The sequence below is a fragment of the Heptranchias perlo genome, chromosome 8, assembly GCF_035084215.1.
Source record: "Heptranchias perlo isolate sHepPer1 chromosome 8, sHepPer1.hap1, whole genome shotgun sequence".
In the NCBI taxonomy this organism is placed as follows: Eukaryota; Metazoa; Chordata; class Chondrichthyes; order Hexanchiformes; family Hexanchidae; genus Heptranchias; species Heptranchias perlo.
In genome coordinates, this window is record NC_090332.1 from 62985140 (window position 1) to 63129318 (window position 144179).

The window sequence follows — 144179 nt, forward strand, 5'->3', positions numbered from 1 at the left end:
GGTCGTTGAGATGCAGGCAGCACGCTGCATTCTGGGTACACAGAATATATTAATAGACACCAGATTGTCAGCCGCCATCATACATACCTCACAACCTCGGAATCATGGCTTTAGTATGGGGGTGTTTGTTCCTTTAACTAGCTTTACCGGACAGCCTACACTGGCTTATGTATCACAATCATGTAATATAAGTTTAGGTCAAGATATCAATGTTTGGGTTAAGGATCCTGTCTTAATTGATATACCAGGCCAACAGGGATTGTCGGGATCAGATGTGTTGGGTTATATGGGAGCATACGTAAATTATGCAAACGGAATGATACACTCAGGTGTGGGACAGGGGCAATGTGTGGAAGTGTCAGATATTCATTCAGTTTGTGCTATTAAACAGCCTGAGACCTATGAGCCTCCTGTCCATGAAAACAGGGACGTACAGGATATAATTCACCAGCAACAAAGGGTGTTTGCCATGCACAAACACGATTGCTGGTTGTTAGCCCGGCGTGGAGCAGATTAATGGGCCACAACACCTCACCTCCCCCAAAACAGTATCCCATCCCAGAAGAAAGCAGATCATATGGTCTGCGCCACTACTGAAGCATTGCTACAACAGGGAGTGATCAGGAAAGGAACATTTACCACAAATTCACCAATTTGGCCTGTGGTCAAATCAGACGAATCATGGCGTCTGACCATTGACTATCGAAAGCTGAATTTGGTAACTTCAGTATGCATGAAGCGCCAACCTTGTTGTCACAAATTCCACCGCATGCTAAGTGGTTCTCCACACTGGACATGTGAAACGAATCTTGGAGTATCCCAGTGGCCTGGGGAGACCTGTATAAGATTGCTTTCACTTTCAACGATCAACAGTATATGTGGTCATGCCCACCCCAAGGGTTCCACAACTCATCCACAATATTCCATAAGCGAATGGCGCAGGCGGTGAAGATCTTCTCTAGACCAGAGTGTTTGCTGAAATATGTGGATGATTTATTGTTAGCCACAGAAACAGCCAACAAGCACAAGGAACTGTTAGTGGAAGTACTGCAGATGCTGCAGCAAGCAGGGCTGGAAATTAATCCAAAGAAAGCAGCCCCTACAGCCCAGCATACTTTTCTCAGCATGACTCTGTATCAGAGGGACGGAGCCCTGATCAGCATAAAGTGGACACCATCCAGAGCCTTCCTCTGCCAACATCACAGACTGCTTTGAGATCCCTTTTGGACTTGTCGGCTACCAAAGATCATTTATCCCACAGTTTGCGGAAGTTACCAAACCACTGTATGATCTCTTAAAGGCACATGTCCCCACTGATCGGTTGAAGGGAAAATAGATGGAAGGTGGTGCAATAGCTCAAGTGAGGGGTTATGCAAGCTCCTTGCTTGGTTTCTCCTGAACCCTCACAAGCTTTCCACCTCGAGCTTGCGGCCACAGAGCAGAACTTGGCAGCTGTCCTGCACCTGGAATGACACAAACAGCTCAGACCAATCACTTTTGCTTCACGTATTCTCACAGCCATACAGCAAACGTACAATGCATGGGAGCACCACTTATTAGTCACATTCTGGCCAATAAAGCACTTCACCTTTATTACTGGGCTTCAGGAGGTGGTTCTCCACTCACCACATACCCCCTTGATCTTGTTAATGCGACCGGGGGATACACAGGTATCGTTGGCAAGACTCAGCCACTGGACTTTGTTGTTGCAAGGTAGACATTTGGACATCAGCGCAAAAGGGCTAACCTTGTTGCCAGCCCAGCTACTGTATTCAGGGGACCCACACGCATGTCCTATGCTCATACTCCAATTCCATGCCCCACTAGTTCAGTCCAAAGAAATACCCGGAGTTATGAATGTGTACATTGATGGCTCCTCATATCATATTAAGCAAGCAATTAGAAAGGCTGGCTTTATTGCAAGGGGATTGGAGTACAAGAGTAAGGAAGTCTTGCTGCAATTGTACAGGGCTTTAGTGAGACCACACCTGGAGTACCATGTACAGTTTTGGTCTCCTTACCTAATGAAGGATATACTTGCCTTAGAGGCGGTGCAGCAAAGGTTCACTAGATTAATTCCTGGGATGAGAAGGTTGTCCTATGAGGAGAGATTGAGTAGAATGGGCCTATACGTGCTGGAGTTTAGAAGGATGAGAGGTGATCTCATTGAAATGTATAAGATTCTGAGAGGGCTTGACAAGGTAGATGCTGAGAGGCTGTTTCCCATGGCTGGTGAGTCTAGAACTAGGGGGCACAGTCTCAGGATAAGGGGTCGGCCATTTAGGACTGAGATGAGGAGGAATTTCCTCACTCAAAGGGTTCTGCATCTTTGGAATTCTCTACTCCAAAGGACTGTGGATGCTGAGTCGTTGAGTATATTCAAGGCTGAGATCGATAGATTTTTGGACTCTATGGGAGTCAAGGGATATGGGGATCGGACGGGAAAGTGGAGTTGAGGTTGAAGATCAGCCATGATCTTATTGAATGGCGGAGCAGGCTCGAGGGGGCGTATGGCCAACTCCTGCTCCTATTTCTTATTTTTCATGTTTCTTATTAACATCCAGCTTCATTCAGGGTTTGTTGTTTGCCTTTCACACAGGGTCCTCTTCTTTAAATTAACATCTTACTCAGCTCAGTACGCAAAATTGGCAGCACTATACACCGCGATAGTAGAAACAAGTAACAACACTTGGAATGAACTGGTCAGACACTGCGTATACTGTCAACGTGGTAATGATGCTGCCTTTATATTCTAAAAACAAGTTCTGTTCGACGGATGGTAAGCCATTAGTACATGCCAGCCTAATACAGCATTTGTGTTTGGCTGTAGGTAGTCACACTGCCCTTTGCTATCTGAGGAAGGTAATGGCCCACTCAAAGGGTACTCCCCACTCCCAGGCAAACTCACTCGCTGATAGGCAAGCCAAAGCTGCAGCACAGGATGATCCCTCCTCTGAACCTCCTGCGAGAATAACTATGAGTAGCGTGTCCACTACTGTCAACCGAATAACCATACATGACCTACAGTAATGGGAGCCCTATGAAATAGTAATGGCATGGCATGAACAAGGGTGCCCACTTCCATCCCCAACTAAGTATGTGGAAGGGACCACTCTGACCCAAACCACCCCACCTATTTAGATGTTTAAAGGTGAGGGGAAACTCCCTGTGGTATCCATTGCACCAGAATGGGCAAGTAAATTTTTCCACCTATTCCACGCGTATCATGTCTAAAGATAGTACTGTGTCTCCGCTACCATCGATAAGATTGCCCATGTGGTATGATGGCCTAACATGTCGCGGGATATTACTCAGTTACTAACCGAGTTTTAGTGAAATCTGCACCATCGCAGCATGTATAAAATCATAGAAAATTTATGGCACAGAAGGAGGCTATTCAGCCCATCATATCCACGCCGGCTGAGAAACGAGCCACCCAACCTAATCCCACTTTCCCGCATTTGGTCCGTAGCTCTGCAGGTCACTGCTCTTCAGGTGCACATCCAGGTATTTTTTAAATGAGTTGAGGGTTTCTGCCTCTACCACCCTCTCAGGCAGTGAGTTCCAGACCCCCACCACCCTCTGGCTGAAAATATTTTTCCTAATTTCCACTCTAATCCTTCTACCAATCACTTTAAATCTATGCCCCCTGGTAATTGACCCCTCCGCTAAGGGAAATAGGTCCTTCTTATCCACTCTATCTAGGTCCCTCATAATTTTGTACACCTCAATCAAATCAAACCTTAGCCTCCTCTGTCCAAGGAAAACAACCCCAGCCTATCCAATCTTTCCTCATAGCTAAAATTCTGCAGCCCTGGCAACATTCTCGTAAATCTCCTCTGCACCTTCTCTAGTGCAATTACATCCTTCCTGTAATGTGGTGACCAGAACTGTGTGCAGTACTCAAGCTGTGGCCTAACTAGTACAGTTCCAGCAAAACATCCCTGCTTTTATATTCTATGCCTCGGCTAATAAAGGAAAGCATTCCATATGCCTTCTTAACCACCTTATCTACCTGTCCTGCTACCTTCAGGGATCTGTGGGCATGCACTCCAAGGTCCCTCACTTCCTCTACACCTCTCAGAATCCTCCCACTTATTGTATATACCCTTGCCTTGTTTGCCCTCCCCAAATGCATTACCTCACACTTCTCCGGATTGAACTCCATTTGCCACTTTTCTGCCCATCTGACCAGTCCATTGATATCTTCCTGTAGTCTACAGCTTTCCTCCTCACTATCAACAATACGGCCTATCTTTGTGTCTTCCGCAAATTTCTTAATCATGCCCCCTACGTTTAAGTCCAAATCATTAATGTATACCACAAAAAGCAAAGGACCTAGTACCGAGCCCTGCAGCACCCCACTGGAAACAGCCTACCAATCGCAAAAACACCCTTCGACCATTAGCCTTTGCTTCCTGCCACGAAGCCAATTTAGGATCCAATTTGCCACATTCCCTTGGATCCCATGGGCCTTTACATTTTTGACCAATCTGCCATGTGGGACCTTGTCAAAAGCCTTGCTAAAATCCATGTAGGCTACATCAATTACACTACCTTCATCGATCCTCCTTGTCACTTCCTCGAAAAATTCAATCAAGTTAGTCAGACACGACCTCCCCTTAACAAATCCATGCTGACTGTCCTTGATTAATCCGTGCCTTTCTAAGTAACAGTTTATCCTGTCCCTCAGAATTGATTCCAATAATTTGCCCACCATCGAGATTAGGCTGACTGGCCTATGATTACTCGGTCTATCCTTCGCTCCCTTTTTAAACAATGGTACAATGTTAGCAGTCCTCCAATCCTCCGGCGCTACGCCTGTATCCTGTGAAGTTTGGAAAATGATTGTTAAAGCCTCCGCTATTTCCTCCTTGGCTTCTTTTAACAGCCTGGGATACATTTCATCCGGCCCTGGTGATTTATCCACTTAATACTTCCTCTCTCACTATGTTTATGCCATCCAATATTTCACACTCCTCCTCTTGAACTTCAATCCCTGTATAATCCCTCTCCTTTGTGAAGACAGATGCAAAGTATTCATTAAGAACATACCCACATCTTCCACCTCCACACATAGTTTACCTTTTTGGTCTCTAATAGGCCCTACTCTTTCCTTAGTTATCCTTTTGCTCTTAATGTATTTTATAAAACATCTTTGGGTTTTCTTTGACTTTACTTGCTAATATTTTTTCATGCTCTCTCTTTGCTTTCCTAATTTCCTTTTTAACTTCACCCCTGCACTTTGTATACTCCTCTAAGCTTTCCATCATATTGAGTTCCCGGTGTCTATCATAGGCTTTCTTTTTCTGCCTTATCTGACCCTGAATGCTTCATGACATCCAGGGGGCTCTAGATTTGGCAGCCCCTTCTTTTTCTTTTTCCCCTCCCTTTTTCCCCGTATTTTACTGTGTGAGGTGATGTCATGGCGGGGAGTGCCGGTACAGATTGATAGGGATCAGAGGACATATTTTACCACACAAATTTTTAAAGATGTACAGAAAACCCTACAAAATGGCCAACTATGTTACCCATGTTCTTAATGACAATTAGAGCAACACCCCACAGCACCACTAACATTTCTCCTTATCAAGCAATAACAGGATACTTAATGGGGACCACAGGACCCCAGTGCCACAAGCATTGATAACTCCCACCATGCAGGGAACAGTAGGAGAAGTATGGTTGACAATAATGATTGAGCATGAACAAAACACAAATTAATTTGTGGCAAGAGAATTAGGCCATTCAAAAAAACAGATTAAGAAATATTTTAACAAAAAGGTCAGACCATTTGAGTATGAAATTGGAGGCACGATAATGATACTGGACTATGGGACAAAAGCACATGCATTTGTACCTAAATAGAAATGACATTTTCCATTGTGGACAAAGCAAGTACAGCCATATACGTAATCCAGTTACCAGGCAAAAAGAACAGAAAGGTAATCAGGTAGCACCATATTAACCATCTTCAGACAGTCCACAGGACCAGAGATGTAACTGATGGGAAACCATACTCTCTTGATTTTAGGAAAAATACCATGGAAAAGGGAAGGGCATGGAGGCAATGGACTGTCGGAGTAATGGCTGTAATAATGATGGTAATGGTGCAACCCACCCCGGTGAGCGGTCCGATGCCAAGTGTAAGTATCCATGATGTGGAGATGCCGGTGATGGACTGGGGTGGACAAATGTAAGGAATCTTACAACACCAGGTTATAGTCCAACAATTTTATTTTAAAATCACAAGCTTTCGGAGATTACCCCCTTCGTCAGGTGAATGAGTGAAAGGTTCTCAAATCGCATATCTTATATTAGGCTGGGACACCATCACACCAATCAAAAGGTGTCGTTGGTGTTCAGACAGATTAGCCACGGAGAACAGTACGTCACAGTACACTGAATATAAAAAAAGTTATCTGTTTTTAATATTCTCTCTCTCTCTCTCTGCCATTTGGGTCTCTTTCTCTCTGTCTGTATAATTTGACACAATGTATATTCAGTGTACTGGGACATACTGTTCTCCGTGGCTAATCTGTCTGAACACCAACGACACCTTTTGATTGGTGTGATGGTGTCCCAGCCTAATATAAGATATGCTTGTGGAAAGCAGAGATAAGCAGAAAGCATCTTGGATCACAACAGGAAAAGAAGGAAAGAGCGAGAATCTGTTGAAAATAAATGAGACAGGTTTAGGCAAATCGAAGGTCGGATATACATTAACATGGCCTGTCAGAGTGCCATATGTGGACATAATAGAATTAGGGAACCTCGAGGGCCCCAAATGGGAATTGAGGTTCCCTAACGTACACCAAGGCCATGAAGGACGATACCAGGGTCAGGAGCTGAATCGAACCAACATGAATACCACTGGGGTAAACATAAGAATGAGGAAAGGAATCTGGGGATGGGTAAGAGCCACACATGTCCCGAGGTAGTAACGGCTCCAGTGAAGGATTTGGTCGCCCAGCCAACATACCAGTTGGGGTATTCCATTGTACGATATGAAATTGTACTGGTTGTACTAGATTTGACCAATGTAACATTACCATAAGGTTTATGTGATGGACACCATGAAATGTGGCTACAGTATTCAGCTTCAGTAAGGAGGCAATCGACCGCCTCTGTGCAATGTTAAAAGCAGACCTTCCACCACGTTCTAATTCCCACAGGACCATGTCAGTGGCCGTGAAGTTAACCACAGCCCTCAAATTTTATTCATCTGGGTCATTTCAGGTGAGCCCTAGTGACATGTGCAACATTACCCAGAGCGTTGTGAGAGTCTGCATTCAGCAGGTCATGGGTGCCATATTCAGCAGGGCATCAGACTTCATCAACAGTGACATGTCCCCAGCGCGGCAAAGGGAGAGGTCTATCGCATTCCACTGGATCACTGGATTCCCCAGACCCCGGGGGGCCATCGATGGAATGCACCTGTGACATACATCAATGGGAATGCGTTAAATGCAATGATCCTTTGCGATGCCCAACTGTGGATCATGAATGTCAGTGCAGATCACTGGGGAAGTGCTCATGATGCCTTCGTCCTTCAGCACTCAAACTTACATGATGCCTTCACCAGATCTGGATGGATCTTATGTGAGAAGGCCTACCCATTAAAGCCGTGGCTGATGACACACTACCACAGGAAAGATACTATTGTGCAGACGTGTGCACCCGGCAAGTGGTGGGGAGGACAATCGGGTGCTGAAATCACGCATTCAGTGCCTGGACAGGCAGTATTCGCCAGTCAAAGTGTCGAGGATTGTGGTGGTATGCTGCGCGTTGCACAACTTTTCCCCGTGGGAAGGTCTGATCCGTAACCCGGCAGACGATATGCTGGTGGAAATGGACGATCTGGAGGTTGCCGACCTAGATGTCGCTGGGGTCATGGGTCATGACCCTCCCGAGGAAGCCATGGCTGCAACGGGCAGGGCGGCTAGACAGCAGCTGATGGCTCAGTCAATGGGACAATAATAAAAGTAGCAAAATGGCTCCTCCCCACCCGCAGAACCGCACACAAAAGGACAGGCAAGATTGAAAGTTAAACAGTGAAACTTTTATTGCAACAGTTTAAACAACAATTGAGGTAGTTAGTGCAACAGAGCAAAGAAAAATTGAGGTAATTAGTGCATGAGTTTAAAGAGGGTGCCTGAGGGTCAGCGGTGAGTGAGACTGTGCTGGAGGAGATAGACTCTACATGAGAGGGGCACTCTATTCCCTCATACCCCTCGCCCTTTCCCGTGTACGAGCCCCTCTTTTGCCTAGGGCACAACCTCTGTGTCTGGCCTGTGAGTCGGGATCAGGGAGTTGGGAGCTGGGTTGCTGCTGCTCCAGGGGGACATGGGGAGACGATGCACTGCAAGTACCGGCAGCTGCATCCTGTGGAGGGGCGACTGCTGACTCATCCTCAGTAACGGGTTACCCTTGGCCCTGGACTGTGTCCATGGTGGGAGTCGGTACGGGTACGGGGGGGACACACGGGAATCAGCTGCGGTACAGTTCAACTGCATGTGAAATATCCTGGCAAAGGTTATCCACATTCTGTCCAATTTTCTGCCCGGGGACCTTAATCTCCTGTCTCATGGAGCCAAGAAATTCCAGATACTTAACATGCTCTGCAATCAACCTCCTTCACATTTCTGGACTCCTGATGTCCTCCTTGTCATCAAGCTGGGCCCGATATCTACTCTGTTTTAAAGTGGACCGGGAAACACCTCCCCCAACACATCTACCCTGTCTTAAAGGGGTCTGGGACACATCGCCCCAATACGTCTATCCCATCTTACAGGGGACTGGGACACATCTCCCTCAACATGTCCACCCTGTCTTAAAGGGAACTGAGCCAAAGCCCCCCAACACGTCTACTCTGTCTTAAAGGGGACTGGGATACATCTCCCCCAACAGACTACCCCTTCTTAGGGGACTGGGACATATGTCCCCAGCATGTCTATCCCATCCTACAGGGGACTGGGACACATTCCCCCCCAACATGTCCACTCCGTTTTACAGGGGACCGGGACCACATCTCCCCCAACACATTTACCCCGTCTTAAAGGGGACTGGGACACATAACCCCAAATCATCTACCCTATCCTAAAAAGGACCTGGACACATCTCTCCTATCTTACAGGGGACTGGGACACATCTCCCCCAACACGTCAACTCAATCTTAAAGGGAACTGGGACACATTTCCCCCAACACGTCAACTCAATCTTAAAGGGAACTGGGACACATTTCCCCCAACACGTCAACTCAATCTTAAAGGGAACTGGGACACATTTCCCCCAACATCCAGTGGTCCCTCACCCACCAACAGTTCGGACTCAGACTGTGAATCCTCTCTCACAGGCCCCGTGGTAGCAGCTTGGCAGTTGCCTGTGAAAGGGGACTCACGTGAGTCGTGTGCAGAGCCAGAGGGACTGGGAGTTGGAGAGGGGGGTGTGCCCCCAGCGGGTTGAGGTGAGGTTTGTCGTGGTCAAGCTTCACCCCCATGACAACCCCTTCAGGGTGCAACATGGGGAGAAGAGTGACCACCCCACTTTGCCTGCCCTTTCCCCCGGGGCGCACCCCCTCCACTTCCTCCTGCTGCATTTCCCCCCCCCCCCCCCCGCCCAGTTTCTGCTCCTCTCCCGCTCAGCGCCCCCCTCAGTACCCTCTGCAGGTCCCCCATCGGTGCCCTCTGCTCCCTCATGTCAGTGCCTTCTGCAGGTCCCCCTTCAGTGCCCTCTTCAGCACCCCTCAGTGTTCTCTGCAGGCCCCCCTCAGCACCCTCTGCATCCCTCGCGTCAGTGCCCTCTGCAGGCTCCCCTCAGCACCCTCTGCATCCCTCGCGTCAGTGCCCTCTCCAGGCCCCCCTCAGCACCCTCTGCATCCCTCGCGTCAGTGCCCTCTGCAGGCTCCCCTCAGAGCCTTCTGCAGCCCTCGCATTAGTGCCATCTGCAGGCCCCACCTCAGCGCCCTATGCAGCCCTCGCGTCAGTGCCATCTGCAGGCTCCCCTTAGTGCCCTCTGCAGACTTTGCCTCTTTAGGTTGCTGTGAAACTGTGGGAAGGAAGAACAAAATGTTACAATGGTGTTCATTTGCCACAGCACACAAGTTTTGTTACATTCACATTCAATACAGGAAAAGGAAAATTACCCCAAGCAGTCTATGCCAGTGCACAGACACTGCACGAGCATCCTCCCACTGTAATCTCCTTCTCCCACCCTTTAGCCACGAGATAGGTTTTAAACATGCAGCAAATTCACAAACCTTCTCGGTCTCCTGGCCAAAACAAGAAATGTGACACTCACCTTGGCTCAATCCAACGTCTGATTAGGCATCAGACGGTACAATCGTCTGGCCCTGCAGCTGAATGGCCCTTTCCTCAAGGTGGGCAATTTCCCTCAGGAGGGGAATGCCCCTACCCATCATTCACCGCTCACGAGCATTATGAGCCATCTTACCCTACACAGACAGAAAATTAAAAATTAATTTGTGGCAGTTGTTGGGAGAGATAGGTAGGGTCAGGGACATGCATTGCAAAGAATTACTTTACTAATTGTTTTTTAACATCTCAAATTTCAGTAGTAGAGATAAGAGATGTTTAAAACCACTTAGTGAGGGCTGTCTCCCATGGCAACTGAGTTTTACGACCAATTGAACCCTGACTACTCATAAACAGGCTCTGGCTAGTACATTGAGTGAATCAGAATTTAATAGCATTTTTAAAAAATCTAAATTTGAAAATGTCTAATAATCTGAATAAACCTTCGCAGCTCTGATTAGGTCATTAAATTTCTTTTGACACTGCTCTCTCTTTGCTTTCCTAATTTCCTTTTTAACTTCACCCCTGCACTTTGTATACTCCTCTAAGCTTTCCATAGTATTGAGTTCCACCCGGTGTCTATCATAGGCTTTCTTTTTCTGCCTTATCTGACCCTGAATGCTTCTTGACATCCAGGGGGCTCTCGATTTGGCAGCCCCTTCTTTTTCTTTTTCCCCTCCCTTTTTCCCCGTATTTTACTGTGTGAGGTGATGTCATGGCGGGGAGTGCCGGTACAGATTGATAGGGATCAGAGGACATATTTTACCACACAAATTTTTTAAGATGTACAGAAAACCCTACCAAATGGCCAACTATGTTACCCATGTTCTTAATGACAATTAGAGCAACACCCCACAGCACCACTAACATTTCTCCTTATCAAGCAATAACAGAATACTTAATGGGGACCACAGGACCCCAGTGCCACAAGCATTGATAACTCCCACCATGCAGGGAACAGTAGGAGAAGTATGGTTGACAATAATGATTGAGCATGAACAAAACACAAATTAATTTGTGGCAAGAGAATTAGGCCATTCAAAAAAACAGATTAAGAAATATTTTAACAAAAAGGTCAGACCATTTGAGTATGAAATTGGAGGCACGATAATGATACTGGACTATGGGACAAAAGCACATGCATTTGTACCTAAATAGAAATGACATTTTCCATTGTGGACAAAGCAAGTACAGCCATATACGTAATCCAGTTACCAGGCAAAAAGAACAGAAAGGTAATCAGGTAGCACCATATCAACCATCTTAAGACAGTCCACAGGACCAGAGATGTAACTGATGGGAAACCATACTCTCTTGATTTTAGGAAAAATACCATGGAAAAGGGAAGGGCATGGAGGCAATGGACTGTCGGAGTAATGGCTGTAATAATGATGGTAATGGTGCAACCCACCCCGGTGAGCGGTCCGATGCCAAGTGTAAGTATCCATGATGTGGAGATGCCGGTGATGGACTGGGGTGGACAAATGTAAGGAATCTTACAACACCAGGTTATAGTCCAACAATTTTATTTTAAAATCACAAGCTTTCGGAGATTACCCCCTTCGTCAGGTGAATGAGTGAAAGGTTCTCAAATCGCATATCTTATATTAGGCTGGGACACCATCACACCACTCAAAAGGTGTCGTTGGTGTTCAGACAGATTAGCCACGGAGAACAGTACGTCACAGTACACTGAATATAAAAAAAGTTATCTGTTTTTAATATTCTCTCTCTCTCTCTGCCATTTGGGTCTCTTTCTCTCTGTCTGTATAATTTGACACAATGTATATTCAGTGTACTGGGACATACTGTTCTCCGTGGCTAATCTGTCTGAACACCAACGACACCTTTTGATTGGTGTGATGGTGTCCCAGCCTAATATAAGATATGCTTGTGGAAAGCAGAGATAAGCAGAAAGCATCTTGGATCACAACAGGAAAAGAAGGAAAGAGCGAGAATCTGTTGAAAATAAATGAGACAGGTTTAGGCAAATCGAAGGTCGGATATACATTAACATGGCCTGTCAGAGTGCCATATGTGGACATAATAGAATTAGGGAACCTCGAGGGCCCCAAATGGGAATTGAGGTTCCCTAACGTACACCAAGGCCATGAAGGACGATACCAGGGTCAGGAGCTGAATCGAACCAACATGAATACCACTGGGGTAAACATAAGAATGAGGAAAGGAATCTGGGGATGGGTAAGAGCCACACATGTCCCGAGGTAGTAACGGCTCCAGTGAAGGATTTGGTCGCCCAGCCAACATACCAGTTGGGGTATTCCATTGTACGATATGAAATTGTACTGGTTGTACTAGATTTGACCAATGTAACATTACCATAAGGTTTATGTGATGGACACCATGAAATGTGGCTACAGTATTCAGCTTCAGTAAGGAGGCAATCGACCGCCTCTGTGCAATGTTAAAAGCAGACCTTCCACCACGTTCTAATTCCCACAGGACCATGTCAGTGGCCGTGAAGTTAACCACAGCCCTCAAATTTTATTCATCTGGGTCATTTCAGGTGAGCCCTAGTGACATGTGCAACATTACCCAGAGCGTTGTGAGAGTCTGCATTCAGCAGGTCATGGGTGCCATATTCAGCAGGGCATCAGACTTCATCAACAGTGACATGTCCCCAGCGCGGCAAAGGGAGAGGTCTATCGCATTCCACTGGATCACTGGATTCCCCAGACCCCGGGGGGCCATCGATGGAATGCACCTGTGACATACATCAATGGGAATGCGTTAAATGCAATGATCCTTTGCGATGCCCAACTGTGGATCATGAATGTCAGTGCAGATCACTGGGGAAGTGCTCATGATGCCTTCGTCCTTCAGCACTCAAACTTACATGATGCCTTCACCAGATCTGGATGGATCTTATGTGAGAAGGCCTACCCATTAAAGCCGTGGCTGATGACACACTACCACAGGAAAGATACTATTGTGCAGACGTGTGCACCCGGCAAGTGGTGGGGAGGACAATCGGGTGCTGAAATCACGCATTCAGTGCCTGGACAGGCAGTATTCGCCAGTCAAAGTGTCGAGGATTGTGGTGGTATGCTGCGCGTTGCACAACTTTTCCCCGTGGGAAGGTCTGATCCGTAACCCGGCAGACGATATGCTGGTGGAAATGGACGATCTGGAGGTTGCCGACCTAGATGTCGCTGGGGTCATGGGTCATGACCCTCCCGAGGAAGCCATGGCTGCAACGGGCAGGGCGGCTAGACAGCAGCTGATGGCTCAGTCAATGGGACAATAATAAAAGTAGCAAAATGGCTCCTCCCCACCCGCAGAACCGCACACAAAAGGACAGGCAAGATTGAAAGTTAAACAGTGAAACTTTTATTGCAACAGTTTAAACAACAATTGAGGTAGTTAGTGCAACAGAGCAAAGAAAAATTGAGGTAATTAGTGCATGAGTTTAAAGAGGGTGCCTGAGGGTCAGCGGTGAGTGAGACTGTGCTGGAGGAGATAGACTCTACATGAGAGGGGCACTCTATTCCCTCATACCCCTCGCCCTTTCCCGTGTACGAGCCCCTCTTTTGCCTAGGGCACAACCTCTGTGTCTGGCCTGTGAGTCGGGATCAGGGAGTTGGGAGCTGGGTTGCTGCTGCTCCAGGGGGACATGGGGAGACGATGCACTGCAAGTACCGGCAGCTGCATCCTGTGGAGGGGCGACTGCTGACTCATCCTCAGTAACGGGTTACCCTTGGCCCTGGACTGTGTCCATGGTGGGAGTCGGTACGGGTACGGGGGGGACACACGGGAATCAGCTGCGGTACAGTTCAACTGCATGTGAAATATCCTGGCAAAGGTTATCCACATTCTGTCCAATTTTCTGCCCGGGGACCTTAATCTCCTGTCTCATGGAGCCAAGAAATTCCAGATACTTAACATGCTCTGCAATCAACCTCCTTCACATTTCTGGACTCCTGATGTCCTCCTTGTCATCAAGCTGGGCCCGATATCTACTCTGTTTTAAAGTGGACCGGGAAACACCTCCCCCAACACATCTACCCTGTCTTAAAGGGGTCTGGGACACATCGCCCCAATACGTCTATCCCATCTTACAGGGGACTGGGACACATCTCCCTCAACATGTCCACCCTGTCTTAAAGGGAACTGAGCCAAAGCCCCCCAACACGTCTACTCTGTCTTAAAGGGGACTGGGATACATCTCCCCCAACAGACTACCCCTTCTTAGGGGACTGGGACATATGTCCCCAGCATGTCTATCCCATCCTACAGGGGACTGGGACACATTCCCCCCCAACATGTCCACTCCGTTTTACAGGGGACCGGGACCACATCTCCCCCAACACATTTACCCCGTCTTAAAGGGGACTGGGACACATAACCCCAAATCATCTACCCTATCCTAAAAAGGACCTGGACACATCTCTCCTATCTTACAGGGGACTGGGACACATCTCCCCCAACACGTCAACTCAATCTTAAAGGGAACTGGGACACATTTCCCCCAACACGTCAACTCAATCTTAAAGGGAACTGGGACACATTTCCCCCAACACGTCAACTCAATCTTAAAGGGAACTGGGACACATTTCCCCCAACATCCAGTGGTCCCTCACCCACCAACAGTTCGGACTCAGACTGTGAATCCTCTCTCACAGGCCCCGTGGTAGCAGCTTGGCAGTTGCCTGTGAAAGGGGACTCACGTGAGTCGTGTGCAGAGCCAGAGGGACTGGGAGTTGGAGAGGGGGGTGTGCCCCCAGCGGGTTGAGGTGAGGTTTGTCGTGGTCAAGCTTCACCCCCATGACAACCCTTTCAGGGTGCAACATGGGGAGAAGAGTGACCACCCCACTTTGCCTGCCCTTTCCCCCGGGGCGCACCCCCTCCACTTCCTCCTGCTGCATTTCCCCACACCCCCCCCCGCCCAGTTTCTGCTCCTCTCCCGCTCAGCGCCCCCCTCAGTACCCTCTGCAGGTCCCCCATCGGTGCCCTCTGCTCCCTCATGTCAGTGCCTTCTGCAGGTCCCCCTTCAGTGCCCTCTTCAGCACCCCTCAGTGTTCTCTGCAGGCCCCCCTCAGCACCCTCTGCATCCCTCGCGTCAGTGCCCTCTGCAGGCTCCCCTCAGCACCCTCTGCATCCCTCGCGTCAGTGCCCTCTGCAGGCCCCCCTCAGCACCCTCTGCATCCCTCGCGTCAGTGCCCTCTGCAGGCTCCCCTCAGAGCCTTCTGCAGCCCTCGCATTAGTGCCATCTGCAGGCCCCACCTCAGCGCCCTATGCAGCCCTCGCGTCAGTGCCATCTGCAGGCTCCCCTTAGTGCCCTCTGCAGACTTTGCCTCTTTAGGTTGCTGTGAAACTGTGGGAAGGAAGAACAAAATGTTACAATGGTGTTCATTTGCCACAGCACACAAGTTTTGTTACATTCACATTCAATACGGGAAAAGGAAAATTACCCCAAGCAGTCTATGCCAGTGCACAGACACTGCACGAGCATCCTCCCACTGTAATCTCCTTCTCCCACCCTTTAGCCACGAGATAGGTTTTAAACATGCAGCAAATTCACAAACCTTCTCGGTCTCCTGGCCAAAACAAGAAATGTGACACTCACCTTGGCTCAATCCAACGTCTGATTAGGCATCAGACGGTACAATCGTCTGGCCCTGCAGCTGAATGGCCCTTTCCTCAAGGTGGGCAATTTCCCTCAGGAGGGGAATGCCCCTACCCATCATTCACCGCTCACGAGCATTATGAGCCATCTTACCCTACACAGACAGAAAATTAAATTTTAATTTGTGGCAGTTGCTGGGAGAGATAGGTAGGGTCAGGGACATGCATTGCAAAGAATTACTTTACTAATTGTTTTTTAACATCTCAAATTTCAGTAGTAGAGATAAGAGATGTTTAAAACCACTTAGTGAGGGCTGTCTCCCATGGCAACTGAGTTTTACGACCAATTGAACCCTGACTACTCATAAACAGGCTCTGGCTAGTACATTGAGTGAATCAGAATTTAATAGCATTTTAAAAAAATCTAAATTTGAAAATGTCTAATAATCTGAATAAACCTTCGCAGCTCTGATTAGGTCATTAAATTTCTTTTGACACTGCTCCGCTATCCTTGGCTCTGTCGATTTTGTGGTGAGGCCCTGTGCCACCTCCTACCATGCTAACATGCTGACTTTGCATGGCGTCCTGGCCCTCTCGTTCCTCAGAAGCTGCTGGCGCCTCAACTCCACCTCGTCCAAGAGTGCGCACGGGTCTTCGTCTGCAAAATTGTGTGCCTTCTTTTTTAATCTAACTTTTCTTGAGACATCAGTCATTTTTCCTTGAAGAAGTGTATGTTGTTAATCACTTTCCACAGCTTTTTAAGAACTGTTCATTACTTTCTACTGCTTTGTGAAAACTGGTAATTAATTCCCACTGCTTTGTGAAAACTGTTCATTATATTCTAGTGCTTTTTTAAAAAAGGTTTTAAATTTTTTTTTACATTTTAGTGTCACTTTAAAGGTACTTTTAGGTCATTTCAAAAGATACAGGTCACTCACTTCTCGGTGCCACTCCTTAACTTCTTGATAAGGTCCGTCTTCAGCTATTTATAGTGCCATGTGGTTAGACTTTTTCATTGACGACTTACCCCCATAGTTCAGATGCCCTGTTACCCTCGCTATGCCATTTTCAACTTGCAATTCCAGCAAGTTGTGATACAAAACATTTTCAAGATAAAACGTGCAGGAAAAAGTCTAACAGCGTACGCCGCAAGATGCCCCACTCCAGCAAATTCTGGGCCAACAAATCCAACTCGAGAACGGTGATATCTAGCACTGGCCAACAGATGGCACTATCAGCAGCTCAGCAAGCTCAGCTCAACAGCAGAGTGAGTGAACCCATTCTTTTCAATGGATTGAATATCAAGGATACGAGGAGAACAAGAATAATAATTTAAAGCTACAAACACGCAAAAAGCAAGAGTTGTAAGAAACCACAACTCTATTCTCCAATCTCCCTCACTTTAACTCTATTCTCCAATCTCCCTCACTTTAACTCTATTCTCCAATCTCCCTCACTTTAACTCTATTCTCCAATCTCCCTCACTTTATCTCTATTCTCCAATCTCCCTCACTTTATCTCGATTCTCCAATCTCCCTCACTTTATCTCGATTCTCCAATCTCCCTCACTTTAACTCTATTCTCCAATCTCCCTCACTTTAACTCTATTCTCCAATCTCCCTCACTTTAACTCTATTCTCCAATCTCCCTCACTTTAACTCTATTCTCCAATTTCCCTCACTTTATCTCTATTCTCCAATCTCCCTCACTTTAACTCTATTCTCCAATCTCCCTCACTTTAACTCTGTTCTCCAATCTCCCTCACTTTAACTCTATTCTCCAATCTCCCTCACTTTAACTCTATTCTCCAATCTCCCTCACTTTAACTCTATTCTCCAATCTCCCTCACTTTATCTCGATTCTCCAATCTCCCTCACTTTAACTCTATTCTCCAATTTCCCTCACTTTATCTCTATTCTCCAATCTCCCTCACTTTAACTCTATTCTCCAATCTCCCTCACTTTAACTCTGTTCTCCAATCTCCCTCACTTTAACTCTATTCTCCAATCTCCCTCACTTTAACTCTATTCTCCAATCTCCCTCACTTTAACTCTATTCTCCAATCTCCCTCACTTTAACTCTATTCTCCAATCTCCCTCACTTTATCTCGATTCTCCAATCTCCCTCACTTTAACTCTATTCTCCAATTTCCCTCACTTTATCTCTATTCTCCAATCTCCCTCACTTTAACTCTATTCTCCAATCTCCCTCACTTTAACTCTATTCTCCAATCTCCCTCACTTTAACTCTATTCTCCAATCTCCCTCACTTTAACTCTATTCTCCAATCTCCCTCACTTTAACTCTATTCTCCAATCTCCCTCACTTTAACTCTATTCTCCAATCTCCCTCACTTTAACTCTATTCTCCAATTTCCCTCACTTTATCTCTATTCTCCAATCTCCCTCACTTTAACTCTATTCTCCAATCTCCCTCACTTTAACTCTATTCTCCAATCTCCCTCACTTTAACTCTATTCTCCAATCTCCCTCACTTTAACTCTATTCTCCAATCTCCCTCACTTTAACTCTATTCTCCAATCTCCCTCACTTTAACTCTATTCTCCAATCTCCCTCACTTTAACTCTATTCTCCAATTTCCCTCACTTTATCTCGATTCTCCAATCTCCCTCACTTTAACTCTGTTCTCCAATCTCCCTCACTTTAACTCTATTCTCCAATCTCCCTCACTTTAACTCTGTTCTCCAATCTCCCTCACTTTAACTCTCTTCTCCAATCTCCCTCACTTTAACTCTATTCTCCAATCTCCCTCACTTTAACTCTATTCTCCAATCTCCCTCACTTTAACTCTATTCTCCAATCTCCCTCACTTTAACTCTATTCTCCAATCTCCCTCACTTTAACTCTATTCTCCAATCTCCCTCACTTTAACTCTATTCTCCAATCTCCCTCACTTTAACTCTGTTCTCCAATCTCCCTCACTTTAACTCTATTCTCCAATCTCCCTCACTTTATCTCGATTCTCCAATTTCCCTCACTTTATCTCGATTCTCCAATCTCCCTCACTTTAACTCTGTTCTCCAATCTCCCTCACTTTATCTCTATTCTCCAATCTCCCTCACTTTAACTCTATTCTCCAATCTCCCTCACTTTAACTCTATTCTCCAATCTCCCTCACTTTAACTCTATTCTCCAATCTCCCTCACTTTAACTCTATTCTCCAATCTCCCTCACTTTATCTCGATTCTCCAATCTCCCTAACTTTAACTCTGTTCTCCAATCTCCCTCACTTTAACTCTATTCTCCAATCTCCCTCACTTTAACTCTATTCTCCAATCTCCCTCACTTTAACTCTATTCTCCAATCTCCCTCACTTTAACTCTATTCTCCAATCTCCCTCACTTTAACTCTATTCTCCAATCTCCCTCACTTTAACTCTATTCTCCAATCTCCCTCACTTTAACTCTATTCTCCAATCTCCCTCACTTTAACTCTATTCTCCAATCTCCCTCACTTTAACTCTATTCTCCAATCTCCCTCACTTTAACTCTATTCTCCAATTTCCCTCACTTTAACTCTATTCTCCAATCTCCCTCACTTTAACTCTATTCTCCAATCTCCCTCACTTTAACTCTATTCTCCAATCTCCCTCACTTTAACTCTATTCTCCAATCTCCCTCACTTTAACTCTATTCTCCAATCTCCCTCACTTTAACTCTATTCTCCAATCTCTCTCACTTTATCTCGATTCTCCAATTTCCCTCACTTTATCTCGATTCTCCAATCTCCCTCACTTTAACTCTGTTCTCCAATCTCCCTCACTTTAACTCTATTCTCCAATCTCCCTCACTTTAACTCTGTTCTCCAATCTCCCTCACTTTAACTCTGTTCTCCAATCTCCCTCACTTTAACTCTATTCTCCAATTTCCCTCACTTTAACTCTATTCTCCAATCTCCCTCACTTTAACTCTATTCTCCAATCTCCCTCACTTTAACTCTATTCTCCAATCTCTCTCACTTTATCTCGATTCTCCAATTTCCCTCACTTTATCTCGATTCTCCAATCTCCCTCACTTTAACTCTGTTCTCCAATCTCCCTCACTTTAACTCTCTTCTCCAATCTCCCTCACTTTAACTCTATTCTCCAATCTCCCTAACTTTAACTCTATTCTCCAATCTCCCTCACTTTAACTCTATTCTCCAATCTCCCTCACTTTAACTCTATTCTCCAATCTCCCTCACTTTAACTCTATTCTCCAATCTCCCTCACTTTAACTCTATTCTCCAATCTCCCTCACTTTAACTCTATTCTCCAATTTCCCTCACTTTAACTCTATTCTCCAATCTCCCTCACTTTAACTCTATTCTCCAATCTCTCTCACTTTATCTCGATTCTCCAATCTCCCTCACTTTAGCTCTATCCTCCAATCAAACATCTTCATTCTCTTTTCCTAAACTGCATCATGCAGAAATCCACTCGAAGTCATTTGTTTCCAATCTTGAAAATAAATCTCTAAGTCTCAACTTAATTTGGTGTAATTAGATTTTGATTGTGCTCATCAAATTATTTGGATGCAGGTAATTAATACCGATGACAGGAATTGAAATGGACATTTTCTTCATGAAAATACATTTGGTCTCGCTGTTCAAATGTTACCACCAACAAAACCCCCTTGTCTTTCTCTTTATAGGAATTACTGATATTAGTGGACCAATGCTGAACACATTTGTGTTAGATTGCTCTGTTCTGTATTTTGAAGGATGTCTTACCTGTTTAAAATAAGCCTCAGCATTCAAACTGCTGATAGTGGCAACATTAGTTTGGAGGCTTACCTCTCTCTCTCTCTGTCTTCCCCCCTTCATATTTAAATTCTGTCTTTCAATTCATATGTTGGTTTACTAGCCCCCTGGACTGGATTCCCAATCTGGCAGTTAGTGTGATTTCACCCCACAACATCTCTAGTGCAGTTTTAAAATCAGCACAAGCTGAACAGTTTACCTGTTTGTGGGTAACTGGATCCTACTCTAGTTTCACTCCTCACACTTCTTACAGCTGGAACTTAGGATATGCCACTTTTACACCCAATTTAAATTTCATCCTAAATTCTGCTGTAAGTGAGGACATTGTAAGATAAGCCCTTGTAGCTAAAGTGCAGCCAATGCAAATGATGGCTTTATGCCAGGATAATATCACTACCCTTAAACTCTATCATTTACACTCTAGGATTAGTCGATCCCTTTTGCCACCATAAACCAGGAGCAATTTAGAGCAGTCGCTGAGGAAGGCTGCTGCTGGGATCTCATGGGTAAACTGCCTCTAGAGGCTAATTACTTTCGATTGGTCATTTGTCAAAATGTTTTTGCTCTTTGTTTAGGAGGCTACCAACTTAATTTGGAAGTCTTCCTCTAGATGGTTTCTTGTTTGGGGTATTTCCCTAAAATGAAGGGGAAGGCTGCAAAATGTCTTTCCCCATGGGGATCCCCCTCCATATGATTTATTTGTTAGAGGAGGAGGAACAGCAGGCAACCTAGGAACCTAGGAAGTCAAGCTCATTAGGTAGCACTGCCGGCGATCTAGACCTTCCTGTAGACCAGGAAGTGTAGCCCCAGAAGATCATTCCTCAATATATCCATTGAGTTATGTGTCAGGAGGCCACAGTATTCTGTGAGATATGAGCAGAAGTTACTGCTACTCCTGGCCATCCCTGCCATCTGCCACATAACTTTGGTGAGTCTTTGCGGTGTCTTCATATGGTTGTGGTGCACTGCAAACATTTGTCTTTGCTTGGCAGGATCCATGAGATCATTATCTGAATGATCAACAGCCAGTATCTAATGTTTTCTAAGCCTCTGCTCACCTCTCATACCTCATCCTATGGCTTCCTTGTAAATTGTGAATCACTCTGAGCTGATTCTTCATCTAGCCTATCTGTATCACCCCAAGTTAACCATCTGGGCTGGTGAGTGCAAGTGATAGGGTTCGTGACTGAACAGGCCTGGTTCTGTAGACAGTGCCAGTTGTTGAAGGTTCTGACTTTGGTTCCTTCTCTCTTTCTTTGCAGCATCTTTATTGCTCTGTGCCCCCACCTCCTGGGATTGCTTCCCTCCCCTCCTTTAAGTGCCGCCCTCCAGTTCGGCTCCACAGAGGAGCTATCAGATTTACCACACTTGCCCACTCTCTTCCCGATCGAAGAGCTGTCTGACAGCAGCCATTGAGTGCTGGCAGCTCACATAAGTTACGTAGATGAGGTCTAACCATCAACATGGTTTGGGCCCCCTTTATTTTATGGCTGAGATAGAAAGGGGGGAGATAATTGATAAACTAACCAAACTTAGAGAAGATAAAACCCCTGGTCTGGATGGATTGCATCCACACATATTATGGAAGAGATAGCAACAGAACTATTACATATATATAAAAATTCATTAGAAAAGGGAATAGTGTCAGAGGACTGGCAGACAGCTAATGTGATTTCTATATTTAAAAAAGGGAACTATAGACCAATTAGCATAACATTGGTTAAGAAAGATAATGGAATCTTTTACTCAAAGATGTAATAGAATAACATCTAGAAACTGAAAATATAATAAAGAATAGGCAGCATGAATTTCAAAAGGGAAGGTCATGCTTGACCAACCTTATTGAATTCTTTGAAGAAATAACAGGAAGAGTAGACAAGGGTAATGTAATAGATGTAATATATTTGGATTTTCAAAAGGCCTTCGATAAGGTATCACATTGTAGACTCATGACTAAGGTCAGAGCATGTGGAGTAAGGGGACAAGTAGCAGAATGGATAGCAAGCTGGCTACAACACAGAAAACAGAGAGGAGTGGTTAAAGATAGTTACTCAGACTGGCAAAAGGTAGGAAGTGGTGTTCAACAAGGATCAGTGCTGGGACCACTGTTGTTCACCATGTACACAAATGATTTGGACTCAGGAATTGGAAGCACAATTTTAAAATTTGCAGACGACACCAATTTGTGGGGTATAGTTAACTCCGAGGAAGAATGTGACAAAATACAGGAAAACATTAATAAACTTGCAGAATGGGCGTGTAATTGGCAAATGAATCTCTATATAGACAAGTGTGAGGTGGTGCATTTTGGTAGGGAGAATAAAGGGGCCACATTCTGCTTGGATAATAAGTCTAAATGGGGTAGAGGAGCAGAGGGATCTGGGGGTACAGATACACAAATCACTAAAAGTAGCAATGCAGGTTAATAAGGCCATAAAAAAGCAAATCAAGCTCTGGGGTTCATTTCTAAAGGGATAGAATTGAAAAGCAGAGAAGTTATGTTGAACTTGTGTAGAACCTTGGGGGAGACCACACTTGAAGTATTGTGAACAGTTCTGGTCTCCATATTATAAAAAGGATATAGAGGCACTGGAGAAGGTACAGAATAGATTTACTAGGATGATGCCAGAACTGAGAGGTTATACCTATCAGAAAAGATTGAGCAGGCTGGGGATCTTTTCTCTAGAAAAGAAAAGACTGAGGGGTGATCTGATAGAGGTCTTTAGGATAATGAAAGGGTTTGATAGGGTAGACATGGAGAAGATGTTTCCACTTGCGGGGGAGAACAGAACTAAGGGCCATAAATATAAGATAGTCACAATGGGGAATTCAGGAGAAACTTCTTTACCCAGAGGGTGGTACCACAAGGGGTAGTTGAGGGACTAGCATGGATGCATTTAAGGGGAAGCTAGATAAACACATGAGGGAGAAAGGAATAGAAGAATGTGCTGATAGGGTTAGATGAAGTAGGAAGGGAGGAGGCTCATGTGGAGCATAAGCACTGGCATGGACCTGTTGGGCCGAATGGCCTGTTTCCATGTAAATGGGAGGTTCTGTTGCATGAGTTGGATGTGAGGAGCTTTGGCCCATTTGACACTCCATAGAGAACAGCAGGGCAGCAATCCTGGGAGGAGGTGACAGCCAGGGTCAACACTGTGTGCAGTGGCCACAAGGCCTTGGAATAGATTCAAGAGAACATGGCCCTAATGGAGCTGCCAAGGGACGTGTATCCAACAGTACCATATACCGAGTAGATGGCCCATGTATGGGTGCCACCAAGTGTTGCTTGTCAAACTGTGACTTATTTAATGCCAAGCCCTCAGACAACCATACAGCTCTTTCATTGTTTACCATGCATACGCATACTGCAACAAGACAGACATTAGAGCGGCAACTTACAGTTGAAACCCTCCGCACACTGACCTCTTAAAAGAGCTTCACAGCAAATCATTACAACGCAACCTACCTGCATGATACATGGGGGACAATTTTCATCCCCTCCACTGGTCGGGAATGGGACTGTAGCAAGATTAAAATAGCAGGGCAACACTTACTGTCCCGTTCCCACCGGCATCCAAGTTTCTGCCATTTGGTTGGGGCCTTGAAATGGAGAGCTCAGAAACAGGTGGGAGCCTCATTAGCCCTTGGAAATCCGATCATCTGGCATCAAAAGGATAACAAACTGTCTATCCTGCTTTGAACTGCAGGGGAAATAGATGCACATGTCGTGGAGTCCACTTGGCCTCAAGCACATTTCCAGTTCATCTTTCCTCTGCCCAATTCAGATGGAATTCTCAACACAGTTGGATACAACAGAAGGAATTTGTTAAAATCACAAAGAATCGCAAGGTGTGGGACCTTGTTCCAGTGTTGTTGTTTATTGTGTCTCAGTTATCTAAACAACACATTCGCAAGCTCAGCTCCTTCTCGCTTCACATTGGTAAATGTGATCCTTCTTACAAACAGATACAAACACTCCAGCAATCTGCTGATCTTCAATATGGCCAACACTCCATAGGGATCTGAGCCAGACTTCTGTATATATGGCTGCAGCACAGGTTTGATCACACTTTTCTACCTTGACTCAATGCGAATGGAAGCACTGCTTGCCTCAGTACATGTGGTATAAGCTACCACAATACCACCTACTCTCCAAGATCGTTCCTTGCCTTCTCTTTGTACACAATTACACATGGCTACATCTATTGCAATATTGGCTTCAAAACAAGTAAACTGTTGAGGTGCTTCTCCGTTTGAAAACACAAAATAAAAGACATTGTTACAGAATGCAATTTGTACCCTGCACAAAGACCGAGTTTTATAGTCATTCTTTTCCTCCACAACTAGTAGCTGGAGGGGAGGGGGTAATGAAGGGAAGGGCTAGACCTAAGCCACAGACCACTCAGTTTGCATTTGTATCATCAGTTTTACTCTGCTTACTCCCACAAGATATTGCCAAGAAATAGGAGCTGTTTCCCTACCCAGTCAGCCAATCAGGCTTTTCCAGGCAGCTACTCACAATAACGAGCTTCTTAGTTTTTCAACATTTCCATTGCTATGGTGATGATGGGAGTCGTTCTGAGGAGCAGTGCAAGAAATTACCTGAAAATGGCTCGGTGCTGAGAAGGATGCCGAGTAATTGCTATCAACATAGGCATTACATCCACAGAAGATGTGGGATATTGGCCAGCAATTTTGATGGTTCTAGTGTTTGCATGGTTTCTGCCCACTAAACATGATTCTGCTGTTGGATGTTTGACCTAGTGGTGCACGATAGCATAAAGACTATGCATTCGACTTGTTCAGTATGTAAGTCTGGTGATTATTGGTCATTAAAAACAGCAGCCCACAAAATCACTGACTTCACACATTGCACCTGCGACATGCTAATCTCACTCATGTGAAGTGGACATTAGAGCTTAGGCAGGTTTTTACATGGTGGGAGTCAAAGCAGAGGAAATTTAAGGCAAGCAAGTGTAAAATAATGCACATAGGAAGGACAAATGGGGGATACACACACTTCATGAATGGTATTGAAATAGCGAAAGGTGAAGCTGATAAAGACCTAGTAGTCTTAGTAGACTCGACACTCAACTGGTCCAACCAATGCAGAGCAGCAATCACCAAAGTCAACTGATTGCTGAACTATATAGCCAAATCAAAGGAAGTCATGATCAAACTGCATAGTGCTCTGACCAGACCTTGAATACTATGTCCAGTTCTGGTGACATTAGGAAGACATTCAAGTGGTTGGAGGCAGTGCATAAAAGAGACATGAAGCTGGGCCTAGGCCTAAATTCTAACTCGGAAAAATGGGTGGGTTGGAGGCAGAGGGGGCAGTAAAAATTTTAAAAATCTAAATCCCGCCTCCAACCCGTCCATTTCCGGTTTTAACAGAGGCAGGACGAGGGACAGACAACCAACCCGCTCTTAGGAGGTGGGTCACTCAGTGAAAGCTTTCAGGAAGGTTGCGGGCCTCCATTTTTAAAGCTTTTTTGCTTTTAACTCCTGGGGGTCGGGATTCCCAGGCCTTCTACTTCACGCCGCATGAGACGAGGCGAGAAGGCCCGAAACTGCAGGTTATAGCACAGCTTGTGGGCCCGGAGGAGCAGCAGTCCTTCCCCCAGGCCCAACAAGCCTACCTGCAGCGACCCCCACCACGATCTCTGACCCCTCCCCCCATGATCTCCAAAGCCCCCCATGATCTATGACCCCCACCTCGATCTCCAACCCCTCCAATGACTCCCGACCCTGACCCCCGACCCCCTCGATGACTCCCGACCCTGACTCCCAATGACACCCAATAACTCCAGACCCTGACCCCAACCCCCTGACAACCCCGACCCCCAATGACTCCCGATGGCTCCTGATCCCGACCTCGATCCCCTGATGACCCCGACCCCCCGATGACTACTAACCCCCAATGACTCCCGATGACTCCTGATCCTGACCCCTCCGATGACTCCCGACCCCGACCCCCCCCCGATGACCCCAATGACTCCTGATCCCAACGCCCCGATGACTCCCGACCCCGATGACCCTCGACCCTGACCCCCAATGACCCCTGACCCCCTGATGACCCCGATGACTCCCAACCCCCCCGAATGATCCCCGACCACCCCCTAATCTAAGACTCACCTTCTCGCATCCACTTTCTGTCTCTTCTCCCGCCCAAATGAGCCTACCCTGTCAATCAGGCTGGCCTGAGGGGCGGGAAACCGACAAAAAAAAATAAACAACGTCCTTACGTCAAAATCGTATGGACATCCAGGAAACCCATACTTCCGGGATTACCGTCAGGAAATCCCCCCCCCCCCCACTCGTCCCGCCATCTTCCCGGCTCCGGGCTAAAATTTAGGCCCTAATGTCAAAGGTCTGGATTATAAAGTAAGACTGGAGAAGCTTGGACTTTTCAGCCTTGAAAAAGAGTCTGAAAGGTGAGCATACAAAGGTTTAACAGGAAAACAAATGGTATGGAAAAGGTAAATCTGGAAAATTAAACTAAATTGCAAGAGCAGAACAAGGGGTCACAGGTACAAACTAGGAAAAGGTAAATGTAGGACTGATATCAGGAAGTTCTTCACATAAAGAGTGATTAAAACATGGAATGGACCCCCAGATAAAGTAATGGAAGAATAAAACCCTGGAATAATTTAAGAACCAGTTGGAAGAAGCAATGGGGAACAACCTGGTCTTTCTGGAGGGATGCACTAAGAATGGGCTGAATGGCCTTCCTCATCTGCACATACCTTGTGATCTTATGATCTTGTGAACTGCTGCATTCTCAACTATTGGATACTTGGCTCAGAGAAGGAGAGATGTAAGACCTATCACTGGTTCTAATCAAAATGACATTGCTGCTTTCTTGGCTCAGTAATAGTACTCTCACCTCTGAATCATGAAGGTTGTAGGCTCAAACTCCACTTCAGGGCCTTTAGCACATAATCAGGGCTGACACTTCAGTGCAGTACTGGGGGAGTGCTGCACTGTCGAAGGTGCCATCATTTGGATAAGTTGTTCAACTGATGTCCTGTTTGCTTGTTCAAGTGGATGTAATAGATCCCATTGCACTATTCAAAGAAGAGCAGAGAGTTTCAGGTGTTCTGGCCAACATTCCTCGCTCAACCAGTACCACTAAAAACAGAACATCTGGTGATTCGTTCATGTACTGTTTGTGGGAACTTGCTGTTCACAAATTGGCCACTGTGTTTGCCTGCACAACAACGGTGACTGTACTTCAAAAGTATTTCAGTACCTATGAAGCATTTTGGGACATCTTGAGACTGCGAAAGGGATTATATAAATGCCAATTCTTTAATATAGTCTATCCATGCAAATGCTGGGAGTTAACCCAGTGGTTAGAGAGATACAAAGTTAGTGTATCTTCAATGGAATTTTGACAAAAATGTTCATTGTATTGTGTTATTAATGGTATTCCACATGTTGTATAATGAATTCTGGATGTGGTTTGTATTGTGCAACATTATATCAGGAGTGGCTTTTTTGTTTATTAATTTCTAATCAATCCAGTTACCTACTCATCAATGTGCTGTCAGCATAAAGCTGTACACCAGTGGCTATTGTGTGACGAGGACGAGCAGAGGCAGAGAAGAGCTGCCAGATGGCATCGGCGGTGTATTGCCCGCAGGCACCTCTGTGCCACCCATCAAACTTTCACAGCCCAGGCACAGCTACGTGGCAATGAGCGAGGAGCGCTGCCTCCAAAGGCTCTTTTTTAGCAAGGAGACCCTTATGCTGCGGCATCTGCTTCAAGAAGGACTGCAGACAATCTCCAACAGAGGAACGGGACTGCCTGTGGCCTTCAAGGTGACCCTGGCCCTCAATGTTTATGACTCGTTGTCCTTCCAGGCTAAAAAAGAAATAACTTAAATTTATATAGCGCCTTTCATGACCTCAGGACATCCCACAGAAGTATAAAAGAGGTCCCAAGTGCTTTATTATCCAGCAGGGAAAAAGACTTCATCCTTTTTTGCCATTGACCAAAAGCAGGAGTGTGATAGGACAACACAGTCCTACAGAACTACTGGTTTTCACAGAGCCCAAGGGTTTATCGATGGCGCCCATTTTGGCAATTTTACCCCTGTGGACAATGTTGTGCCCTCTATGACCCAAATGAAGATTGTTTTTTTAATCTTAGCATGGACATGATGTGTAACCACCAGCAAAGAAGCATACAGGGCTTCTCAAGATCTCCTCACAGTGCCTTCAGTTTAAGGCTATCGTTAGTACCACCTTTAACTGAAGCAGAACGAAGGGTTCGAGGATGGGATTAGGGAGACCATGGCTGACGGCTATGGGGAAAGAGCAGGGGAGTGGGATTAATTGGATAGCTCTTTCTAAGAGCCGGCACAGGTACGATGGGCTGAATGGCCTCCTTCTGTGCTGTATGATTCTATAATTCTATGTGTCAATCATGGACAGGAGTGGAGCACAGATACAATGAAGCTGATGCTACAATCAGAATTATTATGAAATACATTAATGTCTTTAAGCAGCGTTTCACTGCCTGGATCAATTGGGGGACAGCCTTAGAGTACAAGCATCCCTGGGTTCAGAGTAATTACCATCTGATGCATGGTCTATAACTTCATCCTGAAAAGAGGCCTCAGTGTGCATCTTGATGACCAGGGTGGCAAAGCCATGGTAGAGTAAGAGGGTGAAAGTGCCAATGAGGAATCAGTAGTAGTGCCTGCATTGCAGCAGGAAGATTGGTGCACCAGGCTCTAATTCCAGGTGCTTTCTCAATGGTGCCACAGCTACACCATTTCTTAAAAAGGGGCACATCTGCTAAGTAACTGTGACCAAACCACCTTGTCCTACACTTTCATACTCAGTTCCACAAATACCATCTGTTTCCCTCTTATGCTGGGCTCTTGCTATATTGTAACCAATAACAAAAATAAATATTCAGTACTATAATAAAAACAGAAAATGCTGGAAACACTCAGCGGGTCAGGCAGCATCTGCGGAGAGAGAAACAGAGTTAACATTTCAGGTCGATGACCTTTCATCAGAACTGATCAGTGTTCTGATGAAGGGTCATCGACCTGAAACATTAACTCTGTTTCTCTCCGCAGATGCTGCCTGACCCGCTGAGTGTTTCCAGCATTTTCTGTTTTTATTTCCGAGTTCCAGCATCAGCAGTATTTTGCTTTTAAAATCAGTACCATGTTCATGCCAAGCACAGAGCGTTTATTTCCTCTGTAACACAGTGTGTGAATGTTGGCAGCTTGAGTTGGCATATTAGGTAGAGTTACGTAGAGTCTACAGCACAGAAACAGGCCATTCGGCCAAACTGGTCTATTCCGGCATTTATGCTCCACACACACCTCCTCCCACCCCCCTACATCTAACACTAACAGGATGCTGTATGTTCTGTTTAAGACATGTGACACCCATCCTACCACTTCTTCTAAGTGATTACCTTGTGGAATGGGTAAGCTTGTTGGCTGGTTTCTGGTGTTCCTAGATCTCCTTGGGCCATGTATTACCAGGGCTCAGTGTGTGGGTCAGCCATGTCCAAGACTATGGTGGCTGCCAGTTGCTGCCTGCTTCAAGCTGCCCCGTCCCATGCCTGGCACTTCTGGAGCAGATGACCATAAGTCCCTTAAATTGCTTTCCTTCTCTCCCTGAATCCAAGCAGAGGGTGTGCGACTTCTTAGCTGTCAAATTGCACTAGCAACCAATCAGCAAGCCTCGCCTTCCCAGTGCTATTTCAGATGCAGTTACCACCCCCTAACTGCGGCTCACAGTTCATTGAGAGGATTTAGTGTTGCTTTCTTTTCACCGACTGTCCCACTGTGAGGGAGTGAATCTCCACACTTTAGATGGAAGAGCGAAAACAGCAAAAATGTTAGTAAACCACAGTTCACCTCCGATTAACACGGCAACAGCAATTTCTAGGTTATGGGGTGATAGCGACACTTTGATTGACAGTGGGGTCTGCCAAGTAGTCGTGTAGCTCCTTGAGGAAGGAATAGGTGATTTTGTGCTGCCGTAGCTGTAATACTGGGCTTTAATCAGTGACTATTGTCCTTCAGGGAGGGAGAATGACTATTACATTACTAGGTTTGTAGTACACATTCTATTAGCATGAGTTTCCTTTATTTGGAAGTTATGTTATAGTTTTATAAAGCTCTGGTTAGACCCCAACTGGAGTATTATGTTCAGTTCTGGACACTGCACCTCAGGGATAGGCTTGCCAAACCTCCAGGATTGTCCTGGAGTCTCCAGGAATTGAAGATTAATCTCCTGGACACTGCTGCGGGCAACCCAGGAGAAAAATCATCGGGCATTAAAAAAAAGTGTTTTTTTTTCATTTTCTTTGAACACTTTTGTTTATTAGTTATAAAAATATTGGAGATGGAAAAAGAGGCTGTTTGACTAAGAGTTAAGAATAATCCAATCGGGTAACGAAGAGTCTGTTTGCTTTCCAATTGGTGGGGGGAAGGCGGTGCACTGCGAGAATGGACATGTTGGGCGACCAATGGTGGGAGCGGCTGGAGTTAGGAGGTCATGTGATGAAACCTCCAAGAATACATCCAACCAGAATTGGCAACCCGAAACAGGAAGGATATATTGGCCTTGGAGTGGTTGCAACGCAGATTCCCCAGACTGATAACGGAACTAAAAGGGTTAAATTATGAGGCCAGGTTGCACAGACTAAGCTTGTGTTCCCGTGAATATAGAAGATTAAGGGATGAACTAATTGAGGTGTTTAAGATGTTTAAAGCATTTGATAGGGTAGCTCTAATTTTAAGGTTATGCCGCTTTGTTCTGGATACCCCATCCTCTGGTGGGGTATCCAGAACAAAGCGGCATAACCTTAAAATTAGAGCTAGGCCATTCAGGGGTGATGTCACACAAAGGTTAGTAGAAATGTGGAACTCTCTCCCCCAAAAGCTGTTGAGGCTCGGTCAATTGAAAATTTCAAAACTGAGATTGATAGATTTTTTTGTTAGCAAGGGTATTAAGGGATATGGAACCTAGGCGGATAAATGGAGTTAAGATACAGCTCAGCCATAATCAAACTGAATGGTGGAATAGGCTTGAGGGGCTGAATGGCCTACTGCTATTCCTGTGTTCCTTTCCATCTAATGAACACACCCAGCATAACCCAATGGTAGAGATAAAAGGAAAAACCTCAAACGTTGGAAATCTAAAATAAAAAGCAGTTCTGATGAAGGAGTCTGGCCCAATTGCTAATCTAGAATTCTTCTTCAGATGTATGACTGGCCAGGATCGCCAGAATTTTCCGATTTTGTTCTAGCATTGGCTTCATTATCATTGTAAGATCTGTTCTGCGTGCAGTGGTCAGTGAAGCCTTTGTGTTTTTGTTTTATTCTGGAGAAAGTAAACTGGGTTAAAAAAAACAAGTAGATGTACAAGCCACACCGTAGGTAGAATCAACCATTGTTTCTGTACAAATGAATAAGTCAACATTTATGTTGGGCACAAGAGAATTAGCTAATCACATCTGTGGAGTTTAGACCAAATTGGATCGAATCAAATGTAGCAGTTCTTTAAAGTTTAGTCTAAAAATCTACATATAAAAAGCATCTGAGAGTCCAAGAGAAATGGGCTCTGGCATCATTACTGATGCCCAGAAGACTGTTAGAAAATTAAATCGGTGCTAAAGCAGAATGAAGTGCTGACAACAATATAAATTGTTTTATTTAAAACATTACAGGCGGAATACAATTACCCGAAGTTTATAGGTGTCTCTGCAGTGCTATTTTTCAACCTGCAAATTAACTTTTAAAAGTGGAATTATGGCTGTACGAACTTCCCCAGAGCAACGCAATTGTAGTGTGCTCACTCAGGCCAGCTATGGTGTTGCACAGAGACTGCTGCTGTGGGTGTAGCTCACTCTTCTCAGAGCCACACATTGAGACCCAGTGACCTGAGTCCAGTGGAAATATCAGTGTGCTCCTCATGAATAATTAAAGTGACACCTAGTTGTTGAAGTGTTCTTCCCCCGTCCCCAGTCACGAAGCTGGTGCCTCTCCGACAGGTACCCAGACTTATTTATTTCTTTGAAGATTTTTATTGTAACCCTGAGATAAAGAAAATACTCGGATGGAGGGGGATTCCAATGGAGAATGTGGAAAGACTAGAGAAACTTGGATTGCTCTCCTTAGAGCTGAGAAGGTTAAGGGGAGATTTAATAGAGGTGTTCAAAATTATGGCAGGTTTTGATAGAGTAGATAGGGAGAAACTGTTCCAACTGGCAGGGGGGTTAGAAACCAGATAACACTGGTAATTGGCAAAACCAGAGGAGAGATGAGGAAACATTTTTTTTACGCAGTGAGTTGTTATGATCTGGAATGCACTGCCTGAAAGGGTGGTGGAAGCAGATTCAATCGTAACTTTCAAAAGGGAAGGTGTGACATCGGTCATCAGATGCTGCATCATGGTGGGTTCCACAGGTGCGCTGATGGAGGTGACCACCCATTCCATGTGGGTAAGGATGGGCTCTAAGCTCTGCGCAAAGCCCTGTGCCAAGTTGGAGCTGGACTCCCCCACGTCCCCTTGGTATTGTGCGCAGGCTTTCTGGTAAGCTTTCCAGTGCCCCAAACATTTGGTGTTGTATCTCCCATCAGCCCTCTTCTGTAGCCTGACCCATCAAAGTCCTCATCTGACTCCTCTGCAGCAGAACTAGTAAGCGACCTCACCCCACAGCGAGCTGGCACCTGCAGAATCCATTCCCCCCGTCCCGGCTCCTGTGCACTTATACCCGGTGTCTCACCACATGCAGATCCCTCCTCTATCCTTGCCTCTAAACTTCGCGCAGTGTCAGTATCTGAGCTGGTGGTTGTGAGTGTGCGATCGATTGATGGTGTGTCTTCAACATCACTGTCATCTTCTTCTGCCTCCTCTGACTGGGCAGGTTCCAGTTCTTGGTTATCTGAAATGACAAAGGGACACAGGTTGAGTTGTAGTGAGAGGAGAGGAGAAACTAAGACGTGCGTGCTTACATCATCTGCAGAACATGAGTCAGAAAAGATTGTGGGATGAGGGAGAAGTGGGAAGAGAGAAGGAGGATTCGGTCTGCAGAGACCCTCATTGATGATGTTCACCCAATGATCAACAGTACTGTCTCCTCCATGGGGATGAGGACATGTAGGCGTGTCTGTCCACTCCAGTTCTTTCCTGCTGCCTCCTGTAATGCGCCACCTTCCCCTGCAAGAAAGAGGGAAGTGTGTCAGTGAGTGTCCTGCAAGATGCTTGGATGATGTAGCTGTCATGGTTGACTAGCTGCCAGTGGGTGAGACCTGTGAGTTGTGAGTGTGTGGCTTGCAAGAGTGGTAGTGAGGGTGAGATGAAGCATGTGATTTGAAGGGTTGAGTAGTGATTGAAAGAGTTTTTTGGTATGTGGGTAATGGGGGTGTAGTGCGTGGAATAGTGGATGAGGCTAGTGGTGCAGTTGGTAGGACATGCCACATGACAGTTGAACTCACTCACCTTGACCACTCGTGTCAAATCATTGAACTTCTTCCTGCACTGCATCCCTATGTGTGGTGCGATGCTCCTGGCATTTACTTTGCGCGCGACTTCCTCCCACTGCCTTTTCAGCATGTGTCTGGAGGGCCTCTTCCCCCCTGCAGATAAAGGATGCCCCTCCATGCGTCCACCTCTTGCACCAAGGCCCCTAGTGCACCGTCCAAGAATCTTGGTGCCGCTCTCTCACAGGCACAGCCATTCCTCACTTTCCTGTAGCACAGAGTTAGTTGACAAATGAATTCCAGCTCTCCCTGTAGCCACAGTGCACCTCCCCTTCAAGAGGTGCAGGCTGCCTTTAAGTAGAGCTAGCCACTCCCGATATCGGGGCCCCCTGCCGGTGCGTGCAGCCAATCAACAGCGCAGGTAGCACTGGCTGCACGCAGCTATCATGTAGATCATCAGGCAGCACGAATATTACTTGCTGCCAGCATCTCAACCAACAGGCGCGGGTTAATCGCACACCGTTTTCAGGGGTTAACCAATTTAACCCCCTGGATCTTTTTTTAGCAATCTGCACTTGCAGAGTTGCATAACTGAAGGCTAGGAACTACCCCAGTTGCAGTCATTCGCTTAGTGGATTTTATGCCATCCCACCCATTCCTTTGAAGTGGTGGAATTGCAAATGTAGACCGGGGCTTTTACAGGGAACGGTGTGAAGTATTTATTACAATTATCTGAGGAATTCCGTTACAAATATCACATCTCCAAATGGGCAAATCCTGCCTGACTTTATTTCCCTGTATCCCTTGTGATCTTAGTGTTGAATGTGATCAATGCAATGCTAGTTATGTTACCGAGCTGCTCCTCCTGACTCGATCTCAGAATAAAACATAGAACTGCAGCAAAAAGACAGATTTTAACCTTTAAAGTTCTTTTGCTGTGAAATATCCAGCCTACATAATGGGAATAACAAGAAATTCTTATTTGATGGGTGAGGAAATTCCTGATTGCATAGATGCTATGTAAAGAGATGGAATTCACTATTTAGAATCATAGAAATTACAACACAGAAGGAGGCCATTCAGCCCATTCTAGCTTTCCAACTGCGTCTATCTACTTTCCAAAGATTCAGCACATATATACGGGCTGGAGCTGCTGCCAGCAAGGTAAGTTGCACGAGGCGGGGGGGGGGGGTGGGGGCAAGCTCTCGGGGTGGCAGCGGCTCAGATTATTATTACAAAGGTAAGGGACAAAATATTTTTGTGGACCTCAGATTATTTCTGTGGACCTCTCCTGCTCCTCCGGGGCCACAAAAATAATTTGACACTTAGCCTTGCTTTACTCTTCTCTTCCATCGGCTATGGAACTGGTCTAAGCCTGCACTATGCAGGTTCCAACCAGTTCCTACCTAAAATTTACATCATAGGACCCCAATTTCCATATTAAAAGGGGCAGGGAGGCAGATTGGACAGTCGGCGGTATGCCCCTTTCAAAATGGAGCTTGCCGCATTGCCATTGTTAATGGCGTGGTAAGGCTACTGACCCCATTTTGAGACCACTAATGCCCCATTAGTGCCAGGTGAGGGCACTCAAAATCTACCCCATAGCAAGCTATTGGTTGCAGAATGAATGTTGGCTGGGCCACTGGGAGAACACCCTGCTCTCCTTCAAATCCTGCCATGGGATCATGAACCAGAGCAGGTAAATAGGGTTTCATCCAAAGGGCAACAACTCCAATAGTGCAGCACCGCACTAGAGGGTTCCATCAACGTTACATGCAGCGAGGCTTAAGCCCACTACCTTCTGATTCAGAAGTGAGAATTATACTAACTGAGCCAAGGGAATGCTACACCAACAACTTTTACATTGAAACAGGCAGTCATGCTGATTTGACTGTCTCCAATCTCCACTGACAACCAAACTACTCCACTGATTTCAGCCTCAGGCAGCAACTTCATTTTTAATAAATATATAAATCCTACCATTATATCATGAATGTTGTGGTGGGAATGTGTCGGAAGGGCCGTGGAATTTTGGTCCAACCAACATTGTAGCCCGAATTGTCCAACCTGCATGCGCAGTCCCCCACTGAATACCCCCTGCTATGTTCTCTGTCCAAACAATGACCTAGGGCCAAAGGCAAAATAGTAGAAAATTGCACTTTGTTTATTTATACACAGTTAAGTTGCTTAATTTGAATGAGTGGAAAGCTCAATTTTTTTATAAGCAAAAAAATGGCCTTGAATTAAGAAGTAGCCTATTGTTTACAGTGTTACAATCCATCCCTTTGTAATGAGTGATAAATCCCTTTGTTGAATACATTGAGTGACACAAGAGATGAACATACCAACAGGCAACCTTACAAACTCTTCTCCATCTCAAAGCATCTGAAAAGTGAATTAACAAACCACAAGATGATCGTAGAAAGCGAGCACAAACGTGCAGATACTGACACAGTATACACTGCTGAATCCCAACACTGTTACATAGAATTGCACAGAAACAGGCCATTTGGCCCAACTGATCCATGCCAGTGTTTATGCTCCACACAAGCCTCCTCCCACCCGTTCAGCCTAACATTTACAGCACCAGCATTACAAGCCACCACTCAAGTGTGCAAGATAATTTCAAATACACTTTGCATCCCCACTCTTCAGGGAATCTAGGAAATGAAAGAGGGGGGTGTGGAAATAATGGGCCCTGCACTAGCATGCTGGTCTCAACCAATCCTCCACCCCACCCCCCGCCCACTCCTCAAAGTGGTGAAATGTTTGTGATTCATTATAAGACAGCACTTTATGATTGTGCAGCAGGGTTGCTTTCTGGGGAAGTGAAGCTCTCCCAGCAATGTATCATTCCAAGGACCCTGGAGATACAGCAATGGCAATTAAATCCATTTATGTTTTTTCATTACTGTCCTGTGAAGGCCCAGAAAAACAGATGCATGTAATGATCTCAAGCAAAGTAGCTGTTGCCGAGACTGTACAGTTTGGGTATGGTTAATTAACTGCAGCCTGCAGTATTATCTAAAGGGCTCTCCAATGTACTACAAGTACTGAAGTGCGGAACAGATGTACTCACTGCAGAACTGATTTCTAAATCGGTCCTTGACAGTAGAGTTTGCTTAGAGAAGAAAAATCTTTGGCAAGTTGGTCGGGACAGAAAGTTATGAGCTTGTATTTTTCCACGCACAGTGAAGTTACAATTAAAATATATTTTTCCTGTTCTTATTAGTGCTGGTGATATCGAGTTACAACAGTACACTGACTGAGTTGATTAGGATAATGGAGGGAGAGATGGGGAGGGTGGAGTTTTGAACTGTCTATCAAATTTCCAGTTTGAGAGCATCAGAGATAAGAGAGGTTACAATGTGACCTTAACTCCCAATCGCTTTAGTTTTGTTTTTAAAGGTCCCACCGCTCTCTGACATGCCTGAGATCTCGACTTCAGTGTGCGAGCACTCCAGTCCTGAGTTCAACTGACTTTACACAGGCTGCACAACAAACAGATTTCACTCATTACCACCTCCCTTACACCTTGAGTAAGGGGGAGGTGGTGACGTTTGCTTTTACATCCGGCTGCTCTGGTGGAAATTAAAGATCCCATGGCACTATTCGAAGAAGGGTAACAAGCTCTCCCAGTGTCCTGGCCAACATTCACCCCTCAACCAACACCACCAAAGGCAGATTATCTAGTCATTCATTTACTTGCTGTTTGTGCGACCTTGCTGTGCACAAATTGGCTGCCACATTTGCCTACTTAACAATGGTAGTTCACTGCTTGTAAAGTGCTTTGGGATGTCCTGAGGACAGTTTAAGGAGCTATATTAATGCAAGTACTTTTTTTTGCTCTTTTTGTGTGTTTTTTGCCCTTTCCTTTACACCAGAGATAGCTGCAAACAAAATGGACAGTGCACCACTCAACAATCATTTTCATTTCAAACTCTGGTCATAAGCATATTTAATAACAAAGGTTGGAGCAAAACCTAAGCCACAACTGTAAGTACTCGTACAGGAATATACCCTGTTTGTCTCTGCCTCCTTTCAGTGACTTGACTCTGTACTGTGCAGCAGGAACTCAGTAGGCTCATATCACATGTTTAGCTTTTGGTATTCAACATAACACTTCCTCCAGGTTCAAATGAAATGTAGGACACAGCTGGAGGCAGACCTGAGCAGTTTGTCAACACAAGCACACACCCCTCAGGTAAGACCCCCTGATCTTACATGCAGCTTGCGAGTTTACAGATCACAGTAAAAGATAATGTATATAAGGTCACACAGCACCTGTTGCTGTAGTGATATATCAGTACTTTTGTGCAGATGTGATTTTCTGAACAGGGGGACAATCAGGATTGGGAATTCTGTTCACTGGGGTTGGGAGTGCAGGAGGAAGGGCAATGTTGGATATTTAGTAGAATGTGTGTGGGAGGGTAACATGGAGTTCCTATGAGCTACAAAGTGAACAGGATAACATTGGAACTCCCCACCCAGCCCATTTCTGCCAGCATCAGTTTCTCTCAGCGATTTCTCTTATCTCCACCTGTATTTTCTCTCATTCTTGTACCAGTAATTGGAGTGCTAACATAAGAATGTAAGAAATAGGAGCAGGAGTAGGCTATACGGCCCCTTGAGCCTGCTCCACCATTCAATAAGATCATGGCTGATCTTTGCTCTCAACTCCACTTTCCCGCCCAATCCCCATATCCCTTGATTCCCCTAGAGTCCAGAAATCTATCTATCTCAGTCTTGAATATATTCAATGAATAAGCATCCACAGCCCTCTGGGAAAGAGAATTCCAAAGATGCAGAACCCTCTGAGTGAAGAAATTTCCCCTTATCTCAGTCCTAAATTGCCCACCCCTTATCCTGAGAATATGCCCCCTAGCTCTAGACTCTCCAGCCAGGGGAAACAGCCTCTCAGCATCTATCCTGACAAGCCCTCTCAGAATCTTATATGTTTCAATAAGATCACCTCTCATTCTTCAAAATCCAGGGAGTATAGGTCCATTCTACTCAATCTCTCCTCATAGGACAACCCTCTCATCCCAGGAATCAATGTGGTGAACCTTCATTGCACTGCCTGTAAGGCAAGTGTATCCTTCCTTAGGTAAGAAAACCAAAACTGTACACAGTACTCCAGGTGAGGTCTCACCAAAGCTCTGTATAATTGTAGTAAGACTTCCTTACTCTTGTACTTGAACCCACTTGCAATAAAGACCAACATACCATTTGCCTTCCTAATTGGTTGCTGTACCTGCATGTTAACTGTCTGTGTTTTGTGTACAAGGACACCCAAATCCCCTTGAACACCAAAATTTCATAGTTTCCACCATTTAAAAAATATTCTGTTTTTCTATTCTTCCTACCGGAGTGAATAACCTCACATTTCCCCACATTATATTCCATCTGCCACCTTCTTGCCCATTCACTTAACCTGTCTATATCCCTTTGCAGACTCTTTGGGCTCGATTTTACAATGGTGGCAGGTTACAGCGGGGGAGTGAAGGTGTGCATGGCAAACCCGCATGAACAAAAATTACCGTTTCCGACGCGATCGCATGTTGATTAATGTCCTCTCCGGGTTTCGCGCCGGGCAGCTGGCCTGATTGACAGGCTGGCTGCTGCCAGGAGCTGCAACGCGAGGTGAGGTGAGAAAGAGAGAGAGACAGACGTCATCTGGCGCTGGAACGGAAGACGGGGGTGGGGGGGAGAATGGAAAATCCTGTGCTGGACTGGAAGACTGGGGTGGGGGGAGAGGGGAAGATGGGGGTGAGAGGGGAAGATCGGTGGGGAGAGGGGAAGATCGGGGGGGGGAGATGGGAAGATCGGGGGGAGAGGGGAAGATCGGGGGGGGAGAGGGGAAGATCGGGGTGGGAGAGGGGAAGATCGGGGGAAGAGGGGAAGATCGGGGAAGATCGGGGGGTCATCGGGGGAAGATTAGGGGGATATTGGGGGGGTGAAGAGGGGGACATCGGGGGAAGATCAGGGTAACATTGGGGGAGTGAAGAGGGGGACATTGGGAGGGGGGGTGAAGAGGGGGACATTGGGAGGGGGGGTGAAGAGGGGGACATCAGGAGGACATCGGGGTGAAGAGGGGGACATCTGGGGACATCAGGGGGGTGAAGAGGGGGACATCGGGGGAGGGGTGAAGAGGGGGACATTGGAAAGGGAGACATTGGACATCGGAGCAGGGTGCAAAGGTAGATTCATTTAGTGTTTTCACTTCCTCACATGGTTTTTTCATTTAATTTATTTAGTTTCTTGTTCCCTGATCCGGCCATTCATGTCTGGTTTCACCAGGCGTGAATCAGAAGCGGTGGACAAGTCGCCCAGGTAAGTTAAAAATCGTTCTAAGTATTTAATCTGTCTCAGGTAAAGTGCCTTAAGTACCTCAATGAGGTACATTTGGCTCATTAACTGTCATCCCGCCGGCTTTAATTGCCGGCAGGACTTCCGTTTTCGGGTCGCCCACACGCACACAGGTGGGTCTCTGGGAAACTCGGAAGTCAGCGGGTTGGAGCCGGCTTCCGAAACTGCCCGTGATTTTCGGAGCCCCCCCCCCTCCCCCCCGCCCCCAACGCACCCGCAATTGCCTCCTAAAATCACCCCCTTTGGGTCCTCCTCTCAGCTTACTTTCCCACCTTGCTCTGTATCATCAGCAAACTTGGATACATTACACTCGGTCCCTTCATCTAAGTCATTAATATGGATTGTAAATAGCTGAGGCCCAAGCGCTGATCCTTGCAGTACCCCACGAGTAACAGCCTGCCAACCTGAAAATGACCCGTTTATTCCTACTCTCTGTTTTCTGTCCATTAACCAATCCTCTATGTTGACTCTGCCTAATCATATTATGATTTTCTAAGTGCCCTGTTACCACGTCCTTAATGATGGATTCCAGCATTTTCCCGATGACTGATGTCAGGTTTACTGGCCTATAGTTCCTTGTTTTGACTCCCTCCTTTCTTGAATAGCAGGGTTATATTTGCTACCTTCCAATCCACTGGGACCGTTCTAGAATCCAGGGAATTTTGAAAGATTACAACCTTTTAGAACCCTGGCTTTTAGTCCCGTTAATTTCTCCAGTACTTTTTCTTTACTAATATTAATCTCTTTAAGTTCCTCACTTTCATTAGACCTTTGGTTCCCCACTATTTCTGGTACGTTTTTTTGTGCCTTCTACTGTGAAGACAGATACAAAATATTTGTTTAACGTCTCTGCCATTTCCTTATTCCCCATTATAATTTCTCCTGTTGCTGCCTCTAAGGAGCCCACATTTACTTTTGCTAATTTATTCCTTTTTACATACTTGTAGAAACTCTTACAATCTGTTTTTATATTTCTTGCCAGTTTACTCTCCTATTCTAATTTCTCCCTCTTTATCAATTTTTTGGTCATCCTTTGCTGGTTTCTAAAACTCTCCCAATCCTCAGGCTTACTACTTTTCTTGGCAACATTATAAACCTATTCTTTTACTCTAATACTATCCTTAACTTCTTTAGTTAGCCACGGATGGATCACTTTTCCCGTGGAGTTTTTATTTCTTAATGGAATGTATATTCGTTGGGAATTATGAATTATTTCTTTAAATGTTCGCCTTTGCTTATCTACCGTCATATCTTTTAATCTAATTTACCAATCTACCTTAGCCAACTCGCCCCACATGCCTATATAATTGGCTAGCTGATACATATAACATGGATTTGTGAAGGGTAGGTCATGTCTGACTAATCTAGTTGATTTTTTTGAGACGGTCACTAGCATGGTGGACAGGTGAGTTTCGATGGATGTTGTCCATATGGACTTCCGGGGGCATTTGAAAACGTTCCACACAAGGGATTATTAGCAAAAATGAAAGCGCATGGAATTGGAACTAACCTTGTGATATGGGTTGGCAATTTGTTGGGAGATAGGACACAGATAGTAGGGATAAAGTGTTTGTTCTCTGATTAGTGCGATTTGACAAGTGGTGTTTGCCAAGGATCTGTACTGGGGCCCCATCCTTTCACCATATATATTAATGACTTGGATGAAGGAATACAGAGTTGCATATCCAAGTTTGAAGATGACACTAAGTTAGGAGGCACAATAAATTATGCAGATGGGAGCAGGAAGTTACAAAGGGACATTGACAGACTAAGTCAGTGGGAAAAACTATGGCAGATGGAGTTCAATATGGGGAAGTATGAGGTCATCCACTTTGGATTGGAGAAAGACAACTTGGAATTTTTTTTTAATGATGAGAGGCTAGAAGATGTGGAGGAGCAATGTGATTTAGGTGTTCGTGTACACAAATCGCTAAAAGCTGGTTGGGTACAAAAAGTAATCAAAAAGGCTAATGGAATGTTGGCCTTTAACTCAAGGAGGTTGGAATTCAAAAGTTAGGAAGTGACGCTTCAATTGAAATTTTCAAGACTGAGATGGCTAGATTTTTGTTAAATAAGGATATCAAGGGATATGAAACAAAGGTGGGTAAATGCAGTTGAGGTACAGATCTGCCGTGATCTAATTGAATGGTGGAAAAGGATCCAGAGGCTAAATGGCCTCCGCCTGTTCCTGTGTTCTTAAACCATCAGCACAGGTTTATTGGCATTAAGTGTATATTAGCATAGTGCTCATAGTAATGGACTTGTAACCCAAAGGTCATGGGGGTGAAATGAATCTTTGGTGGGGGTGTGAAACAACAGTAAGGAAATTCAGACGGGGTGTGTAATGGGTGACCAATTCACTACCATCGGTTTACTCCACCTGCAGATGTTGAATTTCACCCCCTGAGTTCAAACCCCACTATGGCAAGTTATGAAATTGAATTCAATAAATCTGGCAATTTGTGGGCTGGCACCGAGAATGGCCTCAAAAGTTGCTGGATTTTTGTAAAAACCCAATTGGTTCACTAATGTCTTTCAGGGAAGTGAACCTGCCACCACTATCTGCCTGGCCCAGATGTGACTCCAGTCCTACTCTACACGGTTGATTCTTAATGTTCTCAAAGCAGATAGGGATGGTCAGTAAATACTGCCATGCCAGTCTTACCCACATCCCAAGAATACATTTAAAAATACTACAGTATTACATTTAAAAAAATCAATTTCTGAGCCACTGAATTTGTATGAAGTAAAGCAAGTTGTGTCATTTTCTCTGTTGTTCAGTCTTGCAGCTGATTATTTATGTGTTGCCAACACTTAAGACCTATTTCTATTAGGCCTTATAGGCCCAGACTATAATGTTTGTAATAAGGGCACTGCCAGTATTGGAGTGTGTTTTACCTTGTTGCAATCCTGATTGCAGGTAAAATCGTTTTCCACTGTTGTTAACAGTGGTAGTGAATAATTAACATAGATGGAGTGGAATAGAGTAATGGGGCCATCAGAACCACCTACCTGTTTCTTGATTCTTCCATTTTTCCTGCAAAATCACAAGATCAATATGGATGGGAAACTCATCTTAGTCCATCCAGCCAGAAAGACCCTACCCTCATTGAAGTATCTCTATATATAAAACCTCAGCAGAGTGGGTGCTAGCTGGAGGTTTTCTTTAAATCTTCTTCAATAATTTTTTTCCCCTAGAAAGGCCGACAGTCCATCTGGCAAAGCTGGAGTTCTATCCACCAAGAAGTTCACTGTTGCCACTTGGCCGCCTACTTATGTTTTGAGAAGAACTTGCTGAAGTTGTCTGATTGATTAGGAGGTGGATGGTCTGCTGGTAGGAACCCATTAGAGAGGAAACTCCAGATTATAACAACCACATTCAAGCCACGATGTTTAAGCAAAGAGTTGCACGTGGTTTGCACCGTCACCGGTTAGGCCTCTAATAAAGGCTGCAGATAGTGACACTACAAGTCCCGGCCACAATCTCTATGATTGGGTAATTCCCGCATCACTCACGCCTGGAGTCCACATTGTTGTAAGTAACTGGGATTGATTTCACGCACATAATTTGTATTTTGTAACTACCCTCCGCTCACTGCATTTGGCTGGAGAAATAATCCTGCTCGGGAGACTCTGTGGAGGCGAAATTGGGCCCTGTAGCACCCATTTTGTAAGCACGATACAAATTCCTAAGCCCTGAAAATGGAGTCCAAGATGCACGCGCACACTTCCGGCGTGAAGTGCGCAGGTCGCAATAAAGGGGTTTGTGCGCGCATACCTAACGACTGCCGGCAGCATATAATGTTAATCAGTGTGCAACGCTGATTTGACTCAGCTGGCAGTATTTTCAAACTCCCCGCTCACAGCAATGTGGACTCCAGGCGTGAGTGACGCGGGAATTACCCAATCACGCACTGTCCTAACCTCGCACAGCTGAACAGGAGTTAAAGGGCCTGAAGGACCCCCCCACCAGTGCTATTTAAGGGGAGCATGCAGGAGGTACAGGTTAGTTGCTGGATTAATTATTCTGGCTGCTGGTACAATTGTGGGTGTTTGTAGAAGTTTTCTATACTTGCTAAAGTTGCAATATTCTATAGAGAGTGGTCTGGCTGGTCGTGCAGTACTGTTAGTGCCATTTAAAATAGTGTGTTGACCAAAGTTGCTTCCAGACATGAGTGGCCTGCTAGGGCTTCCTCTGGGAATTGAACATGCAGAGAGGCCACGCAGAGCAGGACAAGCTGCCAGAAGAGAGAGGAGGAGGAGGAGGAGGAGGAGGAAGAGATGGAGAAGAAAGTGGACGAGGAGGAGGAGGAAGTGGAGTAAGAGGCAGGGAGGTGACAAGGTAGACAGACCTGTCTGCCAGATGATTAATGAATGATACCAGTAACCTCAACTACACCTCCCCATTCACCAACAGTCCCACACTCCTTGGGGTAAATTTTAACCCCTAAGAACAGGTGGGTTGGGGCGGGGGGCGGCCAGTGAAAAGTTTTCTGAGCAGGACCACATCCCGGGTCCAACACGCCCACTTTCGGGTTTGACCCAGGTAGGTTTGCCTGCGTGTGGAAAGTAGACACCAATAAGTCCCGCCCCCACTGAAAGCCGGCGGGCCAATACTTAAAAGGGCAATGCACCTCATTGAGATACTTTTAGGGACGGCATGTTCCCACATAATAAACCAATTATGTTGTCTTAATTTTTTTACTAAAAATTAATAATCCATGTGGCAATAATAAAATACACAAGAGGAGTCAGTGATTTGCAGAAAATAAACCACCAGCGATAATTTGTGTATTGTACAATTAAAACAAATTTAATCTTACCTGTTCAGGTTTCCCATTGCTTCCCATTCACTTCAGGTGAAAGCAGGCAGGAAGAGCCGGATCCATGAGGTGAGTGCCTTTATTGAACTGCTTGTGGGCCCAAAGGAGCAGGAGTGCTTCATCCAGGCCCAACAAGTTTACCTGGCTGACAGGACCGCCACGATCGGCCAACCCCCCCTTGCGATGGTAGACACCCCCTCCATTGCTGGACACCCCGCCGATCCCTGATGCTTGCTGAACCCCCTGATCCACAATACTTGCTGACCCACCTGATCCACAATACTTGGTGACCCCCACCTCCCCGATTCACAATGCTGGCTGACCCACAAGAACATAAGAAATCGGAGCAGGAGTAGGCCATACGGCTCCTCGAACCTGCTCCGCCATTCAATAAGATCATGGCTGATCTTTGGCCTCAACTAAACTTTCCCACCCGATTCCCATATCCCTTGATTCCCCTCGAGTCCAAAAATCTATCAATCTCAGTCTTGAATATACTTAATGAGTTAGCATCTACAACCCTCTGGGGTCAAGAATTGCAAATATTCACGACCCTCTGAGTGAAGAAATTCCTCCTCATCTCAGTCTTAAATGACTGATCCTTTATCCTGAGACTATGCCCTCTAGTTCTAGACTCACCAGGCAGAGGAAACAACCTCTCAGCATCTACCCTGTCAAGCCCCCTCAGAATCTTATGTTTCAATGAGATCACCTCTCATTCTTCTAAACTCCAGAGTATAGGCCCATTCTACTTAATATCTCCTTTGATCCCAGGATTCAATCTAGTGAACCTCTATTGCACCGCCTTAGACAAGGAGACCAAAACTGTACATAGTACTCCAGGTGTGGTCTCACCAAAGCTCTGTACAATTGTAGCAAGACTTCCTTACTCTTGTACTCCAACCCCCTTTCAATAAAGGCCAACCTGCCATTTGCCTCCTTAATTGCTTGCTGTACTTGCATAACTTTCTGTGTTTCTTGTACAAGGATACCCAGATCTCTCTGAACATCAACATTTAATAGTTTCTCACCATTTAAAAAATATTCTGCTTTTCTATTCTTCCTACCAAAGTGAAAAACGTCTCATATCCCCACATCTTACTCCATCTGCCACCTTCTTGCCCACTCACTTAACCTGTCTATATCCCTTTGCAGGCACTTTGTGTCCTCCCCACAGCTTACTTTCTCATCTACCTTTGCATCATCAGCAAACTTGGATACAATACACTCGGTCCCTTCATCTAAGTCATTAATATAGATTGTAAATAGCTGAGGCCCAAACACTGATCCTTGCTGCACCCCACTAGTTACAGTCTGCCAACCTAAAAATCACCCGTTTATCCCTACTGTCTGTTTTCTGTTCGTTAACCAATCCTGTATCCATGCTAATACATTACCCCTAACCCCATGAGCCCCTACCTTGCGTAGCAGACCCCCCGATCCACGATGCTGGTTGACCCCCATGATGCTGGTAGTCCACATCCTCCCATCTCCCCCCCCACCTCCGATTTTTTCCAAGCCCGATGATCTCTCACTTCCTCCCGCCTCCCTCTCCCATGTGCTACTCCTTTCACTGCCGGACGCAAAACCCAGAAGTGCCATTGATTGGCCTCATTAAGGTCACGATCTCCGCTCACTTACCTTCCAGGTTTTGCACCCGGAAATAATACCCCCCACCCCCCTCTCACTCCCTTCCTGGCTCTCCGTTAAAATTCACCTCCCCACTCCCAAATGACCATCAAATCGTCCTCCTTATGATTACACATTGCTTCCCCCCTCAGCTCATCGCAGGAATGAAAACCAACACCAAATACAAATTCATAACCACATTTATAGATTTACACATGAAACAATTCAAACAAAATGAGACTGTTCACCCTTGTGCATTCTCTTAGTGCCTGTAGTTCATGTACCTTTACCTTTCCTGGTGCTCCTACGACATGCTTTCCCAGTGGCTGAAGCATGGGTGGTGGAAGGCTGCTGACCTTCAATTGAGGAGCGTGCAGATGGCCTTGGACGACGACCTCGAGCAGCTCTGGGCTGGGAGGGCTGGGCTTCAGACGGCATCATCTCGGCCTGGGCTGCAGCAGTCTGGCCTGGCTGGCTGACAGGCAACAGCAAGGGCACTGGTGGAGTGGCAGGAGTGGGAGTAGGAATGCCGTCATCCTGAGAGAGGACAGCAGGTTCGTCTTCCATGGTACCACTGCCACTGCCACTCTCCCGGGGCGGCGCCTCAGCAATCCTGGTGATCTGCTGGAGAACGGATTGCTGGAGTGCTGTGATGCCCTGGAAGTCCAGTTCCACAGTAGTACCCAGACCCACGATAGCAGCAGTCAGACCTTTGATGCCAGCTCTTTGTGCGGAAATGGAAGGTGTAGCCTCAGTCATCAGACGCTGCATCATGATGGGTTCCACAGATGCGCTGATGGAGGTGACCACCCATTCCATGTTGAAAAGGATGGGCTCCACGCTCTGTGTAAAGCCCTGTGCCAAGTTGGAGCTAGACTCCTCCATGCTCCCTGACATTGTGCACAGGCTCTCTGGCAGGCTTTCCAGAGCACCAGGCATTTGGCTGTGTACACCTATCAGCCTTCTTCTATAGCCTGGCCCATCGAAGTCCTCATCCGAATCCTCTGCAGCAGAACTAGTGAGGAGCAACCTTGCTCTTTGGCGAGCTGGCACCTGTGGTATCCGTTCCCCTCGCCCCGGTTCCTGCACACTTATACCCGGTGTCTCACCACGTGCAGAACCCTTCTCTTTCCTAGCCTTTAAACTTCGCGCAGTGTCAGTATCTGAGCTGGTGGCTGCGAGTGGGAGATCAAGTGACGGTGTGTCTTCATCATCACTGTCATCTTCCTCTGCCTCCTCTGACTGTGCCAGTTCTTGAGTATCTGAAATGACAAATGGACATGGGGTGAGTTGTGGTACAGGGAGAGGAGAAAGTAAGACATGCGTGCTTACATCATCTGCAGATCATGGGCCCGATGTTACCAGGGCTGCGGGTTCTCGGCGGGGGGGCTATCGGGTGCGTGGGTAACGCGCCCGGCGAAATCAGTCAGCCACCCGCGCGATCGTAGCCCAATTGGATCCACTTACCTGCTCCTCCGGGTTCCCCACTGCTGAGCTGCGCGTCGGGCGGGCTGCACATGCACAGTGAGATCTGTCAGCTGGAGGAGCTCTATTTAAAGGGGCAGTCCTCCACTGACAGATGCTGCAACAAACAGAAAAAATCACAGCATGGAGCAGCCCAGGAGGAAGGCTGCTCCCAGTTTAATGATGCCTCACTCCAGGTATCAATACATGGGGTGAGGAGGAGGGGGAGGACAGAGATCTTCCCCCCGGCGGGCGGGAGGAAGCGGCCTGCCTCTGCCACCAGGGAGGCCTGGCTCGAGGTGGCAGAGGAGGTCACCAGCACCACCAACATATCGCCCACCTGCATACAGTGCAGGAGGCGCTCCAATGACCTCAGTAGGTCAGCCAAAGTGAGTACACTTACTCTTTCCCCAACACTCCGTCTGCCACATCACTGCCCCCACCCACATCTCCTTCTGCATTGCCAACACTACTCTGTCACATCACCCCTCACACCCACTCAAACCTCATCCTCATCTTACCTGCACTTACTCACCTCGCCAGTACTCATCCCGCCACTACCACTCAACCTAATCCTCATACAATCTCATGGCTCCTTTCCATACTCACCCTCTCGTGCATCTCTTTCACGGTCAGCCTCACTCAACCTGCCACTACCTGTGCTGCAGCCACAGGGCATGCATCACATATGTGCAGTGGGCAGCGTAAGGCAAACGTGTCGTGAACATGAAGGGGATGCACAAGGGTGTTTGAGGGTTTGTCATGGTTGTTACTTATATTTAATTTCTGACCAACTCACATTACATATTATATTGTCACTACTACTGCCACGTCTTCGCGAATCTTGTCTGGTTTGTACAATAATGCCCTTTCCTGAGGATCACAATGAAGACCCACCACTGATGCCACCCATTGTGTCACTGCAGAGTGGGTGTAGGTGTATTTGCAGGGCTCTTTTGTGAAAACGGCTGAGAGACGTCGGCGATGTCCCCGGTTGCACCCTGGAAGGATGCGGAGGAGAAGTTGTTGAGGGCAGTGGTGACTTTGACAGCGACAGGTAAGAAGATGGTGCTCGGGCCAGCCAGGAGCAGCTCGGCATGAAGGAGGCTGCAGATGTCCACGACTACATGTCGAGTGACTCTGAGCCTCCGTGTGCACTGCTGCTCAGAGAGGTCCAGGAAGCTGAGCTTCGGTCTGTGGACCCTGTGGCGAGGGTAGTGCCCTCTGCAACGCATCTCTCTCTGCGGTAGCGCTCCCTCATGCTGTGCAGGTGGATGTGTCACAGCACTCTGTTGTGGAGCTCCACGTGTCAGAGGTGGACAGCGTGGATGGTGAGGCTGGTGATGCTGTTCGCCCTCCGAGGAGGTCATGACTGCAGCTACGGCGGCCCCCATCCGGAAGATGTACATCTGAGGGGGTCCGCAAGGTAGGTACATGTCTCTGGACCCCGGGTTAAGTGTGCAAGTTGGTTACTTTGATTGTCAGGAGGAGGGTCCCAAGTGACAGAGTGGCCTCCTGCAATGAGTGAGGGTCTCCCTCCTCCACCTGTCAAATGGACCTTTGCAGCTGCCACAGGCTGACAGCTGCAACCCGTCCATTTCAACTGGGAGTGTTTCCCCCAGTGTGGGAAACAGTCCCAGTTTGCTCTAAAATCCCACCCCTCCTCACATAACCCCTTAATCAGGTCAGTTAATGACCTGAACAAGCGAAATAAATGTCTTCAAGTGGCATCCCGCTGGCTTTAATTGCCTGCGGGATTCCCACCAGCGGGGGCTGCGCGCGCAGGGCGCGTCAGTGGGGAACCCGGAGGTGCGCGTGTTTGAGGCGGGCTCCGGTCCCGCTCCGGGATTTCCCAATTTTCGGGGCCCCCCCGCCAGGAACGCACCCGATAGCAGGTTCTAAAATGCTGCCCCATGAGTCAGAAAAGATTGTGGGATGATGGAGAAGTGGGAAGAGAGAAGGAGGATTAGGTATGCAGAGACCCTCATCATCGATCCCTCCAGCACCGCCAGTGGCCACGGCCTCAGCGAAGGCCCACCCAATGATGGACAGCACTGGCTCCTCCTTGGGATTGAGGACGTGTAGGCGTGCCTGTCCTCCCCCAGGTCTTTCCTCCTGCCTAATGTTATGTGCCATGTTCTCCTTCAAGGAAGGGAAGTGTGTCAGTGAGTGTCCTGCAAGATGTTTGGGTGATGTGGCTGTCTTGGTTGAATAGCTGCCAGTGTGTGTGACCTGTGAATCGTGGGTGTGCGGCTTGCCAGAGTGGTAATGTGTGAGGGTGAGAGGAAGCATCTGATTCTCAGGGTTGCGTACTGATTGAAAGAGTTTGTTGGTAAGTGGGTGACAGGGGGTGTAGTGCATGGAGCAGTGGATGAGACTAGTGATGCAGTTGGTAGGAGATGCCACATGACAGTTGAACTCACTCCCCTTGACCACTCCTGTCAAATCATTGAACTTCTTCCTGCACTGCATCGATGTGCGTGGTGCGATGCTCCTGGCATTGACCTCGTCCGCCACAGCCTCCCACAGCCTCTTCAGCATGTGTCTGGAGGGCCTCCTGCCACCTGCGGATACACGATTGCTCTCCGTCTGTCCACTTCTTCCACCAAGGCCTCTAGTGCATCGTCCCAGAACCTTGGTGCACATTCTCGCCCAGGCGCAGCCATTCTTCAATATCTTCTAGCACTTCCCAAAGGTCTTCCTGCAGCCACAGTGCACCTCCCCTTTAAGAAGTGCAGGCTGCCTTTAAGTAGAGCTAGCCACTCCAGATCTCAGGGTCCCCTGCTGGTGTGTGCAGCCAATCAACAGCGCAGGCTGCACGCAGCTATCATTAAAATCTTCAGGCAGCACGAATGTTACATACTGCCTGCATCGCTACGACCCGGCATGGGTTAATCACACACTGTGATCCCAGCGCCCGTTTTAGAGGCTTATCCAACATAATCTCCAGTTTGCTGTAGTTTCGGTCATGAGTAGACTCTGATTACTGTAGTTCATGAGTAAATTAAAACCACAAGACCCGTCCACCACAACTCATTGGCTGACACAGTGGTGTCAATATTCACTCCATCGAATAAATACATTAATTAGATCCAAAGTCGACCATTAAGGATATCTTTGGATATTGACAGAAGTGGCTGTAATCCCACATTTATATTATTTGTGCATACTGCAAGATATCTTTGTGTATGTGTGCACAGAAAGTGATTTTTCACCAATGGAAACAGGAGCTTAGCTGAACTGAACCAGTTACAGCTGCTTTTAATCACAGGGTCTGTGCTCCAATAAACATTCAGACATGGTGAGCATTTTTAGCTGGAGATTCTATTAGCTTAACCCTAATCTGTGAGACATTTTATTATACCAAAGGTCCAATGGTATTTACATACCTCTCCCCAGTACATAAAACAGCAGCAGAAAACAATTTTATGATGCTGGGTTATCTGATGTGTATGCAAATGATTGTTTTAATAGATGAGCAACACAAAACTCTATTGGAACAGCAACAACTTGCATTTATATAGCACCTTTAATGTTTAAAAATATCCCAAGGAACCTAAAAGATGCAAATCAACTCTGCTATGGAAAAACACCGCAGAGTGCGGAGGGACGGAGAGATCCCTGGGCTCCAAAACATAATTCCCTGAAAGTGTAGGTACATAAAGTTATAAAAAATGGCAACATCATTTTGGATCTTACAAAGGGCAATAGAGTTCAAAAAGAAAGATAAATGTGTACAAAACATTGCTTAGGCCACAGTTAGATTACTGTGTGCAGTTTTGAGCGCCCCATTATAGAAAGGACATTAAAGCCATAGGGAGCTTACAATGTAGATTCACCAGGATGATGCCAGGGCTGGGAGTCTATAGTTAGAGGAGAAACATGAGAGACTGGGATGAGTTCGAGTGAAAGGGAAAGTTAAGAGAAGATTTAATAGAGGTTTTATTTTAAATTATGTAGGACTGAGAGAGGGTGAATATGGAAAAATTATTTCCCATGGTTGGGGTGTCAGTGACAAGAGTCATCAATTTAAAATTGTCACTAAGAGAGAGTGAGGAGAGAAGATAGGAGAAATGTCCTTAGATAGAAGATTGCTGGACACATGGAATACTTTGTCGCAATAAGGGAAGATTGAATAGATATTTGAAGCAGAGGAAATTGAGAGAGAGCAGGGCAGTGGGATTAGTTTTGGATTGCTCTAGCAAAGAGCGAGCACAGATATGTTGGGCCAAAAGTCCTCCTTCTGTGCTGTAAACTTCTATGGTTCTAAGTCATGAGGGGGGACGGAGAGAGAGAGAGAGAAAGATGTCCTCTATTCACCATTTTGTAGCAAAATTACAGGCACAAACATAAAGAACACGATTAGGGTTTCACAAGAGATAGTGAACTGGGGAAATCTCTCCCCAGGGAGAGCATTGGAAAGCAACACGCCAAGGATAAAATGCAGCTTAAGTGTACTCAAGTAAAACCAAGAAGATTTTCAGAGTTGAACAAGATGTCCACATGTATCAAGGCTCCAGGTAGGTCTATTTAAATAAAGGCTGTAGATCAGGCTTTCCAGTCATGATACTGAGCCAATTAAAGAGAAAAGTTAAAATAAAAACAGAAAATGCTGGAAATATTCAGCAAGTCAGGCAGCATCGATGGAGATAGAAACAGAGTTAACGTTTCAGACAAGTGCCAGGCAATGACCATCTCCAACAAGACAGAGTCTAACCACAGAATAGTCAAGCAACAGCCTGATATAGCCATACTCACAGAATCATACCTTTCAGCCAACGTCCCAGACGTTTCCATCACCATCCCTGGGTATGTCCTGTCCCACCGGCAGGACAGACCCACCAGAGGTGGCGGTACAGTGATATACAGTCAGGAGGGAGTGGCCCTGGGAGTCCTCAACATTGACTCTGGAACTCATGAAATCTCATGGCATCAGGTCAAACATGGGCAAGGAAACCTCCTGCTGATTACCACCTACCGCCCTCCCTCAGCTGATGAATCAGTCCTCCTCCATGTTGAACACCACTTGGAGGAAGCACTGAGGGTCGCAAGGGCACAGAATGTACTCTGGGTGGGGGACTTCAATGTCCATCACCAAGAGTGGCTCGGTAGCACCACTACTGACCGAGCTGGCCGAGTCCTGAAGGACGTAGCCGCCAGACTGGGCCTGCGGCAGGTGGTGAGCGAACCAACATGAGGGAAGAACTTACTTGACCTCGTCCTCACCAACCTACCTGTTGCAAATGCATCTGTCCATGACAGTATTGGTAGGAGTGACCACCGGACAGTCCTCGTGGAGACGAAGTCCCGTCTTCACACTGAGGACACCAGCCAACGTGTTGCGTGGCACTACCACCGTGCTAAATGGGATAGATTCAGAACAGATCTAGCAGCTCAAAACTGGGCATCCATGCGGCGCTGTGGGCCATCAGCAGCAGCAGAATTGTATTCCAGCACAATCTGTAACCTCATGGCCCGGCATATTCTTCATTCTACCATTACCAACAAGCCAGGGGATCAACACTGGTTCAATGAGGAGTGTAGAAGAGCATGCCAGGAGCAGCACCAGGCATACCTAAAAATGAGGTGCCAACCTGGTGAAGCTACAACTCAGGACTACACGCATGCTAAACAGTGGAAGCAACATGTTATAGACAGAGATAAGCGATTCCACGACCAACGGATCAGATCAAAGCTCTGCAGTCCTGCCACATCCAGTCGTGAATGGTGGTGGACAATTAAACAACTAACGGGAGGAGGAGGCTCTGCAAACATCCCCATCCTCAATGTTGGCGGAGGCCAGCACGTGAGTGCAAAAGACAAGGCTGAAGCATTTGCAACCATCTTCAGCCAGAAATGCCGAGTGGATGATCCATCTCGGCCTCCTCCCGATATCCCCACCATCACAGAAGCCAGTCTTCAGCCAATTCAATTCACTCCACGTGATATCAAGAAACTGCTGAGTGCACTGGATACAGCAAAGGCTATGGGCCCTTGACAACATCCCAGCTGTAGTGCTGAAGACGTGTGCTCCAGAACTAGCCGCGCCTCTAGCCAAACTGCTCCAGTACAGCTACAACACTGGCATCTACCCGACAATGTGGACAATTGCCCAGGTATGTCCTGTCTACAAAAAGCAGGACAAATCCAATCCGGCCAATTACCGCCCCATCAGTCTACTCTCAATCATCAGCAAAGTGATGGAAGGTGTCGTCGACAGTGCTATCAAGCGGCACTTACTCACCAATAACCTGCTCACCGATGCTCAGTTTGGGTTCCAACAGGACCACTCGGCTCCAGACCTCATTACAGCCTTCATCCAAACATGAACAAAAGAGCTGAATTCCAGAGGTGAGGTGAGAGTGACTGCCCTTGACATCAAGGCAGCATTTGACCGAGTGTGGCACCAAGGAGCCTTAGTAAAATTGAAGTCAATGGGAATCAGGGGGAAAACTCTCCAGTGGCTGGAGTCATACCTAGCACAAATGAAGATGGTCGTGGTTGTTGGAGGCCAATCATCTCAGCCCCAGGACATTGCTGCAGGAGTTCCTCAGGGCAGTGTCCTCGGCCCAACCATCTTCAGCTGCTTTCCCCCATCATAAGATCAGAAATGGGGATGTTCGCTAATAATTGCACAGTGTTCAGTTCCATTCGCAACCTCTCAGATAATGAAGCAGTCCGAGCCCGCATGCAGCAAGACCTGGACAACATCCAGGCTTGGGCTGATAAGTGGCAAGTAACATTCGCGCCAGACAATGACCATCTCCAAAAAGAGAGAGTCTAACCACCTACCATTGACATTCAGTGGTATTACCATCGCCGAATCCCCCACCAACAACATCTTGGGTGTCACCATTGACCAGAAACTTAACTGGACCAGCCATATAAATACTGTGGCTACAAGAGCAGGTCAGAGGCTGGGTATTCTGCGGTGAGAGACTCACCTCTTGACTCCCGAAAGCCTTTCCACTATCTACAAGGCACAAGTCAGGAGTGTGATGGAATACTCTCCACTTGCTTGGATGAGTGCAGCTCCAACAACACTCAAGAAGCTCGACACCATCCAGGACAAAGCAGCCCGCTTGATTGGCACCCCATCCACCACCCTAAACATTCACTCCCTTCACCACCAGCGCACTGTGGCTGCAGTGTGCACCATCCATAGGATGCACTGCAGCAACTCACCAAGGCTTCTTCGACAGCGCCTCCCAAACGCGCGACCTCTACCGCCTTGAAGGACAAGAGCAGCAGGCACATGGGGACATCATCACCTGCACATTCCCCTCCGAGTCACAAACCATCTCGACTTGGAAATATATCGCCGTTCCTTCATTGTCACTGGGTCAAAATCCTGGAACTCCCTTCCTAACAGCACTGTGGGAGAACCTTCACCACACGGACTGCAGTGGTTCAAGAAGGCGGCTCACCACCACCTTCTCAAGGGCAATTAGGGATGAGTAATAAATGTTGGCCTTGCCAGCGACGCCCACATCCCATGAACGAATAAAAAAAATAACACCCACCAGCAGGAGGGACCTGAGGCTGGACGGGCATGTCTACATGTCCTCGTCCCCCTAGAGGAGACGGTGCTTCGGATCATTGGGCGGGCCCTCGCTGCAGCCGTTACAACATGCTGCGCCAGAGGTCCCGGCCGGTCAAGGGGGTCTCTGCATATCTAATGATCTTTCTCCTTTTCCACATTTCCCTCCTCCCATAATCTTTTCTGACTCAAGTGCTGCATATGCTGCCAGCACACACCTCTTACTTGCTCCTCTCCCCACTCCACAACTCAACCTGTTTCCCTTTTCATTGCAGATACCCAAGAACATGTGACGGCACCCGAGGAGGAGGAGGAGGAGGAGACTGAAGCCACACCGTCACTCGATCTGACACTTGCTTCCACCAGCTCAGAGACTGAGACTGCGCGTCCTTTAGAGGTTAGGTTAGAGAAGGGATCTGCACGTGGTGAGACACCGAGCACAAGTGCGCAGGAGCAGGGGCGAAGGGAACGGATACCACAGATGCCAGCTCGCCGGAGGGCGAGGTCGCTCACTAGTTCTGCTGCAGAGGAGTCAGATGAGGACTTTGATGGGTCAGGCTACAGAAGACGGCTGATGGGCGTACACCAACAAATGCTTGGGCACTAGAAAGCCTGCCAGAAAGTTTGCGCTCAATGAGAAGGGGCATGAGGGAGTCCAGCTCCAACTTGGCGCAGGGCTTTGCGCAGAGCTTGGAGCCCATCCTTTCCAACATGGAACAAGTGGTCACCTCCATCAGCGCACCTGTGGAGCCCACCATGATGCAGCATCTGATGACTGATGGAACAGCATCCATTGCAGCACCAACATCTTCCATCCAAGGTCTGACTGCTGCATTTGCTTCTAGGGCGTCACAGCACTCCAGCAATCTGTTCTCCAGCTGATCACCAGGATTGCTGAGGCACCGCCCCGGGAGAGGGGCAGTGGCGCCATGGCAGTCGGACCTGCTGTCCTCTCTCAGGACGACAGACTGCTGCAGCCTATGCTGAGATGGTACAATCTAAAGCTGGTCCCTCCAGGCCCAGAGCTGCTCAAGGTCATCCTCCAAAGCTATATGGACGTTCCTCCAATGGAGGCCAGCAGCCTCCCACCAACCATGCTCCAGCCACTGGGGAAGCACCTCGTAGGAGCACTAGGATAGGTAAAGGCACACGGACAACAGGCACTAAGGGAATGCACAAGGGTGAATATTTCTGTTATGTTTGCATAATTTCATTTATTCATCCATAAATGAGAGTTTGATTTTGCATTTGGTGGTGGTTTTTATTCATGCAGTGAGCTGAGAGGAACACCAATGTGTAATCTGATGGAGGGCGATTTGATTGTCTTGTGGGAGGGGAAAGGTGGGGAATGTAGGACTGTTGGTGAGTTGGGGGATGTAGTTCCAATTATTGATAGTGGGCACGGATCAGGCGAACACGCACAGCCCTCGCAGACAAGGTGTGTGGTTCCTGCTGCACCCTTGTGTCTTCCTACACTTCCTCTTCCGGCTCCACCCCTTCCTCCTGCTCCTCCTCAGCCTCTTCCTCCTCCTGCTCCTCCGCCTCTTCCTCCTCAGCCTCCTCCTCCTCCTCCTCCTCCACCTCTGGCTCAGGATCTTCTGCTGTCATTGGTGGCAAAGGCTGGTCCCTCATGATGGCGAGGTTGTGCAGCCTGCAGCAGACCACCACAAATCTGCCCACCCACTCAGGGGAGTACTGCAGGGCTCCTCCAGACCAGTCTAGGCAGCGGAAGCGTTGTTTGTGGAGGCCTATGGTGTGCTCCACGATGTTACGTGTGGCAGCACGGCTCTCATTATAGGCCTGCTGTGCACGTGTGCGTGGATTCCTGACCAGCGTCATGAGCCATGTCGTGAGGGAATAGCCCTTGTCTCCCTGTAGCCAGCCTTTGACTTGCCGAGTCGGATGAAAGATATCTAGCACGTTGGACTGCTGCATGACGAAGGTGTCGTGACTGCTCCCAGGGTAGCGGGCATCGACCTCCAAGATGCGATGCGTGTGGTCGCACACCAGCTGCACGTTGAGGGAGTGGAAGTCCTTTCGGTTGACAAAGACAGCGGAGTTGATGTGCGGGGCATGCAGGGCAATATGTGTGCAGTCAATGGCACCCTGCACCATGGGGAAGCCAGCAATATGGGCGAACGCCCGTGCTTACTCGTTCTGATTGTCTCTGTCGAGAGGGAAGGTGATGAACCTGTTCCTCATGTGCGACTGTGACCTCCCTCATGCAGCAGTGCACTGCATACTGCGAGATGTTCCACATGTCACCAGCTGAGGCCTGAAATGCTCCTGAGCCGTAGAAATTCAGCGCCACGGTGACCTTCACAGCCACAGGCAATGCTGTCCTCGACCTGCTCTGGGGCTGCAGTTGTGGCCACACCCCCAGTTGACAGATCTCAGTGACGGCTTCCTTGGTGAACCTCAGGCGTCAGATGCAATCCTCCTTGGTCATGTTGAGGTAGGAGAATTGATCCCGGAAGGCCCTCATTGGGTAGGGCCTCCTGCTCAGTGCCCTGCGCCTCTTCGTCCTCCGTCTCCTCGCAGCTTGACCTGCTGGGCGTGGCCTCTCTGCATGCTCCCAGTCATGCTCAATGCCCAACGGGAGCCCTAGCAGACCGCCCATGGTTGGCAGAAATGTTGTTCCACCAGGGTTGTAACTTTCCGACCCGTAAGGCAGTACCTGCCAAACCACTCTCAAAAGTAGTGTAGGAGCTCTCAGTCAGAATAGGGAGCTTTAAAAAACACTTCCTACTCCTCCAGCAGCCAGAAGCAATAATCCAGCAACAACCTGCAACACTTGCATGGCTCTTTAAATAGCGCTGGTGGGGGGGGTCCTTCAGGCACCGTAAGAAACGTTTAGATGGTCGGGGATAAGACTGCGTTGAGTTGAGCATGAAGGTTGAAAATGGTGTGTATCGCTTTAAATCAGCGTTGCACACTGATTGCAGCCATTTTCTCCCTACTTTACTTGCTTCCAGCGTCCAGTATTTGCCAACTTCTATACCAAGATGGCGTCTGGCGCACGTCATGCAGGAAACGTGCGTGCGCATCCAAGACGCCATCTTGGATGTCGGAGAGGCCGTATAGCTTATGATGGTATGAGAGCGGAATTGATTAAAGTGGACCAGGGAAAATAGATTAAAGGGTAAGACGGTACATGAGCAGTGGTGTTCATTCAAGGAGTTATTTTACAACTTTCAAAACAAATATATTCCACTGAGGAAAAAAGGGTGTAAAAGAAATGACAGCCATCCGTGGCTCAGTAAAGAAATTAAGGATAGTATCCGACGAAAAACAAGGACATATAAGGTAGCCAAACTTAGTTGGAAGATAGAAGATTGGGAAGTCTTCAAAAGACAGCAAAAAGTAACAAAAGGATTGATTAAGAAAGGGAAGATAGATTATGAAAATAAATTAGCAAAAAATATAAAAACAGATAGCAAGAGTTTCTACAGTTATATAAAAAGAAAAAGGGTGGCTAAGGCAAACGTAGGTCCTTTAGAGGATGAGACCGGGAAATTAATGGTGGGAAACATGGAGATGGCAAAAATGCTGAACAAATATTTTGTTTCAGTCTTTACGGTAGAGGACACTAAGAATATCCCAACACTGGACAAACAGGGGGCTCGAGGGGGGGAGGAGCTAAATACGATTAAAATCACTAAGGAATTGGTACTCAGTAAATTAATGGGACTCAAGGCGGATAAATCCCCTGGACCTGATGGCTTACATCCGAGGGTCTTGAGGGAAGTGGCAGTAGGGATTGTGGATGCTTTGGTAATAATTTTCCAAAATTCTCTGGACTCGGCAAAGGTCCCGGCAGATTGGAAAACTGCCAATGTAACACCCTTATTTAAAAAGGGTAGTCGGCAGAAGGCTGGAAATTATAGACCAGTTAGCTTAACATCTGTGGTGGGTAAAATTTTGGAGTCTGTTATTAAGGAGACAGTAGCAGAACATTTGGATAAACATAATTTAATAGGACAAAGTCAGCATGGCTTTACAAAGGGGAAGTCATGTCTGACAAATTTGCTTGAGTTCTTTGAGGATATAATGTACAGGGTGGATAAAGGGGAACCAGTGGACGTAGTGTATTTGGACTTCCAGAAGGCATTCGACAAGGTGCCACATAAAAGATTATTGCTCAAGATAAAGAATCACTGGATTGGGGGTAATATTCTGGCATGGGTGGAGGATTGGTTATCTAACAGGAAGCAGAGAGTTGGGATAAATGGTTCATTCTCGGACTGGCAACCAGTAGCCAGTGGTGTTCCGCAGGGGTCGGTGCTAGGTCCCCAACTCTTTACAATCTATATTAACGATTTGGAGGAGGGGACCGAGTGTAACGTATCAAAGTTTGCAGATGATACAAAGATGGGAGGGAAAGTAGAGAGTGAGGAGGACATAAAAAACCTACAAGGGGATATAGACAGGTTGGGTGAGTGGGCGGAGATTTGGCAGATGCAATACAATATTGGAAAATGTGAGGTTATGCACTTTGGAAGGAAAAATCAGAGAGCAAGTTATTATCTTAATGGCGAGAAACTGGAAAGTACTGCAGTACAAAGGGATCTGGGGGTCCTAGTGCAAGAAGATCAAAAAGTTCGTATGCAGGTGCAGCAGGTGATCAAGAAGGCCAACGGAATGTTGGCTTTTATTGCTCGGGGGATAGAATATAAAAACAGGGAGGTATTGCTGCAGTTATATAAGGTATTGGTGAGACCGCACCTGGAATACTGCATACAGTTTTGGTGTCCATACTTAAGAAAAGACATACTTGCTCTCGAGGCAGTACAAAGAAGGTTCACTCGGTTAATCCCGGGGATGAGGGGGCGGACATATGAGGAGAGGTTGAGTAGATTGGGACTCTACTCATTGGAGTTCAGAAGAATGAGAGGCGATCTTATTGAAACATATAAGATTGTGAAGGGGCTTGATCGGGTGGATGCGGTAAGGATGTTCCCAAGGATGGGTGAAACTAGAACTCGGGGGCATAATCGTAGAATAAGGGGCTGCTCTTTCAAAACTGAGATGAGGAGAAACTTCTTCACTCAGAGGGTAGTAGGTCTGTGGAATTTGCTGCCCCAGGAAGCTGTGGAAGCCACATCATTAAATAAATTTAAAACAGAAATAGACAGTTTCCTAGAAGTAAAGGGAATTAGGGGTTCCGGGGAGCGGGCAGGAAATTGGACATGAATTTAGATTTGAGGTTAGGATCAGATCAGCCATGATCTTATTGAATGGTGGAGCAGGCTCGAGGGGCCGATTGGCCTACTCCTGCTCCTATTTCTTATGTTCTTATGTTCTTATAGCGCTGAAACCACGGGCGCTATACGGCCCAATTTAGCACCCATAGAATCTTGCAGTACAGAAGGTGAACATTCAACCATGATGCCTATACTGGCTCTTTGAAAGAGCTATCCAATTAGCCCCATTCTCCTGCTCTTTCCCCATAGCCCGGCAAATGTTTCCTTTTCAAGTATATGTCCAATTCCCTTTTGAAAGTTACTGTTGAATCTGCTACCACCAGCCTTTCAGGCAGTGCTTTCCAGATCATAACAACTCACTGGTAAAAACATATCTCATCTTCCCTCTGGTTCTTTTGCCAATTATCTTAAATTATCCCACGTTCTTCAGTTCTAACCTTTTGCGTATCCCTGATTTTCATCACTCCATCATTGGCGGCCGTGCCTTCAGCTGCCTAGGCCTGTCCGCCTCTCTACTTCTCTCTCCTCCTTTAAGACACTCCTTAAAACCTGCCTCTTTGACCAAGCTTTTGGTCACCTGTCCTAATAGCTTGTTATATGGCTTGGTGTCAAATTTTGTTTGATAACACTCCTACGAAGTGCCTTAGGACGTTTTACTACGTTAAAGGCGCAATATAAATGCAAGTTGTTGTTTTTCTATTTCACTGTCAAGGGCTAATATGAAGAATCAGTTCTCAATGTTAAACTTTCCACCATGGATACATGTTCAAATGTAACTGAAGCGAAGTGCTACGCTTTAGGATTTTTATTGTTTTGAGCCAGATAATGTAATGTTAAATCATTTGTGCTAATTTTACCAACTGATTTAACTGCCTAAATGACTTTCTTGTAATGAACAATTTGTACCTTAATCTGAGATATACGGTCTGTCAGCATTGTGTTTTATCACCTACCGGGATAGATTGAGAGTATGTGGCATAATCCATGATAGATTGCTCACCCTGGGCCACACTACATCCTATTCATTATATGGTTTATAAGAAGCACAGGTCCGCTTATGGCAGCTGCTTCTTATGGTGACCATGAGTAAAAAGTGTTGGGAGACAGCCTGAATTCCAATAGTCCTTCCCCCCCATGTTATAAGCTGTGAGGTTTCTTCTTTGTCTAGGCCACCTGCTAACCTCCTTATTCTCTGCCATTTCCTCACCTGAAAATGGACTATTAAAAACATTAGTATTTTTGGTGGAGGGGAAAGCTAGTCATTCCCCTTGCCCAAAAAATTAATCATTTTAAATCAACCTGTTTCCTACAATCATAACGTCTGCTCTTTCTCTAACCCATTAAGTTTATGTAGATGTTTCTCAATTTGTCTTAAAGCGGTCATTGCGTTTACAACTTTTACAACTTAATTTAATTAGCACAATTTATTTGTTGTTGTTTCTCATAACTGAATATACACTAATGAGTTGTTGTGAATTCGTGAAGAAGAAAATTATTTTCCTGCAGCACAATTCCATTCACCGTCTAAATAGAGATGGTTCCACATTTGAGTCACATCTGCACATGGCCTGCTTATGTTGGGGGAGAAGGCTGTTTATTATGGATAAGACCCTAGGAAATTTACATTGTACAGAAAATAAAGTAGTGGATTTAACAATGAAGCTTTGGGCACATCATTAACCACTGCAAATGAGTGACAGGTTTTCCAGGCAGGGTGCATTATAGTTGGCCATTGATATTCTGCATGAAAGACTGGTGAGTAATTGGGCTTGTAATGAATGCTCCATATCCTTGCTGTAACCTGAAGGAGTCCTATGTTGTGATTCTAGCATTTCTGTCCATAGGACAGTAACAAAGATGGACTGGGCTCCGGTAGTCAAGGCTGAGCAAAAAATAAAACTAGGGAGCTACGAGCTAAATGAGAAAGGAATGGAATTTTAAGAGCACAGGCTGTGGGAGGGCTCAGGAGAAAATGATTGTGCAATTTGTGATGGCTTCAAACAAGGCACATTTTCAGATGCTTCAAAACCTGACTTTCTAAGTGGGGGACATCTAGAATTAGCCCTGCCAAAGAGACTGTCTAGTAAGTTATTAAGTAGGTGTTTAGGACAAAGGAGACATTTCTAGCAAAATGCAGGGGCTTGGAAATGAATTAGAGATGTATTGCTTTGGGTATACCAATTTAATAGAGGAACAAAGGACACCTCCTATACTTTAAGCCCGATTTTAACCTGGTGGGAACTGCACAAACAGGGGGTTATAATCGCGTTCGGGTACTTATCGCTCTGTTCCCGCCCACTGCCATTTTAACATCGGACTTTTTACATTTGGGACAGTCGCTCGTCTCAGGCATCTCCCTAACTTTAAGAGAAAAGCCTCAGTAACTGAAAATAGACCCTCCCATCTCAACTCCTGTCGGCTTTATCTAATACCTCCTCGAGACCAGGTCTACTGCTAGTCCACCTATTTGATCAAAGTGGTGGAAGTAAATCCTTTATTATAACATATGCATTGAGCTGGGACATACACAGCAAAATGGCGTCTGAGTTGAGCAAAGTTAGTGCCTTCATTCTGCAATTTGTTATATTCTTATTGATTGTCACTGCCATTCCTCACATATCCCCATGGATATTCTCATACAGACAGTACAGAGCTCTTTCTTTCTCCAGTTACTGCATAGCTACCAAGGATCCGTCTCATAAAAGCACAGCTTTCAAAGTTACAGAACCTAGCTGCATGGTGCACTTGCACACAGAAATAGGCCAACACTCCACATCACACACCATAGATTGTTCTTTGGAGGAAATTCCGTTCTCTAGCCACCGATTCCATCCCCCTCCCTGGCCAGTGTGTCAGTCTGATCCAGACTGTTTGCAACTTCAGCGTCCTATTTGATCCTGAGTTGAGCTTCCAACTCCATATCCTCTCCATCACCAAGACCGCCTACTTCCATCCCGTCTCCACCCCTGCCTGAACCCATCTGCTGCTGAAACTCTCATCCATGCTTATGTTAACTCCAGACGCGACTATTCTAATGCTCTCCTGGCTGGCCTCCCATCTTTCACCCTCCATAAATTTGAGCTCATCCAAAACTCAGCTGCCTGTATCCCATTCACCCATCACCCCTGTGCTCGCTGACCTACATTGGCTCCCAGTCCATTAACACCTCAATTTAAAAATTCTAATCCCCATATTCAAATCCCTCCATTGTCTCGCCCCTCCCTATCTTTGTAACCTCCTCCAGTCCTTCAACCCTCTGAGATCTCTGCGCTCCTCCAACTCCGGCCTGTTGTGCATCCCCCGCTTTCTTAATGCCACCATTGGCAGTCGTGCCTTCAGTCATCTGGGCTCTAAGCTCTGGAAATCCCTCCTTAAACCTCTCCGCCTATAAACCTCTCCTAAAAACCCACCTCTTTGATCAAGCTGTCCCAATATCTCCTTCTTTGGCTCGGTGTCAATTTCTGTCTGATTACTTTCCTGTGAAGCACCTTGGGACATTTTACTAGTTAAAGGCACTATATAAATGCAAGTTTTTATTGTTGCATTGGAGGCTATCAATATTAACCAATCAGTTGGAAGGTGGGACTGGAAGCTTTGAGAACCAATCAGATCAGTTGGAGGGCGGGGCCAAAAAAGTTGTTGGAATGAATCCCAGAAGTTGGAGGGCAGCACTGAAGGCTGTGAAGACCGGGCGTGACTTTCTCTCACTGTTGGTTGCAGGAGAACTTGAGATTGAAAGGTTTTTAACATGAACGGATGTTTTCTGAGCATCACAGTTAAAGGCTGGGATGACACAGCGCTAATGTTGACTTTGTAATCTACCTCTAAGTGTACACAATTGTAAACCTACTCCAATGCAAGCAGTTCATTTAGTCAATAGTCCTTTATTTAAAATATACTTCAAAATGATATTGATTAACTTAGGTCATTATGATCACCAACTGAGAGAGCAGAGAAAAAAGGCTTTATAAAACTGCCTTTACTGAGATAAAACAATACTTTACTGGTTTAATGATTCATTGCTGAGGAATTCTCCACTCATGGGTGTAAGAATAAATACCAACAATATTGACAGTAGAAGTTAAAAACAAGCCGATCGATTTTTAAGGGAAGGAACGATCCTTTCTGCTCCCTGATGGTCCAGGTTTTCTCAAGTATGATTAAAGCAACACAAATTCAAGGACAGAACAATCTATGTGCCATCAAATGAAAGCTCCAAGGTTTCTTTACCCTATGGACGACAGATCATTGTTCCTATGCCAGTTCATTTGTAATGAGTTGCGAGTAGAGAAGATTAAACGCTTCAGGATTTTGTACAGTGCCACAAGACTAATTTCCGTCGTCACTGGCTGGGCCTTAAGCACTGCCTGGGTGGAACGCCGAGAGGAAGATTGAGTGTGGAGGATGCCAGGAGCTGCCCAATTCCTTTCCACCAACTTGAATGGAAAGGTTCCATTAGCGCTGTGTCATCCTTCCCACCAGATGTTCCTCTCTGCACTTCATCCAGATGATGCTTAACGCCTATGGGGGTTAAAGGTGAAATTCTAACCTCATGGGGAATAATAATTTTTTTTTATTATTCGTTCACGGGATGTGGGCGTTGCTGGCAAGGCCGGCATTTATTGCCCATCCCTAATTGCCCTCGAGAAGGTGGTGGTGAGCCGCCTTCTTGAACCGCTGCAGTCCGTGTGGTGACGGTTCTCCCACAGTGCTGTTAGGAAGGGAGTTCCAGGATTTTGACCCAGCGACAATGAAGGAACGGCGATATATTTCCAAGTCGGGATGGTGTGTGACTTGGAGAGGAACGTGCAGGTGGTGTTGTTCCCATGCGCCTGCTGCCCTTGTCCTTCTAGGTGGTAGAGGTCGCGGGTTTGGGAGGTGCTGTCGAAGAAGCCTTGGCGAGTTGCTGCAGTGCATCCTGTGGATGGTGCACACTGCAGCCACAGTGCGCCGGTGGTGAAGGGAGTGAATGTTTAGGGTGGTGGATGGGGTGCCAATCAAGCGGGCTGCTTTATCTTGGATGGTGTCGAGCTTCTTGAGTGTTGTTGGAGCTGCACTCATCCAGGCAAGTGGAGAGTATTCCATCACACTCCTGACTTGTGCCTTGTAGATGGTGGAAAGGCTTTGGGGAGTCAGGAGGTGAGTCACTCGCCGCAGAATACCCAGCCTCTGACCTGTTCTCGTAGCCACAGTATTTATATGGCTGGTCCAGTTAAGTTTCTGGTTCTGACTTCGTGTGATGGTGTAAGAAGGACGATAACGGATTTACCGTCTGTTATACATTTCTCCTGATTTTGATGTCCAGTGATTTCAGCAAAAATGAAATCAAGAGAGACGTATAACAGGTGGATGATCAGATATTGCCCATTTTACACTATCATCCAAAGTCAAAATTATCCCCCGTGTTTTATAAAAGAGTGTCCAATTTAAAGAACATGGCAACTTGAAGGTGTTGCTTAAAATTTGTATAGTTTTGAATATCCCTTATCAACATGGCCATGTTCCAACTCATTAATAAAAATGAAGCTGGCCTTTCAATGTATACTGTACAATATTATGAGTCATAAATGACTGAGATCGATAGTCATTGAGGATACACGCTGGGCAATGACGGTGAACAGAAAATGTAACGTCGAACGACATTGAAGCTAATAAGGTGTGAATACTGCAGGGGCTCCTGAGTTATACAGCTGTCAGCGCAAGACTTGTATTGTTGTCCATCATTAATTACTCAGCATGCACGAGGTATTGGAAGGCCTACTAAGGACTTTCAGCATTTTGACTGGAAGTGTGAAGGAGTCCACTTCCAGCCAGTGCCTTATCATCTCGCGTGGCTCCAGCACTCTGCAATCTCCTTGGAGACTGTGACCACCTGCAGGAATGCTGCAGCCAGACCCTCTTCGAGGGAGTCAGTGTCACCAGCCTTTGCAGCTTTGGGGGAAGATCAAATGGCTGCCAGGCACACTCTGGGCTCCACATTAGAAAGACAGATGTCCACCTTGGACAGATTGGTGGACCGAATAGATAGCATCTTTCAAGGAGTGACTCATCTTCTGCAGTCTGCTGTCCCACAGATCAATGGGAGTGATGAGCCCCAGCCCCACAGGAGTGGCAGCAGCGCTATGGGAGAGGTACATGTTGGCCTCTCTCAGGATATCAGCCTGTCTGCTCCTTTACCACACCCTCAACTAATACCTGCCATGGTGCCAGCAAGTCAGCTGGGCCAGACTGCCCCGGCAACAGCCGAGCATTCTGCAGCCGGGCCCTCACAGGCTCGAGCACCCAGAACTCACTGGCCACGAGAATCTCAACTGTCCCAACATGAGGAAGAGCAGCCTTCTACCAGCTCTGCTAAGGCCACCAGGGGAGCACCTCATAGGAGTAGCAGGGTTGGTAAACCATCTTTTGAGAAAAATGCTACGGATTGATAATTTAGGTGAGTAGTGAATGGAAGGCAATTATTGTGCTTGCCATTAAATTAATCACCTTTATCATGTCTGGCACGATGGTCTGCAGTGTGGTTTAATCTCAGTTTCTGAGTCAGCATTGCCAGTATGTTTTTGACATAGAAGTTGTCTGAATGATTTCTTTAATACAGGATGAAGGGAGTGATGAAGGTTATTACACGGACTGTTAAGCAAGTTTTACCAGTAACTGTCAAAGTCACCACAATCCTTAACTTCTTTGCCATTGGCTCCTTTCAGTCTGGTATAGCGGACATCAGCCACATCTCCCAGTCTGCAGTACACAGCTGTATTCAGGAGGTCACCAACGCACTATTCGCCGGGGCTGAGCAGTACATCACCTTCCCCATTGACCTCAACAGTCAACAGGGAACTCTGTGCAAGTTTTCAGGGCAGGAGAATGAGCAGGTTACCAGAATTGTTGAGCAATGAGCTGATCTCTCACATCTCTTGCTGCAAGGTGCTGAGGAGGCCCTCCCTCTTCTGCTGCTTTCTCTCCTTCCCTGGTCTTCCTCGTTCAATGAGGACAGCTGCTGCTGTTGTGCCTCCACCAAATGTAGGTCTCTCTGTATGGATAGGTTGTGCAGCACGGCACTACAATGTGGGGCCTATTGTAGGGAGCCTCCCCTACCAGTCGAGACACCTGAACCTCTGCTCAAACACCCTATGGTGTGCTCAATAATGATCCTGGCGGTCCCACTGGCTTTAATTATATCTGTGTTGCTCAGGCATCGTGGGGCTGTGCAGGGGTGGCATGAACCACATCTATAGAGGATATCCCTTGTCCCCCAGCAGCCATCCTGCCATGTTCCTCACAGGGTCAAATATTGGTCGGGATGGCAGACTGCCTGAGGAAGAGGGCATCGAGGTAGCTTGTAAAAACCTGTATGATGGTGTTCCTGTGATCGATATTGCTAGATATTGATGGAGTGGTAGCATTTTCTATTGACGAATGCCGTTGGCTGGTGTTCTGGTGCCCCGATGGCAACATGTATATAGTCACTGGTACCCTTGCAAATCCTCACGCTCTATCCTGTTGTCTGTTGAGGTCAATGGGGAAGGTGATGTACTGCTCAGCCCCAGCCTATAGGGCGTTGGTAACCTCCTTAATACGGCTGTGTAATGCAGACTGGGAGATGTAGCTGATGTCCCCTGTACCAGACTAAAAGGAGCCAGTGGCAAAGATGTTAAAAGCTGTGGTCACTTTCACAGCCACTGGCAAAGCATGGCCCCCTGGCCCACAAGGTCCTGTTGCAGGAATCTGCAGAGGTATGCGACAGCTGTCTGGGGCAACGTAGCTCCACAGATAATGTCATAGGACCCCAATTTAAATATATTCACGAGGCTCCCACCTGCCTAAGGCAGCGCCTGTCCCGAATGTAAAAAGTCTGATGTTTAAATGGCAGCCAGCAGGAACAGAGCGCCAAATACCCAAACGTGATTTCAACCCTCTGCTTGTCTGGTTCCTGTCAGGTTAAAATCAGGCTTCAAGTGCAGGAGGTTCATCTATTACCTTGGTACCTACAATAATATATCTCTAATTTGTTTCTAAGCCCCTGCATTTGGCTGGAAATTTCTCCTTTGTCCTAAACACCTACTTACTAATTTACTAGTCAATCTCTTTGGCAGAGCTGATTCTAGAAATCCCCCACTTAGAATGTTATGTTTTAAAACATCTTAAAATGTGCCTTGTTTTAAGCCATTACAAATTGCACAATCCTGGTTAAATCCCTGCTCATCCAGTTCCCACCAGGTTAAAGTCAAGCTTCAAGTGTAGGAGGTGTCCTTTGTTCAGCTATTACATTGATACACAAAGCAATACATCTCTAATTCTTACATTCTTGATTTAAATATTGTTCTATTCAATTTCCTCTTTAGAACTCCACAAAGACACTTTTGATCCAAACAAAGTGATTTTTTTCTGTTGAACTTTTAAAACCACAGGCTAATTCAACCAACTCAACATTGCCTTTTTATCTCCTAATCTTATTGTAATGTTCAAGGTGACAGAACAATAGAAAGCAGTTACCATTTTTATTCAGTGAACATGCAGGCATGCAGGGGAGGCAGAGTGTTAGGAAAGAACAGCTTGGCTTGCATTTACTTTTGCAAGTAAATGCAAGCCAAGCAGAGAATGAGCACTGACATGACATGACCTTTATTATTGATGGAGGTTGGAGTCATACAGGAAAGGGTGCACTTATTTGGTGCTGATGTCTTCACACAGACGATGATTATTGGTACGCTCATGTAGGGGCAAAGAGGGATGATATGTTATCATGCTGTAGAATGGATAGTGGATTGAGAGAATGTCCCTTTATTGGAAAGTGGGGGAGAAGGGGGTAAGACTCTGGTGTCAGAAGTAGCCTGAGTTACACAGAAGAGAAGACCTCAGTGATGAGATGTGCACTGATGCCCCTTGCAACAGTCACTGAGGAATCCTCTGAGTGCAAGTCATCGTGATGCTCTCCTCCATGTAGTTCTTGCTCCGACAGAGCCAGAGCCTCCTTGACAGCAATGTCAAAGTTTAGCCCTTTTTTGTGTGGCGAAGTTGTGAAGGGCTCAGCAAGCTATGACTTTGTGACACAAGATCTGCAATATACTGCACAGCCCATCCCAACCAGTCCATGCAGCAAAAGTATGCTTTTAAGACAGCGATGATCCTCTCAATGACCAATCATGTATAGACATCTACCTCACTGTAGTGCTCCTCTGTTACTGTTTGGGACACTCTTACTGGGATCATTATCCATGGGAGCAGGAGGTAGGCTTTGTCACCCAGCAGACAGTCACTGTTGTGTTTTTCTTTCCTGAAGATGTCTGGGAGGATTGAATTCCAATAGTTAAAGGTATCATGACAACTTCCAGCATACTGGTATTGACGTGTAGGATTCTCTGCATATTGTCACACACAAACTGTACATTCAGGGAGCAGAAGCTCGCCCTGTTGAGGTGGTTCTGTGGGAGCCCGCAAAGCAATACGGGTGCCATTAATTGCACACATTTGGGAAAACTAGCTACCCCATAAAATTGGATGGCTCCAGTTCACTGTTACCTTTCCGCGATGTCAAAGGTGATGAATTCACCAGCTGTCCTATAAAGGATGTCAGTGACCCGATGAATGCAGGCCTGTACCGCAGCCATATTAATATTGCAGAGACCGCCTGTGGCTGCCTGAAATGATCTTGCACCATAAAAGCTGAGGGCCGTGGTGACCTTCATATCCACAGAGAGAGCAGTGTAGGCAGATGAATGTGGCTGCAGGTCCTCATGCAGTAGATGAGAGAGCTGCCCTATTGCCTTTTTTGGTGAAACGCACTCTTCTTATACACATCTCTATTCAGAAAGGCCCTCGTATGACCTGTGCTGCCTGTGTATTTTGTGGAGGAAGGGTGGTTATGTCTGGTAGGCCGCATCCTCCTTAAATGGTGCCTGACGCTCCTTTCTTCCATCCTGTGTGGCTCCTCCACCTCCTCCATGATAATGGTACATAAAGGTATACCAATGGGGAATGCCATACCTGCTCCTGAGAAGGTCTTATCACGAGCAGAGGGTGGAGGTGTTAGGGGAGGTGACGAAAATCTGACTGTGTCTGGCCCTGTCAGAAGCAGTGAGAAGCAAGCGTGGGTGTCTGTCGGCAGGATGGAAAAAAAATTACTAAATAAAATCATTTCTCAGCTGCAGAAATCGCTATTCAACCTCAGCAGACTCTTGGGACTCAGAGACTCCTCACCCGCGCCTGTATCAGCTGATCCTGACAGCTTCTGCACAACGTTCCTCTCACTCTATTACCCAGAGTACAGCGGGAGAGTAAAACCAGGCAACTCAGAGCTGCAGCACCATTGGCCCTCATTTTGGCAAATGCAAATGAGTCCAGTCATGGATCAGCGAGCAGATTGAGGAAAGGTTACAAAAAACATGAGGGAACTTGAGGGAAGTGTTTTAATGGTGGACATTGGGCTTCTGCACAATTTTCTTGTTTAATTAATGCACCAGTCAGTAGTAAATGGCCAGGCCAACACATGCACTTACAATTTTAAAGGGAGGTGGGTATGAAGCGGCCAGCCTACCCATTTCCATAAATTTTCTTGGTTACCCATCCGAACCTGGCCAGGTCCACTACCTGGCTGGCAGACAGGAACGGGAATTCAGCACAGGAGGCCGCAATCGGTCCTCGGCTGTAAAATAAATGGTGGGGCTCTGGACGTGATCAGGAGGTTGGAGCCCATGGCAAGTGAGGCCCAAGATACTCCTGTTCCTCCTGGCCCATAAAGTACACCTAAAAAAAATTAAAAGACTTACCTGCCTGGGCCTCTTCCTGCCCACAATCCCCCTCCCGACAGATCTGGCCTGACGGGGAAGCCGTCACTGCTCCCCCACTCAGGCCTCCAAATAAAATTGCAGATTGGATCCCGGCAACATCATGCGGGTGTCCCGCTCGCCTGCTTATTGGGACCTGAAGGCAATGGGATTAGAGGGGGTAGGTTGCAGCCCTAATTTTAACTGCCCCTCCCCACCCGGTTTTCACCAGGTTGGGGGAATTAAAAAGGGGGTCTCAGTGTTTGTTCACCATGAAAGATGAGCGGGGTCTTTCTTGGGACAAGTCCACAGTTGAGAGATGGTGTCTGTGCTCTGATCAACAGGAGTAAGTTATTCTGCACTGGGAAACTGACTGTCAAACAACTGTGAATTTGCAAAAAAAAAAGGAAATTCATAATTGTGATATAAACAAGCTTTCGACCTTCTATGTGCTGAAAGATTGAGAAATCGGCACTCTTTAGTGAGTCTATAAGAACATACGATAGACCCAGTAGAACGACATTACTGTTGGTAACAGTTTACAAGCAGGAGAACACAGCTGTTGAATTTACCAACACGTGAAGAGATCTATCTCGATACTCTGCGAATTCCTTGCTCATGAATTATCCAGTCAAAACTACCAGAGAAATAAATGAAAAGAAACATGGTTCATTGAGACTTTCAGAAAACTTTTGAGAAAGTTCCACTTGAAAGACTTTTCATTTAACTAAAAGTCAGAGAAATCCAGAGTAGAACATGGATTTGGATATGAAACTGATTTTTAAAAAGGAAACGGAGAGTACAGTCCCCACTGTGTACAGCAGGTACATCCGTGCTATCGCAATTTGCCTGCTAGAAGCGGAGGATGGTAAAATCGTCTGAATGAAGCTGCCCGAAGTCTCCACTTTCCAACTGCCTCCAGTAGTTGTTAACAGCGCGAGCAGCTGATTGCAGCTGCTTGAAGACTTGACTTTGCCTGAAATCAGCAGAGCTTTAAAATCGGTAAGTATTGAATTTTGTAAGTGCACAAAATAGCCGGCACCATTAATATGTTTGAAGTATTTCTGGAAATCTCAGTATCCACAGATCTTCCACCAAAGTTACAGGAGATGGTAGGGAGAACCCTCCTCCCCACCCCGCTCGCGGAATTCAATAGTGCATGTGCTCCAGTCCATTACATTGCTTCAACCCACAGCCTTCTCACACAGCAGTGAGAGTGTTACCACTGAGCCAAGCTGCCATATGTGAGGTGAATGCTAAACACATTCATAGGACATTCACCTAAATGGGTTTAAGCAGTGGCTCAAGGATTGCGATACCAACAGGATACGTTTAGATCTGCTAATATCCCCAAGTCATATTTCGCCTTAGATGTAGCACAAAGGCAGCCCGATAAGAAACTGTGATTTTTAAAAAATAATATAATTGAAAATCCAATTACCCATTTGTGATGAGAGAACCGGTAAAAACTGTGTCACTTTGCATTCAGCGATCCACTTGAAAAAAACATAAGTGGCCAGAATTTTCCGTCAAAGTAATGGTGAGGCTAATGGCGATTGTTGTTCTTTATGGGCAAATGTTACAGCAACATCAGGCAAGGGGCAGATGCGCGGTTAAATGCAGAAAGCCAAAAGTTGCTGTCCGAGATGTGCTGCTCTGCCATTAGCTTCGCAAAAACAGCATCTCACTGTCTACCTCACCATTGAAATGCATTGAACGGTGTGAAGTTGCTGCTTTTTCGTGGTAGATACGAACAAAACTCAGCACAGAAAGTTAAGTCTTGTCCATTTCCATCTAAGTACCTTTTAATGACGTGATAAGTGTTAATTACTGCCAATCACCCTCTCTGGTACTGAAAATTAACTATTACAAGTGTGGAGTCTCATTCCTTCAGGTTTTAATTGTTGTAGGAGATTTTAAAAATGTAGGCCCAGATTTTGCTGTGAGTGGCAAACGAACGTCACCTGTCGTTCGTTAGACTTGCACTTGCCCAAAGACTCCCTCTGGGGTTTTACACTGGAACTTACTATAAATTAGAGCACCAAATGCTGTGGCGCCCTCTGCAGGGCATCTGGGACCTATGTGAGCAGGGCAAGCAACTGTGTATCACATCACCCAATCAGATTGACGGATTGAAAGCACAGAGTCTGAAGCAGGAAGTATAAGTTACATTCGTGAATTAGAGTCAAATCAGGTACAGAAAGAGAAATAAAGAAAGGGAAAGAAAGATTAGATTAAGAGACAGAGATAAAAGAGACAGAAACAAAAAGTTAAAAAAATGAATTAAAATTTTTATTTTAAATTTCCAACTATTAAAATCTGAAGGAATGAGACTCCTAACTTGTGATAGTTAATTTTCTGTGCCAGAGAGATTGTTTGCAGTAATTAAGAGTCATCACGTCGTTAATAAGGTACATAGACTGAAAAGGACAAGCCCTAATTTTCTGTGGTGAGTTTAGTTCGTATCTACCGTGCAAATAGAGCAACTTCACGCCATTCAGTGCATTTGAATGTGAGTCAGACTGTGAGATGCCGTTTTCAGGAAGCATTTGGAAGAGCAGGGCATGTGGTACAGCAACTTCTGGGTCTCCATGCTTAACTGCTCATGTGCGGTCGCCAGAAATTACCGTCCGATTTGTATGGCAAAGTTGTACGGGCTGGATTTTGCTGTAAAAATAACAGTGAGGCTACAAATTAAATTTTTGTTTTTATTTTTCCTTTTCTGTCTCTTTTTTTCTCACTCTTAATCCAGTCTTTCTTTCCCTCTCTTAATTTCTCTTTCTGTAATTGATTTGACATTGAATTCACCCACGCTAATTTACACTTCCTTCTCAGTCCTTGTGCTGTTAATTTCACAATCCTTCAATCTGATTGGTTAAGCAGATACCCAGTTGCTTGCCCTGTTCACTCAGGTCCCAGATGCCCTGTTTCCCTCGCTGTGACGTTATCAGCTCACAGTTTCAGCAACTTGCCACACAAAAAATTTACTAACTATCGGCAAACACCGTTAGATGCCCTGCTACAGCAAATTATGGCCCAATATTTTTAAATTATCGTTTCAAAAGTTATAACAATTACTTTCCTTAATTTAAAGGCTGAGAGTGAGATGGTTTTCTCCAATGGAAAGCGAAGTGTTTATTTTACGTGAGGTAATACCGTATAGGCACATTGCCCAATGTGTTTTGAAGATCAAACATAACATTTGGGGAACAAGTTCATCAAGTGTACACTTTTTGGACAGGTGGAAAGAGAAGGGGATTGACAAAAGGGAACGCTAAAGATCTTAAAGGGAGAAGTAGGGGTTAAATTGGATAAGGAAATCGAGCAGGGTGTATCGCCCATTTCGTGCTTTTGTCAAAGACCAATTTCACTCCCTTGGTGTCAGCAGACAGTGAGCGAGTGTTATGTTCCTCTTGTGGGATGTGGGAATTCAGGGATCCTTCCTGTGTCCCTGGTTCCTTCACCTGCAGGAAGTGTGTCCAGCTGCAGCTACTGTTTGACCGCTTGACGGCTCTGGAGCTGCGGATGGACTCACTTTGGAGCATCCGCGATGCTGAGAAAGTCGTGGATAGCACGTTCAGTGAGTTGGTCACACCACAGATAAAAATTACTGAGAGAGATAGTGAATGGGTGACCAACAGACAGAGGAAGAGTAGGAAGGCAGTGCAGGGGTCTCCTGCGGTCATCTCCCTCCAAAACAGGTATACCGTTTTGGATACTGTTGGGGGAGATGGCTCACCAGGGGAAGGTGACAGCGGCCAGGTTCATGGCACCGTGGCTGGCTCTTCTGCACAGGAGGGCAGGAAAAAGAGCGGCAGAGCTATAGTGATAGGGGACTCGATTGTAAGGGGAATAGACAGGCGTTTCTGCGGACGCAACCGAGACTCCAGGATGGTATGTTGCCTCCCTGGTGCAAGGGTCAGGGATGTCTCGGAGCGGCTGCAGGACATTCTGGAGGGGGAGGGTGAACAGCCAGTTGTCGTGGTGCATATAGGTACCAACGATATAGGTAAAAAACGGGATGAGGTCCTACAAGCTGAATTTAGGGAGTTAGGAGTTAAACTAAAAAGTATGACCTCAAAGGTAGTAATCTCAGAATTGCTACCAGTGCCACGGGCTAGTCAGAGTAGGAATGACAGAATAGCTAGGATGAATACGTGGCTTGAGAGATGGTGCAAGAGGGAGGGTTTCAAATTCCTGGGCCATTGGAACCGGTTCTGGGGGAGGTGGGACCAGCACAAATTGGACGGTCTGCATCTGGGCAGGACTGGAACCAATGTCCTAGGGGGAGTGTTTGCTAGTGCTGTTGGGGAGGGTTTAAGTTAATGTGGCAGGGGGATGGGAACCGATGCAGGAAGTCAGTGGGAAGTAAAGTGGTGACAGAAACAAAAGGCAGTAAGGGAGAGTGTACAAAACATGACCGGACAGATGATCTGAGAAAGCAGGGCAAAGACCAAGGGAAGTCTAGATTATACTGCATTTATTTCAATGCAAGAAGTCTGATGGGAAAGGCAGATGAACTCAGGGCATGGATGGGTACATGGGACTGGGATGTTATAGCTATTACTGAAACATGGCTAAGGGAGGGGCAGGACTGGCAGCTCAATGTTCCAGGGTATAGATGCTATAGGAAAGATAGAGCAGGCGGTAAGAGAGGAGGGGGAGTTGCGTTCTTGATTAGGGAGAACATCACAGCAGTAGTGAGAGGGGATATATCCGAGGGTTCGCCCACTGAGTCTATATGGGTAGAACTGAAAAATAAGAAGGGAGCCATCACTTTGATAGGATTGTACTACAGACCCCCAAATAGTCAATGGGAAATTGAGGAGCAAATATGTAAGGAGATTACAGACAGCTGCAAGAAAAATAGGGTGGTAATAGTAGGGGACTTTAACTTTCCCAACATTGACTGGGACAGCCATAGCATTAGGGGCTTGGATGGAGAGAAATTTGTTGCGTGTATTCAGGAAAAATTTCTCATTCAGTATGTGGATGGCCCGACTAGAGAGGGGGCAGAACTTGACCTCCTCTTGGGAAATAAGGAAGGGCAGGTGACAGAAGTGTTAGTGAGGGATCACTTTGGGACCAGTGATCATAATTCCATTAGTTTTAAGATAGCTATGGAGAATGATAGGTCTGGCCCAAAAGTTAAAATTCTAAATTGGGGAAAGGCCAATTTTGATGGTATTAGACAGGAACTTTCAGAAGTTGATTGGGAGAGTCTGTTGGCAGGCAAAGGGATGTCTGGTAAGTGGGAGGCTTTCAAAAGTGTGTTAACCAGGGTGCAGGGTAAGCACATTCCTTATAAAGTGAAGGGCAAGGCTGGTAGAAGTAGGGAACCTTGGATGACTCGGGAGATTGAGGCCCTAGTCAAAAAGAAGAAGGAGGCATATGACATGCATAGGCAGCTGGGATCAAGTGGATCCCTTGAAGAGTATAGAGATTGCCAGAGTAGAGTGAAGAGAGAAATCAGGAGGGCAAAAAGGGGACATGAGATTGCTTTGGCTGATAAGGCAAAGGAGAATCCAAAGAGCTTCTACAAATACATAAAGGGCAAAAGAGTAACTTGGGAGAGAGTAGGGCCTCTTAAGGATCAACAAGGTCATCTATGTGCGGAACCACAAGAGATGGGTGAGATCCTGAATGAATATTTCACATCGGTATTTACGGTTGAGAAAGGCATGGATGTTAGGGTACTTGGGGAAATAAATAGTGATGTCTTGAGGAGTGTACATATTACAGAGAGGGAGGTGCTGGAAGTCTTAACGCGCATCAAGGTAGATAAATCTCCGGGACCTGATGAAATGTATCCCAGGACGTTATGGGAGGTTAGGGAGGAAATTGCGGGTCCCCTAGCAGAGATATTTGAATCATCGACAGCTACAGGTGAGGTGCCTGAAGATTGGAGGGTAGCAAATGTTGTGCCTTTGTTTAAGAAGGGCGGCAGGGAAAAGCCTGGGAACTACAGACCGGTGAGCCTGACATCTGTAGTGGGTAAGTTGTTAGAGGGTATTCTGAGAGACAGGATCTACAGGCATTTGGAGAGGCAGGGACTGATTAGGAACAGTCAGCATGGTTTTGTGAGAGGAAAATCATGTCTCACGAATTTGATTGAGTTTTTTGAAGGGGTAACCAAGAAGATAGATGAGGGCTGTGCAGTAGACGTGGTCTACATGGACTTTAGCAAAGCCTTTGACAAGGTACCGCATGGTAGGTTGTTACATAAGGTTAAATCTCACGGGATCCAAGGTGAGGTAGCCAATTGGATACAAAATTGGCTTGACGACAGAAGACAGAGGGTGGTTATAGAGGGTTGTTTTTCAAACTGGAGGCCTGTGACCAGCGGTGTGCCTCAGGGATCGGTGCTGGGTCCGCTGTTATTTGTTATTTATATTAATGATTTGGATGAGAATTTAGGAGGCATGGTTAGTAAGTTTGCAGATGACACCAAGATTGGTGGCATTGTGGACAGTGAAGAAGGTTATCTAGGATTGCAACGGGATCTTGATAAATTGGGCCAGTGGGCCGATGAATGGCAGATGGAATTTAATTTAGATAAATGTGAGGTGATGCATTTTGGTAGATCGAATCGGGCCAGGACCTACTCCGTTAATGGTAGGGCGTTGGGGAGAGTTATAGAACAAAGAGATCTGGGAGTACAGGTTCATAGCTCCTTGAAAGTGGAGTCACAGGTGGATAGGGTGGTGAAGAAGGCATTCAGCATGCTTGGTTTCATTGGTCAGAACATTGAATACAGGAGTTGGGATGTCTTGTTGAAGTTGTACAAGACATTAGTAAGGCCACACTTGGAATACTGTGTACAGTTCTGGTCACCCTATTATAGAAAGGATATTATTAAACTAGAAAGAGTGCAGAAAAGATTTACTAGGATGCTACCGGGACTTGATGGTTTGACTTATAGGGAGAGGTTAGATAGACTGGGACTTTTTTCCCTGGAGAGTAGGAGGTTTAGGGGTGATCTTATAGAAGTCTATAAAATAATGAGGGGCATAGATAAGGTAGATAGTCAAAATCTTTTCCCAAAGGTAGGGGAGTCTATAATGAGGGGGCATAGATTTAAGGAGAGAGGGGAGAGATACAAAAGGGTCCAGAGGGGAAATTTTTTCACTCAAAGGGTGGTGATTGTCTGGAACGAGCTGCCAGAGGCAGTAGTAGAGGCGGGTACAATTTTGTCTTTTAAAAAGCATTTGGACAGTTACATGGGTAAGATGGGTATAGAGGGATATGGGCCAAGTGCAGGCAATTGGGACTAGTTTAGTGGTATAAACTGGGTGACATGGACATGTTGGGCCGAAGGGCCTATTTCCATGTTGTAAACTTCTATGATTCTATGATTCTCGTGCCATAAAATGCCCTTCCTCCCCATTCAGTTAGAGAGGTCTGTGCAGCTCAGAAATGTCCCCATTTTTGCAATGATGATAGACAGTTTCAGGTCAAAACTTACAACCAGAAGAAAGTGCTGCATCATTTGAGGAGTGATTGTTTGTTAAGCACTCTTTGAATTGATGTAACAAAAAAAGGAATAATTTTCAGATAAACTGGTTGTTTACAGCAGCCAAATGTGAACTTGCTGCTTTCTGTCTTTCATCAAGACATTTTTTTCCTGGTCAGCCAGGTGTCTGGTGTGTGGAAACTGATCATTGCATTTAACAAGCTTCAAACCAAGCAAACTACAGCAAAATCCATACAGGAGGACTTTCCGTTTGTCCAAAGGAAGTGCACACACTCTCCCCAGAGGGACACTCTGCAGAGCCAAAATTGATGAAGCTGTTAATGTTCACTCAAACACAATCAATTGCATCAAATCATTGAACACCCAAGTGTCAACTCATAATGCCTTTTAAAATGGAATGCATAGTGACACCGATGTGTCAGCCAATGAGTTTGGGGCAGGATGGGACTTACGGCAGGACTTACAACAATTTACTCAGCAACCAGCAAACAGAATCTATTGAAACAGAGTCTCTACGAACTATCGCAAACAGAACTCATGACCAGAACTATAGCAAAGTCACCTGATAAAAGCAGGATTATTTCTCCAGCAGTGAGTGGAGGATAGTTACATAATACAAATTATGAGCGGAAAATCAATCTCAGTCACTTACAGCAGTGCGGTCTCCAGGCATGATTGATGGGGGAATTACCCAATTATCTCTATTCTGGCCAGGACTTGTGGAGTCACTGTATGTAGCCTTTTTTAGAAGAAGGATTGCTCACTGTGCTATTTCTACAAGGTGCTCCCCCGCTGGCTTCAGCAGAGATGGTGGTAGGCTGCTGTGGATGATGCTTGGCACCCTTGAGATACTCTTGATCACTGGGGGCTTGAGCCCCTGTCCACGTGGTCCACCAGTCTATCCATCTGGTGCACCAGTTTATCCATCTGGTCCACCAGTCTATCCATCTGGTGCACCAGTCTCTCCATCTGGGGCAGACTTTGGAGTCCAGAGTCTGGATGGCAGTTGTCTGAACTTCCATCAAAGGTTGGTGAGACATACTCCTGCCTTGAGGGTCTGACTGTAGTGTACCTGGGAGTGGCCACATGCTCCAGGGTAGACTGCAGAGTGGAAATGCCATGCAAGAGAACTCTGCACATGCTGGATGTGGACCCCTCAATACCCTCCGGCATGGGGCTCAAAGTATTTGGCAGGCCTTCCAATACCTCATATCTCTGGTGTGCCTCAAGCATTTTTCTTTTCATGGTCGGGCCCCAGAGATCTACACCTCTATCCCATTCTATAGAGCTAGGAAAGGACAGCGCCCTCTGGCGAATCATCTCCTGGGCTGTCCCTACTATCAATACCTGCTTCTTCCTACATGTACTGTGAATTTCACCAGATGCAGGCCCCTCTTACCTGCTAATTATCCCTATCCGGGATGCCAATCTGGGAACTGGTGCTTGAGAGGATGTAGCACATGACGATGGTTCCTCAGGAGGCTGGAGGACCTTTGAGATGTCTTCTTCAAGAGCTTGTTGAGGAGGTTCTTGTTGCTGAGAAGGATCTAGAGGAAAGGAAAAAGGGGCAAGAGTTAAGATGGCAATGAGAGGCTGGTTCACACATGAAAGGCTTGACCACATTGGTTGAGGTCTTGAAGTTGCAATTGATTGTGGTATAAGAGGAGTTTGAGTGATAACCAGTCATCCTGTTCTGTGGAGCTGCCAACTTCACCATCTCCAATGATCATCACTCTTGATGCCTCTTCCTCCACCTGGGTGAGGGTCACAATGACGGCTGCTCCTCCCTTGCTCTTAGTTCTCTCCCTTGTGTAGTGCATTCTCTTCTGCAGAAGGGGAAGGAGAGAGATATAAGTGGCTCCCATAAAGGCAAAGGTAGACGTGTGGGCTTTCTGCACGTAGCACTTAAGCAGAGAGGGAGAGGAAGCAAGATACTGGGAGAATGGGGACGTACTGAGTGGGAAGTAAGTGTGGCCTGAGTGTGAATTGAGGAAGGAGTCATGAGAGAAGGTGCAGCTTAAGCAATTAAGAGCAGGTGGGAAGAGCATGACCTTAGTGGAAGTAATAAAGGGAGAAAGCTGGAGGTGAGTGTGTGTTAGGAGTGAGCAGGAGAGGTGGTGGAGTGTGCCCTCGTGATGGGTGGTGAGGGAAGTGATGCAGAGGTGATGATTGGTCTGAATGGAGGAGGAGAGGGGAGAGGGGAGAGGGACAGCAGATGAAAAGCAAGAGATGGGGAAAGGGGGAGCTGTACTCACCCTTCCTGCTCTCCTGAGCTGCACTGGGTCCAGGTCCTCGCGGTGGTGCTCTTGCTGCTAACTTCCTCGGCTTGGTCATGTTGTTGGACATCCTCTTGACACACTGTGGGGACAGCACTTCCCTCCAGGCTCTTATAAAGCAACACCCTCAGGGAGGCATCGGAAAACCTGGGGGCGACCTTACTCTCCTTCCACGGTGGGCTCAAGTCCTACTCCAGAGACTTGAGCGCATAATCAACAGTGCTGTTCTGAAGCAGTACTGCTATCCCTCAGTCAACATCACTGAAACAGATTATCTGGTCATTATCATTTCTGGGACCTTGCTGTGCTGGAAATTGGCTGCTGTGCTTCCCTACATTACAACAGTGACTTCACTTCAAAAGTACTTCATTGGCTGTAAAACACTTTGGGTCGTCCTGAGGCCCCTTTCTTCTTTCAACCATGTCCAGACTGCAGTGCAATAGCAAATACGGATGAAGCCAATCTTCCAATTGAGTGAATGCAACCTCCCTTTAAGAGGTGCACTGACCCTTTAAATAGCAGTCCAGGACCCCAGCCTGAAATTGCGCAGTCCAGGTGGACGGACGGCCTGCTAATGATGGGATTAGCCAGCCAGCCTGCCAATCTTTTTATAATTAGACCCAGTGGTTAAAATCGGCCAAGCCTCACTTCATTCCTGATTTACGTGTGCGCCACTCACTTCCGTCCCCTGCGCACCGATCCTGCCCCCACGGACACCAATACTTTGGTAGAGCAACAGAAACAAGCTGGATTTGAGAAGGGACATTGCAAATAAATGTTTTTTTTTAATCTGCTGCTGATTTCTACCAAATTCCAAAATGGCTGCCTCCTACTTCCACAATTTAAAGTAGTGTTAGGAATTGCACTCTCCACAGTATTGATATCACACCAATTCCATTATCTTCATACTTTACACAATGTGGTTTTACAAATGGCTGCCTACAGGTGAACATACAGAAGAGCAAATGAGAACCTACAAGGTAAAATGCAGGGAATGAGCATAATGTACGGGAAAGAAGAAAGAAAGAAACAAGGTGCATTTATATAGCACCTTTCACCACCCCAGGATGTCCTAAAACGCGTTACAGCCAATGAAGTACTTTTGAAGTGTAGTAACTGTTGTAATATATGGAAAGTCACAAAGATTAATTTATCATTTTATGACTGCAGTAGCACTGATTTCAACTGAAATGTCCAACAGGAAAGTTATTTGCGACTGAGCTCAGAAAAGTTTGGTTAATTTTCTTGCTAATTAGGTGACACTGAGAGCTTAAGAACTGTACACGGTTCTCTGTGAAACAATTTGAACCAAATCATAATATGATGGATTACTTTTCATTAAAAGGCACAGGGGACCAAAGGGAATGTTACAGCATATGCTACGTGGAAATTTAAACACTGATGCAGCAGCTAAATAAAGCATTTGAAATTACGATATCTGATTGTTGAAAGCAAGAAAATTAATTAAGAAACATTAAGCATTTCAGAACATCTCTCAAGTCTACCTTACAATATCCAACTTTATAATATTCACTTTGGAAATATGAAATTAAATATAACAATTGTGCCAACGTTGAATAGCAATTATGTCAGTTAAGATAATGACCAGATAATAGGTGTTAGTGATGTTGGTTGAGGGATAAATATTGGCCAGGACACCGAGGAGAACTCCCCTGCTCTTCTTCAAATTAGTGCCATGGGATCTTTTACATCCACCTGAGAGGGAGGACGGAGCCTCGGTTTAACGTCTCATCTGGAAGACGACACCTCCGACAATGCAGCAGTCCCTCAGTACTGCACTGGAGTGTCACCCTAGATTTTGTGTTCAAGTCTCAGAGGTGAGAGTACTACCACTGAACTATAGCTGACACTTTCCAAAGGTGGTATGGGGGAAAGGAAATGGCCAGCAAGATCCAGTGGAAGGCAAACAAATGTGGACACAGGGAACGCTACCTGTGTGCAAGTGATGGAGGGGTGCAATCCCCTAGTTTATGGCTGGTTTAGTACAGGGTCTGTTGCATGACAAGGGTGTTAATGGGGCTGCCCTGTTTAGGACTCCATGGCACCCTTCCCAGGGGGCAACAACTGGCAGGAGGGGCAGTCCATTTTCTCTCGAGCTGCAATGTTTCTATCAACAACCACAACAACTTGCGTTTATATAGAGTCATTAACACAAAAAAATGCCAGGAGGCACTTTGCAGAAGTGTAAATCAGACAAACATGGATGCCAAGCGAAAGAAGGAGATAATAGGAAGGGTGGCCAAAAGTTTGGTCAAAAAGGCATGTTTTAACGCAGGCGTTGAAGGAGGAGAGGGAGGTGGAGAGGCTTATCGAAGGAATTCTCGAGCGTGAGGGCTAGGCGGCTGAAGACACAGACGCCAATGGTGGGAAAAGTGTTGGGTTTATAGAGGTTATTGTCATAAATCCCTATTGTTCTTATGTGGAGGTATTATAGGATAATGTGATACACCCATTACCTCTAATATAAGTACAAGGACTAGGAAACACTGAAATGTCTGGTTAATACTCTTTCTTAAATCAAGTCAATGAGATAATAAAACACAACCCCTTACACGCAGTGTACATGAGATATAGGTACCAATTATAACCTTATAACTTACATACCAAGGACTCCTCAGAAGGTCGCAAACATGTCATTTTGACTGCTTACGCTAGGCTCAGCGACACTAAATTGATGTTCTCCAGGAGCTCCAGTGTGTTGTATCTTTTAATAGGTTTAATTACATAGGACAAATGTGGGTACTAAATATCATCATGTTCTATGTATATGCTGAAAAACATAAGCTCGTTTAGTGGTAAAATTAGTTGCTACCATTTGTTGTGCATGCCTTTAATGTCTTATTTTTTCCAATCTTTAATGCAAAAGAAACTTATCTACACTGGAGACCATTTAACAATTGACATTCCTTTCTTACACTCCCCCCTGCTGTGCTGAAAAGCCTTTGTGTGGTGTGAAGTATGTTTTGACCAACAATTCTACAGTAATCTATCTCAATATTATATAATTTTATATAATGCCAACTAACTTATTCTATTTAATAATCTATAGGTGCCAATACTTACAAAAAGGAGGGGCGACGCACAAGAGGGGACCCATCTAGACCAATGGTCAAGTTATCCCTGTACAGAGGAAACACCGAGTTTGCATTGCCGGTAGATAGTGTGAGGAGGGGAGAAAATTGGGAGGATCAGACAGAAATGACAGTTAATCTTTCTTTCCATCCTTCACCCCTCAGAATAGATACAGGTGACTGTCAGAGTCCATTCAAAATCACAAGAATCACCAAACTGGCAGGCAGAGCATCAGGGAAGCTGGACCTCCACTTTCTGATCCTTGTATAATGAAGTATCACAGAGTCAGAAAGGAATCCCAAATCAATTGTTTGCATCATGGAGGAGGGGATACTGCACTACTTGCTCAGCAACGGTATTTTGATATTTTATTAAAAGATACTTGAGGTAAATAAAAAATTGATAGACGCACTTCAAGCATGTGCCTTTTATTATCCAGGTAATATATTGCTAAATAAAGGAGTTTAGTGAACCACTGATTGCCACATGCATTTCAAATTCAGTCAGAAAAAAAGAAAGAAAGAAAGACTTGCATTCATATTGTGCTTTTCACAACCTCAGGACGTCCCAAAGTGCTTTATAGCCATTGAAATACTTTTGAAGTGTAGTCACTGTTGTAATGTAGGAAACACGGCAGCCAATTTGTGCACAGCAAGGTCCCACAAACAGCAATGAGATAAATGACTAGATCATCTGATTTAGGGGATAGTTGAGGGATAAATATTGGCCAGGACACCAGGGATAACTCCCCTGTTCTTCTTCAAAGTATTGCCACTGGATCTTTTATGTTCTCCTGAGAGGGAAGACGGGGAATAGGAAAAGTGCGAACTCAAGGAGAAGGAAAAACACAAACTCGAGGAAAAGGGAAATCAGAAACTCAAGGAGAAGAAAGAAAAACATAAACTCAAGGGCAAGGAATACCATAAACTCAAGGAGGAGAAGGGAAAATGTAAACTTCAGAAGAAGGAAAATTGCAAACTCAAGGAGAAGAAGGAAAACTGCAATCTCAAGACCAAGCACACCACAAACTCAAGGGGGAGAAGAGAAAATGTAAACTTGAGGACAAGAATGAAAAATGCAAACTCGAGGAGGAGCACCACAAACTCGAGGAGGAGCACCACAAACTCGAGGAGGAGCACCACAAACTCGAGGAGGAGCACCACAAACTCGAGGAGGAGCACCACAAACTCGAGGAGGAGCACCACAAACTCGAGGAGGAGCACCACAAACTCGAGGAGGAGCACCACAAACTCGAGGAGGAGCACCACAAACTCGAGGAGGAGCACCACAAACTCGAGGAGGAGCACCACAAACTCGAGGAGGAGCACCACAAACTCGAGGAGGAGCACCACAAACTCGAGGAGGAGCACCACAAACTCGAGGAGGAGCACCACAAACTCGAGGAGCTTTAAACCCCAGTTGAGGGGTCATAGGTCGATCTTTCGCCCGACCCTCCATGTCTTGAGGAACTCCTGGGCTTCCCCAAGAAATTCTTCCTTTTACACTCTTTTAAGTCCTCAGCAGAACTCACACCAGATGAGACCTAGTGTGAATCCCTTTGAGGCCTTCTGAAGGCCCCATACCTTTACCAGAATAAGGTAATTGATTGCGGAGAGGACCGGTTACCTTCCCTAGTTGGAGTTGCTTCAGCGAGGACATAAGACTTTAAAAAATATACACTTTCTTTGACCCTGGAAAGGTGCCGCTCTGCCTTAGAGGGGTGGATGAGACTGGGTCGGGTAAGGCAGGTGTCTTGGACATGCAAATAACCCCATCCCTGAGATTTGGGACAGCGTCTCCGTCCTTAGGCGAGGGTGGGTGACGGTTTGCTCCACCGCACTTACGTTGGTGCAGCCAGAAATTTCCAGGCCGGAGTCTTTAAGCAGAATCGTAGCTGCTCAATGGGAGCCAGTTTAAGCCCGAATAAAATGATTGATTTTTCATTCAATCTTGGATTTGCAAGTTCTCTCAAAACGAGCTGGATAAAAGAATTTCATAGCCCTCGCTCTCTCCATTCTGCTTCCATTACCATGTGTATCAACAGGTTGTCCTGGCCATTGTCATCATTCACCTTGAACAAAACCTAAGGGTTTCAGCAGACTAATGGGCCTGCACATTTTATTGATCTGGTGAGTCCATTAGCAGTGGAAGTATGTGGTTTTTAGAGAAAAGAAATGTTTTTTTTAATCAAAGCTGAAACACGGATTCATCTTTCATTCAACTCTGCTGCTTTTTACCCCATCTGCCTAATATTGAAATCCAATATGAATTCTCTGCCTGAATGTGTTTCAGTGATCTTGGCTTTTCCTACAGCTGTGCAGAGGTGTACTCTTTTCTCAGTGTCAATCAAGAAGACAAAAAACATTAATCTTATCCTAATTTTTAGAAAAGCCTATTGAGCCTGATGACCATTCACAGAGTCCCTTTGTTTTCATGCCTTCAATTCCTTAGTCACCTGTGTCTGAACTTCTCATGGGTCCGTTACAATCTCTTAAAGGGACATGGCCCCCAGATAAATGATCTTGCAAGACGGCTTATTGGGCTAGTAACTGCAGGGGAGCACAATGATGCAGTGGGGAATGTGGTGATGCCCATTGCAAAACCAGAAGCATCTGCTGCTAAAATTAATTCAAATTATGAAAAAAATATCTGTGATAAAGAAGCCTATTGAGAGATTATTCCAGTTTAGCAGATTGGGAGGTCCAGGGGATATGAGTTTAAACTATGTAAGAGTAGGCTGGATCTTAGGCGGTCCTTCTTTTCCCAGAGAGTGGTGAGCCTCTGGAATGTGTTGCCGGCTGGTGTGGTGAGTTCTGACTCTCTGCGTGCCTTCAAGAGGGAGCTGGACCAGTTCTTGACTGGGGCAGAAATTATATCATTTAGAAGGTAGGTGACTTTACAGATAACACATGGTCCATGTGATCTTCTGGACCGGTTTCAATTGTCTGAGGGGATCAGAGAGGAATTTTTCGGCGTATTTTATCCCTTATTGGCCCTGGTTTTTTTGGCCTCTCCCAGGAGATTCATTGACTGTGGCGGTGGGGGAGTGGGGGGGGGGGGAGGGAAGTAGGAGGTGTTTAGTCATGATGCTCCGACCATCATGAGTGTGGGGCAGGCTTGATGGACCAGCTGGCCATTTCCTGTCCATCAATTTTGTATGTTTGTAAGTTTCCACAGCAACAACAATAACTTGCATTTATATAGCGCCTTTAACATAGTAAAACATCCCAAGGCGCTTCAAAGGTGCATTATCAAACAAAATTTGACACCGAGCCACATAAAGAGGTATTAGGACAGGTGACCAAAAGCTTGGTCAAAGAGATAGGTATTAAGGAGCATCTTAAAGGAGGAGAGAGAGGTAGAGAGGTGGAGAGGTTTAGGGAGGGAATTCCAGAGCCTAGGGCCTAGGCAGCTGAAGGCACGGCTGCCAATGATGGAGCAATTAAGATCAGGGATGCGCAAGAGGCAAGAATTGAACGAGCGCAAAGATCTCGGAGGGTTGTAGGGCTGGAAGAGGTTATAGAGATAGGGAAGGGTGAGGCCATGGAGGAATGTGAAAACAAGGATGAGAATTTTAAAATCGAGGCGTTCCCGGACCGGGAGCCGGTGTAGGTCAGCGAGCGCAGGGGTGATGGGAGAACGGGACTTGGTGCGAGTTAGGATACGGGCAGCAGTGTTTTGGATGAGCTCAAGTTTATGGAGGGTGGAAGATGGGAGGCCAGCCAGGAGAGCATTGGGATAGTCCAGTCTGGAGGTAACAAAGGCGCGGATGAGGGTTTCAGTAGCAGATGAGCTGAAGCAGAGGTGGAGACGGTCGATGTTATGGAGGTGGAAGTTGGTGGTCTTGGTGATGGAACGGATATGTGGTCGGAAGCTCATCTCGGGGTCAAATAGGACGCCAAGGTTACGCACGGTCTGGTTCAGCCTCAGACGGTGGCCAGGGAGAGGGATGGAGTCGGTGGCTAGGGAACGGAGTTTGCGGCGGGGACCAAAGATAATGGCTTCGGTCTTTCCAATATTTAGTTGGAGGAAACTTTTGCTGTCGGACAGGCAACCTGACAAATGAGAGACAGTGGAGGAGTTGAGGGAGGTGGTTGTCAGGTAGAGCTGGGTGTCGTCAGCGTACATGTGGAATCTGACATTGTGTTTTCAAATGATGATGCCAAGGGTCAACATGCAGATGAGAAATAGGAGGGGGCCAAGGATAGATCTTGGGGGACTCCAGTGGTAACAGTGCGGGAGTGGGAAGAGAAGCCATTGCAGGTGATTCTCTGGCTACGACTGGATAAATAAGAATGGAACCAGGCGAGCGCAGCCCCACCCAGCTGAACAATGGAGGAGAGGTGTTGGAGGAGGATGGTGCGGTCAACCGGGTCAAAGGTTGTAGTCAAAGAAAGTAGGTGTTGATTTCAGTGTAAACATGCTTTGATCAGTAACAATAGAACAACGCAACGATGTCCTGAGCAACCAATCTGCTTAGAAACCATCTGACAACAGCCATTTAATGATCCTTTCTTTTGACATTATTGAATGGGCATTAAAGTCTTTAAGTCTTGTGCCCTGGAGAGTGCTACTCACAGAGTACATGGTTTTGGCAATTTTCCTAACCAGGCTAACTAGAAACGACACACAGGTTCTCCCTTCAGATGACTCCTATAAGCTGTCTGCTGATTCTCCATTCAGCTCTTCGTATATACGGTCCTACAATATTAGCTTTTGCCTTCCATGTGGACTTCTCACACCTGCAATATATTCCATCTACCTTCCAAAAGTAACAGTCTTCAGCCATTTGCAACACTAGCCCTGACCATTGCAATTTTCTTGACATAATACTATAAATCAATCCAGAGAAATCAGCTCATAATCTAAGCTGACACTCCAGTGCAGTACCAAGGCAGTCTTTCAGATGGGTCTCAGATGGGCGTAAAGGATCCTATAACACTATTTCGAAGAAGAGTAGAGGCGATCCCCTGGTGTCTTGGCCCACATTTATCCCTTAACCATCACTAAAGGAAAGTTTAATTGGTCATACATCTTATTGCTGTTTGTGGGACCTTGCTGTGCACAAATTGGCTGCCACATTTCCTACATTACAGCAGTAACTGCACTTCAAAACATACTTCATTAATTGTGAGGTGCTTTGGGGTGTCTGAGATTGTGAAAGGTGTGATATAAATGCAAGTCTTTCTTTTCTTTCTTTAATACATTTTGTCATTGCACACTGGCCATTTAATTTCTCCAATGTTGGTCAACTTGCCCTCCCATTTATTACCCAGTATCCTGTTTGCACAGTATGGTTCTACCACCATCCAAGCTTTGGTTCTTTGCTTTAATCAGTGCCCAGCTCTTAGCACCATGGGAAGTGTAGATTGGGCACTAGCCTTATAAACACTCCTCATCATATCCCATTGTATGGATTCTGCAGCTCATCAGGAGCGAAGCCATGAAGAGATTTAAACATGAGAATGAGATTTTTGTATTTGAGACATTGAAGGACTGGATTCAATGTAGGTCAGTGAGGACAGGGAGATGAGTGAGCAGGACTTAATCCAGGATGGGATGGTGCACCAGATTTTGGATGAGCTCAAATTTACAGAGGGTGGAAGATGAGAGGCCGACCAGGAGAGCATTGGAATAGTCGAGTCTAGAGGTAACAAAGACATGGATGAGGGTTTCAGCAGCTGACGGGCTGAGGCAGGTACAGAGGCGGGCGATGTTACGGAGGTGAAAGTAGGTGGTCTTTGTGTTGGAGAGCACATGTGGTCGGAAGCTGAGCTCAATGTCGAATCGGGTGCCGAAATTGAGAACAGTCTGCTTCAGCCTGAGACAATGGCTGGGGAGAGGGTTGGAATCGGTGGCAAGGGTACAAAGTTGTGGTGGGTGCCAAACCCAATGGCTTCTGTTTCCTCATTTTTAACTGGAGGAAGTTGCAGCTCATCTAATACTAGAAGTCAGACAAGCAGTCTGACAACACAGAGGCAGTGGGAAGGTCAAAAGAAGTGGTGGAGAAGTAGAGCTGGGTGTCATCCCAGTACATGTGGAAACTGACCCTTTAAACTCCATTATTTAAGAAAGGTGAGAGAAACCAGGAAATTATAGTTTAATATCAGTTGTGGAGAAGTTATTGGAATCTATAATTAAGCACAGATTGACTGAGCACATAGAGGAAATGGCGCTGCTTAGAGAGAGCCAACATGGATTTGTAAAGGATAGGTCATATCTAACCAAACTAACTGAATTTTTGTGAGGAAGTAACTAAAGTAGTAGACAGGGGAATGTCTATGGATGTAGTTTATATGGACTTCCAGAAGGCATTCAATAAGACTCCATATAAGAGATTGTTAGCTAAAATTAAAGCTCATGGAATTGAAGGTAAATTATTGACCTGGTTAGGAGATTAGTTAGGTGGTAGAAGACAGAGAGTAGGGATAATGGGTATGTACTCGAATTGGAAGGAAGTGACTACTGGTGTCCCGCAAGGATTTGTGCAGGGGCCTCAACTATCCATTGTATTTATTAATGACTTAGATCACACAATAGAGAGCCATATATCCAAGTTTGCCAATGACATGAAGATAGATGGCACAGTAACCAGTGTAAATGGGAGCATAAAATTACAAAAAGACATTGATAGATTAAGTGAGTGGGCAAAACTGTGGCAGATGGATTTCAACCCGGGTAAGTGTAAGGTCATCCATTTTGGACCGAGAAAGGAGAGATTTGAGTATTTTCTAAATGGTGAAAAGCTAGAAACAGTGGAGGTCCAAAGAGATTTAGGGGTCCGTGTACACAGATTACTAAAATGTAGCAGTCAGGTACAAAGAATAATCAAAAAAGCCAATGGAATGTTAGCCTTGTATTCTAGAAGGCTAGAATATAAAAGGGAGGAAATGTTGCTGCAGTTATACAAAGTCCTGGTTAGACCACATCCGGAGTACTGTGATCAGTTCTGGGCATCGCACCTGAGGAAGGATATATTGGCCTTGGAAGGAGCGCAGCACAGATTCATCAGAATGTTACCAGGGCTCCGAGGGTTAGTTTATGAGGAGAGATTACATAAACTAGGCTTGTATTCCCCAGAATATAATAGGTTAAGGGGTGATTTGATTGAGGTTTTTAGGATTTTAAAAGGAATTGATTGGGTAGATCGAAGGAAACTTTTCCTTCTGGTAGGGGTGTTGAGGACAAGGCGACATAATCTTCAAATCAGTCAGGCCATTCAAGAGAGAAGTTATGGCGGAACAGTCTCGAGGGGCTGAATGGCCTCTTCCTGTTCTTATGTTCCTATTTGACTGAGCCACATATTAAGACAGGTGATCAAAAGCGTGGTCAAAGAGGTAGGTTTTATGGAGAGTCTTAAAGGAGGAGAGAGAGGAAGTGATGTAGAGAAATTTTGCAAGGGAATTTAAGAGTTTAAGGCCTAGGAAACTGAAGGCACGACCACCAGTGGTAGAGCAATGAAAATTTCCTTTGCTCTCAGCTAATATATCAATTATGTTCCCCCCATCACCGGATTTCTGAGTAGACAGGGCACATAACCATCTCCCTTGGTCAAGTGTCGAGATTTATGATTATTTGTCCACAGATACATTTTGGTGAGCCGCCGTCTTGAACCGCTGCAGTCCGTGTGGTGACAGTTCTCCCACAGTGCTGTTAGGAAGGGAGTTCCAGGATTTTGACCCAGCGACGATGAAGGAACGGCGATATATTTCCAAGTCAAGATGGTGTGTAACTTGGAGGGGAACGTGCAGGTGGTGTTGTTCCCATATGCCTGCTGCTCTTGTCCTTCTAGGTGGTAGAGGTCGCAGGTTTGGGAGGTGCTGTCGAAGAAGCCTTGGTGAGTTGCTGCAGTGCATCCTATGGATGGTAAACACTGCAGCCACGTTGTGCCGGTAGTGAAGGGAGTGAATGTTTAGGGTGGTGGATGGGGTGCCAATCAAGCGGGCTGCTTTGTCCTGGATAGTGTCGAGCTTCTTGAGTGTTGTTGGAGCTGCACTCATCCAAGCAACTGGAGAGTATTCCATCACACTCCTGACTTGTGCCTTGTAGATGGTGGAAAGGCTTTGGGGAGTCAGGAGGTGAGTCACTCGCCGCAGAATACCCAGCCTCTGACCTGCTCTCGTAGCCACAGTATTTATATGGCTGGTCCAGTTAAGTTTCTAGTCAATGATGATTTGGCGATGGTAATGCCGTTGAATGTCAAGGGGAGGTGGTTAGTCTCTCTCTTGTTGGAGATGATCATTGCCTAGCACTTGTCTGGCGCGAATGTTACTTGCCACTTATCAGCCCAAGCCTGGATGTTGTCCAGGTCTTGCTGCATGCGGGCTCGGACTGCTTCATTATTTGAGGGGTTGCGACTGGAACTGAACACTGTGCAATCATCAGCGAACATCCCCATTTCTGACCTTATGATGGGAGGGAAGGTCATTGATCAAGCAGCTGAAGATGGTTGTGCCTAGGACACTACCCTAGGAACCCGTGCAGCAATGCCCTGGGGCTGAGATGATTGGTCTCCAGCAACCACTACCATCTTCCTTTGTGCTAGGTATGACTCCAGCCACTGGAGAGTTTTCCCTCTGATTCCCATTGACTTCAATTTTGCTAGGGCTCCTTGGTGCCACACACTCGGTCAAATGCTGCCTTAATGTCAAGGGCAGTCACTCTCACCTCACCTCTGGAATTCAGCTCTTTTGTCCATGTTTGGACCAAGGCTGTAATGAGGTCTGGAGCCGAGTGGTCCTGGCGGAACCCAAACTGAGCATCGGTGAGCAGGTTATTGGTGAGTAAGTGCCGCTTGATAGCACTGATGACGACACCTTCCATCACTTTGCTGATGATTGAGAGTAGACTGATGGGGCGGTAATTGGCTGGATTGGATTCGTCCTGCTTTTTGTGGACAGGACATACCTGGGCAATTTTCCACATTGTCGGGTAGATGCCAGTGTTGTAGCTGTACTGGAACAGTTTTGCTAGAGGCGCAGCTAGTTCTGGAGCACACGTCTTCAGCACTACAGCTGGCTTGTTGGTAATGGTAGAGTGAGGAATATGCCAGGCCAAGAGGTTACAGATTGTGCTGGAATACAATTCTGTTGCTGCTGATGGCCCACAGTGCCTCATGGATGCCCAGTTTTGAGCTGCTGTAGTGCTGAAGACTTGTGCTCCAGAACTAGCCGCGCCTCTAGCCAAACTGTTCCAGCACAGCTACAAAACTGGCATCTACCCGACAATGTGGAAAATTGCCCAGGTATGTCCTGTCCACAAAAAGCAGGACAAATCCAATCCAGCCAATTACCGCCCCATCAGTCTACTCTCAATCATCAGCAAAGTGATGGAAGGTGTCGTCATCAGTGCTATCAAGCGGCACTTACTCACCAATAACCTGCTCACCGATGCTCAGTTTGGGTTCCGCCAGGACCACTCGGCTCCAGACCTCATTACAGCCTTGGTCCAAACATGGACAAAAGAGCTGAATTCCAGAGGTAAGGTGATAGTGACTGCCCTTGACATTGAGGCAACATTTGACCGAGTGTGGCACCAAGGAGCCCTAGTAAAATTGAAGTCAATGGGAATCAGGGGGAAAACTCTCCAGTGGCTGGAGTCATACCTAGCACCAAGGAAGATGGTAGTGGTTGTTGGAGGCCAATCATCTCAGCCCCAGTGCACTGCTGCAGGAGTTCCTCAGGGCAGTGTCCTCGGCCCAACCATGTTCTGAATCTATCCCATTTAGCACGGTGGTAGTGCCACACAACACGTTGGATGGTGTCCTCAGTGCGAAGACGGGATTTCATCTCCACGAGGACTGTGCGGTGGTCACTCCTACCAATACTGTCATGGACAGATGCATTTACGATAGGTAGATTGGTGAGGATGAGGTCAAGTAAGTTTTTCCCTCGTGTTGGTTCGCTCACCACCTGCCGCAGGCCCAGTCTGGCAGCTATGTCCTTCAGGACTCGGCCAGCTCGGTCAGTAGTGGTGCTAGCGAGCCACTCTTGGATCAGAAGTGCTGCAGTTCACTGATGATAACAGTGTTCAGTTCCATTTACAATTTCTCAGATAATGAAGCAGTTCGTGCCTGTATGCAGCAAGACCTGGAAAACATCCAGGCTTGGGTTGATAAGTAGCAACTAACATTCACGCCATACAAGTGCCAGGCAATTACTATATCAAACAAGAGAGAGCCTAACCACCTCCCCTTGACATTCAATGGCATTGCCATCACCAAGGCTTCCACCATCAACATCCTGGGGGTCAGCATTCACCAAAAACTCAACTGCACCAGCCACATAAATGTCCTAGCTACTACAGCAGCTCAGAGGCTGGGTATTCTGTTGTGAGTGACTCAACACCTGACTCCCCAAAGCTTCTCCACCACCTACAAGGCACAAATCAGGAGTGTGATGGAATACTCTCCACTTGCCTGGATGAGTGCAGCTCCAACAACACTCAAGAAGCTCAACAACATCCAGGACAAAGCAGTCCACTTGATTGGCAGCCCAACCACTAGCCTAAACATCTATACCCTCCACCATCGACATACAATAGCTGCAGTGAGTACTCTCTACAGGATGCACTGCAGCAACTCATCAAGGCATCTTTGGCAGCACCTCCCAAACCCATGACCTGCACCACCTAGAAGGATAAGGGCACAGGAGCATGGAAACATCATCTCCTCCAAGTTCCCTCCAAGTTACACGCCATCCTGACTTGGACATATATCGTCGTTCCTGGGTCAAAATCTTGGAAATCCCTACCTAACAGTATCGTGGGAGTACCTTCACCATATGGACTGCAGTGGTTCACGAAGAAGGCTCACTACCACCTTCTCAATGTTGGCCTTGCCAGAGACGTCCACATCCCAAGAATGACTAAAGAAGAACACCTTTTTGGAAGTCTGGAGAAGCACAGTGAGAGATTACAGTAATAGGTTCACATAACGAGGGGGCTTCATTGGTAAGGCCTCCTGGATCGTATTATTGTATATCTAGATATTAGGCAGTAAAGGTAAACTCCTGATTATAAGGGGTGCAGGGTCCGCTTATGGGAGAGACCAATGGCACTGAACCCGAGGGAATATCTAGTGCTGACTTGAAATCTGTAACGTGCTTGGATAGCTTTAACATGCTAACATGTTAAAGCCAAAGCTCAAGCCACCGACATGGTTTTTAAGCCACATAATTCACATCAGCATGTTTATCGATCAGTCTGTTAGGACCTTCCTAGTGCTCTTGTAGTTTGATGATGCCTCAACAGAGAGGGAACCAACACTTTCTGACCTATTTGGTACTCCGGTAAAGTTACAGTCAGACCAGAATTCCAGGTATTTTTCGGATTTTCCCGCATGCATCCTGATAATGTAATCTAGTCACCTTCTGAAGTGACTACACATTCTACCATGTCTTATCATCTTCAAAGGATTTCTCTGAACAGGCTGCCTTGACCAGTGGTATCAATAATGATGATGACGATGGTCTGTGTACTTGGCATTGTACAAAGTGGTAGCTCACAGGGGAAGAATCTGCAGTGTCTCTTTATATATACAGACAGGAGGTATGAGTGCTTTTGATCACAGTAACGGGGCTTCTGCTCAGTTTAAGCATACAGCATGCTCGTCGGTGTGCTGTTAAACCTCTCTCCGACCCACTGACCTGAGGGTGCTGTCAGGGCCTGGTGTGGTGCTACTTAGATTTGCCACCTATCCTGCAATTGCATCACTAGCTGTGACATTAAAGCATGGATTTTCTAGCCCAAGGGCAGACTGGACGTTAATCCAGTCTGACGGGGCTCTCTCTGCCCCCCACTCCCCCCCCACCACCCCCCCACCCCCGCCAATCCAGAATGAAAGAAGGATAACCCAACTGATTCTTCCAGTGTCAGCTCAGCTAAGTAATGGCACCCTCGCCTCTGAGTCAGAAGATCATGTGTTCAAGTCCCACTCTAGGACTGGAGCACATAATCTAGGCTGATACTACAGTGCAGTACTGTGGGAGTGCTGCATTGTCAACGGTGCTGTCTTTCAGATGAGACATTAAACCGAGGCCCCGTCTGCCTGTTCAGGTGGATGTAAAAGATCCCATGGCACTATTTTGAAGAAGAGCAGAGATAACTACACAGTGTGAGACCATGGGTCAGACCAGGTAGAGGTGGCAGATTCTCTTCCCTGAAGGACAGCAGTGACCCAGTTGGATTTCCACAACAACCCGGCAGCTTTCAGGGTCACTGCCATGGTAGGACTTGAATTGATGACCTCTGCTAATCTAGGCTGATAACCACAACACTACTGTACCTAATCAGTCAGGTGGGGCTGTGCTTCCTGTAGCAATTTACAATTAAGTGTACCATGCAATCAGTAAGTATGAAAGGAAATGACATAGGTTAAATATCAGTACTTGACCTATTTGCATTCCACCGCAGGCCAAATGATGGAGGACTTCTTTACCTGTATTTGATACTTTGTGTTCACTCAAATATTTTTCTTGGTGGTGACAACTTTGGTGTGAGAGTATATACAAATCTGTAATGATATACTCATCAAAACCTTGATTAATGAATCATAAGTAATCTCCAGCTAGAAATCTCCAACGCCTATGGATTGTAATTAGCCTATTACACAACTTGCTGAACTGCTTCTTTTGATTTATATTTTAATCCCCACATTCCTGGTTTCCAATTCATGCCTGCAATGCTTTCTCTATAATCTGTATGCCTTACTCCCTAAACATGTTGGCAGTAACAGGAATGACAATGACTCTTGACTTACAAAATTGTATTTGAGCTTTCTGCTTTCAGTTTTTTTCCTGTACATAAAAATGATACATTAATTGGTCTCTGCTTCAACCAGACATACTTTAATTCATTCTTGGACACTGGCAAATACAGGTAAAGAATTCCTCCATCATTTGGTCTTGTTCAAGGTATTGATCTTTGGACCCGAGTCACAGTCTCGCAATAAAGTTACATGTTTTATACATTATGGTGTTTTTAATTTTTTTTTTAACTGGATGTGGGTGTTGCTATCAAGGTCGACATTTATTGCCCATCCTCAGTTGCCTTGAGAAGGGGGTGGTGGGCCTTCTCCTGAGCTTTTACAACTGAGAAGAGAGTAAAAGAGAGGGAGTACAAAAACACAGAGGTGAGAACAGAGAGAGAGATTAGATAAATACAAGAGAGAAAAAAGAGGGAGAGTACAGAAATAGCGGAAAGAACGGAGAGAGAGTACAAAGTAAAAAGGAGGGAGTACAAAGTCACAGAGATGAGAACAGAGAAAGAGAGAGAGTACAGGAAGACAATAGGGGAGAAGAGAGTAAAAAGGATGGAGTACACAATCACAGAGGTGAGAACAGAGAAAAAGAGAGAGAGACTTAAACACAGAGAAAAAAAGAGGAGAGAGTAGTACAGAAATAACAGCGAGGACAGAGAAAGAGAGAGTACAGAAACATAGGAGAGAGAAAGGGGAAAAAGAGAGAGTACAAAAACACAGGAGAATAGAACAGAGAAAAAGAGTACAGAAACACAAGTGCAGAGAACAGATTAAAAAAAGAGAGCGTACAGAAACATAGGAGAGAGAAAAGAGAAAAAGAGAGAGTACAGAAACACAGGAGGTGAGAACAAAGAAAGAGAGGGAGAGTACAGAAACACAGGATAGAGAAAAGAGAAAAAGAGAGAGTACAGAAACACAGAGGTTTGAACAGAGAAAAAGAGGGAGAGTAACAGAAAGAAAAGAGGAGGGAACAGAGAAAGAGAGAAAGTAACAATGAAAAGAGGTCTGTAGAGAAATACAGAAGGAGAGCAGAATCAATATCATTGGGAATCCTTGCCATTTACGATGACAAAAATCAAATCAATGGATAAAATAGGGAATGCGGCAGAGAGATTGCCCTACTTTATAGGTAAAGTTTTGAATTTTTCAGAGGATGCATGCTCCACACAATCTAAAGTAAAACCCTACACTATCAGTGCTTGATGACCACAGTTGGGAAAGGGGGGATGGGGTGGTAATGGGTGTGACGAATAGGGAGTTGCAGTTACAATTAATTCTGCACATTTAATATTAGTGTCACTTTCAATTTTCAGTCCGAGGGCTGAGATAGAAACCCACTTCCTCAAAGTGTGATTAGAAATGCATTCCATAGATAACGGGGCGGATTTGTTCTCTGTTACCACACAAAAAAACAGGTGCTGACAGAGTGTAAGAGAGTGTTAAATTTGGTGTGGGTCACTTTTTTTTATTTGTTCATTGGATGTGGGTGTCGCTGATAAGGCCAGCATTTATTGCCCATCCCTAATTACCCGTTAGAAGGTGGTGGTGAGCCGCCTTCTTGAACCGCTGCAGTCCGTGTGGTGAAGGTTCTCCCACAGTGCTGTCAGGTAGGGAGTGACTTGTGCCTTGTAGATGGTGGAAAGGCTTTGGGGAGTCAGGAGGTGCATCACTCGCCGCAGAATACCCCGCCTCTGACCTGCTCTTGTAGCCACAGTATTTATGTGGCTGGTCCAGTTAAGTTTCTGGTCAATGGTGACCCCCAGGATGTTGACACCTTCCATCACTTTTCTGATGATTGAGAGTAGACTGATGGGGCGGTAATTGTCCGGATTGGATTTGTCCTGCTTTTTGTGGATAGGACATACCTGGGGAATTTTCCACATTGTCGGGTAGATGCCAGTGTTGTAGCTGTACTGGAACAGTTTGGCTAGAGGCGCAGCTAGTTCTGGAGCAGAAGTCTTCAGCACTACAGCCGGGATGTTGTCGGGGCCCATTGCCTTTGTTGCCTGGTCTCTGCCTATTTTTGGCCTCATTTAATTTCCTGGTTGGGTCTGGGGCAGACATCAGAAAGTCTCCGACTGAAACAGGCAGGAGCTTCAGTCGTGCACACAAAGTGGGGGGTGGGGGGGGGGGGGCGACAGTCTATACACTGCTTCCCAACGTGGAGGTGTGTAGGACAAGTGCGTCCTACGCCCACAAAACTTGGCTTCCAGTGTTGCTAGGGACTGACAGCTCAGGCAGGAGGTGCTGTAAGGACCACCCCCCTGGATGAAAAAGTAAATGTCTCTGGGCTGGGAGTTAAACCCACAAATCAGAAGATCATGTGTTCAAGTCCCACTCCAGAGACTTGAGCCGAAAATCTAGGCTGACGCTCCAGTGCAGCAATGAGGGAGCGCTGCACTGTCAGAGGTGCCGTCTTTTGGATGAGAGGTTAAACCAAGGCCCCATCTGCCCTCTCTGGTGGATATAAATGATCCCAAGGCACTATTTCAATGAAGAGCAGGGGAGTTCTCCCTGGTGTCCTGGTCAATATTTCTCCCTCAACCAACAGATTATCTGGTCATTATCACATTGCTGTATATGGGACGTTGCTGTGTGCAAATTGGCTGTCACATTTCCCTTTATTACAATAGTGACTACACTTCAAAAGTATGTAATTGGCTGTAAAGAGCTTTGGCGTGCCCTGAGGTTGTGAAAGGCTCTATATAAATGCAAGTCCTTTCTTTCTTTTAGGCCATTTCTGGGCCAATTTTGTAAATTTTTGGGGGGTTTTCTTCTGCTGACTTGTATGATCTCATGAATCTTTGTACCAGTTGTTCATAATTATTGTTTTTTTGCTCTCAGCATCATTACTTGCATTAGTGGGTTTCTCAATGGAAATCCCGCTGACTGGTGTGTTCTAAGGAAGAGAAGAAGCTGGCAAGAGATGCCAGGTTGGTCAGGTCCTGATCAGTGCCCATCACCTGGCATCAGCACACCCACACATCTGCAGACAGAGGTGAAATACCTCAATCTTCAGAAGTATTGCTGGCAACAATAGGCCAGTCAATTTAACCTCGGTGATGGAAAAACTTTTAGAAACGATAATCCGAGACAAAATTAATAGTCACTTGGACAAGTGTGGATTAATAAAGGAAAGCCAGATTGGATTTGTAAAAGACAAATCGTGTTTAACTAACTTAATTGAGTTTTTTTGATGAGGTAACACAGAGGGTTGATGAGGGCAATGTAATTGATCTTGCGTATATGGGGCTCGATTTTGCAATGGTGGCGGGATGGCAGCAGGGGGTAGAGGGGGTGAAGGTGCGCGTGGCAAACCAGTATGAACAAAACTTACCGTTTCCGACTGATTGACAGGCTGGCTGCCGTCAGAAGCTGCAATGCAAGGGGGGGGGCGAGAAAGAGAGAGAGCGAGACGTCATCTGGTGCTGGAATGGAAGACTGGGGGTGTGGGGAGAAAGTGGAAGATCCAGCGCTGGACTGGTAGATCGGAGGGGGGGAGAGGAAGATCGGGGGAAGATCGTGAGGACATGGGGGGGGTGAAGAGGGGGACATGGGGGGGTGAGGGGGGGTGAAGAGGGGGACATGGGGGGGAGTGAAGAGGGGGACATGGGGGGGGTGAAGAGGGGGACATGGGGGGGGGGGTGAAGAGGGGGACATCGGAGAGGTTTCACCAGGCATGAATCAGAAGCGGTGGGCAAGCCGCCCGGGTAAGTTAGAAATCGTTTTAATCACTTACTCTGTACCAGGTAAAGTGCCTTAAGTACCTCATTGAGGTACATTTGGCTCTTTAACTGTCATAAAGCCGGCGGGACTTCCGTTTTCGGGTCGCCTGCATGCACACAGGTGGGTCTCTGGGAAACTCGGAAGTCGGCAGGACGGAGCTGGCTTCCGAACCTGAACAGATTGCCGCGATTTTTGGAGCCACCCCCGCCCCCAACGCACCCACAATTGCCTCCTAAAATCACTCCCATGGACTTTCAAAAGGCGTTTGATAAAGTGCCACATAATAGGCTTGTCAACAAAATTGAAGCCCATGGAATAAAAGGGGCAGTGGCAGCATGGATACGAAATTGGCTAAGTGACAGGAAACAGAGTGTAGTGGTGAACGGTTGTTTGTCGGACTGGAGAAAGGTATACAGTGGTGTTCCCCAGGGGTCCATACTCGGACCACTGCTTTCTTTGATATACATGAATGACTTGGACTTGGATGTACAGGGCACAATTTCAAAGTTTGCAGATGACACAAAACTTTGAAGTGTAGTAAACAGTGAGGTGGATAGTAATAGACTTTAAGAGGACATAGACAAGCTGGTGGAATGGGCGGACACATGGCAGATGAAATTTAATGCAGAGAAGTGCAAAGTACTTTTTGGCAGGAAGAATGAGGAAAGGCAATATAAACTAAATGGTACAATTCTAAAGGGGGTGCAGGAACAGAGAGACCCGGGAGTATATGTGCACAAATCTTTGAAGGTGGCAGGACAGGTTGAGAAAGTAGTGAAAAAAGCATATGGGATCCTGGGCTTTATAAATCGAGGCATAGAGTACAAAAGCAAGGAAGTTACGTTGAACCTTTATAAAACACTGGTTCGGCCACAACTGGAGTATTGTGTCCAATTCTGGGCACCGCACTTTAGGAAGGATGTGAAGGCCTTAGAGAGAGTGCAGGAAAGATTTACTGGAATGGTTCTAGGGATGAGGGACTTCAGTTACTTGAATAGACTGGAGAAGCTGGGGTTGTTCTCCTCAGGACAGAGATGGTTGAGGGGAGATTTGATAGAGGTATTCAAAATCATGAAGGTTTTGGATAAAGTAAATAAAGAAAAACCATTAGCGGAAGGATCGAGAACCAGAGGACATAGATTTAAGATGATTGGCAAAAGAACCAAAGGCGACATGAGGAAAAACTTTTTTATGCAGTGAGTAGTTATGATCTGGAATACGCTGCCTGAAAGGGTGGTGGAAGCAGATTCAATCATGCCTTTCAAAAATGAGTTGGATAAATACTTGAAGGGAAAAAATTTGCAGGGCTACGGGGAAAGAGCGGGGGAATGGTACTAACTGGATTGCTCTTACAAAGAGCCGGCATGGGCTCGATGGGACAAATAACCTTTTTCTGTGCTGTAACCAGAGGAGCTGAGCAGCAGGAGCACGGTGGCAAGGTCATGGGTCCAATGCACGAAGCACTTTAATGACCTAACCAGGTCAGGAAAAGTGAGTACAGTTACTGATTCCCTTACATCCTGTGGTGTACAACACCCACTCTTCTCCCTCAGTCTTGCCAAACCTACTCCATCACATCACTCCTCACACCCACTTAAGTCTCATTATCAACTCACCTTCACTTCCTGTGTACTTCCTCACCTCCCATTTGTGAACCCACCACTCCCACTCACTCCAGTCCTGATGTTATGAATCTGTCTGATAGTCACCCTCTGATGCATCTCTTTCATTGGCAGCCTCACCCAAAGCAATGCATCTCTCGGGTGACCTCATCACCCTCGCTCACTCACACGTCTGTTCTTTCTCCCCTTGTAGGAGAAAAGAGCCTAAAATGCACGGGAGAGGAGTCGGACTGGAGGGGGGCCACCACATATAGTGCTCCTGATACAGGCGGAGGAGGAGGCCTTGGAGCTCAGCTGCACGGTTGAATGCCTGGCTGTCGGAGATGGCAAGACTGGCAACCCGCAGACGGCTAGTGAAAGAATTTTAACATCCTTCACACACGTTATAAATTGATGTTATCAATGATTGACCTATTGCATACCTCAGTATGCTCATTGTAAACTAAATTCTGCGATGATTTTTTAATATTGCTTTATGTTCTCTTCCAGGGCCTTCACGGATTGATGAGGAGGCATGCACCATGGAAGAAGGCGATTCCTCAGAGGAGCTCGAACCTTCTGAGGGTGCAGCGTCACATCATATCCAGCCATATGCCAGTCCACTCTGCTGGACAGTAGATATACTCTGTTGTCCAGCAGATTGCTAGGAGTATTGTGGCTCTGGCCTAGGAGAGGGATGATAGCAAAAGGGGACATGGAAGTGGGGACTCCACTCAAAGCATTCCCATGACTCACCCATTGCCCCCTCCTCGATCAGTAGCCGTAATGCTTCCTCCTCTCCCGATGGCCGAGTCTGCCCCTGTACAGGTGCAGGTGGAGCAATCCTTGGCAGGGCCTTCACGGGCTCCAAAACCCAGAGGCTGTAGGCCGTGAGCATCTCAGCAGTCCGGGCAGGGATCTGAGCAACCTGCCACGACCTCTGCTGAAGCCACAGGGGATGCACCATGTAGTAGTGCTAGGAAGAGGAAGACGAAGGTTTTGTAATCACCAAGGGTGTGCAAAGGGTGTCTGACACAATGTGATGTTTTTAATTTCTATTTGTTTTTTGTTACATGCTCATTAAATGTTATAATTGTCACCACCACTGCCACATCTTGCCCATTCTTGAGTCCCTTTTGTGAATTCGCCCTTTCAGATGCTTCATCACAAATGCCAAAGCTTGATGCCACCCATTGGACATGTTTATAATGGGTGCATGCATGGTGGAAGGACTGTTTTGTGCAGCCTCGGGGGTGGGGGTGGCAGTGGTGGTGGTGGTGGTGGTTGTTCCAGACTGTCTGAGTAGTTCACATTCTTCAGTTTGCAGATCTCATTATGAGAACCTGTTAGATATGAATGACTCCCTGGCAACACGAGCAGCCCTGTGCGCCATTGCTCTGGTGATGGTTTACCCATCTTCGTCCTCCTCCTCCTCCTCCTCCTCATCTTCTTCAATGTTGCCTGCAGATGAGGATGCTTCATGAGTGCATTCGAGCTCCTCCACCTGTAACCCTCTCTGCTGAGTGATGTTGTGCAGGACGCAGCACACAACGATTATTCTGCACATCCTCGTGGTGAGTACTGAAGGGCTCCCCCAGATTGATCCAGGCACCTGAAGCACATCTTCAACATTCCTATGGCTTATTCAATGACACACCTGGTGGTGATGTGACTGTTGTTGTACCGTTGCTGTGTCTTGTTGGTGGGGTTTCTCACAAGTGTCATGAGCCACGTCTGCAGTGGGTGTCCCTTGTCTCCAAGGAGCCAGCCAGTCTGTTTTGTTCGTGGAAGAGGGCCGGGATGTTGGACTCGTGCAAAATGAAGGAATCACAGCAGCTGCCAGGGAATTTGGCACACACCTGCAGAAACCTGGTGGTCACAAACCAGCTGCACATCCATGGAGTGATATCCCTTTCATAGGAACATAGGAACAGGAGGAGGCCATTTAGCCCCTCGAGCCTGTTCCACCATTCAATGAGATCATGGCTGATCTGTGACCTAACTCTATATACCCACCTTAGCCCCCTATCCCTTAATATCTTTGGTTAACAAAAATCTATTAATCTCAGATTTAAAGGTAACAATTGGCCTAGCATCAACTGCCGCTTGCAGAAGAGAGTTCCAAACTTCTCCCACCTTTGCGTGTAGAAGTGTTTCCTAACTTCACTCCTGAAAGTCCTGGCTCTAATTTTTAGGCAATGTCCCCTAGTCCTAGACTCCCCAACCAGTGGAAATAGTTTCTCTCTATCTACCCTATCAGTTCCCCTTAATATCTTGAAAACTTCGATCAAATCACTCCTTAATCTTCTAAATTCCAGGGACTACAACCCTAGTTTGTGTAATCTCTCCTCGTAATTTAACCCTTGGAGTCCAGGTATCATTCTAGTAAATCTTCGCTGCACTCCCTCCAAGGCCAATATATCCTTCCTAAGGTGCGGTGCCCAGAACTGAACACAGTACTCCAGGTGTGGTCTAACCAGGGCTTTGAATAGCTGTAGCATAACTTCTACCCCCTTGTATTCTAATTATCTAGATATAAAGGCCAGCATTCCATTAGCCTTTCGGTTGATGAACAGTCCTGGCTCATGTGGAGGCCCTCAGATTGCTACGTGTGTGCAATCAATTGTGCCCTGTATCCGTGGGAAGCCAGCAAGAGAGATGAAACCCATTGCCCTCTCAGTCTGGCTGATGTCGTCGCAGGGGAAGTTGACATAGTTGGATGCCTTAGCAAATAAGCCATCCATGACCCGTCATATATACTGGAGATGTCAGCGGTGGTGCCCTAGAAGGATCTGGAGGCAAAGAAATTGAGGGCAGTGGTTACACTGAGTGCGATGGGCAATGCGTGGCCACCAGGCCCAGCCTGGAGCAGCTCTGGATGAAGGAGGCTGCAGATGTCTGCAATCACCTGGCGACTCAATCTGAGCCTTCGCAGGCACTGCTCCTCAGAGAGGTCCAGGAAGCTCAGCCTCTGCCTGCAGACCCTCTCACGAGGGTAGTGCCTCCTGTGCACTCGGCCCCTCCGTCGATTCCCTCTCTGCTCTTCTGCAGGTCCTTATGGCGCCACACTCTCTTGTGCACCTGCAACTCCCAGAATTGCACGCTGTGCCTGGTGATGTGCCTCCTTCTCAGATGTACAGTTGAATAAATCCATTGTGCCCCCCATCCTGGTGGTGCCAGTTTGAGGGGGTCCAAAATGTAGGTAATTATGTGTGAACACAAGAATTCTGAGTGTGAACAAAGAAATCTCAGTCTAAACACAAAGAACTCCTAGCCAAAGGTTTGTCTGAGAGAACTGATTGCCCTGCTGCAAAAACTCACCTTTTATTCTCGTGTCAATCAGTAGTTTAAATGTCCAAATGAAGGTCGGCTGCAACTCGCCTCCATTTCCATGACCTGTTTCAGAGGCCGCGGGAGACACGTTTAGAAGAAATTAAAATGGTTTGTGTAACTCAATACACACAAGGCTAATCGCCTTAAGTGGTTTAAATGCCTAAATGGCCCTTTAAATATCGTCCCGCCGGCTTCAAGTGCAGACAGGACTTCCAGGTGTCAGAAGCGCGCACGCATCCAAACGCATTTGGGTCAAACCCAGAAGTGGGCGCGTTGGAGCCGGAATGCGGTCCTGCTCCAAAAACCTAGTATTTCCACTGCCAACCCGCCCCCAACCCACCCATTCTTGGGGGTTAAATTTACCCCTGGGTCTCATAACAAAAGCTGTCTTTACAAGTACAGAAAATGTAAACATATAGTCGCCAAACAGATAGATGTATCTATTAGAAGGTTAGAACTACCCTCGGCTATCTTGTACGATGACAATCGGTACAGCCCTGGAGATTTGAGCTGATTGTTGACATTCTACACATATCGCCTGTTTCAACTGATTCTGCAATAGACTGTCTTTTAATTCCAAATTGGAGTCCTGAACTTAAAATGGATTCTTTAATAAACCTTTCCTTGCTATTGTTCCTAAGAGTACCATGGACTGGCACACCTTGACTTCACCAGCCATCAGTCAGAGGTTGATGGCTGCTCTGCTCCGTCACATGCCACTTCTCAATGCCCTACCCCATACAGCCTTGGAAAAGAGTTGAGATGTTTTTTTGTGGGTCTCCAAAGGCTTTCTGAATTTTTGACCTGCTGCTGTGACTCTCCCCTTGAATTGGTCCCATCCATTTAGAATTGATTTATGCACAGTTTTCCTCTTCTGCCACTATTGTGCTCCCTACACCTGCTACTGTGAAAAATCAGGCAAATGAGTTTATACCAGATCATTGAATTGTGTAGCACTTGATCTTCAGCTAGGATTTGCACCAGTTCCTACTCATTTAGAACTGATTTACACCTTCCGTGCTCACAGGTTACTGCAATGAGACAATGTGACTTTTAATATGTCAATATAGTCTAATAACCAAGCCTCTTGGATTGATTTCTCCCAAAGCACCTTCTGTTGGATACTGACTTTATTCTAAATGTAGACTAGTCAGACAATTATTCTACATATAATGGAAAGTCTCACAGTCCATCCAAAGTGCTAGAAACAATTACATTTGATCCTGGGAATGAGCTAAGCTGGTCACTTCTTGAAATTGCCGTCTCATCAGATCCCAGACCAGCAAGCATCCTCTGTATTTGAAATACTGTGGATTTTTCACAGCCCAATTTAATTATGATTTCCTTCATTCTTTGTCAAACATCAAGGGGTGATAATTCTCAGAAAGCATGTTCCCAAATCATCAGTCCTTCTGAGATCTTTAAGAGAGAGGCCAATGGGTAATTACAGCAACAAATCCCAAGTAAGATTATTGTTAAAGGACCCTAAATTGGTCCTAGTTTTCCTGACAGCATTAGTGCAAGATCATACGTGTTTATTATCTTCTGTGTTTGTGGAGTAATACATATGTTCTGCATACTACTGTAATCTGCTGGATTGCCTTTGCCGCTAGTTATGTGTTATTATTAATAAATCTGCTCTGTAGTTTGTAGCATAAGCCATGGCCTGTTAGAGTGTTTATTCGACCACTAGACAGTGTAGGACACCACAAGATGGCATTTGGCCTATCCAGTAAGATAAATACAGTATCAAGGGTTTCTCATTGACCCCTGGGCACGCTACATTTACCAGTTATTAGGCTTATAAAGCTATACTCCAGCTTGTTGGGACCGAGGGGTTGGTTAAAGGAGCAGTTCTGGCACTAAGCGCTCCTCCAATTCTGGCCAATTGTGCATCCCCCATTTCCTTTGCCCCACCATTGGCGGCCGTGCCTTCAGCTGCCTAGGCCCTAAGCTCTGGAATTCCTTCCCTAAACCACTCCACCTCTCCACCTTTAAGACGCTCCTTAAAACCCACCTCTTTGACCAAGTTTTTGGTCACCAATTCTAATATCTCCTTATGCGGCTCAGTGTCATATTTTGTTTGATAACTCTGCCGTGAAGAACCTTGGGACATTTTGGTACTATATAAATGCAAGTTGTTGTTGCCGTTGTAAGTAAGCAATGAATATCTGAGTCAAAAGGTAACACCCACAGAGCAGTTCTTATACTCTTGAGCTGATTAGAGAGAGCCAACCTGGATTTGTAATGTGTAGGTCATGTCCAACGAACCTAATCGAATTTTTGTGAGGAAGTAACTAAAATAGTAGTAGAAAGGGGCCTATGGATGTAGTTTATATGGAATTCCAGGAGGCATTCGATAAAGTTCCACATAAGAGACTATTAGCTAAAATTAAAGGAATCTTACAACACCAGGTTATAGTCCAACAAATTTATTTTAAAATCACAAGCTTTCGGAGATTATCTCCTTCGTCAGATGAATGAATGAAAAGGTTCTCAAATCGCATGTCTTATACTATGTTGGGACAGCATCACACCAATCAAAAGGTGTCGTTGTTATTCAAACAGGCCAGTCACGGAGAACAGCACGTCCCAGTACACTCGATATACATTGTGTCTATTACACAAGGCAGGCAGAAAGAAACTCAAAATGGCAGAGAGAGAGAGAGAGAGAATTTTTAAAAACATATAAATTTTTTCCCCCTTTTTGCTGGTGGGGTTACGTGTAGCGTGACATGAACCCAAGATCCCGGTTGAGGCCGTCCTCATGGGTGCGGAACTTGGCTATCAACTTCTGCTCGACGATTTTGCGTTGTCGTGTGTCTCGAAGGCCGCCTTGGAGAAAGCCAACACACCCGGACGTCCTATCGTATCAGGCAACGGAACCCTGTGTGAGAACCTCTCTGGATACGTCGAGGGCATCCTGAAACCCATCGCACAGGGAACCCCCAGCTTCTGTCGCGACACTACAGACTTCCTACAAAAACTCAGCACCCACGGACCAGTTGAACCAGGAACACTTCTCACCACGATGAACGTCTCGGCACTATACACCAGTATCCCCCACGATGACGGCATCGCTGCAACAGCCTCAGTACTCAACACCAACAACAGCCAATCTCCAGACGCCATCCTACAACTCATCCGCTTCATCCTGGATCACAATGTCTTCACCTTCAATAACTAGTTCTTTACCCAAACACACGGAACAGCCATGGGGACCAAATTTGCACCCCAATACGCCAACATTTTCATGCACAAGTTCGAGCACGACTTCTTCACTGCACAGGACCTCCAACCAACGCTATACACCAGATACATCGACGACATTTTCTTCCTATGGACCCACGGCGAAGAATCACTGAAGAGACTACACGATAACATCAACAAGTTCCATCCCACCATCAAACTCACCATGGACTACTCCTCAGAATCGGTTTCTTTCTTGGACACACAAATCTCCATCAAAGACGGGCACCTCAGCACCTCACTCTACCGCAAGCCCACGGACAACCTCACGATGCTCCACTTTTCCAGCTTCCACCCCAACCACGTCAAAGAGGCCATCCCCTATGGACAGGCCCTACGAATACACAGGATCTGCTCAGACGAGGAGGAACGCGATGGACACCTACAGACGCTGAAAGACGCCCTCGTAAGAACGGGATATGACGCTCGACTTGTCGATCGACAGTTCCGACGGGCCACAGCGAAGAATCGCATAGACCTCCTCAGAAGACAAACACGGGACGCAACCAACAGAGTACCCTTCGTCGTCCAGTACTTCCCTGGAGCGGAGAAACTACACCATGTTCTCCGCAGCCTTCAACATGTCATCGATGACGACGAACACCTCGCTAAGGCCATCCCCACGCCTCCACTGCTCGCCTTTAAACAGCCACCCAACCTCAAACAGACCATCATTCGCAGCAAGTTACCCAGTTTTCAGGAGAACAGCGTCCACGACACCACACAACCCTGCCACGGCAACCTCTGCAAGACTTGCCAGATCATCGACACGGATACCACCATCACACGAGAGGACACCACCCACCAGGTACATGGTTCATACTCCTGTGACTCGGCCAACGTTGTTTACCTCATACGTTGCAGGAAAGGATGCCCCGGAGCATGGTACATTGGCGAGACCATGCAGACGCTGCGACAACGGATGAACGGACACCGCGCAACAATCGCCAAACAGGAGGGTTCCCTCCCAGTCGGGGAACACTTTAGCAGTCAAGGACATTCAGCCACCGATCTTCGGGTAAGCGTTCTCCAAGGCGGCCTTCGAGACACACGACAACGCAAAATCGTCGAGCAGAAGTTGATAGCCAAGTTCCGCACCCATGAGGACGGCCTCAACCGGGATCTTGGGTTCATGTCACGCTACACGTAACCCCACCAGCAAAAAGGGGGAAAAAATTTATATGTTTTTAAAAATTCTCTCTCTCTCTCTCTCTGCCATTTTGAGTTTCTTTCTGCCTGCCTGTGTAATAGACACAATGTATATCGAGTGTACTGGGACGTGCTGTTCTCCGTGACTGGCCTGTTTGAATAACAACGACACCTTTTGATTGGTGTGATGCTGTCCCAACATAGTATAAGACATGCGATTTGAGAACCTTTTCATTCATTCATCTGACAAAGGAGATAATCTCCGAAAGCTTGTGATTTTAAAATAAATTTGTTGGACTATAACCTGGTGTTGTAAGATTCCTTACATTTGTCCACCCCAGTCCATCACCGGCATCTCCACATCATGGCTAAAATTAAAGCTCAAGGAATCGAAGGCAAATTATTGACCTGATTAGGAGATCGGTTAAGGGTTAGAAGACAGGCAGTAGGGATAATGGGTCTGTACTCGAATTGGAAGGAAGTGACTAGTGGTGTCCCACAAGGATCTGTGCTGGGGCCGGAACTATTAACCATATTTATTAATGATTTAGATCCACAATAGAGAAACATACATCCAAGGTTGCCGATGACACAGAGACTGGTGGCATAGTAAGTAATGTAGACAGGAACATTGATAGATTAAGTGAGTGGGCAAAACTGTGACAGATGGATTTCAACGCAAGTAAGTGTGAGGTCATCCATTTTGGACCAGAAAAGGATAGATCTGAGTATTTTTTAAATGGTGAAAACCTAGGAACAGTGGAGGTTCAAAGAGATTTAGGGGTCTGTGTACAGAGATTACTAAAATATAGTGGTCAGGTACAAAAAATAATCAAAAAGGCTAATGGAATGTTAGCCTTTATATCTAGAGGGCTAGAATATAAAGGGGAGGAAGTTTTTCTACAGCTATACAAAGCCCTGGTTAGACCACATCTGGAGTACTGTGTACAGGGAACCGCACCTTGGAAAGGATATATTGGCCTTTGAAGGAACGCAGCGCAGATTCACCAGAATGTTACCAGGGCTCCAAGGGTTAGATTATGAGGAGAGATTACATAAACTAGGCTTGTATTCCCTGGAATGTAAAAGGTTAAGGGGTGATTTGATTGAGGTTTTTAGGATTTTGAAAGGAATTGATAGGGTAGATAGAAAGAAACTTTTACTGTTGATGAAGAAGTCTAGAACAAGGGCACATAACCTTAAAATCAGAGCCAGGCCGTTCAGGAGAGAAGTTAAGATACACTTAGAGATGAGAAAAGCATTTAAGATAGAAAGGAGGAGATAATTGATAAACTAATCAAACTAAGGGAGGATAAGACCCCTGATGGGTTGCATCCACGAATATTAAAAAAAAGTTAGGGAGACATAGCAGAGGCACTATTACATGTATATAAAAATTCATTAGAAAAGGGAATAGTACCAGAGGACTGGTGGACAGCTAATATTATTCCTATATTTAAAAAAGGAGATAGAACAAGTCCAGGGAACTATAGACCATTTAGCTCAATGTCGGTGGTAGGAAAGATAGTCAGCACAGATTTCAGAAGAGACAGTCATGCATGACCAACCTTATTGAATTCTTTGAAGAAGTAACAGAAAGAGTAGACAAGGGTAATGTAGTAAATGTAATATATTTGGATTTGCAAAAGGCCTTCGATAAGGTACTGCATTGTAGACTCTTGACTAATGTCAGAACATGTGGAGGCAGGGAACAAGTAGCAGAGTGGATAGCAAGTTGGCTACAAAACAGAAAACAGAGAGTAGGGCTTATTGGTAGCTACTCAGACTGACAAAAGTTGGGATGTGGTGTTCCACAGGGATCGGTGTTGGGACCACTGTTGTTCACCATTTACATTAACGGTTTGGATTCGGGAATTGGTAGCACAATTTCAAAATTTGCGGACGACACCAAATTGGGGGGTGTAGTTAATAGAAAGAAAGAATGCAAGAAAACATTAATAAACTTGCAGAATGGGTGTGTAATTAACAAATGAATTTCAATATAGATAAGTGTGAGGTGGTGCATTTTGGTAGGAAGAATAAGGAGGCCACATACTGCTTGGATAATAAGTGTCTAAATGGGATAGAGGAGCAAAGGGATCTGGGGGTACAGATACACAAAAAGTAGTGACTCAAGTTAAAAAGGCCATTAAAAAAGGCAAATCAAGCACTGGGGTTCATTTCTAGAGGGATAGAATTGAAAAGGTGAGAAGCTTTGTGAAACTCACATAGAACCTTGGTTAGACTACATTTGGAGTACTGTGCACAGTTCTGGTCCCCATATTATAGAAATTGCCACCAATTCAGACCTGCACCCGACCTGCTTCCAACCCACCCATTTCCAGTTTTCACAAGGGCGGGTGGAGGGGCAGGCGACCAAACCACTCTCAGGAGGTGGGTTGGGCCTTAAAACCTTTCAAGGAGGTTTCAGGCCTCCATTTTTCTCGAATTCCCGATTTCAATCCCGGGGGGGTCGGGATTCCCAGGCGACTTTTGTTTAACGCCTCATGAAAGAGGTGAGAAGGCCCGAGACTAACAGGTAGAAGCCGAGAAAGGCACAGCTTGTGGGCCTGGAGGAGCAGGAATGCCTCCCCCAGGCCCATCATCCCTACCTGCACCGACCCCCCAACGATCGCTGACATCCGACCCCCGATCATGGACCCCGTCCTGATTGCGGACACCCGAACCCCAATCACCCCGATCGTGGATCCCTGACCCCGGATCGCAGACTCCCTCCCCCCCCCAATCCACCCCCCTCCCTCCGACCGCGATCCTCCCCGTCCCACCCCCGATCCTTCCCCACACTCCAATCCTCCCACCCCAACCCCCGATCCTCCCCGACTCTAATCCTCCGACCCCCGACCCCCGACTCCCACTCCTCCCCCTCAATGATCGCAGACCTCCGCGATGACCCCCGATCCCGACACCCTCCCTGTGACTGACCCCCAATCCCATCCGCCATGACTCACGACCCCCGTGCCAACTTATGCCTACCCGTGTCAACCTACGTCGACCCATGCCCCTGTGCCCACCCATGCCCCCTGTGCTTCCCCCCATCCATACAAACAAAGACTTACCTGCAGACTTACCTGAACATGTCCTCTCCCTGGCTGGTCTCCGTCCAACTGAGACCAGCCTGTCAATCAGGCCAGTCAGTCGGACGGGAAACCGACAAAAAAAATAAAAGACGCCCTTATGTCAAAATCGTAAGGAAATCTGAGAATTCCATACTAAGGGGTTTCCCGACCTCAGTCTGACCTCCCGCCCCCTTCCTGGCTCAGTTTTAAAATTGAGCCCAATATACTTATCAGGAAAGGCTGAACAGGCTGGAGCTCTTTTCTCTAGAAAGGAGAATGCTGAGGGGTGACGTGATAGAGGTCTTCAAGATAATGAAAGGGTTTGATAGGGTAGACATAGAGAAGATGTTTCCACTTGTGGGGGAGTCCAAAACTAGGGGCCTTAAATATAAAATAGTCGCTAATAAATCCAATAGGGAATTCAGGAGAAACTTCTTTACCCAAAGAGCGGCTGGAATGTGGAGTATTGAGGAGTAGTTAAGGTGACTAGTACAGATACATTTAAGGGGAAGCTAGATAAGCACATGATGGAGAAAGGAATAGAAGGATGTCCTGATAGGGTTAGATGAAGTAAGGAGGCACGTATGGAGCATAAACGCTGGCATAGACCAGTTGGGCCGAATGGCCTGTTTCTGTGCTGTAATTTCGATGTAACTCAATCTTCACGTAAAGGGTGGTAGAAGTGTGGAATTCTCTCCCACCAAAAGCAGTAGATGCCTGCTCAATTAATAGTTTGAAATCTGAGATCGATAGATTTTTGTTAGCCAAGGATTTTAAGGGATGTGGAGCCAAGGCGGGTGAATGGAGTTAGGATACAGATCAGCCATGATCTCATTGAATGGCAGAACAGGCTCGAGGGGCTGAATGGCCTACTCCTGTTCCCATGTTCCAATGTTCCTTATGGGGTGAGGAGGGGGGGTACCGATACCCCCTGGGCTGGCCGTGGATGGACAACTTCTATTGGCTAGGTTGTAAAAGTGAAACATACAGGGTAAATTCACAGTGCCAGTGCAAAGATTCATATAACAAGAAATTGTGTGGGCACCAAATTAGGCACTCTGGCCTCTCCAGTCAAATTCATTCAAGTCACGCAAAACTCTGTCCCGGGAGCAATAAATCATGTAAGTTAAAGCTTGTAACTTATTTAACTTTAGAAACTGGGGCCAAGAAATAGCTTATAATCAAGGATCCACGGAAATTGAACCAATGAACAGCAGCAACTTTCATTTATATAGCTCCTTTGACATAGGAAAACATCCCAAAATGCTTCACAGAGGCGCAATCAGACAAAAATGGATACTGAGCCAAAGAAGGAGATATTAAGAGGGACGACCAAAAGATTGGTCAAAGTGGTGGGTTTTAAAGAGGGCCTTAAAGGAGGAGAGGGAGGTGGAGAAGTGAAAGTGTTTAGGGAGGGAATTGCAGAACTTGGGGCCTAGGCATGGCCACTATTGGTGAGGTAAAGGGAAGGGGGATGCACAAGAGGTCAGAGTCGGAGGTCCGGAGAGTTCGGCTGGAGGAGGATACAGAGATAGGGAGGGGAAAGGCCATGAAGGGTTTTGAACATGAGGATTAGAACTTTAAATCTGAGGCATTGGGGGACCGGGAGCCAAGTAGGTCAGCAAGAACAGGGGTGATGGGTGAGCATGACTTGGTGTGGGAAAGGGTATGGGCAGCAGAGTTTTGGATGAGCTGGACTTTCCAGAGGGTGAAAGATGGGAGGCCAGCCAGGAGAATACTGGAATAGTCGAGTCTGGAGGTAGAAAAAGCATGGACAAGGGCTTCAGCAGTAGATGGGCTGAGGAAGGGAGGAGGGTGGTGATATTATGGAAGTGGAAACAGGCGGTCTTTTGTGGTGGAAAGTGTGGAAAGTATGGGGTTGGAAGCTCAGCACAGGGTCTAAAAGGACACTGATGTTGCGAACAGTCTGGTTCATCCTGAAACAGTGGCCAGGAAGGGGGATGGAATCGATGGTACGGGTATGGGGTTTGGGATGGGGCCAAAGACAATGGCTTCGGTCTTCCCAATGTTTAACTGGAGGAAATTGCGTCTCATCCAGGACTGGATGTTGGACAAGCAGGCTGACAACAAAGAGACAATGGAAGGGTCGAGAGAGGTGGTGGTGAGGTAGAGCTGGGTGTCATCAGCATACATGTGGAAGCTGACCCTATGTCTGTGGAAGATATAATTAAGGGCAGCAGTTAGATGAGGAAGAGAATAGTGCCAAGAAAAGACCCTGAATAGAAATTATCTATTTCAGCAAAGAAAGGTATAATTTGGTAAAAGAAGACCGATTAATATATTGCAATAAGGACGTGATCCTCAGATGTAGCTTAAACTTCAGATCCAATTTGAATGATTTAAAGCTGAAATGTAACGGGAATTTCAAGTTTCCTCCATTTAATTTTAGAAAGACAATACTTTGATCATTTGGGACAAGACTCCATCTTCTGTCATGTAAATCTGAAACACCTAAACTGTGTTCCAAGCTCCTGTCCAACACTGCTCTCTCAATACTGGAAGTAAAATTGAAATGGTGGTAGTTCTGCAGCAGAATGATGTACTCTAATCATCTTGCCATCGCATGACTTGAAAGTAGGAAGGTTTTGACACTGGGGAAACTTTAACCCCACCTGCCCCCGGGATCTCAGCAGGCACGCAGGACACCCACTGGAAGGCAATGGGGTCCTTCTTTAAATATTGAAGTATTTGAATCCGAAACTAGGGCCCTGAATCTAAATAAAGGAAATTATGAAAGTATGAGGTGTGAGGTGTGAGTTGGCTATGATAGATTGGGAAACTGTACTAAAAGGGATGACAGTGGATAGGCAATGGCTAATATTTAAAGAACGTGTGCAGGAATTACAACAATTATTCATTCCTGTCTGGCACAAAAATAAAACAGGAAAGGTGGCTCAACCGTGGCTTACAAAAGAAATTAGGGATAGTATTAGATCCAAAGAGGAGACATAAAATTGCCAGAAAAAACAGCAAGCCTGAGGATTGGGAGCAGTTCAGAATTCAGCAAAGGAGAACAAAGAGATTGATTAAGAGGGGAAAAATAGAGTATGAGAGTAAACTAGCAGGGAACATAAAAACTGACTGTAAAAGTTTCTATAAATATGTCAAGAGAAAAAGATTAGTGAAGACAAATGTAGGTCTATTACTGTCAGAAATGGGGGAAATTATAATGGGTAACAAAGAAATGGCAGAACAATTAAACACATAATTTGGTTCTGTCTTCACAAAGGAGGACATAAATAACCTGCCAGAAATGTTAGGGAACCAAGGGTCTAGTGAGAAGGAGGAACTGAAGGAAACCAGTATTTGTAAAAAAAATAGTGCTTGGGAAATCAATGGGGCTAAAGGCTGACAAATCCCCAGGGCCTGATAATCTACATCCCAGAGTACCAAAGGAAGTGGCCCTGGAAATACTGGATGCATTGGTGATCATCTTCCAAAATTCTATAGACACTGGAACAGTTCCTACAGATTGGAGGGTGGCAAATGTCACCCCACTATTTAAAAAAGGAGGGAGAGAAAAAACAGGGAATTACAGACCAGTTAGCCTAACATCAGTAGTGGGGAAAATACTAGAGTCTATTATAAAAGATGTGATAACAGAACACTTGGAGGGCATTAACGGGATTGGACAAAGTCAGCTTGGGTTTATGAAAGGGAAATCATGCTTAACAAATCTATTGGAGTTTTTTGAGGATGTAACTAGTAGAATAGATAGTGGAGAACCAGTGGATGTGGTGTATTTAGATTTTCAGAAGGCTTTTGATAAGGTCCCACACAAGAGGTTAGTGTGCAAAATTAAAGCACATGGGATTGGGGGGAATATACTGGCATGGATTGAGAATTGGTTGACAGACAGGAAACAGAGAGTAGGAATAAACGGGTTTTTTTCTGGGTGGCAGGCAGTGACTAGTGGGGTACCGCAGGGATCAGTGCTTGGGCCCCAGCTATTCACAATATATATCAATGATTTAGATGAGGGAACCAAATGTAACATTTCCAAGTTTGCAGACGACACAAAGCTGGGGTGGAATGTGAGCTGCGAGGAGGATGCAAAGAAGCTCCAATGTGATTTAGAAAAGTTGGGTGAGTGGGCAAGAACATGGCAGATGCAGTATAACGTGGATAAATGTGAGGTTATCCACTTTGGTTGTAAAAACAGAAAGGCAGATTATTATCTGAATGGTGATAGATTGGGAGAAGGGGAGGTGCAACGAGACCTGGGTGTCCTTGTACACCAGTCGCTGAAAGCGAGCATTCAGGTGCAGCAAGCAGTTAGGAAGGCAAATGGTATGTTGGCCTTCATTGCAAGAGGATTTGAGTACAGGAGCAGGGATGTCTTATTGCAGTTATACAGGGCCTTGGTGAGACCACATCTGGAGTATTGTGTGCAGTTTTGGTCTCCTTATCTGAGGAAGGATGTCCTTGCCATGGAGGGAGTGCAACGAAGGTTAACCAGACTGATTCCTGGGATGGCAGGACTGACGTATGAGAAAAGATTGGGTCGACTAGGCCTATATTCACTAGAGTTTAGAAGAATGAGAGGTGATCTCATTGAAACATATAAAATTCTAACAGGATTAGACAGACTAGATGCAGGGAGGATGTTCCCGATGACTGGGGAGTCCAGAACTAGGTGTCACAATCTCAGGATACGTGGTAAGCCATTTAGAACCGAGATGAGGAGAAATTTCGTCACTCAGAGGGTGGTGAACCTGTGGAATTCTCTACCACACAAGGCAGTGGAGGCCAAGTCATTAAATATATTCAAGAAGGAGATAAAAATATTTCTTAATGCTAAAGGGATCAAGGGATATGGGGAAAAAGTGGGAACAGGGTACTGAGTTAGACGATCAGCCATGATCATTTTGAATGGTGGAGCAGGCCTGAAGGGCCGAATGGCCTACACTCGCTCCTATTTTCTATGAGCCTATGATTCTATGATTTAAAGTTGTAGGTTCTGCCGAGAGACTCATACACCTGACCAGATTATTTCTGTATCTTTCTGGTAGGGGCAGTCACTAAATGCAATCATCTGGAGTGGGAAAATGGCCACTACTCTCCATATGAAATCACAGCTAATTTTTGATATTGAATGTATGAACCACAATGTGTATTCATTTAGTTGTTGAACTTTCTTTTGCAAACAGCATGTGTCAGTTTTTTTAAGATGTCATTGCTGCATACAACAAATCAATAGTTCAAAACAAAACTGCAGAAGTTGTTTGAAAAACCCCGCTTCCTGCCGCTGCCGGAAATGACAGCGGAAAAAGTGGCCTAAAGCAGTTGGAGATCTGGTGTGATGGAACTCTGCCCAGTTTTCCAATCAGGTCGTCATGCTTTACGCCTGTAAATCGGGCGCACCTGAAGGGAAAGTTCAGGCCCAATTGTGCTTCATGGGTCTCCAGGTAAGAAGTGATTCATTGATTGATTAATTGGGTCTCCAGGTAAGAAGTGATTGGTTGATTGGGTCTCCAGGTAAGAAGTGATTCATTGATTGATTAATTGGGTCTCCAGGTAAGAAGTGATTGATTGATTGGGTCTCCAGGTAAGAAGTGATTGATTGATTGATTAATTGGGTCTCCAGGTAAGAAGTGATTGATTGATTGATTGATTGGGTCTCCAGGTAAGAAGTGATTGATTGATTGGGTCTCCAGGTAAGAAGTGATTGATTGATTGGGTCTCCAGGTAAGAAGTGTTTGATTGATTGGTTGATTGGGTCTCCAGGTAAGAAGTGTTTGATTGATTGATTGATTGATTGGGTCTCCAGGTAAGAAGTGTTTGATTGATTGATTGATTGATTGGGTCTCCAGGTAAGAAGTGTTTGATTGATTGGTTGATTGGGTCTCCAGGTAAGAAGTGATTGATTGATTGGGTCTCCAGGTAAGAAGTGATTGATTGATTGATTGATTGGGTCTCCAGGTAAGAAGTGTTTGATTGATTGGTTGATTGGGTCTCCAGGTAAGAAGTGTTTGATTGATTGGTTGATTGGGTCTCCAGGTAAGAAATGATCGATTGATTGGGTCTCCAGGGAAGAAATGATTGATTGATTGATTAATTGGGTCTCCAGGTAAGAAGTGATTGATTGATTGGTTGATTGGGTCTCCAGGTAAGAAGTGATTGATTGATTGGTTGATTGGGTCTCCAGGTAAGAATGATTGAAACGATCACACTTGTAGCCAGAGCAGGAAGATGTGTTGAGTGCTGGTTGAAACACTCTGTACAGTGATTGGATAGAAAAGTATTTTGCTCTGCTCACAAGTGCTGCCACTTCACTAAGAAACGACAAGCATCATTCCATCTCCAGCAGTGAGGTGCAGATACTTGCAAATACACTGGAACTGGACTGCCTTAAGGAACCTCGGGATTGCAATTCAATTCATTGCCCATCCTTAAACAGATGATCTGGTCATTTATCTCATTGCTGTTTGTGGGAGCTTGCTGTGCGCAAATTGGCTGCTGTGTTTTCCTACTTTACAACAGTGATTACACTTTACAAGTACATCTGGCCGCAAATTGCTTTGGGGTGTCCTGAGGTCATGAAAGGTGCTGTATAAATGCAGGTCTTTTTCTTTTTAGTTGAAAATATGCTAAAAACATCAAATCATATAATTGATTTATTTCTACAGTGTATTAGTTTTAATGTGCAGTTTCCATCTGTGTGTTTTAAATTAAGTTCAATTATGTATTATTTATTTAATTCAGTATCGTATTTCAGATATAAACATGAAGGATATCTGTGTGCTGTCTGAATTAATTCTTCAAGCAAAGAGCGAAGTATTTTGAAGTTTAAGATGAAGCTTGGCATTTATTAGTTATACTACTACATCTTTATCAGTTTTAATTAACGTTACGTTTACTCTAAACTCGTACAAAATGAAAGGGGAATGTTTTAATTTTGTTCATTCTCAGTGTGATAAATAAATCTTTTCACAGAAGCATACTTTTGGGCTCCATTTCAAAGTGTCTGGGCCTAGATAATTTTTCCTGGCCGATCCCATTGGCAATGTTCATATCCATTCCCAAACATCTCTCCTTTACCACTGTGCTAGGTGTTAAAACCTTAGAGGGGGGAGGGGGTGTGGGTAATTTTACAGAGCCAGGCTGCCAGTGAGGGGCCTTTTCCGCTAACAGCACAAGTCAGAAATTTGGCAACACAGAAAGTTGTGAACAGTGTATGTCCAGATCTGTGGTGCCAGTGGGCAGGTTTCCTCATTGGATACATTTACCATCTCAATAGTTTTCCAAAGCCATAGTTGATGACAGGGCTCTGTGATATCCTATACAAACTGACCAGAGTGGATTGTTAAGTGGATTGATGCTGGGTACAAATTCAGTACAAGGTTTGAATCTATCCATTTAATAGAAAACATTTTTTAAAATGCTGAGTAGGTTATTGCCCATCACACATGAAATCCCACCACACTGATAGTGATGCATCCATACCAGAGGAGAAGTGAAATGATACAAGTCCTAATTGTGTTTTAAAAAGTAGTATTATAATACTGATTGTTGCATTCAAACCGGAGTTTGGAACTTAACGTGTGCAAGCTGGCAGATCTCCACTAAATGAAAATAAAATGAAGTCAAACTACGTCCAATATCCTGCAGTTGGCTTATGTGTTCAATAAAGTATATATGGTGTTATCAAAACATGAGAGGGGATACAAGGAGGAACATAGGAACAGGAGTAGGCCATTCAGCCCCTCGTGCCTGCTCCGCCATTTGATAAGATCATGGCTGATCTGTGATCTAACTCCATATACCTGCCTTTGGCTCATATCCCTTAACACCTTTGGTTGCCAAAAAGCTATCTATCGCACATTTAAATTTAGCAATTGAGCTAGTATCAATTGCTAATTTTAAATGTGAGATAGATAGCTTTTTGGCAACCAAAGGTATTAAGGGATATGGGCCAAAGGCAGGTATATGGAGTTAGATCACAGAAGAGAGTTCCAAACTTCTACAACCCTTTGTGTGTAGGAACTGTTTCAGAAGCTGAACATGTCTAAGAAACTAAGACCATATTATAGCAGATTGTGAAGATTTTCCTCTTGGGATTATTAGAGTACAGCATTATTGAGCGATGGAAACTTGTCTTGTTTGCCTTCAGGGACAATAAAACGTATGAATGATGGTGTGGGTCAGTAAAATAATTTGACTCACAGTATATTGCTTGAGTTCTTTTGGCTATTGGTTATATACACATCACTTCATACTGCCATAACTTTTTTAAAAATTGCTTTTTCTGCTGTTTGGGTTCCCATGTTCCAAGCACCATTCCTAATCCAAAACGTCTGGCAATTATGCCTGGGTAATTCCAGCAGCACTCTTTAAATGGCCGCTAGAGATGTGCAAGAACTGCCCTGGCTACTTCCCCCTTCAATTTTCTCTCCCTCTGGTGACTGTCTCCCCTCTATTTGTACTTATTTGAGTTGATATGCTGAGGTTTGCCCCATGAAGGCCGTGCTAAGATCTACCATGAAATAGCCGGGCCAAGGCCTGCCCCGGGATGACCAGGCTGAGGCCTGCCCCGCGATGGCCGGGCCGGGGCCTGCCCCGCGGTGGCCGGGCCGGGGCCTGCCCCGCGGTGGCCGGGCCGGGGCCTGCCCCGCGGTGGCCGGGCCGGGGCTGCCCCGCGATGGCCGGGCCGAGGCCTGCCCCGCGATGACCGGGCCGAGGCCTGCGTAACTGGAATATTCTTAAAGGTTGCAGGCTGAATTTTGCAAATTTGCAGTAGTGATTGGGAAGTATTTTACATCCTGATGTGGATGGTAATGTTCAGCATTCCAGTATCTAAGAAGCAGTTTAACCAATAATGAAGTAGCTGAAACAAGATGAAATCACAGAGTTACAAATTATCCATCACATCATTAAACAGGAGCGTCACTGAGGCTCTTTGAACTTGTTTGATTTAGAGGAGTCTATTTTCACTTTTAGTCTGCCACCCCGTTCTGGTGTTGAAGAGACTCCTGCGATTTTTAGGCCCCGCATTTATTTAAATCTAGTAGGTGAGCTGCAGGGCAACAACCAGGCAGCCCAGTACAGCTCACCGGATTGAGGGCTCAAGATCCGGCCAGGGCGGCCGCCAGCAAGGTATGTTGCGGCGGGGCAGGACGGGAGATGGTGGGGGGTTGCAATCGTGGAGGGTAGGCGTCCCAGGGTGGCAGCGGCCCAAATTATTTTTCACTCCAGAGACCTGAACACAATACCTAGACTGACAGTTCAATGTAGTACTGAGGGAGTCCTGTACTGTCAGAGGTGCAGTCTTTTGGATGAGATGTTAAACCAAGGCCCTGACTGCCCTCTCAGGTGGTCATGAAAGATCCCATGGCACTATTACAAAGAAGAGCAGGGGAGCTCGCTCTCTATCGTGGCCAACATTTATCCCTCAACCAGCATCACTAAAAAAAAGCTTAATTGGTCATACATCTCAGTGCTGTTTATGGGACCTTGCTCTGCACAAATTGGCTGCTACGTTTCCGATATTACAGCAGCGAGTACAAATCATTGGCTGGAAGGTGCTTTGGGATGTCCTGAGGTCATGAAAGGTGCTATATAAATGCAAGTCTTTCTTTTCTTTTTTAATAAGCAAATAATAACTGGCAACTCAGCAATCACGGGATTTGTTACTTCTCCTCTAAGAGGGAGTCTCGTAACAGAAAAGAAGATGCTGAGGAAACTTCCAGAAAACGCCTCTCTAAAAGAATTTGAAAAGTTAAAAACATGGTATCATTGACACCAGTGGTGAATGCAGACCTAGCAGCTAAAACCTTGGATTGTTACAACAGCATGGAGATAAGCTTTTACCAGTTGCATTTTGCTCCTGAACTTTAATGCTAATGGAAAGAAGGTATGTCCAAATTGAGAAAGAGTGTCTTGTGGAAGAGACTTGTCCAGTGCTTACATGGGTTAGAGTCCTTCATGTTATTTATACGCCACAATCTCCTGGGACTCGATTTTCGCACCCGCGATCGGGTGCGTTGGTAGCAGGGGGGCTGCGAAAATCGGGGATTCCCAGGGCGGGTCCGGAGCCCGGCTCCAACCCGCCCCATTTCTGGGTTCCCCACTGACGCGCTGACATACGCGCACAGCCCCCGAATGTGGGACACCCGCCGGCAATTAAAGCTGGCGGGATGTCACTTAAAGTAATTGAACAGGTACTTCAGGTTGTTTACAGACCTGATTGACCTGATATTTTAGCAGGGATCGGATTTTGCAACTGACTGGGACTGTTTCCTGTACTGGGGGAAACACTCCCAGTTCAAATGGACGTGTTGCAGCCACCAGCCTGTGGCAGCTGCAAAGGTCCATTTGACAGATGTGGGGGAGACCCTCACTCATTGCAGGAGGCCACTCTGTCACTTTGGACAAAGTTTGGCCTCCACCACCCTCCTCCTAATAATAAAATTCACCAACTTGCACACTTACCCCAGTGTCCAGAGACATGTACCTACCTTGCGGACCCCCTCAGATGTACATCTTACGGATGGGGGCCGCCGTAGCTGCAGTCATGACCTCCTCGGAGGGCGAACAGCATCACCAGCCTCGCCATCCACGCCGTCCACCTCTGACACGTGGAGCTCCACAACACAGTGCTGTGACACATCCACCTGTACAGCAGGAGGGAGGGCAACCGCAGAGAGAGATACATCGCAGAGGGCACTACCCTCGCCACAGGGTCCACAGCCCGAGGCTCAGCTTCCTGGACCTCTCTGAGCAGCAGTGCACAGGGAGGCTCAGAGTCACTCGACATGTAGTCGTGGACATCTGCAGCCTCCTTCATGCCGAGCTGCTCCCGGCTGGCCCGAGCACCATCTTCTTACCTGTCGCTCTCAAAGTCACCACTGCCCTCAACAACTTCTCCTCCGCATCCTTCCAGGGTGCCACCGGGGACATCGCCGACGTCTCTCAGCCGTCTGCACAAAAGAGCCCTGCAAATACACCTACACCCACTCTGCAGTGACACAATGGGTGGCATCAGTTGTGGGTCTTCATAGTGATCCTCAGGAAAGGGCATTATTGCACAAACCAGACAAGATTCGCAAAGACGTGGCAGTAGTGGTGCCAATATAATATGTAATGTGAGTTGCTCAGAAATTCAATATAAGTAAAAACCATGACAAACCCTCAAACACCCTTGTGCACCCCCTTCATGCTCACGACATGTTTGCCTTTCGCTTCCTACTGCACATATGTGATGCATGCCCTGTGGCTGCAGCACAGGTAGTGGCAGGTTGAGTGAGGCTGACTGTGAAAGAGACGCATGAGAGGGTGAGTATGAGATAGAGCCATGAGATTGTATGAGGATTGGGTTGAGTGGTAGTGGCGGGATGAGTACTGGCGAGGTGAGTAAGTGCAGGTAAGATGAGGATGAGGTTTGAGTGGGTATGAGGAGTGATGTGACAGAGTAGTGTTGGCAATGCAGAAGGAGGTGTGGGGTGGGGGCGGTGATGTGGCAGACGGAGTGTAGGGGAATGAGTAAGTGTACTCACTTTGGCTGACCTGAGGTGATTGCAGCGCCTCCTGCACTGTATGCAGGTGGGCGATATGTTGGTGGTGCAGGTGACCTTCTCTGCCACCTCGAGTTAGGCCTTCCTGGTGGCAGAGGCAGGCCGCTTCCTCCCACCCGCCGGGGGAAGATCTCTGTCCTCCCCCTGCTCCTCACCCCATCCAATAAGACTGGAGTGAGGCATCATTAACCTGGGAGCAGCCTTCCCCCTGGGCTGCTCCATGCTGTAATTTTTCCTATTTGTTGCAGCATCTGTCAGTGGAGGACTGCCCCTTTAAATAGAGCGCCTCCAGCTGACAGATCGTACTGCACATGCGCAGCCCACCCGACACGCTGATCAGCAGCGGGGAACCCGGGACAAGAGGTAAGTGGATCCAATCAGCCTGCGATTGCGCGCGGGGCAGACTGATTTCACCGGGCGCGTTACCCAGTCGCCCCCCCCCGCCGCGAACCCGTCGCCATGGTAATATCGGGCTCCAGGTGTTACTAATCAAAAGCCAACATTTGGATAACATACCACTAAGATGTCAACATCTCCTGATTCATCTCATAAGATTTAATGCAAAGGCAGTGAAAGAGTTAACTGCAGTTGCTACACTAACCAAGAGCCCTATTGAAGATATCGATGGATTAAGTATTGAGACAGTGTTTCAAGCCTATGTTGAAACAGTTAAGGCCAGCCAGCAAGAGAGCTGCACTTTGTAAGTGAGGCAATGGCTGCAGGTAGAAAACTTCAAATATCTATTGGATATACAAGAGAAGAGGTGACCTTCCATACGACCCCGATGAGTTCAAAGAATAATGGCCCAGATTTTCCTCGTGAACGGCGAACGAACGGTGCCCGCCATTGGTTAGACTTGCACTTTCCCACTAATGTTTCTTGTTTTTTTTCATGGTAAGTTCCTCTCATGGGGCGATGGATCCAGTTTTCTCCAGTGCACTTGGACCTGTGTGAACGGGGCAAGCAACTGTATATCCCCTTAACCAATCAGATTAAAGCAGCCAAAGTCAGAACCAGGAAGTGTAAGTTAGAATACTGAATTCAATGTCACATCAGGTACAGATAGAGAAATAAAGAGAGGGAAAGATTGAATTAAGTGATAGAGATAAAGGAAACAAAGAAAAAGTTAAAAAAGTAAAAACTCTTTTTTAAATCTCCAACAACAATTAAAATCTGAAGGAATGAGACTCCACACTTGTAAAAGTTAGTTTTCAGTGCCAGAGTGGTTGTTTGGCAGTCATTAAGACTTACCATGCCTTTAAAAGTGTGCTTAGACTTAAGTAACTTGACGTACCTTTTTTTGGCGAGATTGGTTCGTATCAAAAGAACATAAGAAATAGGGGCAAGAGTAGACCATACGGCCCCTCGAGCCAGCTCCGCCATTCAATCAGATATTGGCTGATCATCTACCACAACTCCACTTTCACGCCCTATCCCCATCTCCCTTGATTCCCTTAGAGTCCAAAAATCTATAGATCCCAGTCTTGAATATACTCAACGAATGAGCATCCACAGCCCTCTGAGGTAGAGAATTCCAAAGATTCACAACCCTCCGAGTGAGAAATTGTTCCTCATCTCGGTCCTAAATGGCCGATCCTTTATCTTGAGACTATAACCCCAAGTTCTGGACTCTCCAGCCAGGGGAAACAGCCTCCCAGCATCTACCCTGTCAAGCCCTCTAAGAATCTTATATGTTTCAAGGTGATCACCTCTCATTCTTCTAAACTCCTGAGAATATAGGCCCATTCTACTCAATCACTCCTCATAGGACGACGCTCTCATCCCGCAAATCAATCTTGTGAACCTTTGTTGCACCCCCTCTAACGCAAGTATATCCTTCCTTAGGTAAGGAGACCAAAACTGTACACAGTATTCCAGATGTGGTCTCACCAGAGCCCTATATGATTGCAGCAAGACCTCCCTGTCCATCAGGGCAGTGCAGGAACTTCATGCCGTTCCATTCATTTGAACGGTGAGTCAGCCAGCGAGATGTCGTTCTTGTGAAGCTTATGGAGGAGCAGGGCATCTGTTAGAGCAACTTCCGGATTTTCATGCTTGACTGCGCATGTGCACTCGCCGGACGTGGCTGTACCAGATGCACAGAAATATCGGAGAGCTCTGTTAGCTTCGCCATTATTTTCAGAGCAAAGTCCAGCCCATTATTGTGTATGAGATAATTCTCAGCCATGAATGACTTGTTAATACACAGATCAAAGTACCTGACACAATGAGAAACGAGTTTCCTGTCTGAATCCACACGGGTTACCAAGGGTTGGCACAGTTCTGTGAGTAAAAAAACATATCCCCGTGGTCATTAGGCGTCAGTAAGGATACCAGAGAGAAAATATCTTCCTAGGAGGTTAATAAAGTGACTGAAAGGAAAGAACCTTTGCTGACAACGTCATGACTAGAGGGAATTTGGCAGCAGATTGCAGCAGGTCTAGGTGAGCTCAAAAGACAAATGTTTGTAGCTGTTATCGATTACTATCTCAGGTTTTTGAAGTGACTTAACTGTTGGCTATCACAGGCTGCCATGTTATTGGGCAGTTTGAAAACATGTCAGGGTATTCCATAAGAAATAGGATCAGGAGTAGGCCATTCGACCCTTCAAGCCTGCTCCGCCATTCAATAAGATCATGGCTGATCTTCTACCTCAACTCCACTTTTCACCCTATCCCCATGTCCCTTGATTCCCTTAGTGTCCAAAAATCTATTGATCCTAGTCTTGAATATACTCAATGACTGAGCATCTGCAGCCCTCTGGGGTAGAGAATTCCAAAGATTCACAACCCTCTGAGTGAAGAAATTCCTCCTCATCTCAGTCTTAAATGGCCGACCCCTTATCCTGAGACTATGCCCCCTAGTTCTAGACTCTCCAGCCAGGGGAAACAACCTCTCAGCATCTACCCTGTCGAGCCCTCTCAGAACCTTATATATTTCAATGAGATCACCTCTCATTCTTCTAAACTTCAGAAAGAATAGACCCATTCTATTCAATCTCTCCTCATAGGATAACTCTTTCATCCCAGGAATCAATCTAGTGAACATTTATTGCACCGTCTCTATGGCAAGTATATCCTTTCTTCGGTAAGGAGACCAAAACTGTACACAGTACTCCAGTTGAGGTCTCACCAAAGCCCTGTACAATTGCAGCAAGACTTCCTTACTCTTATACTCCAACCCCTTTGCAATAAAGGCCAACATACCATTTGCCTTCCTAATTGCTTACTGTAGCTGCATATTAACTTTCTGTGTTTCACGTACAAGGACACACAAATCCCTCTGAATACCAACATTTAGTAGTTTCTTACCATTTAAAAAATATTCTGTTTTTCTGTTCTTCCTACCAATACGAGCAGCTCCACAGGAGCCAGGACTGTTCATCAACAGGAAGAGCTATCACTCCATCAACACTCAGCTCATCTGTGACCACCGCAAAAGATTCCTTCACATGTGCGCCAGGTACCCTGGCAGCTGCCACGACTCCTTCATCCTCCGGAAGTCCAACATCCTGCCCCTCTTCCACGCACCGAACACCCACAAGGGCTGGCTCCTCGGGGACAAGGGATACCGTCTGCACATGTGGCTTATGACACCTCTGAGGAATCTCACCACTGAGCAACAGCGTTGATATAACGACAGCCACATCGCTACCAGGTCTACAATTGAACATGCTATAGGGCTGCTCAAGATGCGCTTCAGGTATCTTGATCGTTCTGGGGGAGCACAACATGGCACAACAGAGAGGGGTGCCGCTGGAGGAGGCCCCAGCCACATCTGCCACCCATATTGAGGAGGAGGACAAGGAGGAGGACGAGGAGGAGGAGGCAGAGGAGGAGGAGCAACCCATGGGCAGAACAGCGGCTCACCTGGAAGCTCGTGAAACCAGGGAGTCACTGATATGTGAACGGTTCTCCTAACATCAGACAGTGTGAAGAGTCCAGTCCTCACCACCTGGACAGAGGAGCGGCCACATCAGCCCCCTTCCCCGCCCCCTGCACAAAATAGTCATGCAACAACACGTACGCCCACTGTAGAGTGACCCAATGGGTGGCATCAAGCATGGGTGTTCATGGTGAACCTCATGAAAGGGACTTATTACACAAGCCAGTCAAGAATGGCCAAGACGTGGCAGTAGTGGTGATAATAATAATATTTAATGTGCCATTAACAAAATTCAAATATAAATGAAAAACATGACAAACCGTCGAACACCCTTGTGCATCCCCTTTGTGCTCACAAAACTTTTGCCTTACGCTCACAAGTACTCCTACGTGGTGCTTCCCCTGTGGCTGCAGCAGAGATAGTGGCAGGTTGCTCTTGTTCATGCCCTGACTGATTAGATGCTTTGGGCCTACGCCCTCTGGGTTTCGGTGCCCTTGAGGGCCCCTCCAAAGACTGCTCCACCTGCACCTGTGCAGGGGCAGACTCGGCCACCTGGAGAAGAGGCAGCATTGCGAGTACTGATTGAGAGGGGGGCATCAGGTGAGACGTGGGAGCGCTTTGAGTGGCATCCCCACTTCTATGCCCCCTTTTGCTATCATCCCTCTCCTGGGCCAGGCCCACATCATTCCTACCACCCTGCTGGACGACAGTTTGGAGGACATGTGTGAAGCCTTGTAAGGCCAGTGCCAGAGTATTTGCCTGCCTGTTTAAGGCGGCAGAAAGTTGCTCAACCTGAGTCCGAAGGGCCGTTGTCAGAGCCTCAGTGGACTCATTAGTAGCCATGCTTGAAGCTCGATGGAGGCTAGCCTTCCCTCCATCGCAGACATTCCCGCACTTACCCGCGACACTATCTCAGAGATACCTTCACGTCCCTGTGACAGTATTTCAGAGATTCCCTCCTGTACCTGTGCCACCATTCCACTCATTCAGAAGTTGGACTCCTCCATCCTCTGCGCGATTGTGGAGAGTGCACCTGTTCCAACACCTCACAAATGTGCTGCTGCCTCTCGATCAGTCTTCCCCAGGGTTCTGCATCTGTGTCCAGCTGAGCAGAGCCTGGAGAAGAATGCTCCCACCGACGCGGACTCTCCACAGCTGCCTCTGCCACCAGTGTCTGCTCGTGCTCATGTGTGTGGTGACTCACCATATGCGACCCCAACTAACTGAGGACGGGGACCCACCAAGGTGTGTGTATCTGCTCTGGTGATGGCTCACTCAGATGAGACGGTGCCCCCTCAGAGGCCGGCAGGTCCTCTGAGGAATCGCCCTCCGCCATCACGGCAGTCGCTGAAGGCCCTGTAAGAGAACAGAAGGCAATATTAAGCATGATGACAGATGTTGAGGTGCTGAAGATGTCAAGGCATGTTAAGATCATTTGCTATTGTGAGTGCTGAATGTTAAAGTTCTGTCACCAGACGTTTGTCGGGTGCCAGTCTCGGCATCCCCAACAGACAGGCACTCGAGGGTGTGGCTCAATTCAAGATCCTCCTGCTCCGCGTCCATGAGGACGACCAGATGTTGCGGCCCCCCTCCGGTCTTCGCCCTGTCCCGTGCATTCTGGACTCTCTTCTCCTTTAGGAGGAGAAAGTAGAGAGGCGTGAGTGAGGGATGGTGACGTGGCCAACCGCTGAATGCATTGGTTTGGGTGAGGGTGACCGTGAAGGAGATGCATCAGAGGGTGGGTATGAGACAGAGCCATGACATTGTATGAGGATTGGGTTGAGTGGTAGTGGTGGGATGGGTACTGGGGAGGTGGGTAAGTGCAGGTAAGATGAGGATGAGGTTTGAGTGGGTGTGAGGAGTGATGTGATAGAGTAGTGTTGACAGTGCAGAAGGAGTTGTAGGGTGGGGGCGATGATGTGGAAGACAGAGTGTCGGAGAATGAGTAAGTGTACTCACTTTGGCTGACCTAGTTAGGTCATTGAAGCGCTTCCTGCACTCGATCCAGCTGCTGGAGATGTTGCTGCTGCTGCTGACCTCCTCTGCCACCTCGAGCCACGCCTTCTTGGTGGCAGAGGCAGGCCACTTCCTCCCGTCCGCTGGGTAGAATACATCCCTCCTCATCCTCACCCCATCCAGTAGGACCTGGAGTGAGGCATCGTTAAATCTGGGAGCAGCCTTTCCCCTGGTCTGCTCCATTCTGTACTTTTGGTTGTTTGCTGCAGGAGCAGATTTGGAGGACAGCCCCTTTAAATAGGGCTCCTCCAGCTGACAGCCTGTGATGCTGGTGCGCAGTCCACCCACTGTGCGGGTTGACGATGGAAAACCCGGAAGCCACAGTAAGTGCCTTCAATTTACCCGCGATCGCGTGGGGAACGGACTGATTTCACTGGGCAGGTTACTCACGCGGCCAGTTACCCTCCCCCGCTGCCATCCCGCCTCCCTGGTAATATCGGGGCCTAAGACTCTAATTTCAGACTTAAGTACGTCACTCTCAAACTCAATGTGAAATTCTATCATATTATGATCGCTCTACCCCAGAGGATCCCTTACTATGTGATTACACAAGTGGAACTTTGGCTCAGTTGAACTGGAGTCCGAGCTGCATACATTGCAATGCATCAGGGAGGGGGAATGTTATCTGGACACTTTGATCCAGGAGGCAGTCACACCACTTAGGTTAAGTAGTAGTTTAGATTTGGTCAGTGCTCAGGGGCAGGAGGATGTGACTGCGAGTCAGGCAGGTATGGGGACCCAGGATGCAGTGATGGAGGAGCCTCAGCCTTTGCCCTTGTCCAACAGGTACAAGGAACTTGCTACCTGTGTGGATGCAGGGAGGATCGGCAATTGGTCCCTGAGTAACTTGTCATGGATAACAGGATACAGTTGATGGCTGCAGAGTTTCAGGCAGTCAGAGCTTAATACGACTTTGTACATATCACTACCAGTCCTCATTGTTCACACCCTACGCAAGCAAGGAGTAGTGAGGTGAGGAATAAAAGGACCTGCATGTACGGGACACTGTGAATGACAGCTGCATCTGGGAGGGTGATGTGACCGAAGACTATTGACGTCCCCTCAAGCTCTGTGGGGCAGCCCTGGGACACTGAGGGTGAGGAGCGAGGGATTGCTACACGTATAATTAAAGTGCCTCATTGCGGAATGGGGAGGAGTTATGTTATCTTGGCTGTCCTGCTTCAGTTTCTGAACTTCATCCTGCACTGGCACTGTGAAGTGGCACTGATGGGCACGGCTGCTTCCTCCACAAGGTGTGTGCCATAGACTTCAGGCGTCTCTTGCTGCCCATTCCAAACAGGCCATCTCTCCTCTGCTGTATCTCACTCAGGAGTACCTTCAGCTCTGCATCTGCAAAATTAGCTTCCCAACCTTTGCCTGCTGCCCCATGCTTACAAACCTGCTATACAGACCTGCATAATTGCTCCTTAAAGCAGCGACAGGATGGGTATCCTAATGGGACACATTCTCCACCAACCCAATACATTTTCTTCTCATCAGCATTTCTGTATTAGTTTGATCTGAGTGGCTGGCACACATTCACTTTTTGCACCACGTTTATTGTGACGTCTTTCATTCTGCTTGAATTATGCTTAGATGGAGAAGACACAAGGCCCAATTTGCAAAGGAAATCCAAGCTTGAATCTTTAAATGTTTGATATTAATGTCAGGAAAGCACAATCTAGGGCAGGAATTTTGGAACGAAAGGCACGTTTTCCTTGTGCTGCATGCTTTGTGATTACATGAATTGAGAGACCATGGAGTGAATTTTAACAGGGAGCCGGGAAGAGGGTGAGTGGGCAGGGTGGGGGGGTGGTATTCCTGACAGAAAACCTGGAAGTACGGGTTTCCCGGACCGCCTTAGGATTTTGACGGAAGGACGTCTTTTTTTTTGTAGGTTTCCCGCCCGACAGGCCACCCAGATTAATAGGCTGGCTATCAGTCGGACAGGAGAACAGCCAGGGAGTGGATGCCAGCAGGAAAGTCTTAGATGAGGGGAGGGCGGTCATTGGTGAGGGGGGGAGCGGGGATCATCGGGAGGTCGGTTATGGGGTCGTCAGGGTCGGGGGTTATAGGGGGTCAGTCATTGGGGGGTCGGGGTCGATCATTGGGGGAAGTCATCGGGATCGGGGGTCATCAGGGTCGAAGGTCATTGCGGGTCGGTCACTGGAGGGTCAGGATCATCCGGGGTTCGGTCTACGGGAGTGTCATCGGGGTCAGCAGTCATTGGGGTGTCATCAGGGTCTCAGTCATGGTATGTTTGACATTGGGGGGTGTCGGAGATCGTGTGGTGGGAGAGGGGTTGGAGAAAAATAGGGAATGTTGTGTTGTTTAACACTCCATTTTGCATTCAAAGCTCTGTTATCAGGATGATATAAATAATGAAGTGTTGAATAAAAGCATGATGAAATACAAATCTGACTGAAACAGACTGCCTGTTCCGATTGTGTGAGCATTTTATAAGAACATAAGAAATAGGAGCAGGAGTAGGCCAATCGGCCCCTCGAGCCTGCTCCACCATTCAATAAGATCATGGCTGATCTGATCCTAACCTCAAATCTAAATTCATGTCCAATTTCCTGCCCGCTCCCCGTAACCCCTAATTCCCTTTACTTCTAGGAAACTGTCTATTTCTGTTTTAAATTTATTTAATGATGTAGCTTCCACAGCTTCCTGGGGCAGCAAATTCCACAGACCTACTACCCTCTGAGTGAAGAAGTTTCTCCTCATCTCAGTTTTGAAAGAGCAGCCCCTTATTCTAAGATTATGCCCCCTCATTCTAGTTTCACCCATCCTTGGGAACATCCTTACTGCATCCACCCGATCAAGCCCCTTCACAATCTTATATGTTTCAATAAGATCGCCTCTCATTCTTCTGAACTCCAATGAGTAGAGTCCCAATCTACTCAACCTCTCCTCATACGTCCGCCCCCTCATCCCCGGGATTAACCGAGTGAACCTTCTTTGTACTGCCTTGAGAGCAAGTATGTCTTTTCCTAAGTATGGACACCAAAAGTGTATGCAGTATTCCAGGTGCGGCCTCACCAATATCTGATATAACTGCAGCAATACCTCCCTGTTTTTATATTCTATCCCCCTAGCAATAAAAGCCAACATTCCGTTGGCCTTCTTGATCACCTGCTGCACCTGCATACTAACTTTTGGATTTTCTTGCACTAGGACCCCCAGATCCCTTTGTACTGCAGTACTTTCCAGTTTCTCACCATTAAGATAATAACTTGCTCTCTGATTTTTCCTGCCAAAGTGCATAACCTCACATTTTCCAATATTGTATTGCATCTGCCAAATCTCCGCCCACTCACCCAGCCTGTCTATATCCCCTTGTAGGTTTTTTATGTCCTCCTCACTCTCTACTTTCCCTCCCATCTTTGTATCATCTGCAAACTTTGATATGTAACACTCGGTCCCCTCCTCCAAATCGTTAATATAGATTGTAAAGAGTTGGGGACCCAGCACCAACCCCTGCGGAACACCACTGGCTACTGGTTGCCAGTCCGAGAATGAACCATTTATCCCAACTCTCTGCTTCCTGTTAGATAACCAATCCTCCACCCATGCCAGAATATTACCCCCAATCCAGTGATTCTTTATCTTGAGCAATAATCTTTTATGTGGCACCTTGTCGAATGCCTTCTGGAAGTCTAAATACACTACGTCCACTGGTTCCCCTTTATCCACCCTGTACGTTATGTCCTCAAAGAACTCAAGCAATTTTGTCAGACATGACTTCCCCTTCGTAAAGCCATGCTGACTTTGTCCTATTAAATTATGTTTATCCAAATGTTCTGCGACTGTCTCCTTAATAATAGACTCCAAAATTTTACCCACCACAGATGTTAGGCTAACTGGTTTATAATTTCCAGCCTTCTGCCTACTACCCTTTTTAAATAAGGGTGTTACATTAGCAGTTTTCCAATCTGCCGGGACCTTTGCCGAATCCAGAGAATTTTGGAAAATTATTACCAAAGCATCCACAATCCCTACTGCCACTTCCCTCAAGACCCTAGGATGTAAGCCATCAGGTCCAGGGGATTTATCCACCTTGAGTCCCATTAATTTACTGAGTACCAATTCCTTAGTGATTTTAATCGTATTGAGCTCCTCCACCCCCCGCCAGAGCCCCCTGTTTGTCCAGTGTTGGGATATTCTTAGTGTCCTCTACCGTAAAGACTGAAACAAAATATTTGTTCAGCATTTTTGCCATCTCCATGTTTCCCACCATTAATTTCACGGTCTCATCCTCTGAGGGACCTACGTTTGCCTTAGCCACCCTTTTTCTTTTTATATAACTGTAGAAACTCTTGCTCTCTGTTTTTATATTTTTTGCTAATTTATTTTCATAATCTATCGTCCCTTTCTTAATCAATCCTTTCGTTACTTTTTGCTGTCTTTTGAAGACTTCCCAATCTTCTATCCTCCCACTAAGTTTGGCTACCTTATATGTCCTTGTTTTTAGCCGGATACTATCCTTAATTTCTTTACTTAGCCACGGATAGCTGTCATTTCTTTTATACCCTTTTTTCCTCAGTGGAATATATATTTTTTGAAAGTTGTAAAATAACTCCTTAAATGAACACCACTGCTCATGTACCGTCTTACCCTTTAATCTATTTTCCCAGTCCACTTTATTCAATTCCGCTCTCATACCATCATAGTCTCCTTTATTCAAGCTCAGTACGCTTGTTTGAGAACCAAACTTCTCACCCTCTAATTGGATATGGAATGTAACCATGTTATGGTCGCTCATTCCAAGGGGCTCCTTAACTAGGACATTATTAATTAATCCTGGCTCATTACACAGGACCAGGTCCAAGGTTGCTTGCCCCCTTGTAGGATCAGTTACATACTGCTCAAGAAATCCATCCCTAATACACTCAATAAACTCTCCCTCAAGGCTGCCCTGCCCAATTTGATTTGTCCAGTTAATATGATAGTTAAAATCCCCCATAATTATAGCTGTTCCCTTATTACATGCCCTGACTATTTCCTGATTAATACTTCTTCCAGCAGAGTTGCAACTATTAGGAGGCCTATATACTACGCCCACTAGTGTTTTTTTCCCCTTATTATTCCTTATCTCTACCCAAACTGTTTCATTATCCTGATCCTTTGACCCAATATCATTTCTCTGTATTACAGTGATTCCTTCTTTTATTAACATCGCCACCCCACCTCCCCTTCCTTCCTGTCTGTCCTTCCTGATTGTTAAATACCCTGGCATGTTTAATTCCCAGTCACTGTCACCCTGCAGCCATGTTTCTGTAATGGCCACAAGATCATACCCATACGTAGTTATTTGTGCCGTTAACTCGTCCATTTTGTTACGAATGCTACATGCATTCAGATAAAGAACTTTTTCAAATATGTTTTGTGATACTTAGTACCTGCTTTTTCCTTTTTTTAACACTTTACCTTTTACTCCATACCTTCTGTCCCTTCCTGACACGCTTTCCTCTGTCTCCCTGCTCAGGTTCCCAACCCCCTGCCACAGCTTTGATGCTGGGTTAATCGCCTTACGCCTTCTAGTTTTTATTTTATCTGTCGTGCCTAAAGTACACTTTCTTTCCGCTGCTCTACGCTTTTCCCTTTCACTTGTTCTTGAACAACTGTTTGTACTATTTGTATTGTAGATTTCCCCTGGGTCTTCCCCTCTCTTGCTGCTCTCAACTTTATTCCCTTCTGACTCCCCGCTCAGGTTCCCATCCCCCTGCCACTCTAGTTTAAACCTTCGCCAACAGCACTAGCAAACACCCCCGTGAGGACATTGGTCCCGGTCCTGCTCGGGTGTAACCCGTCACGCTTGTACAGGTCCCACCTTCCCCAGAACCGGTCCCAATGTCCCAGGAATCTAAATCCCTCCCTCCTACACCATCCCTGCAGCCACGCATTCATCCTGTCTATTCTCCTGTTCCTATACTCACTAGCACGTGGCACCGGTAGTAATCCTGAGAGCACTACCTTTGAAGTCCTGCTTTTTAATTTATCTCCTAACTCCTTAAATTCACCTTGCAGGACCCCATCCCTTTTTTTACCTATGTCGTTGGTAGCAATATGGACCATGACTACTGGCTGTTCACCCTCCCCCTCCAGAATGCCCTGCAGCCGCTCCGTGACATCCTTGACCCTAGCACCAGGGAGGCAACATACCATCCTGGAGTCACGTTTGCGGCCGCAGAAACACCTATCTGTTCCCCTTATAATTGAGTCCCCTATTACTATAGCCCTGCCACTCTTCTTCCTCCCCTCCTGTGCAGCAGAGCCACCCATGGTGCCACGAACTTGGCTCTTGCTGCTTTCCCCTGATAAGCCATCTCCCCCAACAGTATCTAAAGCAGAATATCTGTTTGAGAGGGAGATGGCCCCAGGGGACTCCTGCTCTACCTGCCTGGTCCTTTTACTCTGCCTGGCGGTCACCCATTTCCTTTCTGCCTGCGTAATCTTTACCTGCGGTGTGACCACCTCACTGAACGTGCTATCCACGATAGTCTCAGCATCGCGGATGCTCCACAGTGAATCCACCCGCAGCTCCAGCTCCGAAAGACGGTTAGCCAGTAGCTGCAGCTGGACACACTTCCTGCACACATGGTCGCCAGGGACACTGGTAGTGTCCATGACTTCCCACATAGTGCAGGAGGAGCATATCACGGGTGCGAGCTGTGCTGCCTTGACTTGCCTTCGACTCTCAGATTCTCCTCCCGCTCTAGGTCTCTCCTTTTATACTGTGTTCACCTCTCGGACTCTCCTGCCTCACCTGTGACGTCGCACAGTATTTGTCTCTTGTTGCAGGTCTGCTGCTGCTTTTATTCCCCAATCTCAGTCTTCTACTCTCAGGTCCACTGCCGCTCTGGGGAAAAAGGTCGGAAAAGCAAGGCAAAGCAGCACCTCCTTCCCCCACTTCACCGAACTCCCACACTTACCAAACTCTCCGTTCACACTGGGTTGTCTGCACACCGGTTCCATATATCACAATGCTTCCATGAATGTGCACTGTGTCACTTTTTTTTAAAGAAAGGATATGATAAATTAGTGCAGTGAAAAGCTCCCATAGCCTTTGTCTAAAGCAGTTATCACCATGATTAATTTGATGAAACTCACAGCAGCCTAGCTCAGTTTGTACACTGGATAACAATCCGACTGGATTCTGTCATTTACTAGCTGAAGTTACAAGAAGATTAGGGGAAATCATGTTTTGCTTAGTTAATTAATTTAACGTAAACCTCCTGGCCCTATAGAACCTCCAAATATTTAGTCCAATATAAGCAAACATCCTCAATGTCCAATTGACCAATTTCTTGAAGTTTACATTATTAAAGGAGGATGGTGGACTCATGCACAAGTTTTAATTGAACCTGTCAACAATTTTCTCCTTCTGTTTCTGTGATGTTACTATTGAAAGCCTCGGGTAAACAAAGCATTTGTTTACATTCGCTGTATGTTTACTATCTGTGCTTGGTACAACTATAATGAGATAAAAGCATGGCTGTGTTAGAGCAGCAGAGATAAAGTTGCAGCAACCCTGTAATTATTTAAGAACTGCTGTATCCCTGAGTGTTTGGACTATAGTGCTTTGTGTGTCCATGTCCACTTTACAGTGACTGCACTGTTCTGAGCAATGAGCTGAATTATGTCACAGGAGCTGTTAGCATATTTAAGCTCCAGAGGCAGCAGTCTCACCTCTGAGTCAGAAACTTATGGGTTCAAGCCCCACTCCAGACACTTGAGCACATAATCTAGGCTGACACATCAGTGCAGTGCTAAGGGAGTGCTGCACTGTCAGAGATGCCACCTTTCAGATCAGATTTTAAACCGAGACCCCATCTGCCTGTTAAGGTGGATGCCATAAGATCCTATGACACTGTTCCAAGAAGAACAGTGGGACTTCTCCCACTATCCTGGTTAATACTAATCATTCAACCAACAGCACTGAAAGCCCATTAATTAGTAATTCATTTGTTTGTTGTTTGTGAGGTCTTTCTGTGTGCAAGTTGGCTGCGTATGCCTATATAACAACAGTGGCTGCACTGCAAAAAGTAATCCATCGTTTGTACTGATATGGGAAATCCCGAGGACGTGTAAGCTCTTTCTTTACCTGGATGTTCTCCATCTGCATAGTGAAACCTCCAGCTGATCCCCGAGCATATTGAAACTGGACAGAGCAGCCTTCTGGAGATTGGAACCCAAGGCCTCTAACAGCAACAGTCTCAGCATTCATGAACATAGGAACATTAGGAACAGGAGTAGGCCATTCAGCCCCTCGGGCCTGCTCTGCCGTTCAATTAATTCATGTCTGATCTGTACCTGAACCCCATTTTCCCTCCTTTGCTCCATATCCCTTCATTACCATTACCTATCAAAAATCTATCGATCTCAGTCTTGAAAGCTCCACCTGTCCTAGCATTAACAGCCTTTTGAGGGAGAGATTTCCATTACCCTTTGAGTGAAAAAGGGCTTCCTGATTTCACTCCTGAATGACCTGGCTCTAATTTTAAGATTACTTCCCCTTGTTCTCAATTCCCCCTCCAGAGGAAATAGTTTCTCCGTGTCTACCCTATCAAATCCTTTTAATATTTTAAACACCTCGATCGGATCATCCCTCAATTTCCTATACTCAAGGGAATACAAGCGGAGTTTATGCAACTTGTCCTCGTAATTTAACCCTCTAAGATTCTGGTGAATCTGCGCTGCACCCCCTCCATGAGAGACACTCCAACTGGACTTAGGATATCTGTCACTGGAGACTTTGTTGCAGACAGCCTTGGAGTTGCCACGCGTTCCATGCTGGGCTGAAGTTCTGTTAAGTGGTTGTCCATGCCTGCCCATATCTGGGTAATGTGCTGCTCCATAGTTGACATCAGGCCCTGTATCGTGCTTGGCACTCTCTCCAATGATGGAGAAATGTGAGTGCTCTGATAGCATACTTTTTCCAAAATGCAGTTGCTGAAAGGCCCGGTTCCCAGAGCTCTGAGTAGGGATATGGGCTGGTGCATTGTTACTACAACAACAACAATTTGCATTTATATAGTGTCTTTAATGTAGCAATATGTCCCAAGATGCTTCACAGGAGCATTATCAAACAAAATTTGACATTGAGCCACATAAGAAGATATTACGGCTGGTGGTCGAAAGCTTAGCCAAAGAGTTAGGTTTTAAGCAGCTTCTTAAAGGAGGAGAGAGAGGTAGAGAGGTGAAGAGATTTAGGGAGGGAATTCCAGAGCTTGGGGCCTAGGCAGCTGAAGGCACAGCCGCCAATGGTGGAATGATGAAAATCGGGGATGCGCAAGAGGCCAGAATTGGAGGAGCGCAGAGATCTCAGATGGTTGTAGGGCTGGAGGAGGTTACAGAGATAGGGAGGGGCGGGACTATGGAGGGATTAGAAAATATGGATAAGAATTTAAAAATCGAGGCGTTACCGGACCAGGAGCCAATGTAAGTCAGTGAGCACAGGGGTGATGGGTGAACGGGACTTGGTGCAAGTTAGGATACGGACAGCAGAATTTTGGATGAAGGTACAAGGTGGGAGGCCTACGAGGACAGCATTGGAATAGTCGAATCTAGAAGTAACAAAGGCATGGATGAGGATTACAGGAACTGCATGGTGACTGATCCGATGAACACAGCACAAACTAACTGAATGAATGCACTGATGCTGCTGCTTGCTACAGGTACCACTGGGGCCTGTGGCTTCTCCTTTCATGAAATAGAAGAAAATGGGGCAGATTTTGACTTTATGCGATAATGTAAAATGGACGATAGTGAATTGACAGCCCATTTTACATCTCTCCCGATTTTTATTTCCATTAACTTCATTCTGGCACTGGACTCTACCCTGCAGGTGGGAATTGCTGCTCTATCATGAGAATTCCCACTTGCAGCACAGAGCTGAGTCCCAGAATGAAGCACCAGCACCAGGTATAAGGTGCAGCCAGACCAACAGGAAGAATATTAGTCAACGCCGTGGGATGAAAAGTGTATACATTGCAAATGCCTGGTTGTGTCACTGTTCCAAAACTCCAATTGTGGATGGGCTACTCTGCCTCTTTGTTCAGCCGTGTTCCTTTCTCTGCCCAACAACAATTAAACAGCCCCTTTAAATACTGTAATTGTTTACATGTGACCCATGGTGTATGACTTTTTGACGCATGAAAATAAATAAATTGGATACTCTTGATGTAGGCAGGGTGTTACAGATCAGGTAGGCCTTAAAAGGAATAAATGTAAGGAATCTTACAACACCAGGTTATAGTCCAACAGTTTTATTTGAAAATCACAAGCTTTCGGAGGCTTTCTCCTTCGTCAGGTGAAGTGTGGGATTCCTTGAATGTTACCGCATTTATAGTCAGAGAACAATACCTGGTGATTACAGATAATCTTTCCAACTGCCCGTTGTCAAGGCAATCAAAGTGTTCAGACAGAGAGATGTTACATACAGGACCACCGAATATACAAACGGCCAGAACAAAAGACAGAGAGAGAGAGAGAAACATCCAAAAGGAAGAGAAAGACAGAGAATGACCCGTTGTATTAAAAACAGATAACTTTTTTTCGCTGGTGGGGTTATGTGTAGCGTGACATGAACCCAAGATCCCGGTTGAGGCCGTCCTCGTGGGTGCGGAACTTGGCTATCATTTTCTGCTCGACGATTTTGCGTTGTCGTGTGTCTCAAAGGCCGCCTTGGCGAATGCTTAACCGAAGATCGGTGGCTGAATGTCCTTGACTGCTGAAATGTTCCCCGACTGGGAGGGAAACCTCCTGTCTGGCGATTGTTGCGCGGTGTCTGTTCATCCGTTGTCGCAGTGTCTGCATGGTCTCGCCAATGTACCATGCTCCAGGGCTTCCTTTCCTGCAACGTATGAGGTAGACAACGTTGGCCGAGTCACAGGAGTATGAACCATGTACCTGGTGGGTGGTGTCCTCTCGTGTGATGGTGGTATCTGTGTCGATGATCTGGCATGTCTTGCAGAGGTTGCCGTGGCAGGGTTGTGTGGTGTCGTGGACACTGTTCTCCTGAAAGCTGGGTAATTTGCTGCGAACGATGGTCTGTTTGAGGTTGGGTGGCTGTTTGAAGGCGAGTAGTGGAGGCGTGGGGATGGCCTTAGCGAGGTGTTCGTCATCATTGATGACATGTTGAAGGCTGCGGAGAACATGGCGTAGTTTCTCCGCTCCAGGGAAGTACTGGACGATGAAGGGTACTCTGTTGGTTGCGTCCCGTGTTTGTCTTCTGAGGAGGTCTATGCGATTTTTCGCTGTGGCCTGTCGGAACTGTCGATCGACAAGTCGAGTGTCATATCCCGTTCTTAAGAGGGCGTCTTTCAGCGTCTGTAGGTGTCCATCGCGTTCCTCCTCGTCTGAGCAGACCCTGTGTATTCGCAGGGCCTGACCATAGGGGATGGCCTCTTTGACGTGGTTAGGGTGGAAGCTGGAAAAGTGGAGCATTGTGAGGTTGTCCGTGGGCTTGCGGTAGAGTGAGGTGCTGAGGTGCCCGTCTTTGATGGAGATTTGTGTGTCCAAGAAAGAAACTGATTCTGAGGAGTAGTCCATGGTGAGCTTGATGGTGGGATGGAACTTGTTGATGTTATCGTGTAGTCTCTTCAGTGATTCTTCGCCGTGGGTCCATAGGAAGAAAATGTAGTCGATGTATCTGTATAGGGTTGGTTGGAGGTCCTGTGCAGTGAAGAAGTCGTGCTCGAATTTGTGCATGAAAATGCTGGCGTATTGGGGTGCGAATTTGGTCCCCATGGCTGTTCCGTGTGTTTGGGTAAAGAACTGGTTATCGAAGGTGAAGACATTGTGATCCAGGATGAAGCGGATGAGTTGTAGGATGGCGTCTGGAGATTGGCTGTTGTTGGTGTTGAGTATTGATGCTGTCGCAGCGATGCCGTCATCGTGGGGGATACTGGTGTAGAGTGCCGAGACGTCCATCGTGGTGAGAAGTGTTCCTGGTTCAACTGGTCTGTGGGTGCTGAGTTTTTGTAGGAAGTCTGTAGTGTCGCGACAGAAGCTGGGGGTTCCCTGTAGGAAGGGTTTCGGGATGCACTCGACGTATCCAGAGAGGTTCTCACACAGAGTTCCGTTGCCTGATACGATAGGACGTCCGGGTGTGTTGGCTTTGTGTATATTTGGGAGGCAGTAGAAGTCTCCCACATGGGGAGTACGTGGGATGAGAGCGCGTAGGATGCTTTGAAGGCCTGGATCGAAGGTCTTGATCAGTTTGTTGCGGTAGAGTGAGGTGCTGAGGTGCCCGTCTTTGATGGAGATTCGTGTGTCCAAGAAAGAAACCGATTCTTGGAGTAGTCCATGGTGAGTTTGATGGTGGGATGGAACTTGTTGATGTTATTGTGTAGTCTCTTCAGTGATTCTTCACCGTGGGTCCATAGGAAGAAAATGTCGTCGATGTATCTGGTGTATAGCGTTGGTTGGAGGTCCTGTGCAGTGAAGAAGTCCTGCATTGGTCGCCTGCAGTTAACAGTATCAGTGGACAAATGGAGAAGGGTATTAGTGCGAATATAAGTACATTTGCTGATGACATTGAGCTATTCTGTATTAAATGTTATAAGGATAACGATATGAGTAGGTTATTAAATCCTTGAGGAAAGCTTAGAGTTTCAAAGGAATAAATTGAGTTGAAAGAGCATGAAGGAATTAACTTTGTTATATTAAGTGAATTCCTTACTTTAGTCTCCAGATTTCAGATCCAGTCCAATTGGCTCTGATTTGGATGACTTGGACTAACTTGGCTGGTGTATTTTGAAAATAAATCTCAAAGCATTGAAATGTTTACCAAGCCCCTGGACCTGAGGATATATATTCTATAATCCTTCAAGTATTGAGAGAGGAAATAGGCCAAGTTCCACAAATACAAGGATTGTACCTGAACACGAAAGGGCAGCTTATAAAATCTCAGAATTTAAACAAGCAATAAAAGATGTCTATCTATGATGGGCCATAAATATGGGAGAAACCATCCGCGAACATTTGAGAGAATGCTCTCATTGTTAGTCTGAAGCGTGCAGAGACCACAACAGGTGACAAGATGGTTTTAGAAATAGCTCATGCCTCACGAATCTCCTAAAGT